Here is a 143,708-nt window from a genome sequence, read left to right as displayed (position 1 = left end):
TTGGGGGCATCAGATACGGTGCTGGGACGAAATCAGGGTCAACTGGTGTGACCTCAAAACAGGAAGTGGCCCGAGGTAATACAGGGGTTAGGGTGCACGTGGCTGATTCTCGTTCAATCCCTGCGTTGCCTGCAAACATGGTCTCAGGGGCACCTCCAGAGGTGACCCCCGAGCAGAGCCAGGAGTCAGCTGTGACCTCCACTGGGTGTGTGTGCCCTGTCCGCACCCCTCAAATTAGTGAATTCATGTCCTGATGATTGTGACACTATTCCTGTGAGCTCGGGGCACACATTTTTGTGGTTCCCTATTAGAGGATTCTGAAATCTTAGTGCTGAGCTGGAGAGAGCGCTCAGTGGCCGAGCGATGCTTTGCATAAAGGAGGCGGGTGTGGTCCTGGCACCGCTGGGAGCAGTCCCCGAGCAATGTCCTGGGAGTGACCCTGACCTTCCCCCAACACATGAAATAAAACAACGTCCTGAGGCCTGGCAAGAATCACCCACACGGCAAGTAAGACTTCCAAGTTTCATGAGGAAGCACGGCGTGAACTGAGGCCACAGCTCACTCACAACCGTTTACAGCAGCTAAGCAAAAACACTGAGGGCATCAGAAGGGAGAGTAGTACAGAGCTGAAACCACTAACTGAAACACAGCGGGCGGGGAGCCCGCGAGGGGCAACGGAGCAGCAAGGCTGAGAAACGCTTGCTCCGCGGTTCCTATTATTAGTCTTTGCTTTCCAGCCTCCCGAGGAGATTTTGTTATCGTACATAAGCAAAGACTTCATGCCACGACCCAATACAGTTTTGCTTAGGGAGAAATTAAAAAAAAAAAAAAAGCCTGCAAACATTTAACTCAGATTAGAAAGAAACCGACTATTTTCCCAGAGGCAGTGCTGACAGACACAGCCCGAGTCCTTCTCTAAGGGCCTGAGCCCGAGGGGCTGTTCCCGTCTCCACGTGCAGACCGCCAGCACCGTTCCGACCAGTTGAAACGTCAGTCCCGAATCTCGTGGCCAGGAGAGTGACAACGGCAAGTGCTAGCAGACGTTCCAGGCATGTTCAACGCCTGCTAATCCACCTATCCCTACTTTCTGGGGGAGAGCAGGAGGCGAGCCGGGCTATAGCCAAAGAGGCTCAGGGACCACCCGTGGCTCTGTGCTCAGGAGTGACCCCTGGTGGCAATGTTCAGTGGCGAGTGGGGACGTGCCCCTGAACCCCCAGTGGGCCCAGCACATGCCGCGGGGCCTGACCTCAGAAGGAAACTGTGAGATGTACCTGGCTCCGCTCCTCAGTCCGCCCATCCATTTCTCGCCTCTGCTCTGAAGCTCAGTGGCAGCCCGCGGGCTCTGATCCCTTGGGAGTTCTCACGCCTGCCTCACTTGGCAACTCGCAGACATCCTCTGAGTGTTCTAACCCGCAGCCAACACCCCGGACCACCCAGTGTGGAGTTAGCAGCCCTATTCCCCTCTGCCCACCCGGGGGGGCGCAGACCTGTCCTCTGGGACGCGGGCAGCTCGCTGGCCCCCGGCGGCAGAGTGAAGGCAGAGGAGGACGGGGGCGCGCCCGGGCCGCCGTGCTGGAAGGACGGTCCGGAGGGCGGGGGCGGGGGGAAGGCGCTGGCAGGGCTGGCGACCGGCGGGGACGCCTGGTGCTGCGGCGGCGGGTAGAGCGGAGGCTGGCCCGAGTAGGCGGGCGCGGAGGACGCGAACGGGGCGTTGGGGTAGGCGCTGGAGGCGGGCGGCGCGGCGGGCTGCGGGGGCCGGAAGGCGGCCGTGCCCCCGGATCCGAAGGGGTACTGCTGCACTGGCTGGTAAGCTACACCGGGAAGGAAAAGAGACGCTCATTAGTCACGGCTCGCTCCGATGCTCCGTCACCTTTTCCCCCCAGGGTTCCTGCCCTGAGTCAAGTCCCAAGCATGCGGGAAGGCGCAGGGCAGGCTCCTACTCGCACCCGGTGCCTGAACACAGCCGAACACAGAGCCCGGCGCTGGCGGGAGACCTGGAGCCCACTCCTACCACCACAGGCAGCTGCCCAGGGCCTTGCCCCTTCGCTCCGTCTCCTGATGATCTCTCATTTTAGGAGGCGAAGACAAGAAAATCTGTGAATCCCCGGATCCAAACAACTGCAAAAGGCGACTTTCTTGGAACTTTCTCCGGAGGATGGCAATGACGGTGATGAGCCACCAGGTGGAGCCAGGCCAGAGGCACAGACGCCAAGTGACACCCTTGGCTGTGCAGGGGAGGAGCAGGTCCAGGAGGCTCAAAACCATCCTGGAGCGATAGCACAGCCGGGAGGGTGGTTGCCTTGCATGTGGCCGACCCAGGTTCGATCCCTGGCATCCCATAGGGTCCCCCGAGCACCGCCAGGAGTGATTCCTGAGTGCAGGGCCAGGAGTAACCCGAGCCATCAGGGGACCCTAAGTGATGTCTGGGATGCAACCTGGGCAAATGCCCTACCCACGTGACATCGCTCTAGATATTGAAACTTTCTGAACATTCAACTCGATTTTACTATGAACCAACACCTGCCTTAGAGAAAAATGTCTAAAAAAACAAAATGGAAAATAACAATGAATATACCTCGGACTATTTTTCCAAAAGTAGTTTGGATCATTTTGCCAAGGAAAAGAGTCCAAATAATTCCCTAAAGTGTATGTGTGTGTGTGTAGATTTTTGGGTCACACTCGGCTTACTCACAGCCCTGGGCTTACGGATCTCTGCTGGCCGTGCTTGGGGGCCCATATGGGATGCTATACGAACTGGGCTAGCTGCTTGCAAGGTTTTACCCTATTATCTCTCCAGTCCCTGTATTTTAATTTTTTAATTTATTTTTCTTCGGGGATGATGGGGGGGGGGGGGCTGCTAGAACCAAACCTGCAAACTTGATCTTCTAAGCACTGAGCTACATCCACGACTTCTCTGATTCTTTGTTTTTTGGCGCCCATCCTGGAGATGCTCAGGGCTGATTCCTGACTCTGTGCTCCGGGATTACTCCTGGCAGGGCTCAGGGGACCACAGGGGGGTGCCGGGGATCCAACTCCAGTTGGTCACACTCAAGGCAAGTGCCCTGCCCGCTCTAGTATCCTTCGAGCCCCTCTGAGGTTCTATGACCCAAATTACAGGCCTGGAGTCTCTCTTTGACGGCTCTCGGTCAGGGTTCGGGAACGGAGGCCAGTGTTGTCGAGGCCCGACAGGGGCACTGTGCAGGGCCACCCCAGGGAAGCTCGTTTCCCTCGCACGAGAGAGGCTGGAGCCCGACCATGGCTCTGGGGCTGAGGCAGGACAGCAGGGCGCGGGTTACTCACGCTGTGGCTGTGTATACGCAGCGACCTGGGCGGGCATGTGCCCCGCGGTGGGCAGCGGAGGGGCCGTGGCTCCGGGCTGGACGGTCCCGTGCATGATGAAGCCCGGAGGGGGCGGGTTGTCTCCCTGCAGATGACAGAGGGTACAGAGGAGGTCACGTGCTGAGCCCAGAACGCTATCGGGTGCATCTGCGCACCTCTGCTTTTCATGTGTAAACAACACCTTGACTGTAAGAAACACTGCATTTTCCACAGCCAGTCTTATTGAGGACACTTTTTTTCCCCTTCCCCAAGCAATTTATTTTGAAGATTTAAGGCTCAACGAGGCCCAAAGCAATCACTGCAGTGAATGGCAAGCGATGCCAAGGAACCTGATAACACAGTGCCAACAATATTTACAAGTCACCAGGATTTTCCACCTTTACTAAATCCCATCTACTCTCCACATTTTGGAAACAAAAGGACAATATCACGAGGGGAATTGGCTTCAATTTCCTTCAATTTCTGCGATGCTCAGAAAGAAATGAGAAAGAAAGCACAGAGTTAAAAAAAAAAAAAAAAGAAAGAAAATCTTCAGTGAAATCAGAATTAGACCAGTGAGAACCTGGATTGATTTTCTAGTGGAAATTAATTTGGAACTACAGGCGGAGAGAGGAACAAGAAAAGAAAATGAGTCGTACTGAAAATCGCTTCTTGCATCTTAAAAGCTTAAAAAGGCAAAAAGCAGGCAGACAGATGGGGGGAGGGTGACGAGCGGGCAGGGCGCATCGCGCTGCGGAGTCAGGGAGCGTCGCTCAGGGAGGAACAAGGGAGGCTATACCTGTGTGTCAGAGGGACAGGCTGCAGGTGGGTGGCTGGGAAGGGCAGTGGGAGTTTTGTCACTCCAGGTAGTGACAGTAGGGGCAACTCTAACCTGAATCGAACAAAGAAACACCAATCACAGAAAATAAAAAACGAAACGTTAAAAGAAGAAAAAAACCCCAAAGGCATTCATGGCCATGCAAGATGGAAAATAAGAGCCGCAAGACAGCATAGACGTTAGGCAATTGCTTTCAAGGCAGTGCGTACTTTAAAAAAAAAATGCACATTTACCACGTAACAGGGAGATGGGGGGGGGGGGGGGGAGGGAACAATCAGTGAGAATCTAAATCAAAAGCTCAAGGAATAACGCCATTCCAGAGTGTCCAGAAGAAAGGCAAGAGCTACGTCCTCTAAGTGAGGAAGGAAAGACATTCCAGAGAAAGTAACTGAAAGAAAGAGTGATTGTTTGGAAGCATTAATAGTCTCCATGCTGCCATTACATTTGTAAACACAAAGCTCCATTTCTTGATTTCAGTTAGCGTCACAAAAATCATTAGTCCCCGAGGAAGCTAAGAATCAACAGCACAATCAGAGTATATTAAGGGCAAATATTCGGGATCCCCCCGTTTAGCCCCCCCCACCGAGAAAGCCAGACCCAGAGAAACCTTATTCAGATCAGGGAGGCCAGGGCAAGCCTGCGACCGAGGCAGGGTTGGGCGCCGCGGGTTAGCCCACCTCACCACGCCTGTTTCTGCAAGGCCAGAGGGTCCCCCAAAGAACGGGAAGCCATCAACATCTTTCTTTGGGAATGAAGTCTTGAGACAAACTCTGGTAACTAAGCAACTACGCTCCAGGCAGAGTGGTACCCCACGAAACCTGCCTCCCTTCCAGCCCTCCCCTCCTGCTCTGCAAACAATGCTTTAATTCATGCCTCAACCTGGTTTTCTCCCCTTATGAGATTTCTAAGTCTAACAAAGGTCTTTAAATATATTTACCTTTGGAGAAAGAGGGGGTGGGGGGGGAGAGAGAGAGAGAGAGAGAGAGAGAGAGAGGGAGAGAGAGGGGAGAGAGGGAGAAAGAGAGGAGAGAGGGGCTGGAGTGACAGCACAGTGGGTAGGGTGTTTGCCTGGCACGCAGCCAACCCGGGTTCGATTCCCAGCATCCCATATGGTCGCCGGAGCACCACCAGGAGTAATTCCTGATGGCATGAGCCAGGAGTAACCCCTGTGCAACACCAGGTGTGACCCAAAAAGCAAAAAAATAAAAAGAGAGGAGAGAGTAGAGAAAGAGAAAAAGAGAGGAGAGAGAGACAGAGACAGACAGAGAGAGAGAGATCCTTCTCCCAGTGACAGAATGCCACACGATGCAGAGAAATCTGTCTTAAACTCTGGAAAGGAACTTAATCCCTCCCTTTTCCAAATCATCATTTTATTTCCTAGTGTAAGTCTAGTGCAACTTCCACAAAAATAAAGAAAAATTTGTTTATTGCTAGTGTTTGGGCCACACTCCGCAGTGCTCAGGGCTTCCTCCTGGCTCTGTGCTCAGGGATCACTCCTGGCAGTGCTCAGGGGACGGGAGCCAACCCCGGGTCGGCCACGTGCAAGGCAGATGCTTGGCCCACTGTACTATCTCTCTGGCCCTTGTTTTGTTTTAAACATACACGCAACAAATCAAGTTCTAGTCGGGCCCTCCTAAGGCTTTCCGCAATGATCTGTGAAGCGGAAGAAGGAAACGGAAAGCAGAGAGAACATTCTAGATCTGTGGTTCCCAGCCCTAGTGGAAGGGCCAGCCGACAGCTGGAAATCCCCGGCCCAGCGCTGGCTGGGGACGGGCAGAAACCACTGCTCTAGGGGACAGGCACTGTGTCACACGGGGTCATCCTGATCAGGCCCTGCTCGCCAGGGAACAGACAGAGCACACGTAGGTCTGCCTGGCTTCCCATGACTTTTGTCCAGGACGGCGAAAGGTAAAGAAGGCCCTGTCGGCCTATCAGCATCCGTCCTGGATTTCTGGGAAAAAGGAGACCCAGGGGCCTGGGTGGGGAAACAGTGTGAATCTCACCAAGAGCATCTAAGCACCATTCTCCGGAGCGCTCTCCGTGGTCCTTAATCTATGCTTCTTTTTTAAATATGGGCAAAGTATCTATTTATTTTATATAAAAATAAAGCTGTTGTTTGAAAAAATATGGAGGCTTTACATTAGTCTGGAAACAGTGGAAAGAAAAACAGGCTACATTTATGCTACTAAATGCTGAGTCATTTTAACGAATATTATTTAATATTCTTCATATTCCCGACAACTTCTGCTTTATAAACATCTGGTCATTCACTCACATTTCTCTAATACACAATCTGTTCAAATAAACATTATCTTCTGGATAGTCTTGATTGTACTAGGCAGAAGACACAGTAAACCCTGCACTAATAATTCGGAAAATACAGGGGGCAAAAATTTTTCTGAAAGTATCTGACAAAATTCAACAAATCACCCACAAGGTCACTTCTACTTTACATAAAGTTTGTTCTCTGAATTACAAGAATGGATGCATCTGGAAACTAAAAGTGATGGAAAAATAAGAAATCACCCTGGGAAATTTCCTATTTAACACCTAATGTTTGACCGGATGTTGGGGGGAGGCGAGGATCCCACCCAGCAGAGCTCAGGGAACAAACGGCTGGAGGGATCCAACCAGGGCTGGCCACACAAGACCTTACCCTGAGCTTCTTTGGTTTCTCCTCTTGGTGGGACTTGGGTGTCATACCTGGTGATCCTCTGGGACTACTCCATACTCTGTGCTCCGGGGCTGCTCCTGGTGGTGCGTGGGGGACCGTGTGGTGGCAGGGATCAAACTGGGGCTGACCACATGCAAGGCAGGTGCCTTCAGCCCTGCCCCATCACACACACTGTGATCAAGTTTGGACCTTCCAAGTAAAACCTCTTGGCCCACAGTCCAGTCTTGTCGGCTCCAATAGAAACACCTACACGTGCCGACTTAGCCTGGGGCGGGACACTAACCTGGGGATAATACTGCTGAGTCGGAAGCCTGGGCATCTGCCGGTGGCCGGCCATCGGGCCCGGCCGGCCCTTGGGGAGCTGCTGCCTCTCGTGCGGCACTTTGGCGGCTTCCTGTGGCAGCGCAGGCTCTCCTTGTGCTCTGCAAAGCCTGTCGCGAAGCTGCACAATATTCGGCTGGAAGAGACGTGGAATGAAAGAAAGCAGTGTTAGGACTCACCCAACTGCAGGCCGGCATGTTGACCTTCTCAAGAGGCCCCTTCCCCTTTATATGACCGGCGTTCGGCAACAGGCCTCCAACCTGACAGGACAGTTTGTAACACTCACAACTGGTAGCACAGGCCCACGACACGTAGGAGAACGCAGTCAGCGGAGAAGGAACCTGTACCATGCCCACTGCAGAAAGGCCTATGAGGGCATCTCAGGATTACTGCTCTTTTGACATTTCCTTGTAGCTGAGCAATGTATCACACGATTACTACGCAAAAGCAATTTAAAATGCAATTTGTTTCTTTGTAGGGAAAAAGGTCTCAAGAAGAATAACTCTTAAAAATGGTGATTTGAGAAAGATGAAACTTAATTTAACAAAAATGACAAGAAATAAATTGGGGGTAAAATATAATAAAATGTAATCTATAAAAATTTACAATGATAATAATTGAAACCCAAGCACAAAAATGTGTAAGTCTGCCCACAACACCCAAAAGGAGAGAGAGAACACAGGGGATTGCCCTGCCACAGAGACAGGGGGGATGGGGGGATGGGGGTGGGAGGGATATTATCCATGGTGGTGGAAAATGGGCACTGGTGGAGGGATGGGTATCTGATCATTGTATAATTGAAACCAAAGCACAAAAAATTGTAAATCTACAACTTTAAAAAAAAATAAAATACAATAAAGGGGAAAAAAAAATGTGTAAGTCTGCAACTGTACCTCATGATGTCTCACTATTAAAAAATTTTTTTAATAAAAAAATTTAAAATATAAAAAAAATTTACAATGATATAGATCTACAGTAAGTATAAGCTGACCAAATGACAAAAAAGGCAGTACATTAAAATGTTTATATTTAGTTTTAATATTCTAAAATACTATACATTTCTGCATAATATTTTTTTAAAAATTCACAGATAATAGTTCCAAGATTTCATTTAGAATTTTCCAGGCATACTTGATTGCCTTGTACAGAGAAGATTACATAATGGTATCACAAAGTCTTACCACCAGATAATTTCCGAATTAACAATTAGAGTCTACTGAGACACACACAAAAGGCGGCAAGATTAAAATTATGCTTTCTGTAAGAATGTACTTTAAAGGGGGTCAGAGAGAGAGTGGGCAGGGTGCTTGTTTGCACATGACAAACCAGAGTTTGATCCTGGCACCCCACAGGGTCCCCTGAGCCCTGCCAGAAGCGATCCCTGAACACAGAGCCAAGAGTAAGCCCTGAGCAATGCCAGGTGTGGCACAAACCAACAAAAACAAAACAAAACAAAAACTGAAAGAAGTAATGTACTTTGAAACTAAAAAACATCTGGTCCCCAAGCACTACCAGAGGCCTCTCCTGAGCACCGAGCCAGGAACAGCCCAGCTGGAGCCCAAAACCAAAACCCAAACCCGAAACTGTTAAAAAATATATTCACGTATAGCTTTTAAAAAATCTTTACAAATTTTTCATTATTTGAATCATTTCACTTAAAAATCAGCAAGCTAGGCCTTTCCTCAATCATTTTTCCCAAATGTCGTCCTCCGTGCCGTGGGAGCTAGTCTGTGCACATCTCTGATGCCGTGGAGGCCCACCTCAACCCATCCCTGAAGACGGTCGGTATCATTCACCCACAGACCAGTGACAGGACCAGACTCCAGGCCACCTCTCCTGGCGTGCGCTCACGTCCCACACTGAGCAGTTATCCAAGGACGCACCTTTACATCACGGCAACGTCAAAGGCCGAGAAACAATCAGGACCAATCACCTGGTTTGTGTTCTCAGGCAGAAAAGCCAAGGCCGCGGCAATACTGCCCTGCGCCGCCAACAGATTGGCGTACTGACTCATCTTCTCGGCCAGGAGGACGCCCACGGTGCCTGCGTCCAGCGTCTGGGTGAGCTGGACAGCTTTCCGCAGGATCACGACCTTCTCAATCAGATCCTAAGCAGGAAGAAGAACAGAGGATGAGGAAGGCAGGGAGGAGAGGGGGACGGAGAGTGAGAGCAGGCAACGGAGAGGCAGCACCAAGATGCCCAAAGCCTGTGACGGACCCTCGAGGTCTGAACTCAGTGCTAGGTGAGCAGTTTCACTGACTTAGACTTGAATAGCCTCAGAGTGTGGGGCACATGCCGAGTACAAATACTCAGAGGCAAAGGCCGACAGCGAAAGCAGGAGGCCATTGGGGAGGGCACCTGCCTTGCACACAGCCCAGCCGGGTTCCATCGGACGCACCTCATAGGGTCCCTGGAGCACTGTTGGGGGGAGCACTGAGCAGAGCCTGGGTAAGCCCTGAGCACCCGTGGGTGTGGCCCCCAAACAAAAATCACACCAAAAAAAAGGGTACTTTTTGTTTCTGTGCACCTGAGAATATCTCTCACACTCCTTCCTTCCTCGCCTGCGTGTGTCCTGATGCTACAAGAGCTTCCGTTTCCCTGACTTCTGTTTCCCAGGATTCTCTATGGGGCGCAGGTGAGCTCCAGCCCCCGCCTCCCCCCCCCCCGCCCCGTTTTTCCCTTTGCAACACGGCAACCAGGGCTCCTGGACAAGAGCAGGGGACACAGCGACAGTCCCCAGCTGGGCTCACGCTCCTGACAGCTTCTTTCCTCGACAAACCACCCGTGACTTTGATCCCGCGAGCAGAGCAAACCCTTCTATTTTTACTCTCCTGCTGTAACAAACGGAGGCCCTGGGAAATAGAGACACGAACCCACTGGATCATCTCAGCACTTCAGAAACAAGAATGAGCAGGGAGAAATCTGTCCTGGGACAGAATTTGACTCAATTCCAGTCCATGTGTACCATGAAAGACAACAATTATTTTTTTTCTTTTTGGGTCACACCCGGCAATGCTCAGGGGTTACTCTTGGCTTTGCAGTCAGGAATCACTTCTGGCGGTGCTTGGGGGACCATATGGGATGCTGGGAATCGAACCCGGGCCGACCGCGTGCAAGGCAAACGCCCTCCCCACTGTACTATCGCTCCAGACCCCGAGAGACAGCACTCTAAGAAAAAAGCAGCAGCCGAGTTTTGTTTCCAAGATCCAAACCTGAAGGGAGAGCGGGTTGCTTCCATCCTGAGCTTTATTCCAGCAGGCGACCAGCTTCTCGACGTTCCCGGCGCAGATGTAGCAGAGGCATGCCTGTGTCTGCAGGAGCCCGTCGCCTTCCCGCTCCAGCCTGCTCCCCAGGAGGGCTGTGGGACAGAGGGAGGAAGCAGGGTCAGAGACCGGCGAGCCGCAGGGTGTGCAGGGTGGGGCCGGCGCGCAGCAGCGGGCAGGAACATCATCATCCTGGCAGGGCATGGCACAGGGGCTCTGCGAGGTGACTGAGGATGTGTCCACGTGACACAGACGTAAGAAGCGGCATCCTACGCTCCAGAATGGACTCTGGCAGTCGTATTGGAGAAACAGGACAGGGCAAAGTGGAGGCAGCAAGGGGGCCCAGGCTCAGCCCCGACGCCTCACAGTCCTATTCCACCCCATACTGAGCACCACCAGGCGTACCCCCCAGCAAACCGCAACACACGGAAAGCTGAAATAACTGGGAACAGGGTTTAAGTATTGCTAACGAAAACACTTGATTCCACGCGGTCACCCACCCCCATAGCTTCTAGAAGCAGCATCCTGCCCTATGGCGGCGCGTGTACAGCAAACATCGCTGCTAGGTAGCCCTGCTATGAAGACAACACGAGGACGAAGGCAATATCCTCTCGTTTTTGGACTGTCATAATACTTTCAAGGGTTTTCTGACCCCTGCCCGCAGCTCCTATTCTTGTGACTACTATTTATTCCTTAACCACGCTTTTAGTCCTGGTATTTATGGTGATGTCTATTAATGTCCCACGCTCATTTATAAAGGCCGACTGTGTGTCATCTGCCAAATGAACAGGCTGAGAGCTTCTGTTAGGCCATACATTAGCGAGCAAATGGTAGAGCTACGATTCCAAGCTGGGTGGATCTGGAACCAAAACCATCAATGTAGCAGGATTAAAAACAAATGCCAGGTACGGAGGAGGAATGCAATTAACGATACTGAAAAACATATTCAAGTGAGGACTTTTACCATTCTAGGTTTCATGGACGTTTTAAATAAAATCTGTTTGTTTCTCATATTTTCAATATGCCCAGCCATACACAGAGCACACGGACAAAGCTCAGTCCCTTACCGCAAAGGGCCGGGAACTCCTCTGGCTCCGCGTACGTCAACACTGCCGCTAAGGCTTCTCTCCAGTTCTTAAGGTCACATGACTCGACAATCTCTCTCCAGTTCTTCATGACCACTGCAGTGATGAGCTTGGGAAAAGAAAACAAAGGGGAAAACAGTTAATTAAGTTAATAGTAATTAATTGCTGGCTAATTAACTGTATTTTTTTTTTTAAATCACTGCTTATAGTGCTTCATGCAGAATATAGCAGCAAAGTGAGTATATTCCTGGACCAAATGACATAAAAATTGGTTATTATTTTTCCTCAAAAAAAAAACACATACTTCACCAAATGCTGAAAATTAAATGTATGGGTATTGCTGAAACATTTCACAGAAGACCTGACCTGTGTGATGGACTGGATAGACCGTTCTACTACCAACATCTGCGATGTGAAGTTTGAGCTAACTTCATCGAGAAAGAGAAGACCTCCCTGGCCAAGACAAGAGGCGCCCATCTGAGGGGGAGAGAGAAGTTCCGGGAGCAGCGGCCAGGAGGTGGCGTGGATAAGGGCAGCGGGGAGCTGAGTGCACGTGTTGGGGGAACTGCGCAGCCCAGGCTCGGACCCGATACTGGGATGCTCCTCCAGGGAGGGAGAGATCAGCATCCGCTGGGCCTCAAGGCTCTCAGGGCAGGGCCGAGAGGGGACGCAGCAGGGAGCAGAGCCCAGAACACCCCTAGGTGGGACCCAGAGGTTCCGACATGGTGTGCGAGCAAGTCCTTTCCCAGTGTGGCCTCTCTGGGGTCAGCAGAAAGCAGACAGATGGGGGCAGCCTGGCATGTGCCAGCCAGGCTCAATTCCGAGCACCACAGGGTCACTCAAGCATCATCAGGTCCAGCCTAAGAGGCCACCTAGCACCCCAGCACCCTCAGCTGTGAGCTGCACAGCACGCTCGGGCCAGCGGGGAGGAAAACCCCTGTGGGACCTGCCTGGGAGGCCCACAATAATGAAACCAAGGAAAAATGGCAGCTTCATTAAACAATCACAAATTCACACAGAGTTTTAGGCACGAAAAGGGTAACTGTCACTAGATTATATTCAGAAAATATCAGAAATTACAAAAATACTCCATCAAAGGAAATAACATATGCTTCCTATGCAGTTTAATAGGGCAATTTAGGGCAGTTAATTTTTCTAAGAATGCCTAGTGATATGGGAAATACTGACAATAATTTTAACAATATCTATAAGTAAAACTCCACACCAAGGGGTTGGATAAGACGTTTGCTTTGCATGCTGCTGAGCCAGGTTCCATCTTGGCACCCACATGGTGCCCTGGGCCTGAGGGCATGGATGACCTTGCTCCTATTATATAAGTTCTATTAAGACGAAAAGGCATGGAAGGATGTGCAAGGTTCTGACAAGAATTAGAGAGTGTGAACATTTGCATCTCTCCGTTTTTCTGTGTCTAATAGATAAAAATATGAAGACTATCTGTCCTTTTAAAATGACAAGTGCAACATAGAAAATCAGAACAGTACCTAGGTTGGATATTGGCCAGATATTGGTTAGATGTAGGCCAAAAAAATAGGCCAGCTGCCAATTTTTGGATCAGAAACAGTGAGTTTCTGCTCTTTACTGTTCTCCACATTTTAATTACTTGTAATAAGAGCGTATAATTTCAGTAATTAGATAAATGACATTGTTCACTTTAAAAGTAACATACCCTGGTAATTTTACTTTGGGATTTTGCAAAATATTTTTTCTGGGTTCGGGCCAAGAGTTCTTGTCCACCTGCTATGGCCAATATAATGGCATCAGCCATGCGGTTATCATGCAAGCAAAGGTCAACGGCACTTGCAAAATTACCCGTCAGCAAGGCTTGCGTAATTAGGCCATCGATATCTGCAACAGAGAAACAATAAAGTGAGCTTAATGGTGTTTCCTATTATTGAAAATGATACTGTGCTTAAGTTTTACAAGCATACACAAAATACAATGCTCATTTCTGAGTATTACTGATGGACCGATTCATTTCTAACAGAAGCTGCTGAGAGCCACTGAAATACATGAAGCATATGCAAATTAACACACTTCCCAGACTCCTTAAACTGGGTCATTACCTAATTTTTATCCCACAGACATCCAGAACACACCACCATTTCCAAGGCAATAATATTATGTACTTAACGGTAGGGCTGGAGCAACAGCAGAGCGGGCAGGGCGTTTGCCTTGCATGCAGCCGACCCGGGTTCAATTCCTCTATCTCTCTCAGAGAGCCCGGCAGGCTACCGAGTGTCCCAGCCACATGGCAGAGCCTGGCAAGCTCCCTGTGGCATATTCAATATGCCAAAAACAGTAAGAACAAGTCTCACAATGGAGATGTTACTGGTGCCTCCTCGAGCAAATCAATGAACAACGGGAGGACAGTGCTACGGTGCTACTTAACGGTAACTGGACTTTTCTTTCCAACCCTCTACCACCTGTGATGAGTGCTTATAACTTAAATTTAGGGACTTATTTAATTCCAAATAGTTTTTAAAAATCAAAATGAAGGGGCGAGAGAGTAACTGGGGAGGGCGCCTGCCTTGCACACGGCTCCCCAGGACCAACTCCTGGCGTCCTGTGGGGTCCCCCTGAGCCTACTCGGGAGCGACCCCTCAGTACAAAGCAGGAGCTACCTCAGACTTGCTGGGTGTGGCCCCCAACAAATAAAAAAATCAGAAGCACCACAGAAGTAGTACAGGGGATGAGGCCTATGCCTTGCATTGCAGTGAACCCTGGTTTGATCCCTTACAGTTCACAGGAAAGATCCCCGAGCACAGAGTCGGAAGTAAGCCCTGAGCATATAGCGACAGGGCTCAACCCTGCTCCCTAGGCAAGAAAACAAAAAAAAAAGGATGTAGCTCAAAGTAATAGGTACCTACCCCCACTGACAGAAATGTTAAATGTTCCTCCAGTTGATGGTAAAAATTCACCTTCTTCTTTTTCCTCTTTCATGTGCTATAGTGATGAAAAGGGCAGTAATTTAGCCAGAACTATGGAATATACTAGCAAAACAAAATTCATACATGGGATCATTTATCATTTATCAACTGACAAGACTGACATGCTAAGTTAGTCGAGGATAAAGTTCTCAGAGCCAAGTTTACAGCAAGATCCAACCCAGCACTCCCCCGAGTATTAACCCTTATTATACGACCATAAGCAAAATCCAAGGTGGTAAGGAATAATGTTGACCAATGTTAAGTGTACAGATAGCCACTGCTGGTAGCTCAGAGTTACTGAAGCTCAAAAATCTTTGCTTTCTTAGGTACCTTGCTCAGCTAAGAGCAGCTTGAAATGTGTAACATATACGTGTCATCTTATCCAGTTTGTTTCCAAGAGCACTGACATTGGGAACACTTATTTCAGTGTCACAATAGAATGACTATAACAAAATGATCCCCCCTTAGTCTGCCTGACGTTCCTTTCCACAATTACAGAGTTCTTTCTGGTAATGAAACCTGTAGATCTACTCTCTCTCAACTTGCAAATACATAACAGAACTCATTAACAATAGTCAGGCTATCATTCACATTGCAATGACATTTTATAGTACACTGAGATCATACAGCTCTGCTCCTATTACATCTAGAAATTTCCATCTGCTAGGTTTAGATGACAGTGAATTTTTGGATTATTTTGTTGCTGTTTTAGAAGTATTTGTTTCAGTCCATATGGATGAACAAAAGCAGTATTCGTTTACAGGAAATTAAATAGAAAACTTTTGATCGAAGAAAGTAGACTTTTTGTTTTGTGTTGGAGTGACAGGGATTGAATCGGGGGCTCAGATATGTGAGATGAAAACTAGTACAAGCCACACCCCTGGCTGGCCTGAGGATCTTCCTATTTCAAGTATACCAGTCATTAAAAAAAAAAGAAAAAATCACTTGGTGTCCTTATATAAAAAATTTAATATAAATAGGATCTTATATGTATTCTAAATTCAATGACAATTTGTGTTCTCTCAGTCGTATGTTGAACAGCAGGGTTAAAAATATATACAGTTTTGCTACAACTTACTTGCAAGACTGAGTAAAAATAAATTCACGATTTTCTCTCTAAGGAAGGAAAGAAATGTAAAATGGCCCAACACCCTTTGAAGTAGAATTTCAAACGCCTTTTCTAAGCATAAAAATGTAAAAGAAGACAAAAAGCAAAATATATCCAAGAAAATATTGATGTTTCTGTGACCTATGCACTTTAATGTATCTAATATTCAAGATCAAGAGTATTTCTCTAAGAGTAATTTTAATGCAGAGTATAATTATATTACAGATTGATATTATTAAAGGAGAAACGACTATAACCTTAGTTCTTTCCCCAACTAATATGATGTCTTAAAGAATTTAAAAACTTGGAACCAGGACCAGAGGGACAGTACAGTGGGTAGGACATTTGCCTTGCATGAGTCCAACCCAGGTTCAGTCCTCAGCATCCCATATGGTCCCCTGAGCACCACCAGGAGTAATTCCTAAGTGCAGAGCCAGGAGTAACACCTGAACATCGCTGGATGTGACCCAAAAAGCCAAAGTAAAAAAAAGACCCAAAAAACCAAAAACACAAATTCAAAATCAACTTATGCTTAAAAAGACTCTATTTAGGGGCTGGAGTGATAGCACAGCAGGCAGGGTGTTTGCCTTGCATGCGACCCGATCCGGGTTCAATTCCCAGCATCCCATATGGTCCCCCGAGCACGGCCAGGAGTAATTCCTGAGTGCATGAACCAGGAGTAACCCCTGTGCATCACTGGGTGTGACCCCCCCACCAAAAAAAAAAACCTCTACTTACTCTTGAAACAAAATTACATTGGCAGCTACTTTTCTCTAATAATATATGTTCTCTTGAACTGATTACACATGCATCTAATACAATAATTCTATACTGAACTTAGCCATAAATAAGACACTGGTGTGATTACATTCACTAACAAATTTATGCTTAAAAATTTTCCTTTAATTCACAATTTTCAAATTTGCTTTCTAAAGAGAATTAACAAAATTTTATGGATATTAAAAATACACATAGGTCAACAAAACATAACGATTACATGCTAAGTATTTCAATGTGTCAGGTACTATTCTTGGAATAACACTATCAAATAAAGGGAAAGATATACTTCCTTAAATAAAACTTTTAAAATACTCAAAAAGTACACAATGATGACTATTTTGCTTAATATGTATTATTTTTACCTATTCATTAATGGGCTTATTTCTAGATGGTCCTCTCTTAGGTAAATACATAATTATACTTAGTCGTAACATAAACAAAAATTTATTTCTTTAATGTGCCCTACAATGTTAAGTATCGCCAAGTTTCATTCTGATTTTTAATAAGATTTTATCTGTATCTTTTCTTCTTCAGTTAAATACATATTTATTTTGCAGTTCTGAAACCAAACCAAGAACTTCATACACCTGAGGCACATGCTCTACTAATAAACTACATTCCCAACCTAGAAATTATTTTCATGTTCACTATGTAAGTCAAGTCTCTCACCCGCACGGCAAAGCCTGGCAAGCTCCCCGTGACGTATTCAATATGCCAAACACAGTACCAGCAAGTCTCATGATGGAGACATTACTGGGCCCGCTTGAGCAAATTGATAAACAATGGGAGGACCGTGTGTAAGTCGAGACAGACTGAAAAATTTATTAAATTGTCAACTTAGTAAAAGATTTTAAGAACCATTCTATAGTCAGGATCTACCCATTCCACACAGAACAAAGAAAATAATCAAAGAAGAGATATGAGTGTGATTAATTTTTCATTTTTCATTAATTTTTCATAAATTACAATTAGAAAGGTAAGTAAATTATGGAATCATTTATTAGTGATCTGAAAAACACAGAATTAAGAGGAAAAAATTTCATGATTGAACGGCTGTGTTCAAGAACTCCTTAGTGACAAACTGTTGGCGACATCGCAGGATACATTTATGTGGAATCATGACAGTTGATTTATTTAGTGAAATATTCTTTAGTGGGACTCAAGACTCACTCACTTGGAGTGCTCTCTAAATGCTAATGTTCTAAGAAAAAAAAAAAAAGAACTTTATCTGCAAGACAATGTGCATTTCTGCAGCACCCAAAAGGAGAGAGAACAAATCCCTGCCACAGAGGCAGGGTGGGATGGTGGGTGGGGGGTGGGAGGGATACTAAGATCATTGGTGGTGGAAAATGGGCACTGGTGGAGGGATGGGTACTCGATCATTGTATAACTGTATCCAAGCACAAAAATTTGTTAAGTCGGGGCCAGAGCGATAGCACAGCGGGTAGGGAGTTTGCCTTGCATGCAGCCGACCCGGGTTCGATCCCCGGCATCCCATATAGTCCTCCAAGAACTGCCAGGAGTAATTCCTGAGTGCACGAACCAGGAGTAACTCCTGTGTATCGCCAGGTGTGACCCAAAAAGCAAAAATAAATAAATAAATAAATAAATAAATAAATAAAAATTTGTAAGTTGGGGCCAGAGCGATAGCACAGCGGGTAGGGCGTTTGCCTTGCACGTGGCCGACCTGGGTTCGATCCCCGGAATCCCATATAGTCCCCCAAGCACCACCAAGGAGTTAATTCCTGAGTGCAGAGTCAGGAATAACCCCTGAGTATTGCTGGGTGTGACCCAAAAAGAAAAAAAAAAGTTAAATCTACAATTGTATCTCATGGTGTTACACTAATTAAAAAAAAAAAAAGACAATGTGCATTTCTGGCCACAATCTCATCTGACACTCTGATACCCATCTGACCCCAAGCCAACAAAGCTCTCACCGCTCACTGCTCTCCAGTGGCCCAGGCTGGCCCAGGGGATGAGAGGAGAGGAGAGCACTCTCAGTCTAGGGGCCCTGGCCTGGACGCCAACTTTATCTTTATTTTTACCGAATTACAGTTATTCCCATAGCACCATGAGGCATGCAGTCCGTTTCCCCCCGCAGACCCGAGAAGGAAAAGATCAATACCTCTGCCAAGGGCTGCTCGCCGGCAGCGGGGCTCTCCTCCCCGCCACTCTGGGCCACGGGGTCAGAGGCTGGAAGGGCCTTTGTAACGGGCAGTCACGGAGGAAGTGGAAGAACACGGCTGTTAGAAGGTTATTAGTGACCAGGAGGACGACAGACCCAACTAACGCCCAGAGCTAGCGGCATGGTCAGAAGCAACACTGAGGACACGTGCCGGAGAAACACCAGAGGAGGAGAAGCCAAGAGCCGTCTGGGAGCTGCGCCCCTGCCTTCCTCTCCGAAACGCTCCTCAGCAACAGACCTCTACCTCAGGGCAGCGGAGCCCTTGCTGCCTGGGGTTTGTTTATCTTTTGCAAAAAAACCCCCTCTGCCAGTTAATCTACTTTAAATGAGAATTATTCAGTGATTAAATATCTAAAAGCAGTATTTTTTAAAATACTGGGCACGCTTTAGAAAAGCAATAAAACTGGCAAGTTTCTGAAATTACATTTCTTTCTCTGATAAGACCGAAACCAAAACCTTAGAAGGGAAGTATTGAAAAAAGTCGCCTTACCGCACCAGATCCATCTGCTTTGTTCAAAGCCGAAGCGAACTGAAATAAAAATAACAACCCACCTACTGAAAATGGGATTCTGCTTCATAACATATAATAAACCATTCTCAATGCAAAACTCCAACAGAAGTTCAAATCAGGTATGACTTAGAAAACAATAAACTGTACAGAACTGGTTTCTCTCTCTTTATTTTGCCAGGGGGAGCACATACCTGGTGATATTCCGGGCTTGCTCCTGGCTATTATGCAAGGCAAGTACCCTACCTACTATATTAATTTTCCAACTCTAGAACTGGTGTCTCAATGGCTCTAGTTTCAATTACAGGGAGTTGCAGTACTCACACGTACTCACTCTGCCACACCTCAAATAAGTAAGTTTTCTTCTGCTGTGTTTTAAAGAGGACAACTACACTAAATTTTTAAACAATAATTCTCAGGGATTGGAGTCATAGCACAGTGGGTAGGATGTTTGTCTTGCATGTGGCTGACCCGAGTTTGATCCCCGGCATCCCGTATGGTCCCCCAAGCCCCACCAGGAGTAATTCCTGAGTGCAGAGTCTAAGCACGGCCAGGTGCCCAAAAGCAAAACAACAATGACAACAACAACAAAAAATGCCCCCAATTCTTAGGTGCTCACTACAGAATGAACTGCTGTTGGAAGGATTTTGACAGGTGTAACTCCTATTACTTTTCCCATGAGATATTCAGTAAAACATTAAGCTCTTACAAACTTAGAAAACTTTTGGCATTAAGAAGTTATTATAATTGCACCAAAAAAAAAAAAGGAGAGAGAGAACAAGAAGGAAAGTGCCTCCCATAGAGAGAGGCTGGGGGTGAGGGGTGGGGTGTTTGAGGGGTGGTGATAGGGAAATGGGACATTGGTGGTGGGAAATGTACAATGGTGGAGGGATGGGTGCTGGATCATTGTATGACTGAAACCCAATGACGAACATTGGTAATGGTCTATCTTATGGATATTCAATTAAAAAAAAATTTTTAAAAAGTAACATGGAGTTCATGCCCAATTCAATCAGCTTAATCGGGTTGAATAAAAGCAGTACTCCTACATCAAAATAACTTTTTTAGAAAAGAAGTTATTATTAGACTGGTAAGAAAGACACAAGTTAAAAAGCCCCACATGTGAACCAGAGCCACACGGCCAGGAGATGGGGGCTGTGTGGTGAGTCCGGGTCTGTACAGCGCCACTGGCCACCCGGCGGGCATAGATGGTGCCGTCCACGTGCACATGCGACTTGGAACCCCGACACTTTCACCCCGTGATATGGGCTGATCCAAATCACAGTGACAGAAGAAGGCACCTCCCTCAAGGTTTCCTACATTCGAGCATTCACCCTGCTCACGGCATCAGTGCTGCGGGGGGGCACTAAGCCCTCTGCCCCAAGTCAGCCATGCAACTGGATTTAGTTCATGTTCAGTGATGCTCTGGGGGACACTCCAGCCACACGGCTCCAAGCCAGAGTCTGGACACCGAGCATCCCAGCACCTCCAGGGCTGTTGCTAGCAGTGCTTGGGCGCCCACGTAGTATGGGGTTCAAACTTGGTCCTGGAGTACTCACATGTGTATGCGTCCTGATCACTGAGCTAACTTCCCTGGCTCTGGGAATCTTTTCTTTTGCGGGGAAGGGGGAGTCTGGGGCCACACCTGGCAATGCTCAGGGGCTACTCCTGGCTCTGCACTCAGGAATCATTCCTGGCAGTGCTCAGGGGACCATACGGGATGCTGGGGATCGAACCCGGGTCAACCCTGTGCAAGGCAAGTGCCCTGCTCACTGTGCTATGTCTCTGGCCCCTGGGAATCATTTTTTTTAGGCTTTTAAACATTAAGCAAATCATTGGGACTTTCTGCTTTTTCCAGACTCAGTACAAACAGCCGGGCTTCAAAATACTCGCAAGAGAGTTTAATAGCTGACCCGAATCAACTGGAATTATGGGTGAAAAGCATAAAGAGAATGAAAAATTATGATACAGTAAGGCAGTACCCTAATTTCCCCCATGTAACTTGGGGTGAACACAAAATGAAATATAACTGACGTTTCTCTAGTGTTTGAGGCTCATAGCCCTGTATCTCAGTTAGTTCTCATAACATCTAGATTCAGATAAAAAATGAACTTCATATTTACCAAAAATGTATTCAAAACTATGGTGACCAAATACATTGGTACAAAAGTTTATTAAATGGTTTGAGATAATGTGTAGAATTTTATAAAACCACACAACAAAAATACACCCGCTGTATATAAATACCATACTTATATAATCACTGTCCCCTAATTTCCTCCTTTAATTAAAAAAAAGTTTACCTTCTTTCCTAGGTCTTCTTTCCTGTAGCCTAGAAGTTCAAGGTATTTTCCACGAGAATCATCCTCAAAATTTACCTTAAAACAAAATATACATTCTTGAAATAAGATCTGTATTTTAATTATTTACTCAAAACCAAAATAGAATTGTTGAAAATATCAAGTTCACTTGACCAGGTAGAAGGTTCATTATAAGAATCCAAAGAACAATTAAAAAAAACTTTATAGTAATTATTTTAGCTGAATTAAGCTTATGAGAGTGAAAGAGAAAGGAGAGTTAAAGAGACAGACAGAGAGACATAGAGAGACATAGAGGGAGAAACTCAGGGTCTCAGTACAATTTGCCATTGAGCTATATATCACAGACCCAACGGATACTTTTATCTCATTTTCTACTCTTTATCTTTGAAATAAAATACAGAGGGATTTTGAGAGAGAAAATGAAGGAACTCCATAGAGTAAAGAAAGAGATTGCACAATTCAAGCTGGGATTCCTGAGTAGGACGTGTTCCACAAGATACTTTCAAACCATCATTTTGACAAATTCAAAAACTCCACATCCAAAAGTTATATGCATGCAAAATTCACACTCTGTGTAACATTCACTGCCCTCTTTCCCAGTACTAAGTTAATTATCAAATATAAAAATAATCTCCTCAATTTGAAAAATTCACCACGTTATGACCAAGAGCTCTTTGCCGTGGGAAACTTGGCTTCAGGAAACTGACACTCAGTGCGGGCAAGGAAACTGGATTTATGATTCTCCTGTCTCGGGAGCAGCCCGGTAAGGCCTGCCTTCTTCCCAAGTCTCTTTTCCCTGTCCCCACATTCCCTAAGTGAACCCGCCTCAGACACGGAAAGCCCTCGGCTCGGACAAGGGCTCTCGCTCTGATGCGCTGGCTCACGGTGTGGGAGCCGGGCCCGTCACGCAGCCTGGCACACGGCCACCGAGCGCTCCCAGCTGCATCCGAGTTTAAAGGCGGTCTGCTGCATGTTCCTCACCTAAACACCTCCATTCTACAACGTACTCATCACCAGAAGAGAACTTCTCATTCGGTTTCTCAGAGGAAGGAAGGAAGAACTCTCCAGGTGACATGGTCAGTTACCACGGAACGGAATGAATGGAACATCGTGTCTCTACCACTGAGTAAGTAACTGATGGTTGGAGGGCTCGCTCGGGATGGGAGATGTGTGCTGACAGTAGACTGTGGACCAAACACGATGGCTGCTTGGTGCCTATACTGCAGACCGTAACATCCAAACCATAACATCCAAAAGGAGAGAGAAAGAGTAAGAGGAATGTGTCTGCCACAGAGGCAGGGGGGAATGGGGCGGGGTGGGGGGAGGGATACTGGGAGCACTGGTGGTGCAGAGTGGACACTGGTGGAGGGATAGGTACTCGAACATTATGTAACCATGAAAATTTGTAAGCCTGTCACTGTATCTCACGATGAGTCATGAAAATAAAAACAGGCTGGAGCGATAGCACAGCGGGGAGGGCATTTGCCTTGTACACGGCTGACCCGGGTTCGATTCCCAGCATCCCATATGGTCCCCTGAGCACCGCCAGGAGTGATTCCTGAGTGCAGAGCCAGGAGTAACCCCTCGGCATCACCAGGTGTGACCCGAAAAGCAAAAAAACAAAAAAACCAAAAACAAAAAACAACAACAACAACGACGACAACAACAACAACAATAACAACCATAACACGTCTCCAGTTTCCTCAGGCGTGCGGAGGCTCCCACTTTTCCGACCGTCTTAAGGAGGAACAGGGCCGCGCGGGGCAGGGGAAGGGAGCCCGCCGTACCTTCAGGAAGGACCACACGTTCTTCTCGAACTCGGAGGGGGAGGCGTCGACCTTGCGCTGGCAGTAAGCCCCGAAGGCCTGCGACTGCACGGCCTGCTGCAGCTGCTCGGCGCGGCTCAGGAACTCCCTCTCCGTCACCACCTGGCTCACGAACACCAGCTGCGGCGCCGCCGGCTGCTCGGGGCCCTGCTGGGCCTGTGGCTTCACATTCTCGAAGGTGACCAGCTTGCCGCCGAACTAGGACCGAAGGGGACAGGCCGGAGGTGAGCGAAACGGCGAGGCCCGAGATGGGCTTCCTGGGGACCGGGAGGGACGAGGCAGCCGGACAGACGCCAGCCGAGAGCCGTCACCGCTCGGTCCCCGAGATGCACTCTGACCACTGTCCCTCACGCCGCCCACCCACAGGGATACACCCCGATGCTTCTCCTGTTCCCTCCCACTGCTGGGACCAAGCCGGGTCACCGTGCTGAGCCCACCCCACGTCTCAGCCCCCCAACACATGCACCTACCGAGAAGGAAGCCCCCACAGGCCTTCGGATCCACTTGGGCGGTTTTTTCAGAGGCAGAACGACGCTGTGAGCCGCCGGCTGCTGTGGAATTTGTAATGGAGGAAGTGGCTGTCCTGTGCCAAAGGGATCAAGGTTCCCAAAAGATGACGAAAGCTGAAAAAAATAACGGAGTTCAAAGTTGTCACTTGTAGAAAGACTGTCAGCACATATTTTCAAGTCATATTCGAGTAACTTTTTACAGTGCACTACTATCCAATGAGTCAGACCTGTCAACCAGAGAAGTCGTTTTCAAAGTCTCTATACAACATGGTCATTTTCTTTGTCAGGAAACATAACCCTCAGCCTTCCCCCTTCCCATTACCTTATCCACTTGTTTCTGTCTTAAACCATCAGCGCTCCCTCCCATGATAGAATAAACACTGATCCGTCCATCGAAGGAAGCGGCTGACAGGACAGCAGGGTTCCTGGGACACCACTGTATATCAAAGCACCACTGCGTGTTGGTGGGAAGTTCATACAACACCTGGCAGGCAAGAGAATAATCATTAGAAAATGGTACCGCCACATTAGAACCAAGAACCCACAGAAGTAACAGACTCATACTGATAGCTTCAGCTGAGGAAAAGTTATCCTATGTTTCTTTGAAGTTCAAAATAAATCCATTTTAATGCTCTATCATGATAAAAGAAAAGAAACGTTACTTAAAATTTCCAGGTGTGAAATAAGTACAACTCAAACACTAAAGTTTTCTGTTGTCACTGAAAGACCAGAATGTTAGAGTCTACCGTTAAATTCTAAAAGACAATTCTGTCCTGTCCAACTGCTTTTGCCTGTTCACCTCCAAACAACCATAACTAAACCATTTAAAGAGTAGAGAAATGGTTCAAAAGGCTGGAGCACGTGCTCTCATGTGTGGTGTGGGGGTTCGACCCTCAGCACCTCATGGTCCCCCCATGACCCCACACTGAGTGATCCTGGGGACCCAGCAGGAAGTCAACTCTGAACACAACCAGGGGTGGCCCCAAGACCAAAACAAAAAAAATCCCCAAATACACAAATCTTGAAGACAAAGTGTTGCCTGAGAAATCTGGCTTTTAGTAGTGAGAAAACATGTACAAGTCCTTCATACTACTGCAGAATAAGAACAAAATTTAGCATGACATTGTCTTTAAAAGGAAAATACAGAAAAATCTGCAAATATAGTGGGTATTTAACTTTTATACCATAATAACTGATGCTACCCTGTTACTAACAAAGCACGAGAGTATGCACAAAGCAGTACAGGCTTTGAGACTTTAAGCCAGCCAGGTTAGCTCAGCTTAAGTTTCATATCACATATTTAAAATAAATGTCTTTTGGGGTCATCATTTTCCATAACGCTGGGGACCAAACCCGGGGTCGTCCACATGCAAGGTATGCATTCAACCTCTAACTTACACTCCGGCTCCAAAACCAAGGATAAATCAACAAGCTAAATAAAGGAAAAGGGAAGATGAAAGTCTCCCCACTATCAAAACCAAAAGGGGCGGGGGAGATAGTTCAAAGGCTCTGAGCAGAAGTTGTGCATGCTGACGCCCAGGTCTGACCCCTCGCATGGGGCCTCTGAGCGCCACCAGGTGCAAACCACAAGCACTGCGTCGGGAGACTCACAAACCGAAACCAAATCAAATACAGGGTGAGTGCACAGAAATATGTGTGTCTAATACAATATGTAAGGCTGGCACAACAGAGGCTGATCATCTGGCTTGAGTACTTCCTTTAGTCACTCAAAGGCATACAGCAGAAACGCTGCCAGACGTCAGAATCTCGTCGGGAACAGCAGAGCAGGAAAAAGCAAAAATCTCAAATGCTCCTACTTTGAAGACACTGGTTTCCAGTAGCCACATGTGAAATAAACCAAGTACTTCTGAGTGCAGGTAAACACACCTTAAATAGGAAGTGAACGATGATTTACAATTTCAGATAAACCATTTCAGAGAGCGGTTACCAAGCTTGAAACAGCTAAGCTTCAACAGTACTCCTGATCAAATCTTTGCTACATTAACACTTCTCCTATATCTCCATCTATTGTAATAATGTATTAAAGAGTTATAAGGAAAATTTCTTATTCAATAGGGATTATATATGATAATGCCTAAAAAACATTTATTCCCATTACCTCTCCTGTGTTTGGGTTAGAGCAGAGAATTTTAGCATCCTTTCCACAGCTCAACAACAATTCAGGATCTGCCATGCTCCAGGCAATTGCCAAAATCCCCCTATAAAAAACAAACAGGTGAACAAATGTTTAAACCTAAGAAAATCAACTCGTCAATTTCCTAGGCTTTGGAGACCACCGCTTCAACCACTGCTAGGAGGTAAACTTTAATAGAGCCCTCTGAGGAAGTGATTTAGTAACATATATACTCTGAAACCATCAGGGACATTCAACGTAGCATACAGTACATGGCAGCAACAATGAAATGCCCAACAATTTGGGCATATAATAAGCTACAGATGAGAAAACGTGTAGCTAAAAATTACTTGGTACACTGCAAAATCACTGCCATGTGTCCAGACAGACCCTACGTCTAGGGATGGAACCCCACCCAGAAACTAATCAGCTGAAAAATTCAGGTATGAGGGTCTTCGTGACTGAAATCTCCAGCTTTTCTTGGAGTCAGAGTGGACTACCAGACCCCACCTCCCTGTGCTTCCAGAAGCCCTGGCAGTCATGACCACACCCCAAAGACTCCACCCAGTTAAAAACTTAATTCCAGCTGTATACCACCCAGGTAAAAACACCGGACTTGCTGGACTGCACAGCCACAAAGGCTGCCAAGTGACATCTCCAAACTCTACAACACTAATACTCCAGTGGCAGCACACCAGATTGGATGGGACGTGACACAGAAGCCATCCAATCTCGACTAACCTAACAATTACACAGAAGGCTTAACCTATAACAACATCTTAGTAATCCCTCATGCAAGGACTCACTGTCGTCATGGTGAGATGCACTAATTTTCTCCTAAGGAAATTTTATTTTATCATTCTGTTAGCAATTTATTGATAACAAGCAATATAAAATAAATAACTGTGGGACTGCTATGATGGCAGGATTGAGAGATGGTTGGGACAACTGGAGACAATGGTGGAGGGAAGATGATAACGGAGGTGGGATTGGTGTTGGAATACTGAGTGCTTGTAACAAATCATCATGATCAACTTTGTAAACCACAATGTTTATATAAAGTGTAAAGAATAAAATTTATATAAGAAAGTCTTAGCTATTTCATATAAATTCCAAAATATATGAGCACAGTATTTCTTTTAACGTTTTATTAAAGACAGGTAAGGCATAAGAATCATAATTACATCCAAATATAAAACAAACTTTAATGCAATATGTTTTAGATTCCAGAGTTGAAAACTTACTTGTGTAAATGAGAATAAGCACTTTATTATGTTGTATTAAAGGGTTTTATTTTCCTTATTTAATAGGTTAAAATCACATAGCAATCACAAGTTGGCTCTTACTGATTTATTTTCTGATGGCTTTATTTGTTGTTTCTTAAAGTTCTATTGGAACAAGTAATACAAAGTAAAATTTTTATGTGCCTAAGAGGGAAGGTTGGGGTTGGGAGGGAAACTGGGAATATTAGTGGAGAGAAGGTCACACCGGTGGTGTTGAAATTCTAAATGCCTGAAACAACTGTGTAATGAACAACTTTGCAAAACACAGTGTTTTTAATAAAAATAAAATTAAATTTAAAAATTAGGTGATAAAGCCAGAGTGGTAAATCCACAGTCTGGAGGGCATGCTTCTCGTGTTATGATAGGCCTGGATTCAATCCTCGGCACCACGGGCCCTACAAGCATCTCTAGGAGTGACGCGGAAGCACAAAGCCAGGAAGGAATAGCCTTGACCACGCTCAACTGAGGTCCCTAACCCAAAAACAATTAACGTGTGATACTGTAACATTCACAGCTAAAAAAAAAAAAAAAAAAAAAAAGACTAACTGCATACATGTGCATAAAACAAAAATATGTAACTGGACTTTTAGATCAAATAATAAATTAAGATGCACAAAACATAGACTTTATGAATAGCTAGAAAATAGCTCGTTATTTTATAATTTCTACTTTTTGCTTTTATTTTATAGATTTCATTTTTTTTTTCAAATCTGCGAAGTTCCCCTAAGTATCTGTTTATTGGTTGGTGTTAGAGACCATATGCAAAGTATCTGCATTACCACTGAACCACATCCACTGGCCCCAAGGAATTTTTGTTTACAAGAATTTTTGATCAAAGGCAAGCACCCTACCTGCTGTACTATCACTTGGGTCCAATCCTTGCGCCGGGCCCAGATTCATCACCACATACAAAGCCCCTGAGCACCACTGAAAATGATCCCTGTGCAGAGCCAGGAGGAAGCCCAGACCGCCACTCAGTGAGGCCAAAAGCAGCCAGACTTCTGTGCCAGAGACGAGAATCTGGGCAGGAAGGGGCTGCCTTGCTGCCCCCAGTCTGATCTCTGGCACCACGTGGTTCCCTGAGTACCACCAGCTGACACCCGAGCACAGAGCCTGGAGCAGCCCCCAGCACTGCGGGTGTGGCCCAACACCAACCCCCTCAAAAGAATGACTCTTAGGGGTTGGAGTGATAGCACAGCGGGTAGGGCGTTTGCCTTGCACGCAGCCGACCTGGGTTCGATTCCCAGCATCCCATATGGTCCCCCAGGCACCGCCAGGGGTAATTCCTGAGTGCATGAGCCAGGAGTAACCCCTATGCACTGCCGGGTGTGACCCAAAAAAGAGGAAAAAAAAAAAAAGAATGCCTCTTAAATAAACCAGGGCACGGAGAGCCAGAGAGCCAGAGAGATAGGAGAGCTGAAACCCTTTTAATTTACCATTTCAATACTGTTCTCATATAATCTGGTCACTACTCTTTTTTTGGTATAAAAAAAAAATCAGAGAACGATTACAAAACAAAAATAAACCATTCTGCGGTGGGAGAGAGAGTACAGCCAGCCGGCCGGGGTCTGACGCTCAGAACCACACGTGACCCTGAGCACAGAGACAGGAGGGAACCAGTGAGCTATGGCCCAAAATTAAAAGTATAATTAATCAAACCATGATAGGCTGGAGAGATACTGCAGGCAGAAAGGCCCTTTCCTTACATGCATCTGTGGCAGTCAAGATCCTGGTTCAAATCCCCAGGACATATACAGCCCACTGAGCACTGCAGGGGTCACTCGGGAGCACTGTCGGGAATCCCCCTCCTCCCAAATACATCACGACGGCCAGAATATATCTAGTGGTGTAGCATATGCCTTGCATGTGTAAGGGTTTCAATGGCAGCAAAAGATAAAACAAATTAAAATCAAACAAAACCACACAACCACCATCAAACCACTAACAGAGAAAACAAGTTGATGAAGTATATAGGACAGAAACAAACTTTTGAACCATTTAAAAAAAAAAGTCTCATGACAAACCTACTTTCACAAAAGCAGGTTTTTTTTTTTTTGCTTTTTGGGTCACACCTGGCGATGCTCAGGGGTTACTCCTGGCTCTGCACTTAGGAATTACTCCTGGTGGTGCTCAGGGGACCATATGGGATGCTGGGAACTGAACCTGGTCGGCCACGGGCAAGGCAAATGCCTTACCCGCTCGCTGCACTATGGCACTAGCCCCACAGGTGTTATTCTTTAACACTACCTTTACAAAGTAGATTTGCTGCCTTTAGTTAAAAAAAAAAAAAAAGCCAGCCTGTGCTAACTGAAAGTAGTGAGTAGATGTTTCTACGCATAAACACGGTACCTGGCGTGGTTTTCCAAGACACGGAGTGGAGAAGATGCGAAGCGAAGATCCCACATCTGAACCACCGGCAGCCTGTCATCCTCCGAGGCAAGGACCATCTGAGTCGCAACCTCCGGGTGCCAGGCCAGCCCAGAGCAATGCATCTGTGGTGAGGTGAGCTCAGGGTTAGCAGTCATATCACTCCGGAAAAAGCAAAACTGAACTGAGGAACATGGCTGTCTTTAAACGGCAGAAAATAATCAGACTGGGGCTAGTTTACTTTGAAGAAAAAACGCAACAAATTACTAAATTTTATTAAAGACTTAAAAACAGAATTAGCTGATCCTACGGCATGTTCCCAAGATGGTGGTTATGCTTATTAGAAGCTTTATCTCATTAAAACTTGTTTTTAAATTCCTGATTCTTTGAAGAACAGGACCCAAAATAAATTTTCTTCTAAGAAATATAGAGGTGTGTGTATATATATATAGATATATATATACATATATATACACACACATATATATATATGCCTCTAATTTAGGCAAATTAATTTTTGAAAATGTAAACTAGGAGACCGAAATGACAGTACAGTGGGTAGGGCATCTGCCTTGCACTCAGCTGACCTGAGTTCAATCTCTGGCATCCCTTATGGTACCCCAAGCAGAAGCAGGAGAAACGGGGAACTGCCAGGAATGGCCCCAAAACAAAGAAAACCAAAAGAAAATGTAAACTAATGTAAACTAATGTAATTAAAAACATACTGACAAAACAAGGTACTAAATTGTGTCTAACTTACTTTGGAGCACATGATGACATAATAATTTGTTAAGACTGAAATTTTAGTGTTACGCAACGGTATCTACCAGACAGGAGGCAGAAAGATTAACCACCTAATGGAAGAGACGAAGCCAGACATTTAGAAACTACATGTTTACAAGCAAAATATTTCCAGCAGGTGGGCTGGCGAACTCATCCAGTGTTTGGCAAGGTGCTTCCCTTACAGAAGGTCAGTGCAGGTTTAATCCCCAGCACGGCGCAGCCCCCAGGCTCCGCCAGGAGTGATCCCAGGGCACAGAACCAGGGAGAAAGACCAGAGCACAGCTAGGCACCCCCTCACCCCAAAGAAGAAGAAAAAAGGAGTCTGATCCCTTGCACCCTGTGGTTCCCTGAGTCTGCTGGGAGTGGCCCCTGGAACTCCTGAGCACTGCCTCGGGGGTCCAACATTATTGGAATAAAGAATTTTTTTCTTTTTTGGGTCACACCCAGCAATGCTCAGGGGTTACAGCTGGCTTAGCACTCAGAAATCACTCCTAGTGGTGCTCGGGGAACCCTATGGGATGCTGAGAATCAAAGCCAGGTCAACCGTGGGCAAGACAAACAGCCTACCCACTGTGCTATCTCTCCAGCCCCAATAAAGACTTTTTAACTCTAGCATGACTGGCTGTTGAAAAGATAGAATTTGACTATGGAAATCTAACTGGCTGTCAATATTGACAAACAGTATAGAAATACACACTGGAAATATCCACTCGTCATGTACCAATCAGGCACTTACCCGATTACTATGGTCACTGACTTTGATGATAGGTTCATTTTTCCTCAGATCCCACACAGTGGCCCGGCCGCTGGGGCTGGCTGACGCTAGGATATGCTGAACTTGTCTGTTCCAGGAGATGCAGCTGATATCTTCTGGAGGCTATAAGGAATAAGCTATTCAATAATGGTTTCTCTCCATTGTGATAAGACTTAACAGCAAAAGCTGATCCTCTGCTTTCAAAAAAATGCATGACTTAAAAAAGATTCCACACATTTTTTTTATATTCCTAAGTTCTCAATACGTATCAGCTCAAAGTTCAAGTGTAAGTCTCTTGTTTACTACTATCTCATTCAAAAGGCATCTATTAATAAGCTCCTGGTAATAAAAAAATAAAGCATGCTTTATTTTGCAACTGCCACCAGGCAGATACTGAGCCACGAGGTAGATAGGTATTTATCACTAATGTTCATCACGAGGGCAGGCAACAGGGCAAAGATAAAAGTACCAGCTGAGACCAGTCTTTCCCCAAGTGTGTGATGGAATCCCGGGGAAAGGGAGGGACATGGCGGTGGGGACAGGAGCTGCCTCACAGGCAACTCGGGCGCGAGTTTGTTGGCTTCAGAGCAGACTTCCAAGATTCACTGAGCAATTTCTGTCTGAACAGGGAGCTGGAGGGCAAATCCACTTGGCAACCACCAGAAAAACATCTTTATGGTAACACCAAAGAACATCATGCTGGTGGTACCAGTTCCTTCTCAGTCAGACAGTCAAAATGTCAGGGTGGTTCCAGCAACCTACTGGGGCAGAGTGGTGAGTACAACACAAAGAAACTCCAGGGAAGGGGAGGGCTGAGAAAAGTCTTTTCTCAACTTAGAAGTACAGGAAAGGGGGCTAAGTCTTGGGTTGTTTTTTGTTGTTGTTTTTGTTTGTAATGGTTCTTTTCTAGCCTATCATTTTTAGTCTAGAATCAAGACTGTTAAAATCTTATGGCGAATAGTGCACTGTATCAAATACTCCACCTAACGAAACTACAAGGGCCTCCCCAGCTCTCCACTGGCAGACAACAGACACGTTGGAACACGCGTCTGCTGCCGAGGAACTCAACTCAGCAAACACACGGATTCTTTACTCACGGACAGGAACTCTGCTGGCACTCAAACATTGATGGCACTGATGTTAAAGAAATCAATTTTGTGTAAACACAGAAATAAATTAACGTCAAGGAACTGACCACATCAAAATTGGTACACTACCTGTGTTTTGGCTCCTGGTGTCATTGGAGTCGCGAAATTGTTTAGATCCCAAATATAAATTTCAGATTCATTAGCACCAGAGGCTACCAGATTAGTCTACAAAAAGAAATAATTATCAATGAATGACTTAGAAATAATTAAGTGCATCTAGAGTGATTCAGTACAGTGTTGGGAAGGCCTACCAGTTTTAGGATATATGAAATCTTCATTAAATTAAAAAAGTAAAATCTATGAATTTCTAAATATTATGCACAACAATCTGGAACTGTAAAGAGGTTTTCGGTTGTTTGTTTCTGGTACTAGGGATCAAACCCAGGGTGCCACTTACGCGAGGCACATGCTCTACCAATAAACCACATCTCTCTTCCAAAATGCCGGAGCGATAGCACAGCGGGTAAGGCATTCGCCTTACAAGCGGCCAACATGGCCGACCCGAGTTCGATTCCTCCGCCCCTCTCGGAGAGCCCAGCAAGCTACCGAGAGTATTGGATATGCCAGACACAGTAACAACCAAGTCTCCAATGGAGACGTTACTGGGCCCGCTCAAGCAAATCGACGATCAACGGGAGGGCCTTTACCTTTACCTTTAAAAAATAATCACATAAGTAAATCCTTAACCCCATTATATTAAGGGCTTTTTTTGTTTGTTTTTTGCTTTTTGGTTCACACCTGACGTTGCACAGGGGTTACTCCTGGCACTGCACTCAGGAATTAGGAATTATCCTGGTGGTGCTCGGGTGGACCATAGGGGATGCTGGGAATCAATCAGGTTGGCCTCGTTCAAGGAAAACACCCTATATGCTGTGCTATCACTCCAGCCTCTAAGGGCATTATTATTTGTGATTTTGCATCTCTGGCGATTTCGTTGTGGAAGAAAGTAGGTCACCACCAATTGTGTTCAAACAGATCCTAAAATAATGGCTTATCTCTGAGAATATCTAAGTCAATTTCTGGAGCTGGATCAAGACACGGTTAGCAGAATCTGTCTTAAATTCTCATGTGTTTATGTTCACTTTTGCCTCTGCTCAGGATATTCCTATTTTCTCTGTACATACTTTAGGGTCAAAGAGATAATACCTGTGATACAAAGCATAGGAAAAGTATTACCTTTCATGTATTGACCCTTATCTGACATAAATTTTTTTCTCATCAACTTATACAAACGAAGAAAATGGAGGAATTCTACGGCTCTGCCATCTAAGACACTTTAATTCAAAGTCAACAGCTATTTGAGCCCATTGACAAAACAACTCCCTGGGCGAGAGATACAGCAGGCAGGATGCTTGCCTGGCATGAGGCTGACCCAGGTTTGATCCCTGGTACCACATACAGTCCCTCAAGTAGTGCCAGAAGTGATCCTTTAATACGGAGCCAAAAGTAAGCTCTGAGCACCGTAGATGTGGCCCAAAAACAAATGAAAAACCTATAGAAAGAAGTTTGGGTTTCTGTATTTTTAGTTTCTAATTATCTATCTGTCTACAAGGGGAAAAAACACTCTAATTTTCTAAATTTTTTTTTTGTTTATTTGGTTTCCTGGGTCACACCCAGCAGTATCAGGGCTTACTCCTGCCTGGCTCTATGCTCAGGGATCACTCAAGGTAGGGCTTGTAGGACCACATGTGGTACCGGGAATTGAACCTGGGTCGGCTGGGTACCCTGCTATACTAGCACTCCAGAACTTAATAGTTTTTGTTGTTATACTACAGTGCCTTGCTAACTCAATACAAATTTATATATATCAGTCTCTCCATTTGTAACTTGGTACGCAGTAAAGTTTATGGTGGCAACAATTAAGACTCATAATTTATTCACTACATTTTGCTATACCTGAGCATAGGGCATACACAAATCGGTGTGTGCTACTTCTCCCATCTCTGACATACGTAAACCTTCTCAATAAATAGCAGGCTTCTGGAACTGCTTGCACCCACTCCGCCTCATCCCCCCGCTCTGCATCCACCTGGGAAGTCCCCATTTCTCACTCATCATCCTACAAAGGCCCAGGTGTCATGCTTTCAAATCCCAGACTGGGTCACCGCAGATTCATACACTCATTTCAAACAAGTAGCAGAATCATGGTTAAATGGCAAAGTCTAACCTGAAAAATATTCACATCCAAGGCTCTCACTGGGCCAGTGTGTTTGTCATTCTGGGCAATCACAACTTCCTTCTCTCCAGCTATAATTTTGGATGGATCATAAAGAATAATATTTCCATTTTCACCACCTGCAATTAATACTCCAGAGACGTTTCCTTTGGAATCCATCTTATGAGGCCCCCAGATCAACTTGTGGTATCTTTAAAGAGAAAAATGAGTAAAATAACACAGTTTTGAAATCAAATAAACATCAAAGAAAAACCAAAAGAACACATCAATATTCTGTCTTCATGAATATTCCAGAAATAGTGCTTCTCGTCAATTCCCGGTAGCTTCTCAGTCTTGGTGAAAACGGCATTTTGTTTTTTATTTATACTTCTAGGTGAAGAGTGGGTTTTTTTCATCTTCAAGAATAAAAATACTCTACATAAGTAATATAGTTATGACACAGTATTTCTTGATTTGTGTCAAAAAAATAAGGTTGATTTTACCAGTTTAAAACGGTAAGAACCTGAACAGATTATTTAAACTTCCCAAACTGCTTGTGGTTCATCTGTAAAACAGAGCTAATAAACCACTTCCCTGATTCTCTTTCATTACAGAAGTATCCACTAACAAGTGGTCTGGGAGCACATGATACACCCACATCCCCCCTCCTGAGATGTGGACCCTCCTATCCAAAGCTGGGGTGTGGGCTGGGGCCCCCTCTCCACTCTAGAGAAGCCCGTGTTCTCTCAAGTGCATTATTCTCTCTCTTTCTCTCTTTACCTCCCCAATCCACGTCCTCAAAACTTTCAAATACAATCTGTTATACTTAAAAAAAAAATAGTGTCCTGTTAAAAAGTAAAGGTAATGAAGTTTGAAAACTTAAAGAAATTTGAAATCTTCTAAAAATTGTATTTATACCCTGCCTGGAAAAGTGACATCAAAATGAGGTGAATTCTCTGACAAGCCCTTCTGCTGCTGGAGAAGAAAAGATTATGGAGATGAGCTATGGGATGCATGGAGGTACACAACAAGACAAACGTGATGGCAGAACCACTGCTAGACAAAGGTCTGAGGGTTCCTGTATCAGGCGGGGAGCTGCGAAGAACAGGGCGACATGAGACTATTGTTAGCTAAGGAACAAGCTCTTCAACAAAATCTGCACGACTGAGGCAATAAGCTACATGCAAGTAACTCTCTCTACACTGCAATATAATGTAAACAGTTGAAAAAGTGAATCGAGTACCTACTGTGTGAGAAACATGTCAAATACCGCTGTGAAATATACTCAGGCAAGTGCAAAGAAGCAAAATTAAACTAACCTACCAAGCGGAGTGACACCATTCAGTAGATAAATTCAATGGTGAATTAAGATACCACTATCAATACTTAAATATTCATCCAATAGGGCATTTGCCTTGCAAGCCTCCGGCCCGGCCGAGCCGGGTTCAATTCCTCCGCCCCTCTCGGAGAGCCCGGCAAGCCACCCTTGGCGTATTGGATATACCAAACACAGTAACAAGTCTCACAATAGAGACATTACTGGGCCCGCTCGAGCAAATCGGTGAACAACGGGAGGACAGTGCTACAGTGCGTCTCCCTTTTCTAGTCAGAACTACCTCCTTCTAGCAAACAGGCGCGATAAAGATGGAACAAAGCAACTCCTGAGTCCAGAGAGATGGTTCAAAGGGCTGAATCGCAAGGATCACAGTACCTGGAGCACAGTAGCAGGAATCACCCTGCCCTATGCCCTGTGCACATGAGTATCAGATACTATAGCAACTTCTTCCCAACCTACCAAGAGCTATTTAATTGAGTAAAGGGGCCGGGCAGATGGCTCAAAAGTGGAGGCCCACGAGGATTCCTCAGCAGCAGCCACTCAGCACTGGGGTATGGTCCAAATACAAAAAGTGAAAGTAAACAGAACTCTACTTCTCAAGAAATTCACCCATATTTCATGTCACTGACTGATTCACATACACACTAAGCGTCAATCACAAACATAGATAAAAAAAAAGGTTCAAAAATCTCATACCTGTGAGAAGAGGAGAAAGTGGCACAAGATTTCATATCCAAGGATGGATCAGACAGGTCTAATTCAAATATCTCAAGGGAAGCATTGGTACTGAATGTTGCATCCAGTTGCTGAGCAGATGTTCCTATTGAAAAACAAAACAAAACAAAACATGTATTTATAGAGTAACTATACATGTGAAAAATAAGACTCAGGGAAAAAAAGCATTTAAAGAAAGGAATTACATGCATGTTCTCAGTTATCTCATGAGTTAAATGCTACAACAGTGGCTGAAATCTCAGCACATTCGGCACAGGCTTAAATTACTACAGGGATGAGACTCTGAGACCAGATTTAAAGACACTATTAGTCAGAACAGGAGCGAAGGTCATTTTTAAAGGAAACGGAGAGTGAGACGGCCCTAGAAACTCCTCGAGAAGTAACAGCATGATGGCTGCCCCAAAGGAACTACAAGTTCAGTTCTAGTGTTCTGTTTTGAGGCCATAGTGGGTGGTGCTCAGGGCTTACTCCTGGCCCTGCACTCAGGGGTCACTCCTGGAGGGTCTCAGGGGACCACTGGGATCGAAGGCAGTTGGCAGCTTGCAAGGTAAGTGCCTCATCTGCTGTATTATGGCTCCCAGGCTCCAAGTTCAAACTTTGAAGAGGCTGGAGAGGGAGCACCTGCCTTCCCTGTGACCCCGGTTCGAGTCCCCTGTACCACATACAACACCTGAGCCCCGCTAGGGAGCACGCCGGGTACAGAGCCAGGAATGGCCAGTGGGTACTGCCAGGCAGGACCTCCAAACAAACAAACAAAAAAACCTTTTATTTAATGAATATCCATGATAGACCATTACAAAGCTGTTCATGATTGGGTTTCAGTCATACAATGATCCAACCCCCATCCCTTCACCAGGGCACATTTCCCATCACCAATGTGCCCCGTTTCCCTCCCACCATGCCCCAATACCTGCCCCCACCCCACCCCCAGTCTGCCTCAGTGGCGGGCACTTTTCTTCTTTCTCTCTCATTATGGTTTGCAATACAGGTACGAAGAAGTCCATGTTTATTCGGGGTGTTCCGTATTTTTATTGGAACGGTAAGGCTAGAGTAGCTTTTATAACTGGGTGACAGCTTTGGGGTGTGGACGCCACTGCAGAGGCTTCCGAAGCAGCACAGGGAGGTGGGGGGAGGCAGACCATCCCAATCCGGAAAAGGCCTGGAGATTTCAGTCACAGAACCCACACATCCAAATTTTCAGCAGACTGTACCTCTGTGAGGTCTGTCCAGAGACAGAAGAATCCGGCTGGGGACATGGTGGCGCTTTTGGATCGTGGGAGCAAGTGGCTGCCTGGAACACTGCTTGGGTGGGCACCAGGCTGCCCCACCCCCCCTCTGATTTACCCTCCTCTGTTCAACCTTGTGCAGGTCTGAGATTAATCGCAGGTTTTGATCTCTTCAGAGATTTATTTACACATCCCTAAAGCAAGGCTGATAAATGATCTCTTATCGCTGAGGTGGTTTGTGGGTGTGGCGCCCACGTACCTAACTTTTGGTGGTTTAATTTCAGGGGAAATTTGGTCAAGAGTTGTTGGGGTCTGGCCAGAGGCACAGTGGCCATTTTGGGGTCTCAGGAAGCCTGAAGCAATCATCAGGCTGCTGATGCACTCGCCCCGCGGGAGCAGGGACTGGCTGGCGGCACTGCAACCCCACCCCCACACACACAGGGCAAGTGCTCTCCCATGGAACGACAGCCCAGCCCTTGGAAGTACCATTTTTGAAACCTTAAGAGAACCTCCCTGCATCCTAAAACAGCTAGTGATGCCATTTCACAAAATGGAGGTGGTCTTTATTTTCATTCCAAAGCCCGTTCCTCCGTGCCTGTTCTCTTCGCTCAGCTCTGTCACAGAGCAGCAGGCTTGCCGGCATCACAGTCAGACTCCGACCGGGCCTCCCAGCTCAGCACCTGTGAGCACAGTTGAGGCTCCTCCCATCATTCCCACAGGGCCCAGGGCAGCTTCTGGGAGGCGGGGACAAGTGTGTGGGGAGCTCTGCGTCAGCTCTTGGTTCGTTTGGGGCCAATCACACTTGGCTGTGCTCAGGGATCACTCCTGGCAATGCTCGGGGTACCGTATGTGGTTGCCAGGGATCAAACCCAGGCCGGTTTCATGCAAGGCAAGCACCTTACCCACTGTACAACTGCTCCAGCCATACACACACACACATATATAAAAATATATATCCATATGCAGAGACAAGAATTTTTTCTCTTTTCTGGGTGTCACCCGCAGCAGTGTTAGGGGCCTGGGGCCCCCAGCCTGGCAGTCATTCGTGGGGCTGCCTGGGCATCACCTGGATACCCCCAGTGGAGTGATGCCCAGAATCAGACTCAGGGATCTGCTAGGTATGTACTCAGCCACATGAGCTGAACCCCATAAAAACCTTCTGGAAGAAAAAAAAAAACAAAACTCAATTTTACTCTATTGCCTTATAGTCACCGATGATGCAAATCCAACTACTGATATAAAATTGTTCTTCATTATTAATCAAAATGTTCAATTTATTCATTTACCATTCCTGGGGGTGCTCAGGGGATCGTGTGATTAATGTCAGGGATTTACCCAGAGGCTCCCACATGCGAAGTGTATGTTCCAACCCTCTGAGCCATCTCCTCAACCCTCACATGGACGCTTACTTTTTCACAAGTTATACACTGTGCTCGCTTTTCGGGATAATGCTGTGGGATAAAGGCAAAGCCCGATTCCGGTGCAGTAAGAAAGAGACGATGGGTGCTACTACATCACCACACAGCACAGAATGCCCAGGTGCACACCGTACGAGGGTCACACAGAGCAACGGCACCCGGGTACCAGGGAAGAAAGTGCTCTCTGGAGCGATGAAGCTTATACTGAATATGAAACGGGTCGGGCAGGGTATCCTCATCTCTCGCTGGAGCTTACCTGTAGCCAGGTAAATGGGGTGATTCTGCGCAGGGCTCCACGCCTGCATGGCTGTGCGATCTACTTCCTTCAGCTTCATCCTGTGAAAGGAAACACTACATAAATTGGGCTATCAAGTATGTAACAGAGGGCCAATTTTTAACACGGAAACTTACAAAAAACCTACTTATATCATTAGAAATATCCAGATGCCATGAAATTTAATTGTTAGGCATTACTTGTTGGGAATGTTCAATATGAGAAAAGAAAGAAAAAACTGGTTACATTATTTTGAGACCTATAAGAATATAGGACTTTTTTGTGGGGGGGGGCTTAGAGATTATAGTAATTCATCTGAAGAATTAGTCTAGGAAAGGTCTGCAAAGATAATACTTGGATAGTACCAGCAGAATCCACCTTGCTACACAATACACCTCTTAGATAAGGATGGGTAGCAGTGCAGAGATAAGAGAAGGTCAACTTCCAGGAGCAGGACCACCCTGTGCTAAGAGCAGTCTTTAAAAATATGGGCCACAAGGGCCAGCGCGATAGTACAGCAGGTAGGGCACTTGCCTTGCGTGCGGCCAACCCAGGTTTGATCCCCGGCATTGCATATGATCGCCTGAGCACTGCCAGGAGTAATTCCTGAGTGCAGAGCCAGGGGTAACCCCGTGCATCGCCAGGTGTGCCCCCAAAAGCAAAATAATAATAATAAATAATAATAAGGTAAAGGTAAGGTAAAGGCCCTCCCGTTGATCGTCGATTTGCTCGAGCGGGCCCAGTAACGTCTCCATTGGAGACTTTGTTGTTACTGTGTCTGGCATATCGAATACTCTCGGTAGCTTGCCAGGCTCTCCGAGAGGGGCGGAGGAATCGAACTCGGGTCGGCCATGTTGGCCGCTTGTAAGGCGAACGCCCTACCCGCTGTGCTATCGCTCCAATAATAATTTAAATTTTACACTGGATGAGAAGTTCTAGGTGCTGGCTCTGGGGTCAGGGAGGTAGCACAGGGGTGGGGGGCATGTTCCTAGTGACTGCCCCGACCCAGATTCAAGGCCCAGGACCACATGGCACTGTGAGGAGAAGCCTGGACGCTTCCCGGGCACAGGATGCCAGAGTGGCACTGCGGGCGTCAGGCACGGCCGGACTGGAGAGGCAGCTCGTCCTGGGTTCCCTCACACTGAACCCTCGGCATGCTGGAACAGTCAAGAGAAGTGGCCCCAGAGCCGCACCCCTAACCCCAACCGTCCTGATGGAAGCCTGCTGCCCACCACAAACGTCAGCTCTGCACGGGTAAAATCTGCGTTCATCAGATCATAAAACCCCCAGAAACACTTTTATATGAGCATGGATCATCCTGACTGACAGCCCTATCACGTCTTCTCTTACTCACCTCTACTTGTCCATTGTTTACTTATGATGATCAGGTTTCACATTTTTGTTGTAGTTATGATTGATTTTTTTACATTTCACAGGATTTTTACTTATAAATCATTTTAATTAGGAGAACAGGTCTCCGGAGTAGGTCAAGAGCAGAGTCCCCATGATTCCTCGTCCAACGCTGGTCCCCAACCTGAGTCTTACCCCTCATCACACCCTAAAGTGGCACACTCACTTACAGCCGATGAACCCACTCGGACACGTCCTTATCAATCACCAATCCGCCCAAGCTTCCCACTGGGGCTCACTCTTGTCTGAACTATCTCTGCTTCCTCAGCCCCCCTCCTGCCTGGAAAGCACTGCTCTTGCCAGTTAACTTCCAGAGAAATGCATTTTCCAGATGCCACTTAATCACTACCACAGACGACGCAGGTTTTCTTAGGAATCACTAATAAGTTAATATTTCCATAAGTACACGGAATTATATAACTGGGGTGATATGTAAGAACTAGAATCTCCTTTCTGCATCAATTTATTCCCATGGTACATTGGTACATACTCCACTGTTTAAATATTCCTCTTTTTTTTTTTTTTGCTTTTTGGGTCACACCCAGTGATGCACAGGGGTTACTCCTGGCTCGTGCACTCAGGAATTACTCCTGGCAGTGCTCGAGGGACCATACAGGATGCTGGGAATCGAACACGGGTTAGCCACGTGCAAGGCAAATGCCCTACCAGCTGTGCTATCGCTCCAGCCCGTTTTATATATTCTTATCACTACTGTTTATATGGTCCTACATATACTCGCCTAGACAAGGGAAAGAATCTGAAACGAGAAAATTACTAATTTGTGTCTTTGGTGAAACAGCTAGCAAGTTGCTTTGGATTTATATACATGTACACACATACGTAAGTATGATATAAACATGTAATGTAAGAAAGTAGCCATTGGGGTTGGATTAATAATTCAACAAGGAGCTTACCTTTTATACGGCTGACCAGGGTCTACCCAGGTTTGATCCCCAGCACCCCATAAGGTCCCCCAAGCCCCAGCAGGAAGGACCACGAGCTCAGAGCCAGGAGGAAGCCCTGAGCGCCACCAGGTGTGGCCTACCTCCCCATTTCCCAGACAAGGAAAGAAAATAGGCATTGGTTTTCTGTTTTACTGGATGTCATTTATTAAGATTTTGAGTTGAAAAAATTTCAAATGTTTTTCTTCATTAGGTAATTGGAAATGACCTCAATTGTGTAATTTTTCTCCTTAGGTCTGTCCAAAAAAAAAAAAAAAACAAAAAAACCCCCATGGGGTCAAAGAGCTAACAGAGCGGGTGAGATACTCGTGCCCAGTTCAAACAGCAAGACTGCCACAGCCTGCAGGAGAATTCCTGAGCACGGCCAGCTGTGGTCCCAAACCCCAGCCCTCAAGAACCAAAACAACAGACAACACTCGTAGATCTGCTAATCTGCTAACCCAATCATCTTATCACATGTGAAGAAGCCTTGATAGTATTATCCTACTAATGCGCTGCTAAATTGTTTAACATTTTGCTTGTAAAAATCACAAGAGAGCACGGCCCTGCACACACAGAGCTGAGCGGGGTCTGATCCCTGACTCTGCACAGCCCCCAACAGGTACCAGGAGTGATCCCTGAGCACAGTGTCAGGAGTAAGCCCTGGGGACTGTGGGGTGTGGCCCCAAACAAAAAGCAAATAAAATCTTAAGTGAGGCTGAGATCACACAGGAAATATGTTTTTGTGCACTTGTGTTTAGTCCTGATAGCTATGGCGCGCTTCCTTCACAAAAACACGAGTTTCCTTTATTTTGGATGTGCCAGGACTTTTTGGGGCTCCCGGTCTAGGTTTAAGGCTTCCAGTTCTTTGTGGATTTGGGGGAATTCTCCCATCAAACATCTAATCTACCACTTTTTGGCTAACGTTGCTATGCTGGTGATTTTCTTTATTTCCCAGGTAGAAATTGAGGTTGAACTTCCCTTATTCGAGGTCACTTTTGGTAAGTAATGTTTATCTAGGAAAATTCTTTTTGGGTAGGGTAGAGTAGATCGCAAACCCAGCGATGCTCAGGGCTTACTCCTGGCTCTATGCTCGGGGGTCACTCCTGGAGGGGTTCAGAGGAACTTATTGTGGTGCTGGGGATCAAACACGGGTCAGCCACGTGCAAGACAAACTCCTTCATCTGCTGTACTATCTCTCTGGTCCTTCCTTCCTTCCCATTTTCCCTTTTCCACAGGGCTAGGAATCAAACCAAAGCTGCACTGCATCCGCATGCATGAACCTTACCACTGAGCCTCATCCTGGCCCCTCAGTTTTTTGTTTGCTTGCTTGTTTTGGGTCACACCCAGCAATGCTCAGGGGTTACTCCTGGCAGTGCTAGGGGGACCAGATGGGATGCTGGGAATCGAACCCGGGTCGGCTGCATTCAAGGCGAATGCCCTACCTGCTATGCTATCACTCCAGCCCCTCAGGTTTTTTTTTTTTTGGATGATTTATTTTTATTATCTCCTTGACCTTATATTTCAGTACTTAGTTCTATTTCTCAGTTGTACTTCTTAGTCCTATATTTGTTTTAAATTTTGAGTTAAATGCTTAAGTCACTGGTTTTTCTTCTTTCTCTATAAAGTATTTTTAAAGGCTAAAGAAAAGGAAATAAATTAAAAACATATTCTAAGTGTTTAAGGCTTTGAATATTCTCTGTAAACTGTTTTTGCCAGATCCCACTTATTCCTAGTGTCTTTGCTGCTACAGTTATGTGTATTCTACAATTTCCACTTATATTCTCTATCCAGGAGCTGAATTCAATATTCTGGTGGAAGAGTCAACTTTTATTGCATTGTTGTTTTTTTTTCTGTAAGCCCTCCCCCCATTTTTGTAATTCAATTAAGTATGTTTTTTTTTTTGGGGGGGGGAGGTCACACCCAGCAATGCATAGGGGTTCCTCCTGGCTCTACACTCAGGAATTACTCCTGACGGTGCTCAGGGGACCATATGGGATGCTGGGAATTGAACCCGGGTTGGCCGCGTGCAAGGCAAATGCTCTACCCACTGTGCTATCGCTCCAGCCCTCAGTATGTTTTCTTTGGATCCTCTAACCAAACCTTTGTGAAAGTTCAAGAGGCTTAAGAAGGGAGGTCTTCTGAGTTCAAGAAGTATTAACCAATTCCACCTCACTGTTTAGGTATTCAACAATGCCCCGCCCCACAACTCACTCTCTCTCTCTCTCTCTCTCTCTCTCTCTCTCTCTCTCCTGAACCAAGTATGATTGAATTAAAAGCTTATGGCTAATAAAACATTTGCATCTATTTCTCCTACTATCTCCCTAAAACTGGCTTTAAAAGAATGCTACTTTATTATTTGATAGCTATTGGACAGTCATTTACAATGTTAAAGGCACTGCCAGAAACACATTTTAGTTTCCTGAAATTTGCTTCTTAAAGAATGTTTTTAGACCTGAATTCTATTTATTCCTGTTTTAAGACCCATAGCCTAAGTCTTTTTCTTTGCACTATCTTAAGCACAGGGAGGAAAAAAATCAGGTTATGCTTAGTGATCCAACTTGAAAATATTTAATAGATTATCTAACACTATTTAAAATTCACTGATAGGATATTGTGGTTCTAAGTTCATAATTTCATTTAATAACCTTAATCTTTATTTCTTTACACAACAACTACTGTAAGTACAAATGAAATTAGCTTGCATAATCTTTTACAAGATTTCCCCTCTTGTTCTACAGTCATAGTCAACAGTATTATCTTCCTTGGTGTTTACCTTTGTACCATTAAATATGTCTATGCCTCTAATAATAGATTTGTCCGCCTGAAATGATGTCTTCTGATAGCCATTAGCGAAGTGAGGAAATCCACAAGTTTTTCCTACCTCCAGTTTTCTTCCTATTTCCCAGTTCTTAACTTTTTAATTTTTACAATCAATTCCTACTTTGTCACATACTTAAATATGTATATCTTACTCCTTTTCATTTGGGGCGGGGCCATACCCAGCAGTCCTCGGGGTCTATTTCTAACCCCGGCTGGTTTTCAGGAGACCCCGAGTGGTGTGAGGGATGAAACCGGGGTCAGCAGCATGCAAGAAAAGCACCTTACCCCAGACGACTATTACTGTCCATTTTCTTTTTTCTCTTACTCAAATTTTTCATAAAGTCAGGCCAACAGTTACAACTGTCCAACAGCACCTCGGCCCGTTTTCTAACCCATCTTCAGAGGGTGATGCATCCCTACACATCTCTCTCAGAGGACCTTAGGCTGGGGTTGGGCTCAGCAGTAGAGCTCGGGGGTTGCATATGAGACCCTGTGTTCGAGTCCTGACATTAAGTAAAAGGACCTTAGACTAATGATGCCCTGAGTCTTAACATATACCAATTGTTTATACTTCAAGAAAATGTTCTGGTGATAAAACTGGACACAGAAAGTCTAATTTCTACATGCTAGCAAAAGGACAGAGAGCTGAACTCAGAAGCTTAGCTCCAGAGTCCAAACTACAAGTTACTTCAAAAAGTTCCTCATTGAGTTACTTCAGTAAGAAATGCTCTGAAGGGGACCAGAGCCACAGTGCGCTGGTAGGGCGTTTGCCTTGCATGTGGACCACCTGGGTTTGATCCTGGGCATGTCACATGGGCCCCTGAGCCCTACCAGGAGTGGTCCCTAAGCACAGAGCTGGGAGTAAGCCCTGAGCACCACCAACTGTGGTGCAAAAACTAAAAAAAAAAAAAAGAAGAAGAAAAAAGGCTGCCTTTCTCAAGCCAGTGTTCTCTTTTGAAACTCTCTCTCATTTTTGCCACCTATATATCTCCCTAAATTTCTTTCAACCAAAACTATTTTAGTGTCAGTTAAGGATCAAGTCTTAAATAAATTCAAGTCCTAGCTCCTTTATGAAAAAACACCAGAGGATCTAATCCACACAGCTCTGATGGGTCTTGTAACTCTTCATTAACTGTTGTTAAAATGCTTTAAGAACTTTGTAACAAAGTATTCCATTTCACTTTAATGAAACTTTACTACATTTCATTAGTGCATACTGCTTATTTTCCCCACTGTATCCCTAATAAAAAATTAAATAAATAAAAAAGCTTTTGTTTTGTTTTGTTTTGGGGCCACACCTGGTGATGCTCAAGGGTTACTCCTGGGTCTTGCACTCAGAAATTAGTCCTTGGTGGTGCTTGGGGACCTCATGGGATGCCAGGAATGAAATCCAGGTTGCCCAGGCCAGGTGTAAGGCAAGCTACCTTATCCTCTGTACTATCGCTCCTGGCCCCCTGATCTGCATTTTTAAAAACCTTCTAAGTGAATTGCATTATCTTTAAGAGCAAAGGTACAAAAAGGTCACCTAAATTAATGAACACCTAGTTAATGTGTAACAACTACTGAAAGAGAAAGAGACAAATCCACAAGAACATAAAATGACTAAGTGGGATTTTCAAGAATTGATAAGTCTCTTTCTTGATCTCAGCACTCAGTGATCTACTAGGAGTAGTTTCATTAAGTAACCTGTCGAGAACCCAAGGCTTCAATACCATCTGTAAGAAACAAACAGAAAACGAGTCATTATACTACAATGGTCTGGAACTAACCTTCTGTGACCTGAATTAAATTAGACAAGAGCACCATATCAACCCACTGGTCAACTGTCAAAGCTATCGACAATACTATGACCGTCAGTGGTAGAACATACGCATCTCATATATAACAGCAACCCACCCCAATGGGAAAAAAAAAAAACAACAGAATCTTGAGGAAATAGTTTCATCTGGATGCATATGTAATTTCTTCTCTTGAAAAATGATCATTTCATTATCACTAGTTTTCTGGAACATACTGAGATTTAGAATAAAGCATGTCTGTATCCCAAGTGAGACTTATTTTACAGCCTTCGTATAATTTTTTCCAGTATTATGTGGGGTTTGTTTTTTGGGTCCACACCTGGCGATGGTCAGGGATTACTCCTGGCTCTACACTCAAGAATTAGTCCTGGCAATGCTTGGGGGACGAGATGGGATGCCAGGGTCTGCCACGTAGAAGGCAAATTAAGCCAATTTTTTCCCCAGAATTATATGCAACAAGAATTCACACTATGCAGGCTTGCTTTGTTCAACACAATTTTAGGAAGGACATGATCATTTTTTAACATACAATAGAAAATTGGGTGGGGTGTGTCTGGGGCACATTTGCCATCTACAAAACAACAGTTAGGGCTAGCAGTTAGGAGCCTGGGCTCTGGAGCCAACACAGGGTTTCAATCCAGCCCCAGCTGGCCCAGGTCTGATTTTAGGCACATGGCTTTACTACGTGTACCTCTGGCAATGTCCTTGATAAAATAATAATAGCATATGTGTTTAAGTCATGGGTTATTATGGGGACTAGAGATTTGATGCACAGCACTTAGAAGAGTGACTAGCACAGACTCAAGAAATGCGGTGTCAGCTATTACCAAACAAATGTCCATCCCAGTGAATGTCCAAGAAGACAAGAAGCTTGCTCTGCTCACAGCCAACAAGGGTTTGAGCCGCAGCACCCCATGTGGTCCCCCAAGCACCACCAGGAGTGATCCCGGACTGCAGAGTCCGGAGGAAACCCTGAGCATCACAGGGTGTAACTCCTAATATCCAAAAATAATCCTCCTTTTTGTCCAAGTTTCTCTCCAGGAGAAACTTCATGGAAACTTTTATTGATGCTCATTTTCTAGATGTCAAATTTATGAAGCAAGCCAACAGTTCTGTTCCTTAAAAAAAACACAACAAATGCTACATAGACTTGATCCACACCTCAAGTTTAAAATAAAAAAAAGGAAAATGCTGAACGATAGAACTGAAGATTCTGACTCCCAAAACAGGGATAAGATTTCTTTAGGAAAGAAGCCACATTGCCTGAACAAATATCTCTTAGAAATGGACACATCTGTTCAAAGGATCTAGACCAACTCCCTTTAATTTGGGATTTGTAACCCTCCTGAAATTATATAGAAGATCCTATGTGTGCAACGTGCATTTTTCTAGGAACATGAGCCAACACTAGCCAATCTCAAAAACGTTAAGACCACTGATCTTTACCGTTGACAAATTTCATTCTATTCTTACTAGTTTCAGAAAAGAACCCGCTCCTACAAAGTCAGGCAGTATAATTCTAGAAACACCACACTGCCCAAATAACCTTGGATCTGCGGTAACACAGACTCACACGGCCAAAACCCCAAGCTAGTCCCAAGATCTTCAGCGTCTCCAAATCCTGTCGCAGGGCTGCAATTAAGGGGCAGCTTGGAAAAAGGAGGGACACAGAAGAACCACCCAAGGGCGAGCCAGCTGTGGAGTGCGCTGCCAGAACGCAGACCAAAACGAGACCAGAGCCAGGCTCCAGTGACCTGTTAGATACAGTTTCGGCGGCCAACGCCGGCAACCAAAAATCTGAGCTTTGTCATTTTAGGTGGGGTTTCTAAAAAAAAAAGTTTGGGAGGACAGATTTGTCACCACCGCCCGTTCCCGCAGGTTCAGACCCTGCAAAAAATAATAATAATAGTAATGATAATAAAAATAAAATGACTCCCTGGAGCTCGCAGGGGGGAGTTTTTCCATGCCTACGAGCCCAGGCACTATTTCTGAGTTATCTCCCACCTGTCCCGCAGTGCATCCACTGGCAGCTAAAGCCCTTAGCCACAGAGAAATCAAATCAATACCGACGACAACCGGCTCCCGGGGCTTCGCCGGCCCCCGGGCGGCCGCCGCGGGCCTCGGGTCACTCACTGCACAGCGGCTGACGTGACAGCAGCCCCGAGAGCCCCCGGAGCCCTCTGAGCCGCCGACACCCCGCCCCGACGACCCCCCGGGCGCCCGGGGACCCCCGCGCCGCCGTCCTCGCCCGGCCCGGGCCGCGCCCCTCCGCGCCCGGCCCAGGCCCGGCCCGTCGCCAGGCGCGGCCGCCGCGCTCCCCGGGGCGGCGGCCACCCGGGCCGGCCACGTCCCCCCGGGCCCGGCGCAGGGGGCGGGGGCGCGGGCCGCCGCGGCACGTACCTGGCGGGGACCCTCGGCGAGCGGTTCCTGCGTGCCTGAGAGAGTGAGCGCCGTCCGACTGCCCGCGATCGCCGCCGCCCCTCCTCCCGGCCCTGGGCCACCTCCACGTTCCGCTCCAACGTGGCAGCGGCGGCCCCGCCCGCCGCGCCCGTCCGGCCCGTGACGCTTCCGGGAGCGACGCGGGCCCCGCCCACCGCGGCGCGCGCGCCTACACGGCACTTCCGGGATCGAGGCGGGCCCCGCCCACCGCGGCGCGCGCGTGCCCACTCGGCACTTTCCGGGAGTGACACTGGCTCCGCCCACTGCGGCGCGCGCGCCTACAAGGCACTTCCGGGAGCCGCGCTGGCTCCGCCCACTCCGGCGCGGGCGCCCACAAGGCACTTACGAGAGCGGCGCGGGCCCCGCCCACCTCGGCGCTGGCCCCGCCCACCGCAGCCCGCGCGCCCGCACGGCACTTCCGGGAGCGGCGTCGGACCCGGGCTGGAGGGGCGGGGCGCGCTCCTGCCGGCTCCGCAGCGCGCCACCCCTCGGCACCCCAGCTTGGGGGCACCCGGGGTTGGGCTGCGTCAGACGCACGGAGCGGCTGGGTGCAGCGGGGGCGTGGCCGCGGCCCGGAGGAGCGCCACGTAGCGCAGAGGTCCCCAACCGACAGTCGGCGCGCGGGACGGCTGCGCGGGCCTCGATGCATGCGCGCGTTTCGTAAGATTCCCCACCAGGTGCTGCTGCGGTCTTGTCCTTGCAAGCTCGGGAACCCAAGCCATCTCCAAAGCCGGTCGTGGGCTCGGGTGATCAGAGGCGCCGTGGTCGGGGACGCATTCGACCCCTTTGGCATTTGTCCCTGCGGCTTGGCCAGCTTCGCCAGAGCCTGGCATCTACAGCGTAGGGGTCGCTTACAGGAGGGAAGTGGAGCCCAACGATCGTCACTGCACCTAGAACTGGAACCTGGGTCCTACCCAGATCTCCCATTTCCCCGTCTTTCCTAAGGCTTATTTTGAAGGTTTCGATTGCAGAGGCTAGAGAGAGTACAGGGGAGAGGGTGTTTGTCTTGTAGGCGACCCACCGGAGTTCGAGCATATGGAATGAGGTCATGCCATCCATATGGTTCCCCAAACCCGCCACGAGTCTTAGTTCCTGAGCACAGAGTCAAGAATAAGCCCCGAGTAAGTATCGCCGGGTGTGGCCCCAAACCAAATATAAATAGTTTAGATTGCACTGGTTTACAAGACTGTAGATGTTCCAAGGCCAGAGAGTTACATCACTGCCAGCCCACCTTAGCAAGGCCTCTGAACCCCTTCAGATCCTCTCCTAACTGTGCCCTCCCCAACCTCAAAGCTCAACTTTGTTTGATTTTTTTTTATGGGTTTCTTAGACATTGTCTCGTCCCTTGCTCCTTTATACACCTCCCCTGATCATCTGGTATTTGGTCTTCTGATTTATAGTAGATTCCTAGACTGGTCGCAAATACTCTCATTGATCTTTCCAAACAGCCTCTCAGTGTCTTACACGTGTGGTTCAAATGACAAAGTTCACCTGTGTAGAGCTAGGGTGCATTTCTACCACCACTTCCTCTCCTCCTCCCAACAAACGTTTATGTAAGACAGAAATCAAGACACTCAGTTTCTACTGTCCTGAACTTATTTTGTTTGAATAGAGCTGCAAAGATTATTAAATGTAAAATATATATATATACATATATATAAATTAAAAGTGAGTAACTGTTAACAAAATAGTGGGCTCCTGTAACTGCGTACTAACCCATCCTTCAAAGATCCTAGCCCCACTGCCATTTGGTACAGGGAAGAGGTTCACTAGAACCTTTCCCCATGATTCAAGCAGCAAAGTGTCATCTATATAATTAATGTATGTGTATGACACAGCTATGCTAGTTTATCTTGCTCCATAGGATCATAAAAACTAGTTTCATGTAAAACAAAAAAGACGCCAAGTCTCTGAAAAGCATCTTTTAATTTGTTGGGTTTTCTCAGTCTTAGACGGAAACTTGGTGTTATACATGCTCCCATTAGATGCCCAACCACAACACACACACACACACACACACACACACACACACACACACACACACACACAGAGTTAACAAGTGAAAAAAATAAAAGGGAGAAAACATAAAATTCAAATTATAGTTTATGTGCTAAAGAGAGCTCCAAGGCCTGGAGCACATGCCTTGGCCCACACAGGACTCCAGTCAATCCCCAATACCGTTACAAATGGATTAAATATGAAGAACACATGACAAACTCAGTATTAAAACTTTTATACTCAAGTCATGATACAGTACATACAAAGGCCAATATAAAAAGTGAATTAACTTTAAACTAAAATAAAACTGATTCCAGACTCAATACATTAACCTCAGTTAAGTATAACTCCCCTATAAAAACAAAACTCCGCTGTAAGACTTCCTAGCTTGTTTTAAATGCAGTTCTTACCTCGACTAAATAAATAATGAAAAGAAATTTTGGTCTATGGGATTAACAATCTGTAACTTTGTATTAAAGAAAACAGTTCTTAATATTTGTTACAATTGTAAAAAACTAGTATTGGAAACATAACAAAACTAGGGCTCAGACATTGCCCAATGGTTGAGCACATGCTTTACATCCAACAGAATAGTTTCAACTAATCCCCAATATCACATGCTTCCCTGAGTACCACTGGGGACAACTCTGCAGGCCTTAGATATCATCTAGGGACCCATCATCATCATCACAAACCAACCCCCTGAAACTTTTTCCCTTTGCTTTTTGGGCTACACTAGCAGTACTCAGGGTTTATTTCTGGCCTCACATTCAGGGATCACTCCTGGCAGAGTTAAGAAGACTGTAGGGAATGCCGGGGATCCAAGCCAGGTGGGTCACATGCAAGGCAAAGGCCCTAACCTGCTGTATTATCCCTGATTCTAAAACTAATTTTTTAAGAAAAATGTTTCAGGACTAATAGGGTTTTTGCTTTGCATGTGGTCAACATGTTTGTTCCTCAACATCCATATAGAGCCAGGAGTGATTCCCCAGGACCACCAGATCTAGCCGAAAAGCAGAAAAAGTCAGGAGACAATGGTTAGAGTCCAGGCCTAGCATATGCCTGACTTCAGTTCAATTCCTGGTACCACTTGGATTGCCCAGGATAGTCCTGGAGGCTCCAGCACTGCGAGGGCAGTTCAGAAACAGAACTAAATCCTCGGGCCCTTGAAAGTGCTGGGTGAGAGCACCGGCAGGGTCCCAGGACATCTTGAACACTGCATCCTTCCACCTCCAAACAGAAAGAATATTGTGTTACTCATCTAACTTCAAATGAGCACTTGTTTTTGTTTGGGGCCACTCCAAGGTGCGCAGGTTATCATTCCTGACTAAAGAGATCACTCTTGGTGGGAATTGGGACACCATCTGGGATGCCACAGATCAAACATGGGACAGCTGGGTGTGAGGCAAATCCCTACCTACCTACCCTTTGCCCGCCCCCAATGAGCACCTTTCATATGAACTAGCTAAATGCTGCACACCTTTTACCATTTTATGCTGAATTTTTAATAGCTTGAGATTGCAAACTCCTTTCATATGAAGTTTTGACTGTTACCACTTCCTCTGTTCATTCTTTATAACAGGACCCTCTACTTTTGACTTTCTCTGGTGCCACACTTAGAACTGCGTCTTGAATGGTGCTGCATCAACATTCCCCTGTCGGTCTCTGTATTCTGTCTTATTTACACTCTATGAGAATTCCACGAAATTATTTTGTAAAGTCTTGGAATTCAAGGACTGCCAGTAATTCTTTATCACTGTAACATCCTCACCTGGACATTATTTTATCAGATCTTGCTTTAACCAATTCAAGATAACTTTGAACAAGATTGAAAGAACCTTTATTGAAAGTACTAAAGTTTTTTCAGGATCCTTGCAATTATAATTTTCTTTCAGTGCCAACTTCAATGCTTTGGCGTGAATGCTGGACAAACAGGAATTTAGTTTTGCTCAGTTAATACAATGTATAACCCAATGCATTGTAACATCATAAGCAGACTTCTGTTCCTAAATTATTAAGAAATGCTGAATTATAGACTGTAGCGGTAGTACGGAAGGTAGGGACTTGCCTTGCATGCAGCCAGCCCAAGGTTCAAGCCCCAGCACCCTATACAATACTCCCCTCCCCCCGCACTAGCCCCAGGAATAAGCCCTAAGGACAACCATGTGTGGCCCCATAACAATACTGAATGAAAATTTACCTCATTTTTTTAATGATTAGATGTTTTTAAAACAAAGTTGTAGTTTCACACAGCAATGTCTTGTCCTATCATTGTTTTGCTGTCATCTTCAAATTCAGTAACCACATTCAGTTTCATTTCATGGCTACCAATTTCATTTGCTGCTTGATCATCTTTACTAACCAATTTCCTCTTGATGATCATTTTTGTAACAATGTCACATGGATTTACCATTGGGTGACAAGGAGGCAATTCAAATATATACTTTGTGTGTACGTGTTTGAATTGATGCTTAATGACTGCTCACCAACAGACTTTGAAGGAAGTGACAATGGTGTATTTATCACGATACTCATCTTTTATTGGCACAATAACATACAGACTAAAGAAGCAGCTATCAGTAAAGTTTATACAACAGTTTAGTTACTATTGTGCTACGATTTTCAACTGTATTGCTGGTGCTATTTACATTGTGAAGACTGACCTTCATCTACGAAGAAACTACGAAGAGTAAAGATTACCTGTATTTAAAAAGAAAAAACTTATGTTAGTTCACGAGAAATAGTCACACACACAAAACATGTGCTCTACTAACACTGCGGCATACATCCCCAATCCCCAAGGCTGTCAAAAAGATTTGTTATAATCAGGAGATGGTACAGTAGTTTGGGCATACACCTAGCATGTCTTAACCTGGGTTCAATTCCTGGGTGCAAGCCTGGAGGTCCCCTGCGCACCTTTGGGGTTGGTATCCCTGGCACTGCAGGACCCAAGCAGAAGCCACTTAGCCTCAGGCCAGTAACACTGAACCACCAGATTGGCTGAGAATCACAGACTGATCACCAACAGATAGGATTTCAGAACCACAAAGTCACCAAGGGCACACCCGACAATGCTGGGCTGTGGGGTAGAGGAATCAGAGAGGCAGGGATTGACTCAAGTTCAACTTACTCAGCAAGACATACGCTCTACCACTTGAGCTAACTCCCCACCTTAGTCAACTCTTCTGCTCCCCGTTTTTAGTCTGTACCCTACAGTGCTGGGGATCAACCTGGCTCTCCCACATTCAGAGTATGCCCTCCAGCCCTTTATCTCCCCAGCCCTCTGGTTGTGTTCAGGTGGTGCCTGGGGACCAAACGCAATGCCATATTCAACCAGTAAGTCACTCGCAGACAAGTGCCTTAACCCCTGTCCTATCTCTCCAGCCAAAACAATTAGAATGTTTAGGAATAATCTAATACAGAGCTCTTCAAATAAGAATGTGCCAGTCTAAATTTATAGTTCAAAGACGAAATTTTACTAACATAGGTGCCTTTCCTTATGTTTATAACCCTGAGCTCTGCAAAAAAGAAAAAAATGTTATGAATAGGTTAAGCTTACTATTGACCAAACTACAGATTATAATCACAAGATGAAATATGGCATGGTCCCATTACCTCTTTACTTCTACTTTAAGTTTTTAAATATATAAGGTATTTTATAAAACTCTTCAGAGACATAAATGAAATTTAAACCGTTTCCCATTTTTTTTTGTGATGCCAAGAATTAAATCCAGGACCTCACATAGGCAAGGCAGCATTCTAGTACTGAGCTACATTCCCCAGCATAACTCCAGTACTACCTGCAGAAACAAAAATTGGGGTCAAAGCGATAGTACAGCGGGTCAGCTGTTTATCTTGCACACAGCTAATGTAGACTCAATTCCCAGACTCCATACAGTCCCTAAACCTGCCAGGTATGATCCCTGAGCCCAACCAGATGTGGTATCAAAACAAAAGTCAAAACAACAACAAAAAGATAACCAACAAAAGAGGGTCAAAGCGATAGCTAAGTGAACTCAATCTACACACTGCAGGTAGCAGGCCAGTTTTAATCCTATCTATAATAAGGTTCGCCCCAACACTTAAATCAACACTGAGTAACCATAAAAAAATCTCTTCCCGGGGGGCGTTCTGGTCCGTCCTTCACGCCCTACCGAGGTCACCAGTTGCCCCCCGCGAGCGGTTCTCCAGCACGGCCACGGCCCCAGAAGCACAAGGACTTAATGCAGAACCCAGCAGCTTGGAGCAGAAAAGTGAACGGACTATGCATTGATCCAGGCCATCAAGTCTGCCGGAGGGGAAAGGGTGTTGCCCCATTCGCCCTCTCCTCTCTGGAAAGAAAGATGGCGGCCACATGGGAGCCTTGTGGACAGCAGGTATGAGCCGGGAGTGTGGGGGCGACTAAAACCTCATGGGAAGGGGGGCATTTGGCTCCGCCCTTCACGCCCTACCGAGGCCACCGGTTGCCCCCCGCGAGTGGCTCTCCAGCACGGCCAGGACTCCAGAACACAGAAACCAATTTCTTAACTATCTGACTTTCAGTAGAAATACTTCCAGGGTCAATAGGTAAAAGAGCAGAAATCCAAAACCAACATTTAATTCTTGAACCCAGCCGTAGAAAGCAAATCACTTCACAATGCTTTTTCAACATGTCTGATTTGGGGGGGGGGGGGTAAACTCTAAATAATAGTGGTGAATCTTTTATTGAAACAATGAATCTAATCAAAGCAGATAGAGTGTTAACTAGAATTCATCTGCCTCACAGGGACGGGGAGGGGTGGGGGGTGGGGTTTTATTGGGGTTCTTCATGGTAAAAAATAAGTATTGGTAAAGGGAAATGTGTTTGATATTTGCATGACTGAGACATAAACCTGAAAGCTTTGTAACCTTTCCCACAGTGATTCAATAAATAAATAAATTAAAAAAAAAATCTCTTCCCTTTGTATTCTTCAAATTTGAGAAACACGAAGATAACATGCATAACTGATGACAGGTATGTTATTTGAGATTCCTAGCTTCATGAACAAAGTTTATTTGTTACAGAATGATTATTTGCTGGCTTATCAATACCAACAGTTTGGTAAATTTAAATCCTAAAACATAACCCCGAAGAATTTCACAGGATAAAAAATACTTCATGTAGACTGCACCACACAACGGGCAGGAACAAGGGACCCATGAAAATGGGCAAGATTTCTCGTGTGTCCTGACTGGTTTGGATGAAGCTGAACATCTTTTTCCTTTAATTGGCCTTCAGTAAATAATTTGATAAATTTCAGCATATTGAAAGAGGCAGTTCTCACAGAAGCCCAGCCTAGTCTTTGGGATGCAAATCCAAGTGCTTGTAGCCCAAGAAAGGTTTCAGTTTTGGTTTTGTATTTCTGGAGACCAAAATTCACTGGCCTGCAGACACAGGGAAACAACACAAGTTTTGCTTTCTCAATGTTCTTTCTATAATTTCTTTTGATGATGTCACTGTATGGCGCCCTTTAGAGGTCCATCAATAAAAGGAGACCTTAGAATGTTCTGCCTTTTGTCACAGGATCAGAGCGAGTCCAGTAGCCCTCCATGAAATAATTTCTCTCGCATTCCTTGTCTCAGCATCTCTGACTAAACGTTCGCGCAACATTTATAAATCCCTTACCTGATAGGTATCTTCATTATTTTTTTTTCTTTTTCGGCCACACCCGACAGTGCTCAGGGATTACTCCTGGTTCTGAACTCAGGAATCACACCTGGCAGTGCTGGGGGACATATGGGATGCTGGGGAATGAACCCAGATTGGCCAGGGGCAAGGCAATGCCCGACCGGCTGGACTATGGCGCTGTCCCGACATATCTCCACATTCTTAATCTCGTAAATCTTACAAATGTTGTACAAGAAAAGCACCCTTCAATTGTTTTCCTGAAAGTAAAAACATTTATAGTTAAATCACTGTACAAAAATTACATCAGATATAGAAGCTTCCTAATTTTCTTTATCCAAATGTCCTCATCCACATACGTTAATCACAACAAATCATGATGTGAACAGCAGTGGATAATGTTTAATCATTGGACATCTACGTGTCATTATTTCCAACTTAAGCCTAACGTAAGATTTTAATTGCTTTTACTTAATATTAAATGCATCTTTCTATAAATTTCAACTGTCTTCTAAAACGTGTTAAGATACCCAGTTGTACTATAAATGGTGAAACTCTTAGAAATGTTCAAGTATATCATTTTGCAAATTACTTTTTCTTTTGGTTTTATGACCACAACAGAAGTTCTCAGGGCTTACCCCTGGCTCTGTGCTGAGATCACTCCTTTCAAGCACAGGGGACAATACGGGGTGCCAGAGACTGAACCCAGGTCAGCTATGTGCAAGGTTGTACCATCACTCCAGCCTCACAAATTACTTTAACCTAAAGTTGTCTTCTCAGCAAAGATAAAAATCTTTATCATCTTGTCTGATAAAAGATAGCCATCTTATATATTCCAAAATTACTGCTTTAAGGAGTAATATCTAAGATTTTCAATAGGGAGGTAAAAGACTCTATAAACTCACCACTATTAAAATCCTAGTGCAAGCGTTGTGCTTCTAACACTAAATCTGAATTATATTTACGGGGTACACTAAAGGAGAAGCCCATGGAATGTGTTTAGTGACAGAAAGATGAAAACTAAATACTCTTCATATTAATTATGCTTTGAAGGAAAGGGCAAATGACAGCTCTTGCTTCATCTTAAATCCAGCCTATGGCAAATATTTGTGGATTTTCCTATAAGTAACAGAATTATATTACTTGAAGAAGTCGAAACAGAAAGGGCAAGATTTTCAGACATGTGTACCCTAGCAAAATACTAGTGGTAGGGATACTCAATCTCTATGCAGAGATTGTGTTTCCCAAAGAGGCTAATACTGCCTTCTCAGGATGCTGGTATAATCTTGGGGGTCAGTGCTCTGTTTCTTCTCCTAGAGATTTCCAGGAAGACACTAAGTGATTTTCCCCCCCAAAAAACAGTACAAAGTTTGGGAACCATTGATCTAGTTCTAATTTTTCTATTTCCACCTAAGAGAAAGTGAGAGGGAATATGGATCCAAGAAAAATATATGACAAAGGCAGAGTATAAACAAACCAAAAAGCCGCCTTTTACAAACTCCCTGAAAATTTTTCACAAGGAATTTAGCTACAGTTTATTAGACAGACAAAACAAGACTGGAAAAACTGAGCAAGCATAATACTTGGCTACCGTTGCTCTCAACTTGGAATGAATCTTGAAGTTAATTATTATACCTTTGATTCAATGAACTTGCAAATTAAAGGAGATGGCTCACAGGACTGAAGAAAAAGTCTGGAATGCAGAGGCATCAAACTTGATGCCCAGCACCACAAAGTTCCTGGAGTACCAATATGCCAAACACTAAACCAGCCAGCACAGCCTGGAAGTCCTTGGGCTTGGCACCCCTAAGTTCCTGGGGGTACTGCTTTAAGGGGTCCCCCCAATTGCATTTAAAATAATATTTAATATGTGGAGGCCAACTTCCAAGTTTACCCCCAATGGTACCCTCTTCCTTCTGTGTGGTCTTCGCCACAAGTAAAACAGGACAAAGTGAAGGCATATCACTTAAAACTAACCTTAAAAGAAATGCTTCCATCTTGACCTGTCTCTCTTGGGATTTCCTCCAGAAAACGCAAGCTCTCAGAACACTGACAGGCTTTTTTCAAAAAATTCAAACAGGGGGGCCGGAAAAATAGTATAGGGAGCAGAACTCTCACCTTGCACAAGGTGACCAGGGTGTGATCCCCAGCATCCCATATGGTCTCCTGAGCACCATCAGGAGTAATTCCTGAGTACAGAGTCAGGAGCAACCCTTGAACATGCACCCCTGCCCCAGAAAAAATTCCTTAGTCTGGGGAGAGATTTCTATGGTGATGATCTCCAGGTCTCAGGCAACAGACATCAGGGAATGCATAATCAGTTCAGAATATAATGTCTGTTTCCCTCAGTCCACAAGCAGTTTATTTTAAATCAGATTATCTTAATATTAAAGTTTGTAGTTTTGGGGCTGGAGCAATAGCAGAGTGGGTAGGGCGTTTGCCTTGCATGCGGCCGACCTGGGTTCAATTCCCAGCATCCCATATGGTCCCCAAGCACCGCCAGGAGTGATTCCTGAGTGCAAAGCCAGGAGTAACCCCTGAGCATCGCCAGGTGCGACCCAAAAAGCAAAATAAATAAATAAATAAATAAATAAATAAAGGGGCTGGAGCGATAGCATAGTGGGTAGGGCGTTTGCCTTACATGCAGCCAACATGGCCAACACAGGTTCGATTCCCAGTATCCCATATGGTCCCCCGAGCACTGCCAGGAACAATTCCTGAGTGCATGAGCCAGGAGTAACCCCGGAGCATCGCTGGGTGTGACCCAAAAAGCAAAAAAAAAAAAAAAAAAGAAAGAAAAAAAAAGAAAAAAGAAAAGCTTGTAGTTTGTTACATAGCTATGTAAATAACCAATGCAGGTCATAATCCCTAATCCAAATATAAAAAATGTGAAACTTAGAAATTCGTAGAAAAGGTCTAAATTTTGGAGGGAAAGATTTAACCGTCATATTTGGTCAGCAGTAATTTCAATAGTTATACAAGGCTGGTTGTGAGAAATAAACATGTACGGGTAGCACCATGCCTGGCCCCTAACTGTTCAATAAATTTTACATTATTTTTCCCCAAGTAACTGGTCACTTGGAGAAACGCTATACACTGAATTAAGTTTCACCAAACCCTTTACAATTTCATTTCTAATGTAACAATTCTCAAATTCTCACTCATTACTATTGATGGCTACCTCCTTCCCTGAAAATTTTGAGTCATTACCTTTCAAGGTCAAGGAATCCTTCTCCAGCAGCTCCAAGAACATAATTCCTGAGAAGAGATATTTTAATTACTCTGTGTAATAGTAAAGACTTTTAAAACAACACCACTTTTATGAGCTTACATATCCTCATTTAATTATTCAATAATCACAGCAGTTCATTATGTGAACAGCAGTGAAAAGTTTAATCACTGGATATGAAGGTACTGAAGGAAGCCTCTTATCACCTGGTCAAACTGGCCACGAGGCCATTAATAAACCAGTCCATTAACAAAAAATAGTATGTGAAAACTATAATCAAATGGAAAGATACATAAATACCAATTCCAGACCAGTTCCCCTTCTCTCTGCTGGAGTACACTATGCCCATCTCCCTTTGCAGGGGTCCCTGAGGTCTTAGGTCAGTCCCGCTAGCTAATCTACAACATCCAAGTAAATCTGTTAGGCAACAAAGCCAGTGATTCCTGGTAATTAATAACCAGAAGAATTCCATCAGAACGAAGGGAGCCATGTTCCCTAGGAGCCATCCTAGGGAGTCACAGTATCTGAAATTTAAGAAGGCAAAGAAACAAAGCCCTCTTTTCCTCGGCACTTTGCTGCTGACCTAGCAGCTAGAATACTTTCAACTATTTGGTGGGGGGAATGAGTGCCTGGACCTGGGGTTTCCCCACCCAACCCCCAGGTTCTGAGGGGGATACACTATCTAGGAACCTGTTTCAATAGCAGCCCTTGTTTCTGGAGCGATAGCACAGCGGGTAGGGTATTTGCCTTGCACGCCAGGAGTAATTCCCGAGTACAGAACCAGGAGTAATACCTGAGTATCACGGGGTGTGGTGCAAAAGCCAAAAAAAAAAGGGGGGAAAAAGAATCATCAATAGCAGTCCTTTCACCCAGATCCCTACTGATATAACAAGCCTCATTCTAGTTGCAGGAACCACACCCATCCAACCTTCAGGGCTTGCTCTTGGGCAGTGTCCATATGGTGCAGAAACCTGGGATGGGTTTTTGTCCAAGTCCAGGGCCTCACACATGCTTTACCACCGAGCTCCATCTCAGGCCCATGTCATTTAGTTTCAGATTTTAATTGGCCAAATACCAGGAAAGGCCTTAATAATCCTAACCAACCATCGTTTAAATCCAGTCCTACCCTCAGCATCTATTACATGTAAATTTACACGGAGGCTGGAGCGATAGTCCAGCGAGGAGGGCATTTGCCTGGCAGGTAGCCAACCCGGGTTCCATTCCCTAGCATCCCCTAAGGTCCCCGGAGCATCAATAGAAGTAATTCCTGCGTGCAGAGCCAGGAGTGAGCCCTGAATATTGCCCGGTATGATCTAAAACCAAACAAAAAAAAACCCAAAAAACAACATGCCCTATGGATCAATTTTCCCAAATTCATAGCTTTTTCCTTACAGTCCTGGTACAGTGAAGGGCATTACATAAGCGAAAATAAAAGAATTCATTTCATTTTAGGTAGACGCAGGCTGGTTAAAATGACGGAGGCGAAATACCCGGAAAAGACAGCCTATCGGGTCTGGAGCGATAGCACAGCGGGGAGGGTGTTTGCCTTGCACGCGGCCGACCGGGGTTCGACTCCCACCATCCCATATGGTCCCCTGAGCACCACCAGGAGTAACTCCTGAGTGCAGAGCCAGGAGCAACGCCTGTGCATCGCCGGGTGTGACCAAATGAGCAAACACAAACAAACAAACAAACAAAACGGCCTACCACTGAAAGAATCCGGGCAAAGCCAACCAGAAAGGAGGCCCTGGAGCAACCGTTCTTGGAAACACCGGGTTGCTCCGGAGCACGGAAAAAGAAACGCAAAAGCGTTATTTGTTTACTCCAGGAGGCCCGGGCAGCCTTTTTCCCCCGCGCGTCTGTGGAGAATGAACTCCTCAAGGCCTCGCACGCCGCTGCTCTGTCAGGGCGCGGACCTTGCCCGTTTCCCGGCGCGGTGCGACACGTCGCTCGGCCTGAGCCGGCCCAGCCCAGCGCCCCCGGATGCTACTCCTCAGGGGTCGGCGGCAACGACCCCCCTCTCCCACCTCAGCGCGTCCCGCGGGCGACGCTTCCCTGAGCGCACCGTGGGGGCGACGTGAGCGCCTCACCTCCGGCTCCGCGCGCCCCGGCGGGCACCGGACGGGACCCTCGGCCCCAGGTAGCGCGCGCGTCGCCTGCAGGACCCGTCGGCCCGGCCCGTCGGGCATCTCCGCGCTGCAGCGTCTTCCTTTCTCCTCAGGCCGAGCCCAACGCCCCGGTCCTTCCCTCCCGCGTTCCATCGCCCGCGGCCCGCGCGGTCCTTCCACGAGATCTCGCTCGCAGCCGGACGCCCTCGGCCTGGCCTTGGCATCGCCGCCTCTGGCGCTCACGCCCGGCCGCGCGCGACACGCGATGGCGCCGGATTAAACTCCGATGGGCGCGGGGCGAGACAGGCCAGGAGGGAAGCGAGAGGCCAGCGAGCGCGCCCGACCGCTCACCCGCACGGTGCTGAGGAGAGGGAGGAGGAGCCGTGCCGAGGCGAGCTTTAATCCCCCCCCCGGCGTTCCTCATTGGCTGCTGCTCCAGGACGTGGCTGCGGATTGGCCAGCGCGCCTAGAGCCACGCCCCTAGAGAGGTAGGGTTGGGCCGTGCGCCCCGAGAGCCCGCCTTCCGCGGCCAATAAAGGTCGCGGCCGCAGCGCCGCCCGACGGGCGGAGCTCAGGGCGTCTTGTTCCCATGCCGTCGCCACCATCGCCTCGCGGAAGGGGGACCCGGTCCCGTGGAGCCACAAGATGACCCGGAGCTGCTCGGCGGTGGGCTGCAGCACGCGGGACACCGTGCTGAGCCGGGAGCGCGGCCTCTCCTTCCACCAGTGCGTGAGAGCAACTCCCGCGAGCCCCCCGGCACCGGGCCACGGTGGGGCGGGGTCGCTCGCCGCGTGTCGCCGTCGCCGTGACGTGCGTAGCGTGAAGTGAAGGGGGGGGAGGGAGAAGGACGGGAGGGGGCGTCGCTCCGCGTGGAGAGACGCTGTCCTCAGACGCGCCTCTCAGTCCCGGCCCCCTCAGAATCAATCTTCCCTCAGTCTCTCCCCTCAGACTCTCACCTCAGTCTCTCAGTCTCTCCTCAGATCGTCCCCTCAGTCTCTCCCCTCAGATTTTCCTTTCAGACTCTCCCCTCAGTCTCTTCCCTCAGACTTTCTCCCTCAAGCTGACGGGCGGCACTCTGTCTGTCTGTCTGTCTCTCTCTGTCTCCCCCTCCCCCGTCCTCTCTCTGTCCTTTCTCTCCCCCGCTCCCTTTCCCTCTTTCTCTCCCTCTGTCTCCCTCTCCCTTTCCCTCTCTCCTCTAGTCTGCCGGCCCAGCCGCAGTTGCTGGGAAAGCGTTTCCGGCGACCTCTCAGGAGTCGTCGCTCTGCACCTGGACAGCGAGGAGGAGGGGGAGGAGGGAGGGCCAGGTGGAAAGATCTGGAAGGCTCGCGCTGCCCTTCCTTAGGGTGCTACCCCAAGGCTTGCTCGGGAGCTCGTGTGCGGGTTGGCGTTCCCGGGCGCCGCCAGTCACTGAGCGGTTGTTCAATAGTTCTAGAAATCACGTGGGGCTGTGGAGCCTTTGCACAGCTGGGAAGGCGCTGGCCTTGCCGGTGACCCGGTCCGAGTCCCCAGCATCCCATATGGTCCTACTGAGTATCGCCAGAAGTGATTCTTTTTTTTTTTTTTTTTTTTTTTTTTTTTGCTTTTTGGGTCACACCCGGCAATGCACAGGGGTTACTCCTGGCCCTGCGCTCAGGAATTACCCCTGGTGCTGCTCAGGGAACCCAATGGGATGCTGGGAATCGAACCCGGGTCGGCCACGTGCAAGGCAAACGCCCTACCCGCTGTGCTATCACTCCAGCCCCCAGAAGTGATTGCTGAGTGCAGAGCCAGGACTAATCCCTGAGCGTGTGGCCCCCAAAGCAAGACAAAACAAATCGTCATATACCCGCAGGATCCGGCCGTGCATGCCACCGAAGGGCCTTTTGCATCTGTGGTACAAACTGATGGGAAGTCGCAGTGGCTGGCATGGATCCTAACCTAGCTACAGTACAGCCCTGCCCCCGGCGACCCGGGTTCGATCCCCGGCACCACACATGGTTTCCCCACCCCGGCTAGGAGTGATCTGAGCACATCCAATGTGGGCAACCACCTTACCCCCAGGAGTATACTTCAAAAGGTTAACCGTTAACTTGTTAGATAATTTGACGTAGATTTAAAACATGGACAGTACCTTTATTAGAAGTTGGGGAGGGGGCATAGTGGAGAAGAACTTGTATTTGAATCTGACCTTGAATTTTTTTTTTTCCTAGATGGGTTTCCTGGGGATGGGAACTAGGAGTAGCATGGAAAAACAAGAAACATGCAGATAATTGTGTAGAGAAGTGAAAAGCACACCTTGGAGTTGTGCTATCAGTTGTTGGGCTGCACCCTGCATTGCTCCAAAGGGGACTGGAATGCTTGGGACCCAGCATGCCCTGGGAACCTTGCCGTGACAGGGATCCTGCCTGGGGCTTCCCACATGCAAAGTTCCACTCCAGTCCTTTGAGCTCTCTCTTGGAGAAAATTTTGTTGTGATAAGGGACAGGGATGCTCAGTGGTAGTTTTGTTACCAATACAGTGCTGGTGTTCTATGACAGGCACCCCCCACACACTATTACAATTAAAATGGTAAAAGTTAAGTTTAGAGGGGCTGGAGTGATGGCACAGCGGGTAAGGCATTTGCCTTGCATGCAGCCAACTCGGGTTCAATTCCCAGCATCCCATATGGTCCCCTGAGCACCTCCAGGAGTAACACCTGTGCATCGCTGGAAAAAAAAGTTAAGTTTAGAATTATAACAGTATGCAATTGTTTCAGTATGCAATTGTTTTAAATGGGGCTGATGCCTCCATTTTAAACTACCATTATATCTTTTTCTTGGGGGTGAGAGAGGTTAAGCACTTGCCTAAAGCCACTGAGCTTGCTCACACTGCTTAGATTTGAGGAGATGACGCCCTGAGGGTTGTTTGCTGCTTGCCCCTTCTTCCATTGATAACCAAAGGGAGCCTGTGTTTCTCTCAAAGTCTTGTTAACCTTTTAATTACTGTATCCTGAGACCTTTTAACCCTGCTTTCATGAAATAGAATAAGAATCACTGAATTATCTTGCTAAATCCACGGGGGCATTTGTAAGTCTTTTTGTTTTGTATTGGGACCACACCTTGCAGTGCTCAGGGACCACTTCTAGCCAGGTTGTCCGGACCTTTTGTGCTGGGGATTACATTTGGGTCAGCAGCACACAAGGCAGGCACCCTAACCCCTGCATTGTCTCTGTGGCTCCTGGGATTAACATTTATAAGAATGACAAACTCTGAACTAGTAGTAAATAATTCTTTGGGTGGAACAAATTAAAATTAATTCATACTTCAAAATAGTCCAGAAAGTATATAACAATTTATAATTTACATTCTAATTAACATATTTTAGGTTAAATTATAGGTTAGTAACAAAATAAATATTTGGAGTCAGCGAGTAACCTAAAACCCTGCCTGGAGAAAATGTAATTCTAATGACCCATAATGCTGCATGTATTTCTTTTTTACCGACTTGCTGTGAGTTATAATGCTGCAAATGACAGTTTCACACATACATCTTTCCAACCTGCTGAACTGTTTCCCTGGTCCCTCTGAATCTTTCTTAAACTATGGTGCTCTTAGGTTGCTCCTGATTGTGTGCTCAGGAGTGACTCCTGGTCGTTCTGGGGACACAGACAGTGCCTGGGACCTAAACTGCCTCACCACCTATATGATCTCTCTGGTTTCTTTCTTTTTTATTTATTTATTTATTTTTTTTTTGGTGGGGGTGAGGGCATGTGAGTCTCTATGTCCATAGATTGTGCAAATGAAATTGTGCATTACAGTGGCTGGAAAGATAGTACAATAGGTAGGATGAATGCTTTGCACAGAGCTGGCGCTAATTTGATCCTCAGTACCCCATATGGTCCCCCAAGCACCGCTTAGAGTAATTCCTGAGTGCAGAGCCAGGAATAACCTCCAGCATTGCCCAAAAACAAACAAGAAAGAAAGGAAAATGTCCATTACAAGCTATAGCAGCAAGTGGTGGGGACTGGAAGCCACCACCAGGCCTTGGGCAGTGCTGAGCTGTCACCCATGTCCTAGTACCAACACTTTCACCTTTCAGTGCCTCCCGAAGACACCCAGGGGTGGCTAGAAGCAAGGACACCTCTTGGGGGCTATTCAGACATCCCAAATGACACTGCGTCATCATGTTAGAAGCTAGATAGCTCCTTTTTTTTGTTTCTTTTTGCATCACACCCAGCGATGCATGGGGGTTACTCCTGGCTTTTTTTTTTTTTTTTTTTGGCCTTTTTTTTGGGTCACACCTGGCAATGCACAGGGGTTACTCCTGGCTCTGCACTCAGGAATTATCCCTGGCGGTGCTCAGGGGACCATATGGGATGCTGAGAATCGAACCCGAGTTGGCCACGTGCAAGGCAAACGCCCTACCCACTGTGCTATCGCTCCAGCCCCCTACTCCTGGCTTTGCACTCAGGAATTACTTCCAGCGGTGCTTGGGACCATATGGGGTTCTGGGAATCGAACCCGGGTCGGCTGCGTGCAAGGCAAATACCCTACCCACTGTACTATTGCTCCAACCCCTCCACTTTTTTTTAGTGTTGAGTATTAATCTGAAAATTCAGAGGAAACATTTATTAGCTCCTTCTAGAAGCTAAGAAGCTAATATTAGCTCCATTATTAGAGGTCAGATTTCGGCAATGGCTTAGCATTACCAAATATCTCTTAAGATTGTAGTCAAGGGCTGGAGAGATAATAAAGGAGGTAAGCTACCAGCCCCAGATTTGTCCTTGGCACCGAATATGGTCCCCCACATACCACCAGGGGACTCTTATGAGCACAGAGCCAGGAATAAACCCTGAAAATCTCTGGATGTGCCACTGCTGTGCCACCCTGCCCTCTAAACAAAAAATACTGTCCTCCCATTGTTCATCAATTTGCTTGAGCGGGCCCAGTAACATCTCCACTCTGAGACTTGTTACTGTGTTTGGCATATCGAATCCATCACAGGTAGCTTGCCGGGCTCTCCAAGAGGGGCGGAGGAATCGAACATGGGTCAGCCAGGTCGGCCATGTATAAGACAAACGGCCTATGGAATATTGTCAGAATGTTAGTCAAGAAACTTTGAGGGGCCAGAGCAATAGTATAGCAAGTAGGGCACTTAACTTGCATATGACTGACCCAGGAGAGATCCCTGAGCACAGAGCCAGGAGTAAGCCCTGAGCATCACTCAGCATGGCCAAAAAAAAAAAAAAAACTGTAAGATACTTTCAAGAATTTCATTCACAAGACTTGGCTTGGGCCTCAGTTTCTTGCCAGATGGATCTCTCCATGAACTGCTTCTGAAATGCGAGAAACTTCCCTCAGAATAAGCCATTCCATAGGGAAAACAGGGAGGATTGGGAACTTTTATGATAATTCTTGGGAGCAAGTCACTAAAGTCAGACCACATTCAAGGCGAAAAGAATTAGGTTCCGTCCTGTGGAGGGGGTACCAAAGAATTATGGATCTGGCTTGAAATCACAGAAAGGGAAAAGACAAATTAGCTCAGGTGCTACAGAAGGCCCTGAAGACTGTTGTGGACTATTTAGTATCAGAATTGGTTTCATGTGAGTGGAAACATGACATCACTCATGTAATGGACTAAAATGTCAGCTAACAAGTGAAATCAGATTACAGAAGCTAAACTTCAGTTACTTGATAATTCTATCTAATAATTTTGTTGTTAATCAAAATGTAATATGATTGCTAGGTTTCCAACTGATACGTTACAACGCTCAAAATGGATCAGGGCCGTGAATCGTGTGGACCCCAGGAGTAAGAAGATTTGGATCCCAGGCCCAGGTGCTATATTGTGTTCCAAACATTTTCAAGAAAGTGACTTTGAATCCTATGGCCTAAGAAGAAAATTGAAAAAAGGAGCCGTGCCTTCTGTTTCTCTGTACAAGGTACTTACATCTAGGTGAAAACAGAAGCCAATTTTACAAGGCCTTGAACACTCACAGTAGCTTGTGTTCTGGCTAGAGTTCAAAGAAATGTTTTTTAAATTGCATTTTAGGCAGCATGAATCCAGTAGTGATAACTTTGATGGTTTCATTGTATAAGAATACTATACTTTACGGCCACAGTTCCCTAGACTCTCTGTCACCAAACTTTTGTCACTTTCTATTCAGCTGCTTCTTTCCCCTTTTCCCCCGCTGCCTAGTGATTTTAATTTTGTGCTCAAAAGCCAAAGGCTTACCAACTCGGTAATGCCCATTTTTCTTGTTTTTTGTTTCATCAACTGTCAGAACAAGTTATTGTTTCTGTTTGTGTGTGTGTGCTTACATTGTCATATAAACCCTCACTTCTTTCTTGGGGGGGGTGGGCCACACCTGGTGATGCTCAATGAGTTAACCCTGGCTCTGCACTCAGGTGCTCAGGGACCATTTGGGATACTGAGGATCGAACACCTTACCCACAGTACTATTGCTCTGGCCTCAAACCCTTATTTCTTAAACTGGGTGATTGAATGTGGGGGGTAATGATAAATTTGGCAACAGTATAAGATTTCTGAACACACAGCTACCATAAATGAACTCATAGTCAACTGCATGACGAATCCAGTATGCTTCTGGTAGTTCTCACCTCTGTTACATTTCTTGGGTGAAAGGGGTGTCTCATTTGGACAAAGTTGAAGAAGCTGTAGATAATACATTTGGAAATAGAGATTGGCAGGGGTTGAGAACTCAGTGGGCATGTAGAAGCCCTGGGTCTAGTCCCAGTCTGGGTGGACCCCTGATCACCTTTGCACATGGTCCAATAATTAAGTAAATAAATAATAAGATTAAAACTTGGATTATGGGGCTGGGAGATAGTACAAATCGTCATAGGTTTGATTCCTGGCACCACATAGTCCCCCGGCACCACGTGGTTCAGCACCACTGAGTATAGCCCTGGAGGATGCTAGCACTGCTAGATATACCCCTAAAGGACCACAACATTGCACCTTCTGGCCCTTGCACCAAATCTCCAGGCCAGTTGACCAGGAATTATTGGTGGAGCCGCAGATCTCCTAAGCATCACTTAGGAGACCCCAGAAACAAAATGCCAGAGTATGGCCTTTTCTTTTCTAAGTCTCCACAATGGCAGGTGGGTGCTTTGCATTTGCTGGTTTTGGGTTTTGCCATACCTGGCAGTGCTCTGGAAACTGCTGAGGATCAATGCCAGGACCAAACCTGGGGCTCCCATCTGGACACATGTGCTCCAGCCCATAGCATTCTCTCCAGGGTATTTTTATAGATGACTTCTATAGGGGCATTTCCAAAATAGCCTTTGTGTATTTCTGCCATAGGTTCTTCAAGGTACACCCCTTAAAGGTAAAGCAAAACAGAAGGTCCTGAAGGAGCCGCTTCCTGACAGTTCTCTCGAGACCGCCGCTGAGGACCATAACTACAGTTTAAGGACACCTCTGACAACCGGCATAGAGAAGCTGGCTGAGGTGCAGCAGATGCTCCAGGTACCCCAAAAGAGGCTCGTTTCTGTAGAAAACTGTACACTGATCAAGAAGAGAAAGGACTTAAAATTAATTGACGCCCTTGTAGAAGAGAAACTACTTTCTGAAGAAACAGAGTTTCTGCTCCGTGCACAGTTTTCAGGTATATTACCCAGAGATCTGTGATAGTCACAAAACAGCTATTATTTCTGAACTGTCTTTAAGTATCTATTCTTGTTTTGCCTGTGGAAATACTCTTTTTGCAAAGAAATGAAGCCTTAGTTCCACAATCCAGAATACAAAGGCCAGGGAGATAGTTCAGTGAGCTTGACATGTGCTTAGTTAGCATGGCGGTGGCCTCCACGGTACCTTGAGCACAGAGCCAGGAGTGGAACCCAAGCACTGCCGAGTATGGCCCTCAGGTCAAAAAGAACCTTTTTTAAAGAATACAATTCAATGGCTATTACAGGAAAAGTAAGCAAGTGTATGAATGATAAAATATAATAAATAACCCTATTACCCAGAGATGAAGTCATATGGTTTTACCCCTTTTTTATCGTTTTTTGTTTTGTTTTATTTTGACTAGTGCTTCAGTGACCTAGAAGTGATGTGCATGAAACTTGGGCCTCCTGCACATGAAACATGTACTCCGTAGGGCAGAGATATAGTATAGTGGGTAAGATGTTTGCCTTTAATGTGGCCGACCCAGATTCAATTTCTGGCACCCCATATGGTCACCTGAGCAATTCCAGGAGTGATTCCTGAGTGCAAAGTCAGGAGCAACCACTGAACATCCCTGAGTACATCACAAGAAAAAAACTGAAGCATGTCCTATTATTACTAGAAATGTATGGGTCTTTCTAAAGGAGGAGAGGCTATTTCGTGGGGTTTTTTTTGTTTGTTTGTTTAATTACACCTGGTGATACTCCGGGGTTACTCCTGGCTCTGCACTCAGGAATCACTCCTGGCAGTGCTCAGGGGACCATATGGGATGCTAGGAATCAAACCCGGGTCGGACGTGTGCAAGGCAAACACCCTACCCGCTGTGCTATCACTCCAGCCCCTCGTGTGTTTTTTCTAAGAGGTTATTAGAGATCATAAGTTGTGGTCCCTGCCAAAGATGGGAATTTTTTTTTTCTCAGTGATAGGCTAGATTATCTGTTCATTCTCGTTAGCATCTTTTCCTAGAAATGTTTCTTTGGGAAGTGGGGTCACACCTGGCTCTGTGCTCAGGGGTTCCCCCAGGGAGACCACAAACAGTACCTAGGACAGCTGGCCTGTGTGCAAGGCAAGCACATTAGTCCCTGTGCTATCTTGAGCCCCCAGAAATGTTTCATGTGTTTGATTTTCACTCTTAGATAAACGGTAACTAGGGAACAAAAATAAGTAAATGTTTTCACAATCCAAAGATTTTTTGCACTGTTATTTCCTTTTATTTCCTCTTCCTCTGAAAAATCTCCATTCTGACTACCAGTAAATAATAAAATAGTAATTTAAGTTGAAACCATTTTTTTTCTCTCTCTCTCTCTTTTTAGTGAATCATCCACAGTAAATTGATCCAGAGGTCTGAAATTAACTCTGGACTAACTTAATTAATATGTGGTTCATATTGGGGGGGGGTTGTTTTTGTGGGTTTTTTTTGTTTGTTTGTTTTTTGGTCTATTGATGCCCAGGTACAGTTTTATACCCAAATGCTCTGATCTGTACTTGAAACTGTTAACTACACATTTTTCATCCTAGTGAGTAAATTCATTTCTTTTTAACAGATTTTAAGTGGGAATTATATAACTGGAGAGAGATTGCTGAGTACTCTACAGAAATGAAACAGTTCGCGTGTACACTCTACTTGTGTAGTAGCAAAGTCTATGATTACGTGAGAAAGATTCTTAAACTGCCTCATTCTTCTATCCTCAGAACGTAAGTGAATGCTTTTTCAGATGTTAGGCAAATATTTTGTTCATTTACTTCATTTTTATACATTAAGGCTATTCATCATTTTTTTCTTTTTATAAACTTCTTGATGGCACTTGCATATTACAGCAGTGATAATACACACACATACTCAGTGACGTTGAGCCTAATGAAATTCTTTATTTTAACATGATGGAGATGTAATTGGGTTGATGAAATTGAATCTTGAAATACTGGAATTTCAAATACATTTCAGTTAACTTTGTTGGGTGTGGGGGCTCAATCCTTTGTTGCGGTGTTTGAGGGGTCGGAGGACTATCCAGTGAATCGTGTCTGACCAGGCCAGCAGCCTACCCTCACTTGAGGGAGTGAGGATGCTCAGATACTGCAGGGCCCAGGGGACTGTGTCTTAGTGCACAGGGAACTCCAGGGTTGTATGACCAGCAGTGTCCAGCAGCCATGTGAACATGAGACCGGGCTGATTCCTAGACTGCCTTCCAGCCTCACTTTCTGCTTCTCTGTTTGTTAAAGGGCTGCTCCCAGTAGGGTGCAGCCAGGCGCTCTGACCCAGTGGTCTTCAGGGCCATGGAGCCTACTAAGGATGTGTTGACCACTAGCACAGTCTTTCATAACTTTTACATATGTACCCAGTAGTTCTTATACCTGACTCTGCTACCAAATCCAGAACAGTTTGAGATTGATGCCAGTGATTTGAGGCAGACGGCACTTTGCCTCATAAGCTCTGTAGTATCCAGAAGCACTGTAGTAGATGCTAATGTCATCCAGGGACCTGGTTTTTATTATTAGTTTTTGTTTTGGGGCCACACCTGGTAATGCTCAGGGGTTACTCATGGCTGTGTGCTCAAGAATCATTCTTGGTGGTACTCAGAGGACCATATGGGATGGAAGGGACTCAGTCAGGCACATGCAAGGCAAATGCCGTATCCACTATACTACTAAGGACCCAGTTTAGAAAAATATGTTTTTGGTAAAGTATTCAAAGTACTGTGATGTAATTCTCTTGAAATAAAGCAAGGCTGGTTTTACAGGCTCATGTTTGGGGCTGGAGCAATAGCACAGCAGGTAAGGCGTTTGCCTTGCACGCGGCCGACCCGGGTTCGTGTCTCAACATCCCATATGGTGTCCCGAGCACCGCCAGGAGTAATTCCTGTGTGTATGAGCCAAAAGTAACCCCTGTGCATCTCTGGGTATGACCCAAAAACCGGGAAAAAAAAATACAGACTCATGTATGTGTTGGACTTACTGGTAGTTTATCATCTTCCCATCCTGTGGGCAGAGGCCTCTATGAAGGTGTGAGCAGTTCCTTCCAAGTGAGGTCTGGGAGGGAAAGGGCTGTTCCATGCCTCTTGGGGCTTGTAGGTAAATGTTCTCCCTGTGTTTCTCACTGTTCCTTTCTTGTATATAAGTCCATGTATTTCTGTGGAAAGATTTCTCTTTTTATGAGGATGCGTCCATGTCAGATTAGGATACACCCTAATGGCCTCTTTTAACTTTATCATTTCAGCTGGGAATGGACAACTAGCTGGGCCACACCCTGAAGTATTCCTGGGTCTGTGCTCAAGGGCCACTCCCAGAAATGCTTGGAGGGACCTATAGAACACTGGAGATCAAAGTTGACCACAAGTTCTCTCATCTCTCCAGCCCCTCTTTTAACGTTTATTACCTATGTAAAGACCTTATCCAAATCAGGTCACCTTCAGAGCTCCTGGAGGTTAAGACTCACGTATACCTGTTTGAGGGGTGCAGTTCAGCCTATCCCAGTCACTTCCTTGCTGCTAAGCCTCCTGCAGACCAAAGACCTTCATTTTGCTGTGATTTACTGGCCTCTCTGAGATGCAGCTCCTTCTGGGCCCTGTGGTTCTGCCCTCTTACATACCAGTTTCAGTTGTGAGACATTAGCTTTGGGCGCTGACTCTACACTGTATCACCTGGTTTTATTTTTATTTTACTTATTTGGGGGGGGGTGTAATACACTCAGCAGTGCTCAGGGGCATTCCCTGGCACTGTGCTCAGGACTGACCTCTGCTGGTCCTCACAGAACCATAATCAGCTGTACTATCTCTCCAGTTCTTTCCATTTTTAAAAGATGTTTCTTTCACATGTACTATTAATGTTAATGAAAAAATGTAGAGTGAGATAAAGGGAAGGAAAGTTGTTTCCCTATTTTATATGAACACTTAACATGAGAAAAATTGTATTTTAATCTTTTTGTGTGTTTAGTGTTTTGGGGGAGGACCCCTAGCATTCCTAGTGACTCCATACTAAAATACATGCCTTGTCTGCATGAGTCCTGGTTTTGATCCCTGGCACTGCAAAAATAAAATAAATCAAAATTGCCAGGGCCAGAGAGATAGTAAGTGCCTTACCTCCTGGTAAGGCACTTGGCAGCCATACCGTAGTAGTTGGCACCACATTTGGTTCCCTGAGTGCCACCAGGGAGAGTCCCAGAATACCACTGGGGGTATGACCAAAAATTAAGATAAAATTATAGCATCATTCCATTTGGGATGTTCTGCCATTTTATATATGGAAATAAACATTTCTGCATATATGCCTTATTTGTTTCCTTCTATACAGTGACTTATAAGTGTCTGCTTTTAAGAAACATTTATTTGGAGATAGGATTGAATCAGTGGCTTCCCAGATTCGAATCATGCACTTTACCACTGAATCCAAGCCCCAGCCTGTTCAAGAAACCTTTTTGAGAACTGGAGATATAGTGTAGCAGAGCCTGGCATTTGCCTTGCACGCAAACAACTGAGTTCAATCCCCAGAATCCCATATTGCCCCCCAAGCCCACCAGGAATGATCCCTGAGTACAGAGCCAGGAGCACCTGAGCACTTCTATTTTTCTCCCAAAAACAATAAAAAGCCTTTTAAATATAACTATAAGCCATCTTCACGGGATTTCAGGTGGCACTAAAGGGTAAACAAGAAAGTTTTTATAGATATGATGTGTGTTCCTTCTCCGACACCTTTTTAGTCATGCCTTCTTGTCTGTAAGAGTTTAAAACCTTAACTGGTTTGGGAACTAGAGGAAAAGTAGAGTTAGTAAGATGCTTGCCTTGCATGCGATTGACCCGGGTTCAAACCCAGCATCCCATAGGGTTCCCTGAACACCGCCAGGAGTGATTTCATGAGTACAGAGCCAGGAACAACCTCAGAGCACTGCCAAGTATGGCCCCAAAAGCAAATCAAAAAGAGAAAACAAGACCAAAATCACCTTAACTGGTTTTTAGACTTTTGACTCTATGTGAGATGTCCCATATATATCTTTTGCTTCTCCAAATTTTCTTTTTATTTCCTCAGTTTTCTTTAATCCTGCCCCCCTTTTGGTGAAGGAAGGAGTGGAGGGAGAGGTAGTGAGTCTCTGAAATTGGACCTGGGGCCTCATATCTTGGCTTCTTTATTTTCTGTCCTTTAACATCAGCTCCTAACTAAATCATCTCACAGTTCCAAATCACACCTTTAAATTTAGGTTGATTTGTTTTTAGGGTCAGATTCTGTGATGTCTAGGGATTATTCTCAGCTCAGTACAGTCAGGGGGAGAATATGTGGTACCAGGGATAGAACCTGGAACTATGGCATGAAGACATACACTTTCCTGCCTTTGAGCCATCTCCCTTGCCTCTAAATTTACCAGACTTTAAAAAATAATAGTATCTCGGGAGCTGGAGAAATATAACACAGGGGTTATCATGCTTGCCTTGAACTCTACCCATCTAACCATTGTTGGGTCCTTGGTGCCACATACGGTCTCATGAGCACAGAGCTAGGAGTAATCCCTTAGCACCACCAGGTGTGCCCCAAACCCCTCAAGTCCTGCCAATGAAAGTTAAATCTTGGACTAGAGCTGGAGCCCTGGGTTGGATGCCCAGTATTGAACAGTGACCCGAACACCACCAGGAGTTATAAATATCTTATGGATTTGTTTTTGGGGGCGCCTTTTTTTTCCTTGGTTGATTGGTTGGTTTGGGGGCCACATCAACAGTGCTCAGGGGGTTACTGCTGGCACTGCACACAGGAATCGCTCCTGGCAGTGCTCAGGGGACCATATGGCATGCCGGGGGTTCAGTCCAGGTTGGCTGCTTACAAGGCAAGCGCCTACCCTCTGTACTGTCGGTCCAGCCCCTCTGTATGTTTGTGTGGCCACGCATTATACTGCTGAGAGTAGCTCCTGGGTCCCTGGAACACTGTTGGTGGAGGTTCCCCACCACCAACACCAAAAATTGATGCTATGATCATGGGGAGGCAAGGGGGTCCACGCCCGTGTGCATACCAGGGATTGAATCCAGACCTTACACAAGCAAGGCACATACTCTACCACTATATCTTTTCTGTAGATTATAAACTACTTAATCAAAGGTCTTTTTCACCTTGTAACTTTTCAGATATACTGATACAACTTGAAAGCAACTTAATAGGTCATAAGTGGCATTAAATTATGAATTTGTGTGTATATGTATATCATAGATATGTGTAGGTGTATATGTCTTTATGGCATATTACTACATAAATTCTGTTTATGGAACTTCTAGGTTACAGCAAAATACTTGGCCATTTTTGCTTGATTGAATGGTTGGTTTCAGGGCCATACCTGTGGTTTTCAGGCCACCACCAGTAGTACTCGAGACTGTGGTGCTGGGGACTCTCAGCACATTCACCTCTCTCCAACCCTGTAGCAAAACACTTAGAAACCACAACCCTGAAATTGTTGATTAAATAGAGTTTGGCTATCCCAAAATAAACCTAGCAACCCAGCATGTGACCAAATCAGACACCCTCATAGAAGACATGTTACAGAAGTAGACCTCTACTTAATTTTCGTTTAGGTTTTTATTTTGCAGAATTATTAATCTTGTTGGTTTGCTTTTATAATCCATGACAAACTAGAAAGAATTAAATGAGCTCTGAGTGTCATGGATTCTACAGGCAACCCCTGTAACAGGAGAGGATAATGAGCAGCGTGGGAAGGCGGGAAAAAATTCCTGAAACATAGTATGGGCCTGGCAGGGGGTGGCAGACCTGTGGGGAATATTTTGAGGCCATGGAAAGAGGCTTAACTAATGTTCACAGGTCTCTCGAAAAGGGACCTTCACATTTGTTCACCAGTAAGAGCTTGTTCTGAGCTAAGTGGCCTAGGTGCTCCCTTGGTGCAGTTTCCAGATCTACACAACAAGCTCAGTGTATCACAAGTTCTCAGTTTCTTCCCCTTCAATCATTTTCTTACTTTAATAAATTCACAGGCAAAACTGGGTTGTGCTCTGAATTTACACACACATCCCTTAGCACAAACTGGCCAGGTGATATGTAATTTTTTTTTTAGTAAATAAAAATTTTGTAGTCTGCATCTAAAAATACTACTTGTATTCTAAGATTCTGTATTTGATAAGGTGAGCATATGCATATATTATTGAAAATGTCTGTAGAATTTGACCATATGCACTTGCTTCATTTCTTCAAAAAGTTTATGCTTCTTTAAGTATCTTTTAAGATCTCCTTTGGTTTCTTCATTTTAGTTATAGTGTGTTCATGTTTTATATTTTCTAGATGGCTCTCCAAATGCAAACCCAGTCCAGGTTTCAACAGCAGCATTTTTTCTTTTCTGCAGCAACGAGTAGAGAGTGGAGACCAAAACTATCAGTACTGTTCACTGATAATTAAAGGTGTCTCTCTGAAGCAGCAGCTTCAGTGGGACCCCAGTGACCACCGTTTGCAAGGGTTCATGGACTTTGGTCTTGGCGGGCTGGATGCCGATGAAATGCCACTGGCCTCTGAAACTATCTTATTAATGGCAGTGGGGATTGCTGGTCACTGGAGAACACCTCTGGGTTACTTTTTTGTAAACAGGGAATCTGGCTGTTTGCAGGCCCAGCTGCTCCGTCTGACGATTGGAAAATTGAGTGACATAGGGATCACAGTTGTGGCCGTGACCTCAGATGCCACAGGCCACAGTGTGCAGATGGCCAAAGTGTTGGGGATCCACATCAGTGAAGACAATATGAAGTGCACATTTCAGCATCCTTCATCCTCTTCTCAACAGATTGCCTATTTCTTTGATTCCTGCCACTTGCTGAGGTTAATACGCAACACATTTCAGGATTTCCAAAGCATTCAGTTCATATACGGCACGGCACATTGGCAGGACCTTGTGGAGTTGGTAGCTCTAGAGGAAAAGGAATTATCAGATATGGAAAAGATCCCAGGAAAGCTGGCAAACCTGAAGAACCATGTACTCAAAATGAATTGTGCTGCCCAGCTATTCAGTGAGAGCGTGGCCAGTGCGTTAGAATATCTGCTCTCATTGGGTCTGCCTCCGTTCCAGAACTGTATCGGCACCATCCATTTCTTACGCTTGATTAACAATTTGTTTGACATATTTAATAGTAGAAACTGTTATGGGAAGGGACTCAAAGGACCTCTGTTGCCTGAAACTTTTAGTAAAATTAATCATGTACTCAGTGAAGCCAAGACTATTTTTGTTACATTATCCGACACTAGCAATAACCAAATAATTAAAAGTAAACGAAAACTCGGATTCCTGGGATTTTTACTTAATGCTGAGAGTTTGAAATGGCTCTACCACAATTATGTTTTCCCAAAGGTTATACCTTTTCCATATCTTCTGACTTACAAATTTAGTCAAGATCATCTGGAATTATTTCTGAAGATGCTCAGACAGGTATTACTGATCAGTTCCAACCCTACCTGTATGGCATTCCAGAAGGCTTACCATGACTTGGAGCCCAGATTCAGATCACCACATGAAGCTTTTCTTAGTGAAGTCAGCATCCTTGACATTTCAATCGCCCAGAGGACAGATTTGGCCCTTTGGACAGTTCAGCGTCAGTATGGTGGCAGTGCTTTAAAGACTCTTGTTCATAGAAAGAATGTTTGCCTCAACTGGTCTAATTGTTCACTCAGTGAGGCACTGCTAGACCTGACCGATCAGAGGCGCAAGCTCACTTCTTGTGCAGGCTGTATTGCAGATCAGCTGTCCACCGATCTACCCTGTGAAGACTGCCTAAGTGCGCTGTACGCAACAGATCTCAAAGCCTCTAAGATCGGGTCACTGTTGTGTGTTAAAAAGATAAATGGTTTACATCTGCCCTCAGAAAGTCTTTATCACGTTGTAAATACCTGTGAGCGAGTTTTCAGAACCCATTCAGGCATGGCAGTATATGAACTGCTTCCTCAACAGAGGAAATTATACCTTCAACAGGAAGTACTACAAGAACTTTGTGGGCACACGTCTCTCTTTGTAGAGCTAGATGACCATCTTTTTGATGGAGAAGTATGTGTCACCAACCATTTTGTAAAGTTACTGAAGGATATCATCAGCTGTTTCTTAAAGCTCAGGACTAAAGATGTTGCTCAGTGCCCTTTAAAACAGTCATCAGGAAGAAATGAAATGAAAACTTGGTCAAGGAAACACTGGTCATCTTTACGGGATTATGCATGTTCATTTTTCTAATACCACTAAGTTCAAGCATTTCCTAAATAATGATGGGTACCCACTTAGGGGACCTTAAAACACCAAAATTTTTATTAGAAATAATTGGTCAACTCGGCTGACTATTTTTTATTTAATAAAATGGCCATTTTGCACAACAGACAGGTTTACACTTCCGACCTAAAAGAATAATTATGTACATCACAAAAAAACCACCACCAACAAAAGAACTGTCACTGTCCTCCCGTTGTTCATTGATTTGCTCAAGCGGGCCCAGTAACACTATGAGACTTGTTACTGTATTTGTTACATCACAAAAATAACCACTGCCAACAAAAGAACATCTGCTCATAATTTGGGTATAGTTTGCATTTCAGAGTTACCCAAAATGTAGAAAGCAGTAAGTCTAGGAGCAAGTGGTGCTATCTTTGGATTTAATTACTACAAGCCTGAACTTTATATATATAGCTGGATATACTTGCAGTTTATTGAATTTACTTTAAAAGCAAAAGAAGTAATGACAACCAAAATTCCTGAAAGCATCTTTCACAAACAGGCTATCTCCCCTGAGCTTTGCTTTACCAGTCTTTAAAAAAACTGACGAAATACTTAAAAAATCTGAAATATGATTTTCACTTGCCTTAGAAAATTAAGATGGGATTTGAAAAATTAGGCTTAAATATCAAATAACAAAAAATTCCTTTGCCAGAGGACCCTAAAATAGAAGTGCTTATGCTTTCTGTGGTTCCTAGCAGAGGGGTGTAGTCTGTGGAGAATATAGGTAATATAATCTTCACGATCTACTATCCTGAACTTTGAGTGACTACTTTTGAATAATAGAGTGGATAATTGTCTCCTATTGGAAGAGCCCATTGTACTTGTTACTGTACAGAAAATGAGAAGCCTTGGAGGCTAGAGCAATAGCACAGCAGATAGGGCATTTGCCTTGTACGCGGCCGACCCAGGTTCAATTCCCAGCATCCCATATGGTCCTCTGAGCACTGCCAGGAGTAATTCCTGAATGCAGAGCCAGGAGTAACCCCTGTGCATCACCAGATGTGACCCAAAACAAGAAAGAAAGAAAATGAGAAGCCTTTATTTTAACTTTTGAAGTCTGCTCATGTTTAAGGGAGACAAATAATGAAACACATTTTCCTTGTTGAACAATAAAAGAATTTGAAGGCACCTGATTAATATATTGAGATAATGGTTAAGAAGAATCTTAACCATTATTAATATATTGAGATAATGGTTAAGAAGAATCTTTATCATATAATGGATTTTTCAGAAATTTCAGAGCTTAAATAATCTGAAGAAGAAAAATACTAAGGATACTTGTTAACATTCTTGATAAACAGAAAAGCATACAGGTGCTTCCAAAAATAGGAATATGTTGATGGATTAAAGAAAAACACGTTCACCTGTGTGAATATAAAAGTAGAATTTAAAACATCTATGCTTACCAATAAGTGACTACTGAGTTTTAACATGTAAACTGAAAATTGCAAGATGAATGAGTAGGTAAAAGTTGATTTTTATTTATTGAAATATCTCTTAGATACTACTTTAAAAATCTGTTCTACCTCAAACAAAATTTTGACAATACCAGGAGTTGCACTCCATTTTGCACAAGAGCAGTTGCCGAGACATCTGAATATTTTGGATTTTGGGAGGTGTTTGTTTGTTTGTTTTGGTAAAAGACTGAGTTTTAATAAGATGTACCAAGGTAAATCTTAATTAAGTTTGTTAGCAAATCACCATCTTATTGCTTATATAAACTCAAGGTTTGGGTTGGGTTGGGTTGGATTGGGTTTTGGTTTAGGGCCCACACCCAGTAGTGGTACTTGGTGATTGCCCCCAGTGATGTTTGGGGGGTCTTTGTGGTGTGAGGGAGTGAACCTGAACTCAGGACTGTTGCGTGCAGAGCATAATTTCCAGCCCTTTGAACATTCCCCAGCCCTAAATCTCCAAATATTGTACCCGGTTGTCGTCATTAAGCCAGGTTCACATCTGTGCCGAATGTTCTTTACTGTTAATACAAGAATATACATCTTAAGAACTGAATGTTTTGCATTATTTAAGTGCTGGATAAATTCGATAAATATCAAATGGTATTTTCTTCGTTGTGTTTACCACAGTAGGTTACTCTACTGAAAGTTCCAGCTCTAATAGCAGATTTACTTGCTATGCTATATTTTACAGTGAAATTTAAATAAATTATTTATTTAGACTTAACTAAGGTATCTTGTTTGTAATTTCACTCAGCAACTTTATCCTTTGTGTTTTGGGGGTTACATTTAGCTGTGCACAGGGCTTACTCTTGGTAAGACTCGGGGGACCAAACATAGTGCCAGGCATTGAACCCAAGTCAAAAGTACGCAAGGCATGTGCCTTACCTGCTGTACTATCTTTCACCCAACTTTATCCTTCTGTTCCCCCTCTTAGAAAATAGGTATTTCAGAAACATGTTTTACTCTCCAACAAAAAGTGCTGAAAGAGTTGGATATCCATCCACATGCAAAAGTTCAAAATGCATCAAAGACCTACATGAAAGAAAAATTACAAACTTAGAAGAAAACAATCTTTGAGCCTTAGATTAGGCAGTTTCTTAGACAGGACACCAAGAAAATTGTTTTTGAACAAAATTAGAAACAGGCTTCAAAGAGTACCATCAAGACAGTAGAAAATCACCCACAGAAAGAAAAAATTGCAACTCATTCATATAAATGATTTAGGACTTATATCTAGAATGTACAAAGAACTCCTGTAACTAATAAATGGATAAATGACCCTGTTTGTTTTTTGTTTTGTTGCCTTTTGGGCCACACTGGATAGTGCTCAGGGCTTACTCCTGCCTCTGCACTCAGGGATCACTCCTGGCTATGTAGGTTGCTGGGAACCTACCTGAATTAGTGTGTGCAAGCAAACACCTTCCTTGCTGTACTATCTCTCCAGCTTCATAAACCAGACTTTTTCATATGTAGGTAATACAGGTAGACACTTAAAGTATACAGATTGCCTATATGCTCAATATCAGCTATCCAGAAAAATGCAAATCATAGTAACCAAAAAAAAAAAGATCACTTCAAACCCACTAGGATGGCTATAGTTAAAAGACTTAATATTGACCAAAAAAAAAAAAAAAAAAGTGGAGAAATTGAAACCTTCAAACGTTAATTCTATTCAACTTTGCGGTGCCAAGAATCAAACTCAGGGCCTCACACATGCAAGGTAAATGCCCTACCACTAAACTACCTTCATCCTTGGTCCCACAATATGATAATTAAAATATGGAGACACTTCAGAGAACAGCCTGACAGTTCTTCAAAAGTTTAAACGCAGAATTAACATAGACTCAGCAATTCTCCTGATAAGCATTTACCTGAGAGAAATTTTCAATGCTCATACAAAAGCATACACACAAATTTCACAGCTGCATTATAACCACTAACCAGTCAAAACACTTAAACATTCATCTGCTAATTAAAATCTGTATCCATATAGTGGGCCAAATGTATAGTATATGTTTTACTTTACAACAAACTACCAAGCTATTTTTGTTGTGCCACTTTGTATGCCACACCATATTCCTTGGTATTGTTGGGACTTTTAAAAATCTAATCCAGGGGCTGGAGCAATAGCGCAGCGGGTAGGGCGTTTGCCTTGCATGCAGCCGACCCGGGTTCAATCCCCGGCATCCCATAGGGTCCCCCAAGCACCACCAGGAGTAATTCCTGAGTGCAAAGCCAGGAGTAACCACTAAGCATTGCTGGGTGTGACCCAAAAAGCAAAAAAAAAAAAAAAAAAAAAAAAAATCCAAAACCATTTCACTCCACTATATGTGCAGTTATGTTTCACCTTGGCTCTCATTTTCTTTCCCTAATGGCATGATTTAAGCATCTTTCATTAGGTCTGCTTTCTGTTCTTGTTTTGGGTTCACACCTAGTGATTCTCAGTTACTCCTGCCTCTATACTTAGGAATTACTCCTACAATTACTCAGGGATCGAACCCAGATTGACTGCAAGGCAAGTGTCTTACCGGCTGTGCTATCACACTGGTCCCATCATTAGGCCTACTTTCTATCGACATAATTTTAGGTGAAATGTTTGCCCAAGTCTTGTTTTGGAAAGCTGGTTGTTTCCTTAATGAGCATTAGTTACATATTTCTGTAAGGATGTATTCTCATATGAGTTTTCCGAATATTTTAGGCTGCAGCCAGTGGTGCTCAGGACTTACTCCTGGTGGGGATAGGGTGCTGGGGAATCAAACCCAGCTTGGCTACATGAAAGACAAGCTCCCTCCCACTTTTACTATCTTTCCGGTCCCTTAATTTTGAACAGCAGATGTTGCTGATGCTAAGTTCTTGTCTTGTTTTGGTTTGGTTTTGGAGCCAGAGCTGGCAGTGTGTAGAGCTGAACGCCTGGGTCTGCTGGTGGATCAATGCTGGAGAGCATTGGGCTGCCATGTAGGATGTCAGGGACTGACCTTGGGTCAGCCTCGTGCAAAGAAGGCACCCTATCCACTGTACTATTTCTCCTGTCCCAGTAAGTTCATTCTTTCCTTTTTTTTTTTTTAAGAAAAGTTCTTTTTGTTTTGTTTGGGGACCACAGTTGGCAGTGCTCAGGTATCACTCCTGGAGGTTTCGGGGGCAAATGGAGTGCCAGGGATCAAACACAGGTCGGGAGCAAACCGGGTAGCGCCCTACCCACTGTACTATCTATCCACTGCACCTACTGCAAATCCATTTTTAAGGTCTTTTTCTTTTAGAATCATAATATTTAGCTTCGTATCTAAGAAATCTTTGCCTAACTTAAAAGTCATAGAGTTTCCTTATATTCTGACATACTATGTAGCTGTAGGTTTTGCATTTAGGTTATGATCCATTTTAAGTTAACTTTGATGTGGTATGAGTTGAAGTTCAGAGGGATAACCCAGCACCATTGTTAGGTAAGACTATGATTAATAGACTTGTAAAATAAGACTATTCTTTCACTATTGAATTAACTTTGAGAGCCTGTTCAAAGTACAGGATCTGTTCTGGGTTCTATTCTGTTGCATACCACACTCTTAATTAGCCTATGTTGTTTTTTCTTTTTCTTAAGGTAAACTTTTTAATTGAAATTTGTTTAGAAAGACGTGAGGGAAAGAAGGAAGAACTACATGATCAAGAGAACACAGGCTTCTCCAGAGTAGAAATAGTCAAGCATAGAGACAGAGACAACTGAGATCCATGTTAGAGGAAAACGCAGGCCAGAAGAGCGAGCCTCTGTGGAGTCTTGAAGTCAGAGGAGACCTCCATCTTATTTCAAAACTCTTTGACTATTCTAGTTGTACCTAACCATTAAAAAAATGTATAACAGGCTTATTAACTTTTCTACAGAAATTCCTTCTGAGCTTTTTTACTAGAGTTATGTTAAGTCTCCTGATCAATTTGGAAAATTGGATCTTCCAATCCGTAACACGGCATATCCTTTTATGTATTCTAGGTCACTGACTTTATCAGGGTTCTCAATATTTCTGTTTTCAAAGTTTAACACTTTAGTTTCTAAGTGTGCATTGTATAATTGTTTCTGTTGTACATAGCAATAGAATTGTGCATTCTGTCTTTCCTAGGTTCTAGTAGTTTCTCAGTGTCCTCTGACATTTTTGTTTTCATTATCATTTATTTTGCTTCATTGACTTTCAACAGTGTTGAACAGATCCCAACCCTGGAGGGAAATAATGTTCACCTATTTTTTGTTGTTGTTGTTCACCTAAGTTGCTGTTAGCTACACCTTGAAGATTCCTTGTATTCCTAGATCGCTAAGGTTTTCTTTCTTTTAATCATAAATGAGTTTTTGAATTTTGAAATTTGCATTTTGTCAGGCAGTTTTTCCATTTAAAAAAGTTACTGTAGAAAGAAAAAAAAAAACAAAAAAAAGTTACTGTAATATTCACCCTTTCATTTTGTGGGTGTGGGGGAATCAAATCTTGCTTTATACTGACAACGCATCTGTTCTACATTTGCCCTCACCTTAGTCTGTTCGATGGTCATTATTTCCACAACCTTGTATGTAATCATTTGGTCTTCCTCTGTATGTACATTGAGAGAGTAAATTACTTCCCCTGCTGAGGCTGTCAGAACCACCTTGGTGCATGCAGGATTTAAACTCAACCTCACACTGACCTGGGGGATTTATGCAACCAAGTTACCTTCTGAATCCCTGAAGTCATTTTTATTATTTTTGCGGGGAGACAACACTAACAGTGCTCAGGAAACCAAATAGTACTAGGAAGTGAATCCAGGAATACTGCATTGAGCTATCTCTCTGGCCCTTACATTTAAAACAATTTTTAGACCACAGCTGCCAGTACCCAGTGGCTATGTCCGGGTCTATGCTCAGGAGTGATATTTGGTAGTGCCCTGGGTCCATTTGGGGTGCAGGGCCAACAGCATGCAAGGCAAGCACCTTATCTGCTGTACTATCTCTCCAGCCCAAAATTACATTAAAAGAAAAATTACCGCCAACCTTTTATTACTAGGATAAATTCAGTTTCGTACAGTGGGCTTTGCGTGTGGCTGACCCAGGTTTAATCTCTGGCATCCCTAATGGTCCCCCAAGCCTGCCAGGAGTATTCCTGAGAGCAGAGCCAGAAGTAACCCATGAGCACTGATGGGTGTGGCCCCAAAACAAACAAAAACCAAACTCAACTTAGTTGTATTGTACTCATTTTTATGTCTTGCACAATTTCATTTGTTAGTATAATAACATTAAGATCTGTGACATTATAATAGCCATTATCTTAAATATACACTTTTTAAAGTAAAACCTAAAACTTTCTTAGCTTCTATCAGTTACTTTACAGGATATAAATATATGGGTTTTTTTCATTTGAGCTCTGGGACTACTCGTGGCATGGTGCTCAGGGATTGTATTCAGTACCAGGGACTGAATTTGGGGCCCCTGCATGCAAAGGATGCTCTCCAGCCCTTTTCACTACCTCCCTGGTCCTTACATTTTGGAGAGAGAATACAGCAGGTAGGGCGCTTACCTTGCACATCGCTGACCTGGGTTTGGTTCCCAGCATCCCATATGGACCCCTGAGCACGCCAAGAGTCATTCCTGAGTGCAGAGCCAGAAATAAACGCTGAGCACAGCCAGGTGTGCCCCCCCCCCAAAAAAGGAGGGGGGTAAATTTTTCACATTAAATAAAAAAAATCATAGGGTACCAGAGTGATAGTATAGTTGATAGATCACTTGCTTTGCATGTGACAGGCCCGGGTTCAATTCCCAGCATCCCATATGGTCCCCCAACCACACCAGGAGATTCCTGAGCACAGAGTCAAGAGTAATCCCTGAGCACTGCCAGGTGTGGCCCGAAAACAAAACAATAAATGGCTCGAAACCCAAAATAAATTAATAAGTTTTTATAAAAGAAACCATCTTATAAAATCATTTGGATTGAGGCAAAAGAGACAGTACAGCCTAACCTGGGTTTGATCCCTGGTATCCCATATGTCCCTTGCTACCAACCCCTCCCCGCCCTCTCCCAGCCAATCCTAGTACCGCCAGGAGTGATCCCAGAGCGTCGAGCTAGGAGTAAACACAGCAGGGACAGGCCAAAACCCAAAAATAAATAAAATCACTTGGATCAAAAGCACAGATCTGATCTATGTGCTAATGATAAAAAGTACCTTCAAGAATCTGAGAGAAGGAATGAACAATGGTGCTTGCCATAATAAACTAATAAAGGTGCTTGCCCCCACCCCCACCCTCAAGTTCAATCCCCGGCACTGCATACAGTACCCTAGCACAGCCAGGGGAACTCCTGGGCACTACTGGGTGTGACCCCCACCCTTCCACCCTATGAAAAGGGGAGCCTAAGAGGAACTCAGGACCAGGGGTGGGGTGGAGGTAAGGGGACATTCTAAGTAACTTGCACGATAGAAAATTTAGTCCAACACCAATAGTGAAAGTTTCTAGTTGCTTCACCTTTAGGTTCTGGCCCATTTTACCTTATAAAATGCTTAAGGAATGCAATACCATCTGGTCTTAAGCTGCATTTCTATAACAAGTATTCCTTTTCTTAGCCAATCGGGTTACAAAACAATAAAAGTAGAAATTTTTTCTAAAAGTATTTTTATTCATCGCTTACATAAGACTGAGAAAATATCAGTTGTCCATATAAAGAATGGGGATGCTAAAGACCCCAAAAGTCTCTCCCCCAAAGTCACTGCTCTGTCTTATTAGCTGTCAAATTGAGGTTCTGTTTCTCAGAGTCCAGAAATAAAATCTAGAGTTTGCTTTGATTTATTGACAAAAGAAGAAACTAAGAAAGGTGCTTATCCCAAGAACATCAAATTTTAACAGAAACAAGTTGATCGAGTCTCTGCCTTTAAAAGAAACCGTGGAAAATGAGAAGACAAATATTTTCATTTCAAAGCAATTTATATGTTAATGGTAGCTGGCAAAATGATATCCTGAGATGTGTGCTTTCAAAAGGAATTTTAGATTTTCTTAAGATATTTAAAAGGTTTCTTGCATGTTGAATGATTAAAAATAGTAGTTTTAAAGAAAAATGCAAACCTTTTTTTTACAGAATAGTATAAATGTTTATTTTCTGTATGATTTACTTTGCTGTCCTGATTTTACAATATAGAAAAGTGTTTTCTCTGAATAGCTCTTGTAAATATAAATTTAATCTTTCTACTTTGGGATGTAAATAGAGCTAAAAAATTAGATACCCAGCCCCCCCCCCAAAAAAGTCTTTTGAATTGGTGAATTAATGTGGATATTAATCTTGTTCAGCAACTTGATGCAAATGCCTAAACACAAAAACATGTTAGAAGTTTTAACACAGAAAGGAAAAGGCTCAATACTTCAGAGAGCTTCTTGAAAATCAGAAAAACTAGTAGCATTTGATCGCACCTTCAAATTTTTACAAACAAAACATTCTCAAGCAGTGCCATCATACATAATCTACAATTGTAATCCAAATTCACAAACATTTTCTGCACACTGTATATATAAATACACATCACAAAGGTGCAATTAGAATTAAACACAGAATATGTACAAAATGAACAGTTTAGGTTCAGACCAAAAAGGTACTGTAATCTTTTGAAAAATAACTTGATTAGATATTATTTTATCCTCTTACACTAATTTACATTTATACAAATTTTAAACACACTAGAGTGAGATGCTAAGAATGTCTGCACTATCTACATTTAAAGTTACTGCACAATAGTTTTAAAAATCCAAATTTCAAAGGAAGATACTTTAATGATAACGGAATCCTCTTTTGGATACTTCATTTCTATCGCCTAAATCTTGCATGTTCATATGAACATATATACACACAATACATACAACTATAAATTCCTTGTAGGAAATGAGATAATCATATACTAATAATTACTGAGGATTAAGGTACTTAACAAAATGCCTGAATTCCAACATGGTTTTTTTTCCTTTGTCACAAAACCCAGAGTCCTGGTATAATGGGCTCTTTTAAATTCATAAAGCTTTTGAATTACTGAAAGTGATTTAGGTTATTTTAGTAACTATATGAAAACACTCATACGTTCCACTTACTATTTAAATCTCTGGCAAAAAAATGCCATATTAAACTTCCCTTATAAAAAGAAATCAATCCCAAGGCAATTCTGAAAGCTTTGCTAGAAGGCCCATTTCAAAAAATCATAAGTTACACACTGGTTTGAAATCTCTTAGATAAAAAATCTATAAAGACCTGCTTGTACAGATGAAAAATCCTTCCCAAATTTCATCTCTTAGAGCCTCAGTATTATTTCTTCAGTCAAGCCAACTGTAGACCTGATAATGACGTTAAGTTTCTGTATGATTACATGGTAACAATTTACTTCTACACATATGTACCCCTTCTTTTAATAGTACCTAGTAATCACTTGACAATTTATTATCATTTCAAATATAAACCAACTCCATGAAAAATTAAAATATCCCAGATCGTTTTAGACCATCATTATATAAACACATTGATCATCCTTTGAGAATTATTTTCTTTGATAAACTTTTTTTAAAAAAGAACAAAATATTTTTTTAAAATTTGAAGTGTCCCCATATATTATATCCCCTCCTGACGTTCCCAAAGTGACAAAGCAGTATTATTCCAGAGCTGACCCATAAAAGTTGATTTTTCTTAAAAGAGTATTTTTTGAAACACAAATTATCATTTGAGGATGTTTTCCAAGTATTTATGTAGATTTTCTATCTGCTTAAATTCTAGGTTATGTACCAATGAATATTACCAATGCTTCCTTGACTTTTTCTACTGGAACAAAGTCATACAACACCATACATGATAAATTATATTATAGTAATTTATAAATGTTCTTTGTCAATAGAATCAGAAAGGTAGGACATCTAGTTCTTAAGAAACCCGAGCAAATTAAAAATCTACAATACACACACACACATTTCAATTTAGAAGGGGCGTCAGCAGATCTAAGACTTTAAATGGACTCTTTCCACATTTAAAATTTCTTCTCTCTCTGTATTAGCATTTCAGGTCTCACAGGATGGAATAACAACGCAGTAACTGCTAAGCTATTCCCCGGCAGATCCAGCGCCCCTGCACCTTCACTCCTGTGGGCTCCCTGCAGCAGTCTGCAGTGCCACCTTCACTCCCGTGGGCTCCATCTCCAGCTGTCTGTGCCCCTTCACTTGTGGTTTCCACTCCATCCATCAGTTGTCTGTGCCGCCAAAACTCCTCTGCAGGCTCCATCTACCAGATGTCTGTGCCGCCTTCGCTCCACCTAACAGTGTTCTGTGCAAGAGTCAGCAATTCATGGCACAAGGGCCACTTTTGGCTTTTCCCGCAGAGCTGATGACGCTCATCAAACACCGGCCAAATTCCTCAATGATCATCCGCTCAGCTGCTGCTTTCGATTTGCCCTTCTTGTCTGCCTGCTCGGCCTGGGCAAGGAGGCAGTTGCAGGTGGCCTCGGCGACTTCCTTGGTCACGAACGTGAATGGCAATCTGGAGTGGGGGTTGAGAGAGAGAAAGAGACAGTGGTGCTGCTGAACAATGGTGGGTGACATTCCCTCATCTGGGCATGTGACATTGTCGTGGTTCCCCAGCGCACCAACCTTATCTATAACTGGCGCCATGACTATACGCACGGCCTAGAGAGCTTTAAAAGTTAGACTTTTATTGCTGTGCATATTTTAAAATATTTTTCAGACTATGTACCCATCTACATAGAATACATGTCTTTTTCTTTTGGGGGGGAGACTTTTTGGGTCACACCCAGCAATGCACAGAGGTTATTCCTGGCTCTGTACTCAAGAATAACTCCTGACGGTGCTTGGGGGACCATATAGAATGCTGGGCCCCAAACCTTAGACAGCCGTGTGCAAGGCAAACGCCCTGCCTGCTTACTATCACTCCAGCCCCTAAAATACAAGTCTTGAAAAAGTTGTCTGGTTAATTTCTACATTCATCATCTTTATTTTTTTTTTTAGGTTGTTGGGCCACACCTGGTGGTGCTCAGGGCTTCTCCCTGGCTCTGAGCCGGAGGAGTCACTCCTGACAGGCTCAGGAGACCACCTGGGATGCTGGAGTTGGAACCCTGGTCAGACTCGTGCAAGGCAAGAGTACCTGCCGTACTCTTGCTCCAGCCCCAACTTTTAAGTTATCTTAAAGATGCAATTCTACATATAGACCTGATAGCTGTACCAGTAAAGCCCTCTCAATCCAAAGCTCTAGGAATGTGCTACACTCTAGTTTTATCTATTTTTGCTGCTTTGGTGCCTAACATACAAACAATCCAAGAATATTTGCCAAATGAATGAAATGAAAAGTATTGAGAACCAAAACCACGATCTCTAAAGACCATCATTTCTCGGCTGGAGGCCACAGAGCCTGCCCACGACCCCCAACCCCCTTAAGCCCTCAGGATATTCTAAAAAGGCTACAGGTGAAAATCATGTAAATGGGGGACCACGGCAGGAGATTAGGAGCCAACTTGGGGGTGGGGGGGGAGCAGAGGAAGCTACCAAGGCCATAAGGAGGCTACGGCTGGGAAAAGGTTGAAAGACACTTTCCTGGATAACACTGAAAATCAAGGCACTTGCCCAAGGCCCTGTATCTTTCTGCAAAATACAAAAACACACCCTGGTGTTTTTCACTATCCCCTCTGAATAGCAATAATGAGGAAGTCAAATGCTGTGCTGTGCACGGAGCCCTGACCCAGAGGCAGGAATACTGAACGGGGAGTAAGAACAGGCATCCCGAGACTGCGCACTCAGGACTTCAAGTCTCCCGGAAACAATGGGGCAACTCAATGGCTGCGGGGAAGCTTCTGTCACAGCGTGTAACACACGGAGAGTGCAGGCACCAGACGGTCCTAAAGAACTGGACTGCTGGCAAGCTGCTTAGGAGCAGTGCACTAAAGAAAACTAGAAGATACTAAATCACTGGTGGCATGAGTGCAGGCCTGGCAGGGTGGGGTCCTGGGATCAATCCTTGACAGCACAAAAAATTTTCAAGTAGGAACTGAAGGTTTGGCCAAAGGCAGAAAAGCTTATTAACACTCAAGTACTACCTTTTCATATAATCTTGAACAGTTTCGACAGTTGCATGAAGTTTTGAGTTCTTTTGTGGTATATAACGTAAATATTTTCCCAAGTTGAAAACCTAATTGTAAATATTTCATTGCAGCCTCATCCTTGATCTCCAGGCAGAGCTTAGATGTGATCACCCAAGAAGCCCTTAGCACGCTAGGAGTAAAGAGATCTTTCTCTAGCAAAGGGAACCCGTAGCGCCACAAGTGAACGCCACTCCATCAAAGTGCCAGGAAGTCGGTCTGGCCTTTTAAAGAAACTCCTTTAATGCTTCCTGCAAAATTGGTTTCAAGGCTTTGAGATCCCTAAGCTGTGATCTGTCCACAAAGCTCAGATCATTCCTTCCGAGAGGAATGACAAGCTCTCTGCCTGAGTATTCCTGGCGAGGTGTTCATGCTATTACTGAGTTTCTGTCCGCTACTCTCCATTCTCTTCTGCCTATGGCGTCCTCTTTGGCAGATCTGCTGCGAATCTTACGGGTTTTCCTTTGTATGGAAGTGTCTTCTGTGACCTGGCTGCTTTCAACATACAGACAGTCTTTAAATTCGTGACAGCCTGCCTCTCTGCCTGCTTGGGATGATGGAGGTGAGTTTCCACACACCTTGCTGCAGTAGTCTTCAGATCACACACTTCGTTATGGTCCCCATTGTCCTGTGGGGATCAAACCCAGGGCCTCCCACTTGCGAGGCAACTGCGCCATCACTGAACACCATCAGGTTACCTCGGTCCAGCTTTTCTGCCCAGGAGCTGAGCAGTCTGATGAGTAAGGAGCTGAGTAAACTACTGCGGGGCCCTTTGGCAGGAGGGCAATGTGCTAGCAGCTACACAGAAAAGGCAAGAGAACGGAAGTACAAAAATACTAAGTAAAGTAAAGTAAAGGCCCTCCCGTTGATCATCGATTTGCTCGAGCGGGCCCAGTAACGTCTCCATTGGAGACTTTGTTGTTACTGTGTTTGGCATATCGAGTACATCACGGGTAGCTTTGCCAGGCTCTGCCCTGTGGGCGAGATACTCTCGGGAGCTTGCCCCAGCAAAAGCTATAAAAACCAGGGCCTTCTCAATAATGATCTTAGAACAGGAGACAGAACTCAAACAGTGGAATGAACTAAAGTATCGCGGAATGTTTTAGAACTCTGTAAGTGACCAGCGGTTTTTCTAACAACTTCACATCCCCTGACAACAAGTAACTAAAGATCGGAAGGAATTGCAAAATTGGGTTGACGAGAACCAAGCGCATCAACTCAGTTTTGCCCAAGCAGGGTAATTCCCTAGGGCGGGGCACTGAGTGTGCGTGTGTGGGGCAAGTGTGCGTGCTCTGTAGGGGGGGAGAGGGGGCAACACTCGCATGAGGGGCCGACCTGCACCCAGGTATGGTCCACTAGGAAAAGAAAATTACACAGAGAAACTGTCAAGGCGAATATTCATGGTAGCCTACCAAAACAGATTAGAACGTGGACTTACTTCCCTCCGCCGCTATTCAGAGTCGGCGCTGGCCTCGTGAGCAAGTCCGAGATCTGTGAGGATAACTTGGTCTTCGCTGCCGTCTGCTGCTGGACCCTCACCTCGGCCGCGTCGGCCAAATGCATCAAAGTCTTTCTCTCGGGGCTTTCTTCAAAGTTCTTACAGCCAATGCATTTGCATATTGAAGAGCACATTATTTTTGCCTAAAAGATGAACAGGATAAAAACTTGCAAATCAAATCCAAACACCATTTTCTTTTTTTGGTGTGTGTGTGTGTGTGTGTGTGTGTGTGTGTGTGTGTGTGGAGAGGTGCGGAGGGGGGGGGTTGGACCACACCCCACAATGCTCAGGAAACCATATGGGGGGCCGGGGATCCAATCCAAGTCAGCCACATGCAAGGCAAGGGTCCCATGTGCTGTGCTATCACACTGGCCGCAAACTTTACGGTATCTGAATGACTAAATCTTTATATATGAATTTCATTTAGTACCAACCAAATGGGCTGGAGCGATAGCACAGCGGTGGGCATTTGCCTTGCACGCAGCCAACATGGCCGACCCGAGTTCGATTCCTCCACCCCTCTCGGAGAGCCCGGCAAGCTACCGAGAGTATTTCGCCCACACGGCAGAGCCTGGCAAGCTCCCCGTGACGTATTCGATATGCCAGACACAGTAACAACAAAGTCTCCAATGGAGACGTTACTGGGCCCGCTCGAGCAAATCGATGATCAACGGGAGGGCCTTACTTTACTTACCAACAAAATACTCTTACTGGGCTGGGGAGCCGGGTCAATGGACTAGAGCCTGGGTTCAATCCCAGAATACCCCAGGGTCCCCAAACACTACTGCCACCACTTGGGAGTGGGCCTCGAGCAACAATGGGGGTGGGTGGGCCCCACATCAAAGGAAAAAAAACTGCTTAGTGGCTGGAGAACGGGTAGCGCATCTGGGTTCGGTTCCCGGCACTCCAGGTGAGCCCCCGAATCCAAGACCATAAATACACTTTTACATACACCCAATATTTAACTGCTGAGCCGTGTCAAGTCAGATGCTCCCCCCACTTCTCGCAGAGCACGGAAGCACAGAAGCGTGCTCCAGAGGCCGTCTCGGCGAGGGGGTGGGGGGGCTCCCACATAAGTCTCAGCCGCCTCCTGACCCTCATGGTGTGGGCGGATGACACTAGCGGGGAGAGGGGACTCCTGCAGAAGGGCTCAAGCCCAGACTCTCGGGAAAGCGTCTCCGTCTCAGGCGCAGCAGGGAAGCCTGGGTTCTTGCCGGGTTCTCAAGGTACGCTTTGGAAAACCAGAAGAGCGGGCCCAACAGTGCTTGGCCCAAACCAGCCATCGGGGAGCGGAAAGCACACGGGGCTGGCAAACACCGCAAGGTCCAGCTCCCCCACCAGCCTCCGGAGCTCCTCCCCACAGCGTGAGGGTGAAGCTCGCAGTGTCGTGGAGGGTGACCGTGCCCCTCAGCAAGCTCTCCTGGCTCCTGGGTGGGTCCGATCTTCACTGCCAGGACCGCACCCAGGACACAGCTTCATCCACACAGCAGTGGGCCGGAGAGACAGTATACTGAGCAGGGAGGGCACTTGCCCTGCCCTGCACGCGGCAACTGAGTTCGATCCCCACCATCCCATACAGTTCCCCAGGCCCTGCCAACAGTGACCCCTGAGTACCGCCAGGTGTGGCCCCCAAACAGAAGGACAAAAAGCAGTGCCTGGGGGTTGGGGAGCAGCGCTGACTACTGCAGGAGTGTTGGCCGGCTGTGCTCCATTTACTTCCTGCTTGGTGTCACCCCGGCGGCTCGCAGGGGGCTGCTCCAGTTTGGAGCTCAGGCCTCCCCCTACCCCAGTGGTGCCCTGGGGAATCAGCTGAGGGTCCCTCACATGCTTATCTTCCACAGGCCTGTACCTCACCAGCCCAGGATGCTTTGATTTTCACCTCGGGGACAGTGCTGGGAATCGAACCCTTGGCCTCAGATATGCCAGGGAAGTGCTCTACTGCTGAGCCCATTCTCCACACCTTCTCCCCCCCATCCTTCCACTATTTTTATTGGAAAAAAAAAATGAATGAATTAGTATTCTGATTTACATACTTTTGGGTCTAATGACCAAGAAGTCATCAAATGGTAACTGAGCTGAGAACCCCCAAGCTGCGATGCCAGAAGCAACGTGATGGCGCGATCCGGGATCACGCCTTGAGCTCTGCTGGGAAGACTAGCAGGTCTTCCTCAAACATACATGGACATGCACTTGCTTAAGGTATTTACAAAGTACGAGAGCAAAAGCAACCTTCAAGTAAAATGTCAGATACGCCCTTTCCAAAGCGATTTTCAGAAGACAGAGCCAGAGAGGCAGTTCAGCAGGTCTGGCGTGAGCCTTCCTCGCAGCTGACCTGGGCAGCACGCGGTTACCGCCAGCAGCGACCCCTGAGTACAGAGGCAGGAGTAAGCCCTGAGCACCACCCAGAACAGATCCCTCCCCCACTGGATCTCACCTCGTAGCATTCACAGTAGTTTTTAAGGCATCCCGATCGCTTGCAGTTACACCCTTTGCTATGCCGCCGATCGGACTCGCCCTCCTTTCCTTTCCCTATCTTCGGCTTGAAAGCTTCTGGATTCCTGTCAAGGCATGCCTGCCGAGAACAAGGCAGACAGCAAATGAAGTTACATTTCAATGCCGCAAAGAGAATTTTCATCAATTGCATTCTATTTTTTTTTAAAAAAAGGTAAATTTGTCAGAAAAACAGAAAGTAAAATGATCACCTTTATTGCCTTTTGCCTTTCATTTTCATGCTCCAAGTTGTTATAACAATTTGTACAATTGCAATTGTTACAAAATTCACCATTTGCAAAGCAGTCACAATATCTGGGATTTAAAAAAAAACAAACAGTCTAAGTCACATAAAAACAGAACAATACTAGAAATTATGATTCAGTGGCCTCACATGTATGTGACAAAGCATCTTAGAAATGTATTTCAGACACATCTAGTGATGGAGAGCTAACATGTCGAACATCAACCACATAACAATCCTCAAAATTAAACTCACACAGTCCTAGAATATTGATTTAGAAAAGAACTATACATTTTTTTCCATCCTTCTTCCACAAAACTATTTCAAATTCTTGAAAGAGGTATAACAAACTACATTCTATTAGTGGAACCCGCTCTTTTTAACTAGTCATGTTTCTTTGGAATCTAAACCCTGTGTAAAACCAATTAACAATTCATTCAACTGTGCTATGTCAAATCTCTTAGGGTGGTAATAAGCAAATCCAGTCATTTCTGTTCTTCTTTGGTTCCATATTCGGCAGGGCTTGATGGGGCTGATGCATGCAAAGCTATCTCCCAGCCATCTCCTGGACCACAACAGTTTTTTAATGTTAATCGTTGAGTTTTTCAGGCTACCACTCATTGAGAAGGTCAAACAGAACAATTAAAAGGAAGATGGAACGCGTTTGCACATTGCTCTGAAGGACAGAGTGTGTGTCTTGTGTGGCATGTGGCGGCCTAATGTCTACACTGGAGCCTCATCTACTTCAGGGGCCCCAAGATTCCGCCTTCCGAGTGCTTTCACGATAGAAGATTTCCCACTGGGCTGTGTGTGCCTGACCACCTATCTGCAGACTTAACTACTCAGATGGTACGGAATTGATCTGGTAAGAACTTTTGGGCAACACTATTTTTTAAAACCATTTACTTAATCACGTAATCACTTAACTTCCCGTTAGTCGTCGATTTGCTCGAGCGGGCGCCAGTAACGTCTCCATTTGTCCCTGTCGCGTGCTAGTGTAGCCCAATGGCATCTGTTCGCTCCGGGAACATGAAGGGCCTCAAACCGATCGTTCATGATCTTGATGAAGAAGTCTGACCATCTGGTAGGTGGGCGGCCACGCGGTCTTTTGACATCCCGTGGAATCCAATCAGTAACAGCTCTAGTCCAACGGTCGTCTTTAAATCTCATTACGTGACCAGCCCATCTGATTTTCGACACCTTGGCAAATGAGACAGCGTCCCTGATCCTTGATCGTTGACGGATGTCAGAACTCTGGATTCGTTCTCTCATTTGAGTGAAACGTGATATTCCAAGCATAGCTCTTTCTATTCTTCTTTGGGAGACCTGAATGGCATTCTCATCTTGTTTGCGTAGGGCCCAGGTCTCTGAGGCATATGTTAATGCAGGAAGAACAGTGGAATCAAAGAGATGTGCCCAGAGCCGGAGGTTCTTCGTCCTCTTAGCTATTTCTTCGACGTTCTTGAAGGCGTTCCAAGCCGCTCTCTTCCTCCTGCGCAGCTCGGGTGCCAGGTCATTTGTCATGTTGACCTCTCGACCTAGGTACACATAGCTGTTGCATTCAGAGATGGTCGTTCCATTGAGAGCGAATGGGGCGTCAGGAACAAGGCTGTTTCTCATAAACATTGTCTTCGTAAGATTCAGCTGTAGTCCTACCTTTCCACACTCACGGTCAAAGTCGGCCAGCATTTGTGCCACTTGGCTGATGTTTGGTGTTATTAAAACAATGTCATCAGCAAAGCGGAGGTGGTGTAGTTGCCGACCATCTATCTTCACTCCCATTCCTTCCCATTCCAGTCATCGCATGATGTTCTCGAGGGTGGCACTGAAGAGTTTTGGTGAAATGGTATCACCCTGCCAAACCCCTCTCTTGACATCAACGATCACTTCTTTGTAGAATGGTGAAATCCTGGTAGTGAATCCGCAATACAGCTCACGGAGGATCCTGATGTATTGGGCTTGAATGCCCTGATTGGCTAGGGCTTCAATGACTGCTTCCGTCTCAACAGAATCAAAGGCCTTCTTTAAATCAATGAACGTTAAACAGAGTGGCATCTTGAACTCCCGAGAAACCTCAATGAACTTTGTTATCGTGTGGATATGGTCAATGGTGCTGAATCCTTTGCGGAACCCTGCTTGCTCGCATGGTTGTCCTTCATCTAGTATTCTGCCAATCCTATTTAGGATGACTCGAGTGAACAACTTGTAGATGACAGACAATAGGCAGATCGGGCGATAGTTGCCAATGTCATGGATGTCTCCCTTCTTGAACAGTAGTACGGTCCTGCTGGTTTTCCATTGGGATGGAACCTTGCATTCAGACAGGTAGCAAGTGAAGAGCCGAGCCAGTGTATTGATGAGTACTGATGGCAGGTTCTTCAGGTGTTCATGTCTGACCTTGTCAGGGCCGGGTGCTGTTCGTTTCTTTACCAACGAAATGGTGTGTCGGATTTCGGAAGGGAGAATGTTGGGAATGACATATCCATCCTGTGGAATTTGGTATGTCGGCAAGTGGACATGGCTATCGAAGAGATTTGAGTAGAAGTCATGGATAATCTTCTCCATTGCCGTTCTGGAGGATGTGATGGATCCATCATGACGTCAGAGGGCAGTCATCTTGGTCTTATAGTTGGCGAAGGACAGGCGGGCGTTACGAATACTTTTCCCGGCTTCTGCCGCATCTACCAGTACTTCTGCTCTTCTCTCTTTGAGGTCTTCCTTGATCGCATCTCTGCACTGCTTTGCAAGCTCGGACGTTAGCTTGCGGTTGCCTGAGGCATGCGCCAAACCACGCTGGCGAATTAGCTCAAGAGTTTTCGAAGATAGGCGATTTTTTGTGGCTATCTCTCTCTTGGCGTTCCTCGCACATTCATGGAGGTGCTGAACCAGTCGATCGTATTCCTCGTCAATGTTGTCAACAATGGCATCTTCCCATGTTGCCGCAATAGTACCAAAGAGTTCCCAGTTGGTGGTCATTCTGGGAGTTCTCTTTTTGAACTTTGCAGCCCTTTCTCCCCGCTCTGTGAAGTAGAATTTTGCACGAAGGAGACGGTGGTCCGATCCCGTTTGAAATTTTGGGACAATAGCGACATCAGTCAGGCAAAACCGTCGATTGAATATGATGTGATCTATTTCATTGTGGAATCGTCCACCAGGAGACTCCCATGTCCATCGTTTAGATTCTGCCTTCTGGAACTGTGAGTTACCATGAATGGTCTTGGTCGACATGATGAACTCAGACAGTCTCTCACCCTGTTCGTTCCATTCTAGGCCATGGGTCCCGATGTGAAGTTCTTCAGCTGATCTTCTTGGTCCTATCTTAGCATTAAAATCACCCACAATGATCTTGTAGAAGGTGTGGTCTTCTTTATAGAACTTCTCTAGCTCCATGTAGAACTTCTCGATTTCTCTTTCATCATAATGAGATGTTGGTGCGAAGACAACGAAGATAGAAACTGCAGGAAGTGAGCCACATCTATTCAAATGTAAACGTCCGATTCGGGTTGTTAGGCATTCGAATGAATCAATGCTCTTGGCCAAGTTTGTGTTGACAAGGACACTGATGCCTCCAACGCCTCTTTTATCGCATGTTCCGAGGAACAATTCTTCTCCAGTGTTGAAAACGGCATGGTGAGATTCGTGCCTTCTTGTCTCGGTCAGACCAATGATGTCGTACTTGATCATTCGCGCTTGTACCATCAGGTCCTCGATGGATGCATCTGATGCTAGCGTACGTGCATTGAAAGTACAGACGATCATTTTTGTCTTCTTTCGTTGTGGCAGCCTAGGTCGGCCTTGAGGTTTTGTCGGCCTCTCCTTTCTCATCCTTCTCAGTGCTGCCATGTCGGTGAAGCCTTCAGGGTCAGGTGAATGAGACCAGTTGTAGTTACTGGTTTTGGCATATCGAATACACAGCGGATAGCTTGCCAGGCTCTTCCGTGCGGGCGGAATACTCTCGGTAGCTTGCCAGTCTTTCCGAGAGGGATAGAGGCTTTTGGGGTGACCTCTTATCACCCTTGTAGGTGTTACCATATTTGAACCCTATCAAATATGGTACAAGAATTCCAGAAGATGGGTATTTAGTGTCTTATGATGTGTCGCACAGCCACAAGCGGCCGCACGGGTCCGGAAAGGGTCCTGGAGTGTGGCGACGGCTGGGTAGTGGAAGTAGTATCGAGAGTGGAAGTCTGCCAGTGGGGTATTTATCTGGGTAGGGTGGGTCTCCTGTGCACAATTCGATCCCTGGGTGGTTGATGGAAGCAGACAGGGCAGGGTAGGGTGGGGCTCCTGATTAGAATCCTTTTGTCACCTGTGGTGGTGGGAGCAAGCAGAGAAGCTCTGTCCCTGGGTCCGCTGAGCCTGGAGTCCAAGGTCTCAGAGAGACCTGCGCCAGTTTGACATCGAATACCAGGGGGACTCGGAGCTGCAGCGCATCCGCAGCTATGAGATTGCCGGGCTGGTCCGCGTGCTCTTCCGCCTGTCCTCGGCCATCAACCACAGGCCGTCGCCACACTCCAGGACTCTTTCCGGACCCGCGGGGCAGCTCCAGCCGAGACCCATGCACAACTGAAGACCCACAGAACAAGATAAGCGGAACTCTCTGAAAACCATTTACAGTCATAGCAAATAAGAACGCAGTGGCAAAATGAAAAGGACTTACAGTTTCAAACAGAGTGACTTTGTACAATTACAGGGCTTTCTTGGCCGGCTGGCGGATTCTGAGGGGATAATGCTGTACAGACAAAAGCGAACAGGCATTTTAATCAATAAGAGGTTGCAGTTTAAAATGAGGCGTTCCCACTGGTAGAGGAAAGGGAACACAGGTGGTGGGACTGGGGTTGGAACAGTGTGTGTCTGACACAACTCAGTATGAGCAACTTTATGAACCACGGTGTCTCAATAAAAATCAAAAAGGAGGGGAGGGGAAAGAAGTCTCCCATCCAGAAATGCCAAGTGTCCGTGTCTAGTAAGTTTGCTGTGGTCCCACTAATAGTTGCTCAGAGGCTGTGGCACGGAGTGGCAGAAAGGCCTGAGTGTAGCTCAGTCCTGGCTTTAAGCCCCGACTCCCCACCCACCCCCAAGTCATCACAATGAAGAGAGGTTGGTGGCTGAGAACCAGTTTTAAGCAGTTCTTATTTGGGGGCGAGAGGGATAGCACAGAGGGGAGTGTGTTTGCCTTGCACGCGGCTGACCCGGGTTCGATTCCCAGCATCCCATATGATCCCCAAGCACCGCCACGAGTTATTGCTGAGTGCAGAGCCAGGACTAACCTCTGAGCATCGCTGGGTGTGACCCAACCCTCCCCCCAAAGTGCTTATTTAAGGGCCAGAGAAACAGGGCAGGCGCCTGCCTGGCACACGCCTGACTCTGCTCTGTCCTCCGGCACCTCAGGCTCCTCCAAGCCAGGTGCAGCCCCGGAAGTCGTGAATGAGCATGGCGGGGGCAGCTCGGGGACTCCCCACACCACAGGCCCCCGCAGCTCCGAGGCCTCTGACAACTGCCAGGGGCACCCTTGGGAGACCCTCCAACGCCCCCGACAAGCTCTTTGTGGATTTCCCCGAAGACTCACCCGTTGTATGGAACCCTGGCCTGGGTCTGGACGCCGGGCGCCCCCGCCACGTTGGAGTTGCTGGCTATGGACACGTAGGAGGACTGCTGCAGCTAGAGCGGAAACGGGAGGGGAAAGGCAAACTGGGACCCAGCTCATCAACAAACGGCAACACTCGACAATGCAGCACAAAGTCACTTTTTAAAATAACAAGAACAGAAGGAACGAGCTGTTTTCTCTGTTCATTTGGGGAGCTTTGGGGCCACGCCGTGTTCAGGCACTGCTCCTGGCAGTGCCTGGGGACCATGTGTGGTGACGGGAACGAAACCAGCGTTGGCCACCTACGAGCAGGAACCTTAACCCTGTATTCTCTCGGGGGCGTGGGGAGACTTTTACCCTACCAGCAGAGCAAGGCGGACCACGTAGAGTCGGGGATCAAAGTGGACTCAGGCACATGCAATGAGGTGGCTTAAGCCTAGTTCCGGCTCCCAGGCTCAGAACGGACAATTCCATACCCACCACTGCCCCAAGCAGGCCCTCTCAGACCTGGACAACACAGACAGGAAATGACATGAAGACAAGCGCGTTCTTCATCGAGTAAGCATATGCAGTGTTCAAATTCTAGGTGAATATCCTGAAAGTACTGCAGTAATTTATATCAGCTAGAAAAGAGTACCTACTTCTACATGAAATAGGTACTGTACTGCTCAGCGCACTGTAAGCTACTGGGCATGATTAGTTACAATGCAAATAAGTCTCTATTTGTGTGAGGGCAGGAGAGGGACGGGAGTCAGGACCCCCACCCCGCCCACGATCACTCGGGGGCTACCTCCAAGTCCTGCTCAGGGGTTACTCCCATCAGTGCTCAGGGGACCCTCTGGTGCTGGGGACCAAAATTGGGTATTCTGCCTGCAGTGCACACACCCAGCCCTCGGAGTGACCTCTCCGTCCCAATGTTTCAAACTTATCTCTAAAGGTACAAAATACTAATGATAGAAACACTATCATTGAGGAATAATTTTTGAATCCATACACCAAAGTATAAAACTATTAAAGGACACAGGAAGTTTCCGTTTCCCTCTCATAATTTGAGTAGTCCAGCCCAATAAGCTTAGGAAATGGTGGTAAGTTATTCGATTCTTACATGTGAAAGAAAATCAATTCCTAACTTGAATTAGCCACACAGATAGACCCCCCTTACGAAATGATTTTACAGTGGTCAGGGATGTGATATGGCTCATAGCCCCCTAAGAGCGGCGTACAGTCCAGATAGCAACTGAGCACTGTCAGGTAGATACCTCCAGAACAACTCCATCAATATATTAAGGAATATATTCATGTAACTATCCGTACCCATAAGATCCACGAAGTGATTTCAAAGCATAAAGGTGACCAGGGGAGACGAGCTATGTCATTTGGAAACACCCTTCAGCCAGTTTTCCAGGAACACAGGCTGTGGCCAGCACAGCAGGCGGGCGCCTGCCTGGGCACGCTGACCCAGTCTGCCCCCAGCACCCACAGGGTCTTCAGAGCCCTCCCAGGAGTGAGCCTTGAGCACTGCTAGGTGGAGCCCAACACTACCCTGCAAAGAAAATTCTTCAAGGACAAGACGGTGGCACCATATTCATACATGAGGAAGAGCTTTAGTACTTTACATAGTTACGGCCCTTCGCTGCAATCACTGGCCTTTGCTCACTCTACTTTTTTTTTGGGGGGGGGGATCACACTGGGCAATGCTCAAAGGTTCCTCCTGGCCCTGCACTCAGGAATTACTCCTGGCAGTGCTTGGGGGACCATATGGGATGCTGGGGATCGAACCCGGGGCAGCCGCACTCAAGGCAAATGCCCTCCCCGCTGTGCTGTCGCTCCGGCCCCCACTTACTGACTTCTTATTTCCTCCTGTCTCTATACTACTGTGCCGTCTCCGGAAACTACCTCATGCTTGACTTGTGTTGTGAATTGTTTTACAAATCACAGTTCAGGCAACATGGTTTTAAGGTGCGTAAGCGTGCCAGTTGCGACGTCCGGTCTCCGCAGCTCAGCATCGCCCGAGTGCCCACGTCCCTCTCCCACTGCCCTTGTCACCTCCAGCCCGCCTCATCCCCGCAATCCCACACCAAGGCCCTCGGCGCTGTGGGCTTTTGCTTTGTTTTCCTACACGTATGACGTGTATTTTTTAAGTACTGAAGACCCAAGGTCTTGGAGAGGCACTGAGGCCTGACCGGGGCTGCGAGCGGCGGTTCCCTCCTACCTGCGTGACGTACTGTGCGGGGAGCACGGCGTAGCCCACGTTCCCAGCCCCGGGCGCGGGGGCCAGCACGGTGCCCGGCGGCAGGTTGGTGAGGTTGGGCTGGATCTGCGGCAGGGGCGTGGCGGGCATGATGAGGCGCTGCTGGGGCTGGCTGGTGGTGACGAGCTGGGACGTGGGGTTGATCGGCTTGGGGACCACCTGCGCAGAACGGAAGGACACTGAGTCACGGGAAAAGCGAACCCTGCAGCACCTCGGCTCGAGAGACCCCTTGGACTTCATTTCTTTCTTTTTGGGGGGAGGAGTTTGGGGGTCATACCTAGCGACGCTCAGGGGTTACTCCTGGCAATGCTTAAGGGACCACACGGGATGCTGGGAATCGAACCCGGTGGGCCACATGCTAGGCAGACGCCATCCCCACTATCATTCCCACCGGGACTGAATTTCTGGGTTTTTTTTTTTTTTTTGCTTTTTGGGTCACACTTGGTGATGCTCAGGGGTCACTCCTGGCGCTGCTCAGGGGAGCATATGGGATACCGGGGATCAAACCCAGGTCGGCCACGTGCCAGGCAGACGCCATCCCCACTGTGCTATCGCTCCAGCCAGGATTGAATTTCTTTTTTTTTTTTTTTGCTTTTTGGGTCACACCCAGCGCTGCTCAGGGCTTACTCCTGGCTCTGCACTCAGGGGTCACTCCTGGTGCTGCTCGGGAGACCATATGGGATGCCGGGGATCGAACCCGGGTTGGCCACGTGCCAGGCAGACACCCTTCCTGCTGTGCTCCCTCTCTAGCCTGGGACTGAATTTCTCAACCGTCCATTTTCAGAGCTTGCGGACGCCGGGGAAGCAAGGCGCTTCCTGCTCACCTGCTTGACGGTCTGCGCCGAGACGATGGGCACCGACATGCGCACGGGAGCGGCGTTGACCACCACGGGCTTCGCTTCTTGAGGGGGGAGAAGACAGTGCAGTCAGCGGGAACGCTCAGACAGGCACCGCCCCGAGACAGCCGCAGGGGAGACTAAAGACACGCGTGTCCTCTCTGAGGCCGTCTTCCCGCAGCATCACGACAACTCCTTACCCCGAACACGGCCTAAATTCTCTGCCTAGCTCCCCACCTGGATCCAGGGACCGAATCTTCCCTTTGGGCAAACTGAGTCAATGCGGTAAAACGTCAAACGCTATCACACCCTGCCTGTCACACAGTGAGTCCTCCGGCTGCTGTCATCGAAGTCTGTCCCTCTCATTATCCCGGCTGCGGTCACTGTGCAAACCGCCGTAGGACCAAGAGCCCCATTTGTAGATGACATTCGGGTAGAACAGATCGGACCAGTGCCAGCGCAGAAACAGAAGGAGACAAGCGCCACCCGCAGGGGTGCGAGGGCGGCAGGACGCGGAGGGAAGGACCCGCCACAGAAGGCAGGGGCTGGGCGCGGCCCACCGAGCAAGGGCAGAGCGGGGTAGGCCCTGCAGGAGCTGGCGGAGAGACGGCGCAGCTGGAGCCTGCGGCGGAATGAGCTAGGGAGGGTCCGAGACTGACCCCTGGCATGTTCAGGTCAGTGGGCAAAGGGACGTGTCTGCAGCTTTGGGAGTGATCCAGGCACACTACTGTGGGGGCGGATGAGGGGGGGCCGGCAAAAAGGGAACCTGGAGTCGGTGGCAGCGAGAAACAAGGCAAGTCGGTGGAGGGTGGAGCATGAGGGCAGAGAGCAGGGGCAGGCGGAGGGACGAATGGAGCGAGAGAGCAGGGAGGGAAGGGATGAAGGAGTCTGGGAAAGTCAATCGCTGCAAAGCTTTCAGGGGATTAAGAAAACGGGGCCTACTGGGGGGAGGGGGTGGAGAGAGAAAATCAAAGATGAGCTGCTTGGAAGGAAAGGCATGCTGGACGCTGGGGAGGCTGCTGGGGGCCCACCCTGCCGACGGGCACCTCCGAGGGAGGATGCCCCCTCCAAGTTTGACTCCCGCAGGAGGCATGGTGCTGGCCTAAAAGAGAGATGCCAAGGAACGGGGGTGGACGCAAAGAGCCCTGGGTGGGAGGCTGTGAGCAGCCATCACGGGACCCTCCCCCGGGTGAGGGCTGGGGACTGTCCGCAAGCCCCTCTGGATGCGCCTAGTGCCAGCGTGGGGTCTGCAGCACAAGCTCAGGGGGAGCCTAGCACCCCTAAGGAGCACGCCTGCAGGGCTGGAGCGCAGAGGGAAGATTAGCAGCAGCGGCTTCAGGGCAGTGGCAGAGAGCCCTGTGGCCAGCCTCGGCTGTTCAGACGCAAGTTCAGACGCGTCACCCCTCCACGGACTGCCCTGGGACAGCGGGGTCCTGCTCAGGGCGCAGCGGCCTGGGAGAGAGCCACGCACTTCCTTCCCACTGCAGGGCCCCTGCGACCGTCCCTGGCCTGTCTGGGGGGTGCTCGTGCGGAACCCCCGGGCCAAGCCGGGCTCTACTGTGATAGGAGAGTGTGAGCAGCACAGCGCTCTTCCTGCCCCCCCCACCCCCACCCCCCCACACACACCGTGCCATTCTGCGGGACACGCCAGACGGTCTCCTGTTGACCTCCAGGCACAGGCCTGCCCCAACAGGGGCTTTCACACCTCCCGCAACGACGGCAGCCCAGGACTAATCTGGGGGGCCTGACACTGGACCCAGCCCCGAGACACGCCGGCCCACCAGACGAGCTCGTACAACCACTTAGACTAAGTTTCAACTCATCCTGTCTCAGGAGCAACCTGCGTTACTTACACCCTAATCTCTTAGGGACCACAGAGAAATAAAAAGAAGAGAAGCGTGGCTGAACGTGAGGGAAGGCAGAGGGAGGCGTGTGTGTGTGTGTGTGTGTGTGTGTGTGTGTGTGTGTGTGTGTGCAGGAGAGGGCACGGCGGGCGAGAAGGAGCCAGAGGAAAGGTGGGAAGGCAGAAGCGGGCGACAAGCCAAGAAGCCGGCGATGGCAGGCGAGGGGGCGCTCGCGGTGGGCGGTGGGAGGCGAGGGCCGCTGGGAGCAGAGGAGAGAGGCAGAGCGCGAGGCAGGTACAACGTTAGATGGGAAAGTCAGGGAACATCTAACCCGTGCTCCCTCTCTCCCTGCATCCTCCGCTCCCGTGCGTACTCATATCAAAGACTTACTCGTGATCATGAATAAATGAGCATGCAGGAATGAATACCCGACACACAAAGACCCGCATGCGGCAGCCAATGGTATCTAATGACTACTGAGTGTCATATGGTACCTGGGCAAACTAAACTTGAGCACTTATCTTGGTACCCTGCTAAGTCTAAGCATTAGGGGGACAGACAAGTGAACTCTCAGCAGCCGCAGGGTTTGTTTCCCCTCTCATTAAGACTTCTTTGCTGTTCAGATGAAACAGTAGAAGAATTCCTCCTAAAATCAATTTACGTTGTATAATTGAAACCCAAGCACAAAATCTGTAAGTCTACAACTGTATCTCATGGTGTCTCACTAATAAAAATTTAAAAAAAAAATCAATCTCAAGGATCAGGAATAATCTTTGAATATGTCCAGTTTTAATAGAAAACCCACCAAAATATTCTCTTCCGTGCATTCTTCATTTTCTCCCAACAGTAACTAAAAAAAAAAACAAGAACTCATCTTCTTCTATCTCATATACCAAAGTGAACTAGCTACCAGCATTAGATAGTTCTAAATCCTGATCCCTTAACAAAATAATTTTAAAAAAAAATGACCACTCATTCAGTTTACATCCAATGAAAACAATAAATCATTCCTTTGCCATCAACTATTTTTTGACACTGATGCAGCCATCTTCCAAGAAAGAAAAATAGATCCTGACCTGTCCAGATTCTGTCATACCATTTCATTTTTTAACAAGTAGAAAAAACGATGGAAAAAAGATGTTTTGTGAGTCTCCGTATGTGTATCAAGGGGTAGAAAAGACTGGAAACACAAAGAACATTGGTGGTAGGAAACAAATACTGGGGAAGGGTCCTAGGACACCCCTGGCTGAATTCAATCATGGACAGCTTTATAACTGAGTACCTCAAGGTGATTCAATTAAAACACGGGCACGCACACACACACACACACACACACACGACTAGGTCCAGGATTATCTCTAGGTAAAGTAGAACTGAGCTAAGTAACGGAATACTTTAATCACGTTTTATTTACAATTACAGATTCAAAATAAGTAAGAGGAAAATAATACATTAAGTTCTTATCATCATTTATACCTTGCCTCCTGGTATGTCGGCTGACCCAAACTCTAGCAGTGATTTCAAGTTCAGAAAAGAAGACAAACAAAGCTGTCCTACTGCCATAAACGGCAGGCCTTTAAACAAACAGTGACTGCCCACAGCTGATTAATAACTCCTAGGAGGACGAACACGCTCCCAGCTACGCACAACCATGACTCTTGCACTGGTCTGGCAGCTGACCCAAACTCAGCCCAAACGCCACACTTCCCCGGGACTCGGCAGGAAAAGGGCCCACGCACTTTCCGAAGGTCGGACGCACTGGCAATGGTTCTGCGGAAACGGTTACTGACCTTGCTGAAGAGGCTGAGTGTTTGTACTGGGATTCTGACTAACGGGCTGGGTGGAGCTACTGGCTGTCGTGGCAGTAACAAGCCGGACATAATGGAACTTGCTTCCAGGCACTTGGATCTGCTGGACATTGGGAGCAGTGGCCAGAGGAATGATGGTCTTAAACTGTGATGTGCTCACGCCTCCGACAGTGATGGTCTGGACTGCGGATTTCACTGCCTAGTGGACACATAACAGCCAGCGTTAATCTGCGAGTCCGCGCTCCTGCTCCTTCACACTGACAAGCGTGCAAGGAAAACGTGCACGATCCTTCTCCCCAAGAGCTGCAGGAAAGAGCCACCTGTGCGAAGGGAAACGAAGGGAAAAGCGTTGAATACAGGCGTGGAGCTGAAAGGCGTGAGTTCTACCTTCGGTCTTCTGTAGGGAACGTCCTTGAGAGGCCAGGTCAGGTGACCTGCTATGAAGAAATGGTGACTTAAATGTCGAGAATTTTTACAAGAATCATAAATCATAAAGATAATAAGGCTTGTTATCTCAGGCAAGACTTAAGAAAAGGATTATTTTGGGCTCTGAGCACGGAGTCACTGAAAGGGAGGCAGGAAGGGGGAAGTGGATGAGAAGGAGAGAGAGGGAGGGAGGGCAAGGAATAGGGGAAGGGGGGAGAGAGAGAGGGAGGAGAAAGGAAATAAAAAGAAAAAGAGCATCATATAGTCTTTCAAATCCAGTCAATTTTCTATCTCTACCAATATAAAAGTAACAACTAACATAAGGAGCCAAATTCCATCCAAATGATCCAATTTTGGTGTTTACTTCGAGGGGACTCAGATCCCAGTAAAAACATTATTGCTATTCTTTCATTGTTTAGTCTTTTTAATTGTTTAGTCTCTCTTGCTAGGGATCAAATCCAGGACCCCACAGGCGTAAGGGAGTACTTGATCCCTAAGCTACATCCCAGCAGCCTGACCCCTGTCTTCATTGATTTACTTACGTGGGGATCATCCCTCAAACGTGTCAGGTACCTGCTACACGCTGGGCTCTATCTGTCGCCCCAAAGCCCATTCGGCTCACCTGGTGTGAGTGCTCAGGGATCACTTTTGGCAGTGCTCAGGGGACCTTAATGTGGTACTAAGCATTGAAACAGGGTCAGTCACACAGAAGACAAGTGCCCTACTCACTGTATTATCTCTCCGACCTTTTCTTTTCTTAATGGCACTTAAACCCAGGGCCTCGCAAATTCAAAGGATGAACAATATCACAGCCAACATAACCAACGCCTTTTTCCTAACCAAGATACCAATATTTTACAGTATGTTCTACAATAACGAATCAAGACTAACTGTTACATGGGACTGGAGTGATAGCACAGCGGGTAGGGCGTTTGCCTTGCACACGGCCAATCCGGGTTCGATTCCCAGCATCCCATATGGTCCCCCGTGCATGGCCAGGAGTAATTCCTGAATGCATGAACCAGGAGCAACCCCTGTGCATCGCTGGGTGTGACCCAAAAAGAAAAAAAAAAAAAAGACTAGCTATTACATAACTGAATAAAAATAAGTACCTTTCAGTGCTCAAACACTCTTTTAAGAACCAAAGTGCACATGTGCCTCTAAGACAAAAGTATTTTAGTACATAACCATAGTGAATAAAACCATAAATAACAACTGAAAAACTTTTTTTTGGCATACACAGGACCTGGGTTTGTGCCCCATCACTGCAAAAGCTAAATAAATTTTTTTAAAAAGTGAAAGACTCTGGGCTAGAGAGATAGTATGATGGGTAAGGAAGGCACTGGCCTTGCCCACAGCTGACCTGGAGTCCACTGCCCGCACCGTAAATGGTCCCCCAACCCCGGCCGGGAGCGATCCCTACCCACAGAGCCAGGAGTAAGCCCGGAACACCACAGGGTCTGGCCCGAACAAATAAGCTTTATCTTCAAAGGCCGGGGCTTTACGGGAAGTTGCAAAGGCGTCCAGAATCCCTATGTGTGTGTCCCAGCTAACTAACCCAAGGCGTTAAGTTCTTCCCAGCAGAGGAACGCCTGGCACCACCACAGAAGACGCTGCCACGCACACGTACTGCACTTCTGCACTCCACACCAGACCCACCTCGCTCTTCAGACTTCGCCCCTTCTATACATGGGGTGCTGGGGCCGTGGAGGCCACCCCCCATGACACTGGCCGTGCCGTGTGGGCCTGATAAGCTGAGGCTGCCGGAAGTTCCTGGGGCTACACCCACAGTGGCCACGGTGACTCAGGGCCTCACACATGCAAGGCATGAGCTCTAGAACTCTGCAGTGTGTCCGGCCCTACACAGGCTCTGAGACACAGCACCTTGATGGCAGACAAAAGAGTGCACAGGAGACAAGGCCACTGCCTTGGAAGCAGAGCTCCGGGCTGACCCTAGCAGCGTCTGTGGGGCCCTCAACACCACCAGGGTCACACGTGGGCCCAGAAGCAGGACACAGCCCCCGAGCACCACAGGTGTGGCCCTACCAAAACCAAAGAAATGAAAACATTTCAAAACGCATTTTGAAGACAACAGGGATTCATGTAACATCATCACCATATAGATAATAAAAACTGTTCCATAGCCACAAACTCGCACTACTTTATTCTAGTCACTGCAGCACAGACACTGAACTCTGGCAGTAGAAATTAAACTGCACTGGAGAGTGAGGGCGGAGGAAGAGGTGCATGCAAAGAAATAGCCCAAGGGGTCAAAGTGCTTGCCTTGCATTCTGCCGACCCAGGTAGACTCCATGGCACCACTAAAGTTTCCTCAAGCACTGCCAGGATTCAGTCCTCAGCATAGAGCCAGGAAGTGTCCCGGAGCACAGCTGGTCTGGTGCCCCCCAAAACTATATTAATTAATTAAACTGCATTAGACAGGCACACCTAGTGGAGCTCAGGGCCTACTCCCGACTCTGTTTAAGGATCATTCCAAGCAGATTTGGGGCAGAGGGGACAGTGTTACCAGGAACCAATCCACTGAGCCATCTTTATTGCCCCTCCAACTCTCAATGAGCTACTCAATGTGGTCTGAAATCCCCCGGCAACACTGGTCTGAACATATCACATGTACTTAATAGTTCACATGTAGCACTGTAGCACTGTCCTCCCACTGTTCATCGATTTGCTTGAGCAGGCCCAGTAACGTCTCCATTGTGAGACTTGTTGTTACTGTGTTTGGCACATTGAATATGTCACAAGCAGCTGGCCAGGCTTTGCCGTGCGGGCAAGATACTCTTGGTAGCTTGCCAAGCTCTCTGAGAGGGGCGAAGCAATTGAACTTGAGTTCGGTCAAGTCAGCCGCTTGCAAGGCAAACGCCCTACCCACTGTGCTATTGCTCCAGCCCAATTCACATATACTTAACAGAATCTTCAGTTACAGCTGTTTCATCATGAACATCTTTAAAAGCATCTATTTTCATTTAACTTCAAAATAACAACATTTGAGATAAATTATTGGCCTCACCATACAAAATGGATGAAGTTGGGGATGTGATGTTCAGTTCTAGAAGGAATTACTTGCACATGTGAGGGCGGGGCGGGGGGAGCATCTTGCAAAACAAAATCTAAAAGAGCCTGGATTTGATGGGGCTGGTAGGATAATACAGTGGGCTACAGTGGGCAAGGGGCTTGCCTTGCATGCAGCCAACATGGGTTCGGTTTCCAGCATCCCATATGGTTCCCTCAGTACTGACAGGAGTAATTTCTGAGTGCAGAGTAACCCCTGAGCACTGCTGGGTGTGGGAAAAAAACAAAACAAAACAAAAGCATGAATTTGAAAGAACGTGTTTTTTTTAATGTAATGAAATTTCAATAATTCCAATAAATTTCAATAAATTCAGCTCTAACTCGATTCTTCAAATGGTATACACAGAGGTCAGAGTGAGAGTACAATGGGTAAGGCACTTGCCTTGCACACAACTGACCTGGGTTTGATCCCTAGCACCCCATATGGTCCCCCGAGCCCGCCAGGAGTGATTCCTGAGTGCAGAGCCAGGAATAAGTGCCGAGTACTGCTGGGTGTGGCTCCAAAACAAACAGCCCCCAAATGGCACGGAGGTCAGAATACTGACTGCAGAGTTGGCTCAAAGGGATGAGCTCATGCTTTCCTTTTGTTTCATTTGGGGGAGGGGGCACATCTGATGTGCTTAAGTCTCACTCCTGGCTCTGTAATTAGGTATCACTCCTGAATACCAGGAGGGTTCAGGGGACTTTATGAGATACCAGGGATTGAACCCAGGTCAGCTGCAACACAAAGCAAATGCCCTCCCCGCTCTACTCTCTCTCCAGCTCCAGAGCACGCGCTTTGCACGGGAGAGGGGCGGGTTCCATCCCTGACACCACATGGCCCCCTGAGCACTGGCAGGAGCAATCCCCAAACACTAACAGCCGGATGTGGCCCCAAAGCCAAAACTAACAAACAGATCGAAATGCTTTGTTCCAATGCTGGTTGTATACTGTTTACTAAGGTGTGTTTGTTTCATTCAACCTTAGTTCTTCAGGATTAGGTGTTGGGAGATAAAGTCAAATAAACTTAGGGAGCAAACTTACGGTAAGTAAAGTCACTCAAAGCCTTTGCCAACCGACTTTAATGTATTAGCGAGCATGATAATAACTTAAATGATATGGCAGCTGATGTTTCCCAAACTTACTTAACAACAGGGGGCTGGAGCGATAGCACAGGGGTAGGGCGTTTGCCTTGCAGGCAGCCAACATGGCCGACCCGAGTTCGATTCCTTCGCCCCTCTTGGAGAGCCCGGCAAGCTACCGAGAGTATCTCACCCTCACGGCAGAGCCTGGCAAGCTCCCCGTGACGTATTCGATATGCCAAACACAGTAACAACAAAAGTCTCCAATGGAGACGTTACTGGGCCCGCTCGAGCAAAACGATGAACAACGGGAGGACAGTGACAGTGACAGTGACTTAACAACAGCAAATTCAAGTGGGGGAAATTTTCAGGACCAGAGCAATAGTGCAGCAGGGAGGGTGTTTGCCTTGCACACAGCTGACCCAGGCTCCATCCCCAGCATCCCATATGGTTCCCTGAGCACCACCATGAGCCATTCCTGAGTGCAGAGCCAGGAGTAACCCCTGAGCATCACCAGGAGTGGCCCAAAAAGAAATAAGTTCTCCCCTATCTAGCCAGGGAAACTTATAAAACTTATACCATGATTAAGGAAGCCCAAGAAACCCGAACGAAACAAACCGAAGCTAAAGAAAACTAAGACACTGCCGTCAAAATGGCAAGAACGAGAGAGAGAGTGAGAGAGTGAGAGAGTGAGAGAGAGAGAGGGAGAGAGAGGAGAAAGGGGCCCAGAGAATCACAGGCCTCTCAACGGAGGATTGCATGAGAACTGCAGGGTCTGGAATACAGGAATTGTACTCTGCATTCCAGACCCATCCACAGTACTCTCCCGCCAAGTTCCCAGTCATGTCTCAAGCAGTACCACAAAACATTCAAATCATACACACCCTTGCAGGGACCACATGGGCGCAAAGCCACCAACTGCTGAGACCCAACTAGCCTCGGCCTCAACCCCCGAAGCTGTCACTGTCCGCATCATTTCCTGCTTGGATATTTGCAAACAAATTTAAAATCCACTGCCTTGACTGTCCCACATCAAAAGAACCGCAGATCCGGGGATGGGGGAGGGTTTCTGAGAACATTGGTGGTGGAGGATGGGCACTGGTGGAGGGATGGGTACTTGATCACTGTATGATGGGAACGTGATCACAAAAGTTTGTGACCCTGTAACTGCACCTCATGGTGATTCATTAAAAATAAAAACGTGAAAAAAAGAAAACCACAGATCTAATCTGTGCAGCTTTCTCTTTCATACTTTTATCGTATCGCTTGTTGCCTTCGGAACAGTCCCTTAGTGTCCAATTATCAAGTGTAAATTTGCTATCTTGAAAATTGTCCCGTATATAAGTAATATATACATATAATGCAATGACTTTTTTTAAAAAAAATTAGTCACACACTTATTGGTGTGTTATTAGTAATTATTAGTATTAGTAGTTATCATTAACACTTCTAAATACAATATATAATATTATGCGAATTATAAAGTCTGGATTTTTTGTTTTGTTTTGCTTTTTCGGTCACACCCAGTGATGTTCAGGGGTTACTCCTGGCTCTGTATCTAGGAATTACTCCTGGCGGGGCTCACGGAACCATATGGGATGCCAGGACCCGAACCCAGGTCTGCTGTGTGCAAGGCAAACGCCCTCCCCACTGTGCTATGGCTCCGGTCCTCCATCCTTTGCTTTATCAGTGGTCACAGACTGTTCAGTGAAGTCTGTTCTGTGTGTACTCTTCTGCCTTTTTCTCACTTTTGTTTTTGCGGGCTACTCCTTGCTTGGGACTTGGGGTTCCCCAGTGCCCCCAATGTGCAGAGCAAGTGCCCTCCCCCGTGTGCACTCTTCATTAGCGTGGGGACCACATCACTGTGGAGCGTGAAAGAGCGGCTAATGTCTGACTGGTTGGTCAGAAGAGGACAGGGACAGGTAAGTTCTGGCCTCTCCTGCGTTCCCTGCTCAGCAGTTATTTATGTTACATGTTCAGGGCCAGGTTAGTCGAAGGGAGAGTGGAGGGCTAAAGCAGACGCCTGGAACCTAACGTCTGCGGCGATGGGATGTGATAGAAGGGAATCAAGCAATCAAGCACAGCTCAACCTGTTAAAGCCAGGTAAGACACAGGATGACGTGAGATCCTGAATAAAGCGATTCAGCGACAGTCTGCTAAGATTAAAGGCGCCCTGAGCTAAGATTTGCGTGGACACGATGTAGAGTAGCTGCCACGCGGGTGAGGAAACATCTGCTGTTTGACCTGGCGCAGTGAGTCTCTGGGATCAGCAGTGCTCAGGGGGAAACGGTGACGGGAAAGGAACAGGGCTCGTGGCTTGAGAAAGAGGTTTTAGGACACCCTAATTTAGATAGTGTTTTTTGGGTTTTTTTTTGTTTTGTTTTTGGATCACACCCGGCAATGCTCAGGGGTTCCTCCTGGCTCTGCCCTCAGGAATCACTCCTGCCAGGGCTTGGAGGACCGGATGTGGTGCCAGGAAATGAATCTGAGCCCCAAGGCCAGTGCCTGCCACTGGACCATCTCTCCACACCCACACATCCACCGTTCTCGAACTTCAATTATCAAGTTCAACTACCATGAACTCTTTCTTTTCCCGTTTTGATACTCAGGCATGCTCAGGAATGACCGCTGGCCATGCTCCAGTGACCACATATGACACTTGGGATTTGAACTGGGGTCAACCTCGTGCAAGGGAGCACCTGCACCTGCCTCCCTCTCTGGTATGTTCCCTGAACCCTTTCTCATGTGACTTTTCTTTGGGGGGAGGGGTCACTTCCAGTACTACTCAGGGCTTATTCTTGGCTCTGCACTCAGGGGTCACTCCGGGCAGTGCTCAGGGAAGCAAATGGGGTGGTGGGGAGCTGGGCCGATACAAAGAAAGGGAGTAGAACATAGGATCCAAACTAAAGGACTCGGTTTCCTTATCTTTAATCACTTTCGAAGTCAATTTTGTGTAACGTGACAGCAGTAAAATGTATTATGGGTCTAGCGCAGGCAAATGCTTAACGATGATGGCACAACAGATGGAAGGAACGGAAGCAATCCTCATTAGAACGTTCTCCTACGTGAAATACTATCAACTTGCAGGGAGACGCTGATGACTTAAATCTGTGGATTTAAGCACAGCTCCAGTGGCCAAGCACAGCCCCGCCCGTGAACGGTCCTGCCTCTGGAGACATCTGCACCCACCCCCCACGCAGGGGTAGCCGCTGCTAAGAAACAGGATTCATAGGGCGGAGAGATAGCACAGTGGGCAGGGCGCTTGCCTGGCACGAAGCCAACCTGGGTTCAATCCCCACTTCCCACACGGTCCCCTGAGCAAAGCCAGGAGTAATTCCTGAGCAGAGCCAGGAATAAGCCCTGAGTATCGCCGGATGTGACTCCTCCCCCGACCCCCCGCCCAAAAAAAAGATTAATAAATGCAACATAGCTTTAATAATTTTAAGCATTTTCATTTTGAGGGTTTTACCATTTCATGTTTTTGCCACTCTGGAAGCTCTCTGGGGCTACTCCCTGTTTGCTACTAAGGGTCACTCCGAGGGATGCCCAGGGACCAGGCCACGTCAGGGACAAAAGCAGGACTCCTGCATGCAGAATGCCCGCTCCAGTCCTTTGAGCCATCTCCTCAGTTTATAAATTAACATTATTAATATTTAATAAACAGGATTACTTCCTTCCTTAAGTTGTAAAGACAATAAAAATCTTCTTTACAGATAAGAACAACTATAATACCAAGTAAACTTAAAAAACATTAGACATATACCCTACTTCCTAGAACACACCTAGTAAAGTAAGACTTGATGATGGCAAAAGGGACAGGAGAGATAGTACTGTGGGTCAGGCGCTTACCTGGCATGTGGCCAGCCTGGGTTCGATCCGAAGCACCACACATGATCCCACGAGTCCTGCAGGAGTGACCCCTGAACAGGGCCAGGAATGACCCGCCCTGAGCTCTGCGAGGGTGGCCCCAAACCAACCAACCAACCAAAGAGTGAGCATTGTGGACTATGGACTTCAAGTTCTCAAGAGAAGCCATAGAGAGACTTCTCTCCTGCACCCTGTACAGATTGGTGGGATAAGGGCTGAAAAAAAGCGGGGGTGCCGTCCCCTCAAAACAGTAACACATGCAGGGGCACGCAACGGAATGGGGAGCGCAGGGGCGCTTGGGTCAGAAACTCCAGGAGGGTGCAGTGCAAGAAGTAGGAGTTGGGGATTGGTAAGAAAAGACACAGCGGGGCTGGAGCGACAGCACAGCGGGGAGGGCGTTTGCCTTGCACGCAGCCAACCCGGGTTCGATTCCCAGCATCCCATATGGTCCCCTGAGCACCGCCAGGAGCAATTTCTGAGTGCAGAGCCAGGAGGACCCCCTGTGCATCGCTGGGTATGACCCAAAAGGAGGAAAAGAGAGAGAGAGATAGAGAGAGAGAGAGAGAGAGAGAGAGAGAGAGAAGAAACAACAGTTATGGCCTTCAGAAGCTCAGATGTGAAAATGAGCGATGATCTGGGAGAGCGAGCCTTCGAGTGGCCTCTGATATAACCCAGGACAAATAATGAGAAGTTCCGGCCGGTTGAGACACTCTGAGCACTGGCAGGTACGAAAGAGGGACCATTTCTGATTAATGAAAGCAAGGACCTCAACAACCAACATTCACTGTCTCTTTTCTTAATTGACTCCTTTATGGTATTTGATTTTTTTTTCACTGAATCACTGTGAGATAGTTATAGACTTAGTTTCAGTCATACAATGATCGAGCATACGGTATTTGACTTCACAGCTCATCACAGTCACATTCTTGACTCACCATCTCCCCTTCCTATTATTCAATTTCTCTTACTACTTCCTCTTACCACCCCTTCTCTGCCTTCAAGTCATCTTCTTTCATTAAATATGAATATTCTTTGATTGATCCTGCATTTATTTTCAACCGCACACAATCTCATGCTCCCTGGTTGGTTTCGACCACATGGAGAGTTCTAGCCACGGCCCAAGTTCAGCTTCCTAATGGGCAAATGACTCTAGGTAATAAAAGGCTATTTTAATGACAAATATTAAAATGTCTTTGCACAGGCCAAGACAGGTTTGATCCCCAGCATCCCATAAGGTCCCCCGACATCCCCTTAACTCCCACACCGAGCCCCACCCGTAGTGATTTCTGCGTACAGAGCCGGGAGTAACCCCTGAACATTGCTAGGTATGGTTCAAAAATGAAGGGGGAAGGGCGGGAGGGAGGGAGGGAGGGAGGGAGGGAGGGAGGGAGAGCGGAAAGGAGGGAGGGAGGGAGATTGGCAAACCTGTCTTATCCAGCCTCCAAACTGAATACAGCGAAATTTCCTGGGAGACTATGAGACAAGCCCCCAGGGGTTTAGGGCATTTGTAAACACAGAAACCAGTCCTAACCTGGAGAATTCTGGAAGCAAGAGGTTCGACAGGGCTATGACAAGGGTACAACGGCAGGGGCACGGGGTAGCACTCAGGCACGCTCGCTGCCTCCGATGGTCCTGCAGCTTCTCACTCGCCAGACAGGCCTGTGGGACTGCTAAAGCGTCTGGATGGGAGAAGGCGGGAGGCCCGCGCGCCTGAGACCCTGGGTCTGGCCATTCGGGCCCCGTTAACACATCGCCGCACCCCCTGGCGACCAGCCCAGCTCAGACCCGAAGCACCAAACAACCGGACTTACTCACTCTCTACTCGGGCTTGCACTTTAACAATTTTAGATGTCAAATCTCACGCCGCGAGCCCTGCATTTTCATTTTTTGCTTTTTTTGGGGTCCCACCCAGCGATGCTCAGGGGTTACTCCTGGCTCTGCACACAGTAATTATTCCTGGCGATGCTCGGGGCCCATATGGGATGCCGGGGATCGAACCCAGGTCGGCCACATGCAAGGCAAACACCCTACCTGCAGTACTATCACTCTGGCCCCGAGCCCTGCATTTTGAAAGGCTGATGTAACTAAGTTCAGGAGGGGCCGGCATGAATTTTTTTTAAAGAGGTGCCTAGAGGCTCTCAGAGATAGTCAAGATGGTCTCCGAGAATCTCCATTCACCTTCCCCACACAATGCCACAGAAGTCCTAGTTTGTTTTAAAAATCCAAGTCCCACATTCTTCTAGAGCAGTGCAGTGGCTCACGATCCAAGCCACCGGCAGAACCACAGGGAGGATCCAGGACCTACCACTAGTACGCGCGCATGTACACACAGACACACAGACACAGACACACACACACACGCGCGCGCGCGAGACTATTTTTTAAAGTGACCATGAAGGGGCACTGGTGGGGGGATGGGTATTTGATCATAATCGAAACCCAAGCACAAAAATTTGTAAGTCTACAACTGTACCTCATGGTGTCTCACTAATAAAAATTTTTTTTAAATAAATAAAGTAACCATGAGAAAACATTCCCTAACCCTGACACCATGACACCAGGGCTGAGAAGGGGCAGCCCCGGGCCTGAGCATGCGCCTTACACGCAGGTGGCCTGGATTCAGTCCCAAGCAGCCCGGGGTCTCCCGGACTCAGCTGGAGCGACCCCCTGCAATGAGCCAGGGGCAGGGGCCCCTAAGCAGTGCCAGGTGTGCCCCAAAAGGCCAAAGGGGAAAAAAGAAACCTCAGAGCAGGAACCAGGATCTGTGGGGAGAAGAAGCAGGCAAGGGCACCCATGACACGCCCCGGTGGGTGTGAGGTGCAGGGGGGCAGACGGCAAGACCAACGGGAAGTGAGTCAAGTGAAACGATGTTCACGACTCTGAGTGACGGTAAATTCCAAACGCCCCTGCGGGTAGGGACGTCCCATCTCATGCCCCATCTCACCTCCCTCGGGACCCTCGGCTCCCGTGTCGAGGCTGGGCACGCGCCAGAAAGGCCCCTTGCTCACGCACAGGTCAGGCCCAGCCACCCCTAGGGAGAAGACCTGCCCAGGAGAGCGTCCTGAGCAAGCCGTTCCTGACACACGCACAAGCACATCAAGTCACACATGACCACTATGGTCCTGCCAAGCAAGTGCCCTGCCCATGGGTCTCCCTTCTGGCCTGCAAGGTAGGTGTGTGTGTGTGTGTATGTGTGTGTATGCTGCGGAGGAGGAGTGAGTGTGTGTATGGTGTGGGATGTGTGGGGGAGGGTTGAGCGTGTGTGTGTGTGTGGTGTGGTGTGTGTGTGTGTATGCTGCGAGGAGGGGTGGGTATGTGGGGGAGGGTTGAGCGTGTGTGTATGGTGTGGTGTGTGTGTGTGTGTGTGTATGCTGCGGAGGAGGGGTGAGTGTGTGTATGGTGTGGGGTGGGGGGGGTTGAGCGTGTGTGTGGTGTGTGTGTGTTTGTGTGTGTGTGTGTGTGTGTGTGTGTGTGTGGAGGGGGGTCTTCCTTTTAGGTGGTGGGGGCCACCAGACCTTCGATTTACCTCTGTGGCCTCTGCAAGGCAGTTTCCCCCATTTAAACCTGCTCACAACAACAAAACAACAGAGCCACGCTGCCTGCTTTCCCACCCGGAACAGCCTGAGGACTCTCTCGCCAAACCCAGAAAGTTTCAACAGAAAACGCTTTACTCTTTCAAAGAAAAAAATCCCATTCAACATTTTATAACTATGTGTGTGACTCACCCAAATACAGTAATTTCGCACAAAAATTAACACAGAGGAATACTTAATGAAGTACATTAAAAAAAATGGTGTTGTACCCATAGTCATATGGGCTATGGAAATCATTTTAGCATGCAACATGATTACTATTACTATATGTTTAGAGTAAAAGTTTTATGTGCCATGTATCCTTGATTACTAAGTTAGTTGAGTATTCACTAGGCCCCCTGGAATGTATTAAAATCCAAAGGGACTAGTAAGAAAATATGCCATTAACCACAACACTTGGCACTTGTGGCTAATTTTTTCTTTTTTTTACCTTATTCGGTGATTTCAAAGGTGAGATGGCTATTTTATTTGGTGTCTGTGTTGTAGAATTTAAAGTCGATCCAATAACACCACTTTCAGAGATTGTTATGGTCTTGGACGGAGTCCCGGGAGCAGACTGGGAAAGAACCCGACCTACAAAGCAAAGGGAGCACATCAGTGTGACTTTTTAAGTAATCGTATAAGAATGAAAGTGGAGATTTAGCCCACAAGGAATATACAATTCAATCACTGTTTTCTATCAACCTATGATACATATTGATATAGGAACTTAAAGTCGTGAATTTAAACTTCATATGAACTAATGAACTATGAAGATGTCTCTTAATATCTTTATATATATAATATCTTAATATTTTTAATAACACTTAAGTAACACTTAATATGTTAACACCACTCCATTTAAAGTCCACAAAAATACTCTGGCTTATAAATACATTCTCATAAGTAGTACTGAGATATATATATGTATATATATATATATATATATCTGAAAAGTATCTATCCAAAAAACAGGTTCTGGACAACTAATGCTCTAACATAATTCCTAAAAGTCAGGATTTGAATCCAATTCAATGTTTTCCTCTATCTTAGAGTGGTCTTCCTGTTCGAACTTAAAACCATACAAAGTGCAATCTAAATAAACAATTTATAATAAAAGTTAATGGATTAACTTAAGTGCTGTCTGGTTTAAAAGGATCTGATTTCAGGGGTCGGAGCGATAGCACAGCGGGTAGGGTATTTGCAGTGCAAGTAGCCAACCCCTGTTCGATCCCCCGAGCAATGCCAGGAGGAACTCCTGAATGCAGGAGGAACCCCTGAGCATCGCTGGGTGTGTCCCAAAAACGCAAAAAATAAATAAAGGATCTGATTTCAGAGTGCCAAAAGAAAAAATGAAAATTCTTCTCTCCTCAAATTCCAACCAGAATACTGCTGAAACTTATCGGACAATTCACTATCCCTTTAAGACGAAAAACATGTGTGCGTGGCTCAGAAGAATCAGGAATTCTATCCCAGAGAGCCGCAGCAGTGCACACCGTTACTCGGGCTGGAGAGGAAGACAAGTTCTGCCACATCCCTCAATTCCCGAAGAACTTGCGCAGGCCGGTAATGCCATCCCCAAGGACCCTGCATCTTTCCCATGCTGGGCTCACGGGACATCTGTGCTTCCCGTCCCTGCCCCTACCCAGGGAAGTGAGGATCATCCAGGCCGATGAACTGTGTCGAGAAGGACATGCCTCACCTACAAGGCCTGGACAAGACCTCCCAAAGCTCTCTCCCTCCCCGACATGTGAGCGGGGCTCCCCTGCGCCCTGGGTTCCTGAGTGGCGACAACGAGAGGGGGTCCCTTTCTAACCCACAACGGACATGGAGCCCATCAGCAAACTGGAATTTAAAAAATAAGGTTTTTTCCGATTTCTGAGATTCAGAGATAGCCTGACAGGAGCGCCAAGCTGATCAAGCCCAATCTTGCACGGCAGATGCATCGCACCAAGGCACAGAAACACATAGATAGGTCAGCCCTGCACAAGTCAGCCCTGTGAAAAGCTTCTCGTGGAAATTCCCCACTGAGATGACTGTTTCGATACCAGTGAGTTTCTAGGCACTGACACTGGAGAGTCGAAGCCACAAACTTAATAAATTTAAGCATCCCAAGAAGCAGATAATGAAATTATCTCTAAGATGGAGATAAAAGCACCAGAGAGAGAGAGAGAGAGAGAGAGAGAGAGAGAGAGAGAGAGGAGGGGGGTAAGGCCAAGGGAAAAACAATAAAGAGAAAAGAGGTTCTCCTTAGAGAAAAATTGAGAATTGAGAATTAGCTCTAGAGACCTGCTTTGTTTCTCTATATGGATGTCACAATGTACATGTTTCATTTTACTTTTTTTTTTTTTTTGCTTTTTGGGGTCACACCCGGCGATGCTCAGGGGTTACTCCTGGCTCATGCACTCAGGAATTACTCCTGGCGGTGCTCGGGGGACCATATGGGATGCTGGGAATCGAACCTGGGTCGGCCATGTTGGCTGCGTACAAGGCAAATGCCCTACCCGCTGTGCTATCGCTCCAGCCCCTCATTTTACTTTTAAAGTAAATAAACTTTGGTCTTCTAGTAATACAACTTAAAAAGAGCTGACAGCGAGCGGCTGGAGCCATAGGACAGTGAGTGAGTAGGACACTTGCCTTGCACACAACAAACGCGGGTTCAAGCCGCGGCATCCCATATGGTCCCCCAAGCACCACCAGCAGCAATTCCAGAGTGGGGAGCCAGGAGTCACCCATGAGCATCACTAGATGTGGCCCCACACACACAAAACCTCCAAGTTATACTTGTTGCTGTGCTCCGGGCCTGCGTGGAGGTGCTCAGGGGCTACTCCCAGCAGCGTTCAGGGGTCCAAGCGGGGGACCACCCCCTGCCCCTGCAGCAAGCACGCACTCCGACCCCCATGGTATCCCCCCAGCACGCGGGGCATATTTCTGATACCTGATCTTAGCCAAATGGCCAGAAGAGACCCAGGTTATACTTTTTGCGTGACTAGTTTTCAACCCAGACAATCTCTCTCCTAATTCTCTAATGAGTCTCCAAATCCCTATTTACTCTGAGCTTCACAGACCAAGCAAATAGCAAAATACACACTGCAACCCTGAAACCAACTTGCAAGGCTTATCCCCTATCAAAAAGAAACAAACTCTCCAAAGACCTGGCATGGGCAGCCTAGGATGGGAAGTCAGCGCGCCTGAGCATGGATGGTTCTTTCAAGGAGGAACTCATCCACAGGTAGTTCCGCCCCCAGGAGGCAGCTCTGCCGCTGAGCAAGCTTGTACCCTGGGAGGACTAAAGCGAATGCCTCTGCATCTCATTTCATCACCCCAAAACCTGACACAGGGGTCGGTGGGCTGGAGCACATGCTTCCTGCATGCGGGGGGCCTGGCATTCATCCCTGGCATCACACGGTCCACCGGGTACCACTAGGAGCCATCCCAAAGTACCAGAGGGTGTGCGCTCCACCCCCCCCCCCCAAAAAATCAAACTAGTCTCGTGAGGGGGGCTGGTATCGACAATTTATAGAAGAACAGCTACCGGGCCAGAAAGACAGCAAGGTTAAGGCGCCTGCCTTGCAGGAGGCTGACCCTGGTTCAACTGGCAGCAGCACACGGCCCCTGACACAGACATACACACACAGACACACACACACAGACACATACACACACACACACGGTGAACGCATCTACCTGCCAGAAACTGAATGCAGAAGCGAGTGAAAGGAACTACCGTCGCTGTGGCACAGAGAAACTACGGAAGCCTGGGCGAGCTCCAGCAGCACAGGCCACACAGGCTCCAGCCAACAGGCAGAACGCGAGCGGAAGCAGGTCTCTGCCAGCAGCCGCGGGGAGTGAGAAGGGGGAGCTACTGTTTATGGGCGCAGAGATTCAGCTGGAAGATGGAAGAACTAGAGAGCTGAAGACAACGGCCCTCCCACCACGTTAGTGAACTTACTGTCAATAGTCACTTAAAGATCTTTAAAATGGTCAGCCTTATGCTATTTTAACCACTTTTTTTTTTTTTGCAAGGGTCCAAGGCAGAGCTTCAAACATGCAAAGCATATATTCTACCACCAAATCATTTCTGGTGGCCTTTTTAACCACAGTTTTAAAAAACAGGGGCTGGAGAGATAGTGCAGCAGGTAAGGTGCTTGCCTTGCCAAAGGTCAATCCAAATTTGATCCTTGTGCTACATAAGATCCCCCAAGTCCACCCGGAGTGATCCCTGAGCCAGGAGTAACCCCTGAGCACCACCGAAAAACAAAACACAACAAAAATTTAAAAATTCAATGGTTTACAAAAATTACCATTAAGAAAATGGTGAGTATGGAAAGTAAACAGGAATCCCAAGTGTTCATGATACAGTATGACTGGGGGCTGAGAGGACAGCACAGTGGGTTGGGAGGCTGCCTTTCACGTGGCTGACCTAGTTCTATGCCGGCATCCCATATGGCGCCCGAGCACCGCCAGGAGCAACCCCCGAGTATTGCCAGGTGTGGCCCAAAATCTAAAGAATAAATGAAAAATAAAGATTATATTATGATTTATATTATGATAAAGAAAACCCTGAAAGTCAGTGTGAAATACAATAGAATTCCAATTAAAGTTAATGACCTGATAATTATAACCACGTTTTGTGGAAATAAAATAATAAAATAAAACAGAAGATGATAAGAATGATACCTAACTAAACCTAGGAATTAAAGATAAATGGAGATAATGCAGAGAAAAAATTGCATGAGTCAGCCATAAGCAAGAGCAGACACAGCCCAGGTGAGCAGTGAGGGCCAAAACCCTCCGTCCGAGCCCCCAGAGTGTGTCTGATGGGCTCTTAGTCACAGCCGGTAGGTCTACAGATGACTCGCGGTAAAAAGGAAAAGGATGGACCCTGCATCATACAGATCTTTAATGCTAAAAAAATATTCTGGTACTTTAGATTAACCCTGGCATTAAGGCCAGAAAGTAGGGGCTAGAGCAATAGCACAGTGGGTAGGGCGTTTGCCCTGCACATGGCCGACCCGGGTTCAATTCCCAGCTTCCCATATGGTCCCCTGAGCACTGCCAGGAGTCATTCCTGGGTGCATGAGCCAGGAGTAACTCCTGTGCATCGCCGGGTGTGACCCAAAAAGGAAAAAAAAAAAAAAGGCCAGAAAGTAGAAAAGGAGTTCTGTGAGCATGCACACATAAATACACACACACACACACACACACACAGTTAGTGTGCTGGACTTGGGGCCACATGTGGCAGTGCCTGGGGCTACTCCTAGTGGTGCTCAGGGGACCATGTAGTGCCAGGGGTCAAACACAGAAGCCCACATTCAGAGCCCACGCATACTCCACACATACACGCATACTTTTGGGTACAGAGGGCAGGGTACTTGCCTTGCATGCAGCCAATCCCTCGCGCGACATATATCCCTCGCCCCACTCCAAAACTACCTCTAGGAGTAACTCCTGAGTGCGCAGTCAAAAGAAAGTCCTGAGTATTAACAAGTACGGCCCAAAACCAAAAATCATACTCTTGTCTTTTGAGCTATATTCCTAGCCAAGAAAATCTGAAGCAAGAATGTGACAAAATCAGATTTGCATCTTCGAAATACAATTTATAGACACAGATAAATTTACCTTGATTGAAAAACCTTCAAGTGTTTCAAATAATTTACATATACTTTGAAAGAGCATTACCATTATATAAAGACAATAGACCCTCCCTCCTTGTGATAAAACAATTCCACAGGAGGGGTACTCTGAGGATTTAACACCTGACGTACGGGAATTTCAAAGGAAAGAAAAAACAAGTCAAGAGTAGAAATTATCCCTCCAGCCTGCACTTAATGCCAATAAGTCTAATGAAACACAAGTCTAGCTCTATATATTTTGGTAGGGCTATAACTGTCGATCATTAAAAAGTAAAGCTATGGTTGGTGTATGACAAATTACAAATGACCCAGGGTCCTAGAGCAATGACCTCTACTACAGTCAGTGTGGAAGAGGTAAATATCTAACATTAGCCATAAATTCCTCAGAAACTATGCAAACAGCAAAATTGTTCAGTCAACCATTTCCAAACTAAAACATTTTAGTTACCCTCCCTGTCCCCTCTCGGAGAGTCCGGCAAGCTACCAAGAGTATCTCGCCCGCACGGCAGAGCCTGGCAAGCTCCCTGGTGACGTATTCGATATGCCAGACACAGTAACAACAAAGTCTCCAATGGAGACGTTACTGGGCCCGCTCGAGCAAATCGATGAACAACGGGAGAACTGTGACCGTCCCCTGTCCCCCAATCCCACCAAAAGAAAAAAAAGAAGAAAAATTTAATGAAGAAACATACTAGGAGTGGGCATCAGCATCTGAGAGTCTCTAAACAAAGTCTAACCCAGCGGGGCTTCCCTCGGCCCTTCTCAGAATGGAAATCAGAAAAGAACTCCTAATTATTAGAGCTCTAAGTTCCAGATTGGCTGCTGGGGCTGTAGAATTTTTCCCCAAGGTTGCTGGGTACTAAGGTGCTGGCCAACTCGGGAAGGAAGGTCCTAGAGTGAACCACTCACTGGAGAGGGAGATGGGAAAGAAAAATCAGACGCTTGCAAGCGAGCGGTAATTACAGGTGAGGGACTCCGGAAAGAGGAAGGAAGAACTTAAGGGTGCCTCCGTGTGTGTGTGTGTGTGTGTGTGTGTGTGTGTGTGTGTGTGTGTGACTATCAATGAGAAAGCAGAAAGGTCAAAGGGTCAGATTTCAAAGTCAAAGGACTGCTACATAGGAAGTGCTAAAGCAGGTTAAATTAGAATAGAGAAAAAAAATATTCTGAAGAAGTCAGGATTTCTGTTGTTAAAGTTATTGGTGATGACACATTTTAAAGTATCAAAGAGATTTGAGACATGCTCAGATATCTGCTGGTAAAAGTAATAAAGCCAAAATTATGTCATCATGTAACTACTACCATGGTGACAAGTAAACTCAATACGCAGCGTATCAAAATACGAAAACTCAAAATTCAACCCAAAATCCTCAAGTAATGTCTCTCGTGCCTGCTGATGTAAACCGATTAAACTTAACACATGTACTCTGGATACCTGAGATCCAATCCCCGACCAGTCACTGGCTACGAGGTGCCTCCGTTATCCTGGCCAAAAGGGAATGTGTAACCTACCTTTGAGAGCGGGCTGGCAGTCAGTCAACAAAACAGAAACGTTAGCCAGTATCACTGTGGTTTGTGATTTTGCCATGTTCAGAGGAGAAAACTAAAGGGAGTACGAAGGGCTGATTTTGAGATGAGGCACCCATTTCCTAAGCTTAACATTTCTTATTAACTGGTTCAGATGACAATAAAAAGCGCTACAACACTGCAAACAACGTTCCGAGGAGGCAGAACAGAAGGACCCAGGCGAAAGTCAACAGACAGCTTATTGAACTATAAAGAAATATAACCTGCAATGACTGGCGGTGATACTTGAGTTGTCTGTCCTGTAACCGCTTTACTATTAATTGGCTTTGCAAAAATCAGCTTCGTGATCACTGGACCAGAGGTTGGTGTTCGAGGCTTCTTAGCAATCTGAAATATATAAATAACTATGAAGACCATCTGTTTCCGTAAAATACCTACTCAATTAAAACAAGACAAAAGGTTGATATGCAGAGGTCCATGTGAAATCAGCTCATTGAACAAAACAGATCTCAGCATTTAACAAAACGGATCTAAGCATAACCTTAAAAACATGTAAAACTCAGCCATTCATCAATCACAAATTAGCTCAATTTACAATGATACCTTGACATTTGGTAGTGAATTCTTTAGTCTCTGGGACATGTCCATGTGATGGAAAGCAAATGCTTTAAAATGTTTCACAATAATGGTTATTTAACAATAAACAATTTTAAAGCACAAAGGCACAGCAAAATTTTTTCAAAATAGCAACTCTTCAGTAATAACCCGATGGAGTAGAGTAAGCTGAGACAGCGTATGCAAATGAAATGAAGCCCCTCGTACATAAAATGACACCGATCCCCTGGAAGCAAAACATACACATACAGTAAAAGCAGGCGTATAATTAGATATTCAACTTTAGATCTTAAGTATCAGAAGTAAATAAATGAAGATCTGAACAAGTTAATGCTCCAGGACACAGGGACAAGCATGGGAACACAAAGGTAACTCTGAAAACCAAGACTGTGGGGCCCGAGGGCCGGTGGACAGTCCGCCTGCCCTGCCAGCAGCACCCTCCCCATCCCCAGGGCCATCAGGAGTGTCGCCTGAGCACAGCCAGGGGTGGCCCCAAGACCAAAACATAAAACAGGGAAGCAAAAACTCTAAAAGAATATGTAGTAAAATACTATTTACTAGAGAAATTTCTTTGACGGGAAAGTCTATTTTACTCTTCTCTGATCTTAAATTCCATATTGGCATGCTGCTGACCCGAGCCAAAATTCGCGACAAGTCAAAGATAGAATTACCGAAACTGCTGATTTCTAATGAAGCAAGCACACAGCAGCAGGAGCAGATGCTGTGCCCGTCGCCTGCAGTGGTGCGGCCCGCCCAGGGCCCCGACACACGGCTCTAGGCCTGAACAACTGCCCCAGACATTCAGCTCGCATGACAATCGTGGACTTTTACGATCAGACTTTTAGAACAGAAAGGGTATTTAGGTATTAAATATTTTTGACAAATACTAAAAATAACAAGATCCTAAAAGTACTATTTATTACTGGAAATAATTACACAACACGAACCTGAATGAGAGACCAAAAGCTGTTAGAGATGACAGAAAAGCTAAATTACTAATCGATCCATGTACACATTTCCTTAAAATATACTTAATCTCTTGCACACAGAACATATTAATGACAAAACAAATCGTTAATAAAATACAAATCACTTAAAAAAACATTACAAGAAGAAGACCCATTAACTACATTAAAGATAACCAGCTTACAAAACTCAGTGAAACTCAAATCAATCTGTATACTTTTGGAAACTGGTAAAATTTAGGGAGATACGCGGATAAAATATTAACCCAAGTGGACTTAAAAATCTAAAACTTGTGTTGGATATTGATTCAGTATGAATAAACTCAACAGGTAGAAGTATTATCGGCTGTATCAGGTTAGAACCTGGAGGTATTGTCCCACTTCCCCTGTTTTTTTTTAACAATCGTGACTATAAGAATGACCAATTTGGGGGGGGGGGGGGGGCAAATACAACCAAAGCACCCGAATTATTTCCATCCACAGTCTCCATTTGCCCTTAAGGTTCACTCGTTTCGGTAGTGGAGTACTGCAGAAAATGACTTCCAGTTAGATCAACCAACCAAGGTCTTAGAACTATAACGGCTAAACTATCCTAGGATGAAGCTGCCTCGCTCAGCAAAAGATCAGCATGAAGGACCACTTCCTAACTCCGCTGGGGGTGCTGGATACAGCACAGGGGTTAAAGGCATTTGACCCACCCGCGGCCAACCTGCCTGCGTCTCAGCACCTCGTGGCGTCCAGTCACTGGCAAAGGTGACCCTGGCCAGGCATGGTCCCCCAAACAAGCAAAATGAAATAATCAAAGCAGAAAGACATTTAAGAAGAACAAAGGTAAACACATTTTTGAGGGGGAAGAGGGAAGACGATCCGGCCACACAGATGGGACCAGGTCTCCCAGTGGGGGAGGCACTCTAGACCCCCCGAAACACAGGTTTAAGAGTAGCAAAGTGGCAAGGGTGAATTAGAAAGCTCTTACACAACCCCTAAATTTAAATAAATAAACAAATAAATACATTTCTAGTAACTTTGGTTAGCCAACATACTAACCAAAATATTAATCCAGTTGAGAGTGGATAGATCTCTAAGCCTTTCTACTTTCTCACGCACCTAATACCTCTTCTCACTAAAAAGGCCTTGTCCGTTCCCAACTTCCCCAGCAATGTTCAGGAATCACTCCAGGATGTGCCACGGGACTATACACAATGCCAGGGACTGAACCCCGCTTCAGTCATAGGAAAGAAAATGGTCATTTTTTTCCTTTTTTTGTTGTTTGTTTTTTTTTGGGGGGGGGGTCACACCCGGCCATGCTCAGGGATTCCTCCTGGCTCATGCACTCAGGAATTGCTCCTAGCAGTGCTCAGGGGACCATATGGGGTGCTGGGAAACGAACCTGTGTCGGTCATGTTGGCTGCGTGCAAGGCAAACACCCTACCCGCTGTGCTATCGCTCCAGCCCCTGATTTTTTTTTTTTTAAAGTTGACTTAAATAGCACATCTGTGTTCCCTGGTTCTAAGTGGATCATTGTACTCCTTAGAGGAAGGTGACCTAAAAAAAAGGCATTTTGGGCCTGAGAAACTGGGAACCATTTAAAATATGCTCTGGCAACCTATCCTAGTGTCCTATTAATACTAACAATGGGCAGCATTGGGGGAGGGGGGGGAAGAGGCAGGGGGCTCCACCCACTCCAGGGTTGCGCCCAGCGGTGCCTGGGGACCCATCAAGGGGATCAAGCAGGGGCCAGCAGCACAAGAGGCAAGCCCCTAACTCCCTGGACTGGCTCTCAGGCTCCCAGGAGCCATTTTCAAGGCTATCTGAAAACTGTGAGAACTCTACCAACCCCTTTTTTTCCTGCCAGGGTGCTCCGGCCAAGTGTTTAGAACCCACTTAGGACGTAGGGTCACACCGGTCAGCCCTTGGGACGGGGGTGGTGGAGATGTGGTGCCGGGCATCTCAAACCCCAGGCTTCACACCTGCAAGACACATCCCCAGCCCGCACAAGTACTACTTGTCTTTGACTTGGTGCTTCTTTGCGATCCAGGAGCCATCACCAGCAAGAATCCAGAGGTCAACGACACCCAGTCAATCCCCTGCTGGAGAACAGCACGGAGGCGACTCGAATCCGGTCGGTCCATCTCCAGAATCGGTCACCTTCTTCCATCCCAAGGCAGCACACCTCCTGTCGTGCCAACATGAAGGGCATCGAGGCAGCGCACTTGACTCTGGGCACAGCTGCTGGCCCCAGGGTTCCCCAGAGCAGCAGGGTTCCTGAGCTTCGGCTGGCTCTCAACTACCGAAAAAAATGACGTCTGAATGGTCCGCTGACAGCCCGACAGCAAGCTGGCAACCTTTAACCAGCAGAACGCTTTTGCAATCAAACTACTACCAAGAATAAAACATTTTAAAACGAGTGAATGAAAAGCTATATACATAACAGTAACTTGGAAGGTAACCAAAATTAAGCTCTAAATTCTCTGGCAAAAATATTCAAAACCATTCAACAAGCAAACTTTAACACCCCCCCCACCCTCTCCCCGCAAAAGGAAAGTTACTCAGAGCAACATTCAAAAGAACTCAGTAACAACTATGCATTTAATCATCTTAGAAACATCAACTACAAACCCTCTGAACTGTTCACATGCACTTTAAAGTCAATTAGCCCCCTCCTATTGTTTTGTTTTGTTTTTGTTTTTGTTTTTACCTGCACTGTTTTTAACTGTTGGGTCTGTAACACAGAGGGCTGAGCTGCAGTATTAATCAGTTGGCTTCCGGGGGTCAGTGCTGAGACCCCCATGACGGGTTTCACCTCTGGCCTCCCTCCAATGGTAACTACTTTAATCTGCTGCGGTGGTAACTTAGCGTCTCCTGCCTGGGCCTGGGTTGTGACTTTCTGAGCCTGGGGAAGTTGGCTATGGGGGAGTGTTAAAACAATTGGTGAACCAGACTTGCCCAAAGTTGTTAAGATTAACTTCTGTCCATCTGGCTTAAGGGTCTGATTGCCAAGTTTAAGGTCAGATGTCTGTGATACTTTGTTTAAGATAATCTGATTGGCTGATATAGTCACAGGAGTCTGAGCACCAAGTTTCTGAAGGCCACTTGGAAAAGCTGGTTTCACTGTGGTATTAGGATCTGCTTTAGTAATTGTGGTGTTCACTGCAACTTGGTTAGTGTGGTTACTGTACACTGTGATTGGCTCCGTGGAAATGGGCGTGGCCGTAGAGTCACCAGTAGAATTTATGTTGACAATCTCTTCCAGTTCTGTCTCCATGGGAATTGGGGATGAAACAATAACAGCCTCAATACTATCATCATCCACTAACGTTATACCAGTGTCCATTATCTCCTCTGGAAGCAAACTATTCACCTCAGCAGGCACCACCTCCATGATCGTTCTCCTGCTAGAAAGTTGACCAGGTGCTGCAATGAAAGTTGAAAAATGACTAAATTACTAGGTTTCAAGATGGTCTTAGGAGAAAAACATGATTCAAGAAAAACGTAAATGACAAAATGACTTTTTCAACACATAAGTAAATCAACACAGACTTCACTTAAGCCATCCCAACACACTCAACCTTCACACAAGGGAAATGCAAACCAGAGAGGACACAAAGACAGCAAACCTCATGGCGCTGTCTCATTCAAAAGCATACTGCATTCAGTCAAAATTAAGTCACGGAGTTACAGGAAACTCCTCCCCAAAGCCCACTCAGAAAACTGTTTCATCTCTGATGTATCATATTTCTTACCAGTTGAGATTTTATTTCCCATCGACATTCAGAATTTGCTGATTCACAAGGAAATAAAGATTGAAATATTAACAGACACTGGAAAATACCTCCAGCTCTCCAGTGGGCCAAGCCCTAATACGAGACCCTCTAGAGGACTCCACTGAACACTAAACAGCCTAAGTTTCTAAGTCATCCAACTCGGCAACAGCAGATCAAATGTGATCCGGCCCAAGTTTAAATTTTCACTTTGGAAAGAAGATTCTCAAATCCTCCTTGGTCATTTAAAAAGTCAAAGAAAAAAGGGGGCAAAGCAATAGTACAGCGGGTAGGGTGTTCGCCTTACATAAGGCCGACCCGGGTTCAACCCCCAGCATCCCATATGGTACCCCAAGCACCTCCAGGAGTAATTCCTGACTGCAGAGCCAGGAGTATCACTGGGTGTGCCCCCCCCCCAAAAAAAAGTAAAAAAAGGAACAGGCCAGAGAGATAGTAGAGGGGGCAAAGCCTGAGACCAGTTCAATCCCCAGCACCAACATACTGGCGACCAACAGGAGTGAGTGATCTCTGAGCACTAGAAGCCCTGACACCGCCAGGTGTGGCCCAGAAACCAGAGTGAACAGGTGTGGGGGGGGGCAGGGGGAGAGGAGGGACAGGGATAGAGAGAGGGGAGGGGGAAGAGAGAGAGAAAGAGAGGGAGGGGGGAGGGAAGGAAAGAGACAATCCCTGGTTAGGTCCCCCGAGCCCCCTAAGCCCCACCAGGAGTGGTCCCTGAACCATGCTGGGTCTGGACCCCCAATAAAAGACAAGGTGGTAGGGGAGATGGCTCCCAGGGCTAGCCTCGGCACCACAGGGTCCCCTCGGAGTACCCCCCCACCAGGGATGACGCCCAAGACTCTGAGAAGTCATCTCTGAGCAGGCGGGCGGGGCCAAAAGCCCCAAACAAAGCGGCCCTGAGAGCAGAGGCACCTGCCCCCGCCTCCTCCCGCAGCTCCGCAGCTCCGTGCTGACGGGCCTGGGCACCACTCATGCCATGCCGGCGACTCGGAGATGGCACCACCGCCGTCAGGCCCGTTTGATGAGTGAGGAAACTTCCAGAGGCTCGATGGCGTCCCAAGGGCACGCCTCAGGTTAACCGGTAGAACCAGACCTTACACGCGGCGGTTTTCTCCGATAGCAAAGTCTGTCGTTTGGGTGGGGTGGGGGGGCACACCAGGGCCACCTTGGGCTCTGCGCTCATGTTAACTGCAGGGCTGTTGCTGAAGCTTCACCACTGACACTTCAGAATGGGGAGGAAATAAATCCACCCTTTGATAGTCAGTTCCCTGCCCCCAAAACCCTCCTCCATCCAGAAATGAGCTGTTCTACATCTGTATCAGTGATGTGTATCACTGTAAATTAATTGGCATTTCAACTCATCCCAGAACGTCACAAAAATAAAAGATTGTGTACAGAAGGGAATATATGGTGTAAATTTCTATTTTTTTTTAAAATTTGGGGTAGATCCTCTAGGGGGCCTAGGAATCCTGCTTGGGTCCCTCCGGTGCCAGAAATCCCCCCAGGAGTTCTCAGGGATTCCCAGGGCGGTGCCAAGCAGGTCCGCCAGAGGCGAGCCCACGCTCAGAACCCCCGCACCACCCCCTCTCAGCCCAGAATACGGAAACTTTCCTTTGGTATGCTTTTCTGTCTTTGGTTCTGTATGAGGGCCGTCCACACGAGGGGCCGGGGATCAGGTGTGGGCGAGCCACATGCAAGGCGAGCGCCCTACCCCCCAGACCATTGCGCCAGCCCCGTTTCATTTTCGCACTTACTAGTAGCGTTACTTCTCTGACTCCTGGATCCTTTCGTTTCCTTTTACTTCCATTGTACAAATCGATCCCAATTTGTGTATCCATTCACCTCTGGATGCACATCTGCACGGCTTGCAGTCTGGGACAATCGTCTTACTAGGTCTTTTGTACAGGCAGGGCAAAGCCCACCAGCGAGTAGCGGAAAGAAACCCCTGGGTCTGGGGTCACAAGGCATCGGCCCTTCTGTCATTCGGAGAATCCGGTGTGGGGCTCATGGACATTCACAGTGAAAGCACCACTTTCGCCAGGGCCCGGGGCACACACAGCACGGGGTGGGCCCTTCTCTGCCCCACTGTGAGCCTCGGCCAGGCTCCCGCGGTGGAACCGGAACCCCTCCTCCCCCAGACAGAGCCAGGCACGATGCTGATCCGGGTGCCAGTCTCCCAAATACCCAGGGGAGGCCTGGCCTCCGGTCCCCCATCCGGAGAGGACACGGCAGCCCACAGCTGCCACTCACCTTCCGCCCACGGTACTAAGGGTGGAGGCGAGGAGGGCGCGTCCAGGGCAGGGAGGAGACGCCTTTCGGCAGCCTGGTTTCTACCCCCATGAGACAGGCGCCCAGCATCTCGGCCCCTCGGAAACCACTTCCCCAGCTCCGGGGATGCCCTGACTCAGCAGCCCGGGGGCCCTTCTGCCCCCTGCCTGGCGCTCTCTGTCAACCCCTACATGCCGAGAGGCAGAGGGCCGGAGGGCTTGTGCCCACGCTTTCCCTGCCGGGGAGTCCTGTCTGACCCCCAAGGCAACTGCGAGCACCACAACCTTCCCCTCCACTCCCCCGGCCTGATGGAACCCGCGGCACGGGAGAGTTTGAGACCCACCAGGCTGGTCACAGGTCTCAGGACACTCCTCAAGGAGCACAAGAACATGTGGTGCCCAGCGCCCCCGCCCCCAGCAGCCCCGAAGGGATCCGGACAGATGCTGTGTTGGCGGGGGCTGGCCTCACCCTGGAGGGACCCTAATCTTAGGAAACCCCATCACTGCAGTCAGGAGAGCACAGCAGGTGGGACGTTTACTTTGCACACCGACATCCCATAGGGTCCCCCGAGCACCACCAGAAGCAATGCCTGAGTGCAGAGCCAGGAGTCAGCCCTGTGCATTGCTGGGTGTGGCCCAAAAACCAAAAAGGGAAAAAACAAACAAACAAGCATTTATTATGGGCTGCCGCACATCTGCCCTTTGTCCAGAGGGCGATACCATCTTTACTGTACGGGACAAAAAAGCAAATCTGCACATGCCACAGCCCGAGTCTACGGTCCTCAAGTTCCAGGCCTCCCTGACACACGGTGCTGCAAAAACGCAAATGCCCAGCGAACTGTCTCCCCTGTCTCTCGGCCTCACTGAGCAATGTTGGGTACGACAAGTGAACGAACGGTCTCATGCAGATTTTGTTCAATGTATCCCTGTTTCATGGCTTTTCATTATTTAAACGGTCTCATTTCCATTTTCAAGGGCTGGTTGCTTGTATGGAAAGTCCAAGCTAGGCATGTGTGTGTGTGTGTGTGTGTCCCCAAGCCCCTTCTCCAGCCGCCCTCCCCGTTAGCAACCACAACCACAATAACACAAGGAAGGGGAAGAGGAAGGAATAAAAAACAAATAACTACGGGGCTGGGAGAGAGAGTGTTGGGGTTGTCTTACACGTGGCTGACCCAGGTTCCAACCCCAGCACCACCTATGGCCCTGACACCTGCCAGAAGTGATTCCTGAGCACAGAGACAGGAGTAAGTCCTGAATACCACACACTGAATCCTCTGGGGCCCACCGTCTGCCGAAGCCCCAGCGTCTGGGACAGCCTAAGTAATCCCTGGCTTCACAGGGCCCAGCAGGGCCCAGCACTGCACGTCAGGCCTTTGCACTAACTGCCCGCTGGCCAAGAATTACCTGGAGGGGCCCCTGCAACAACTGAGCACTACAGAGGAGACCCCCCAGCGCCCCCCGCCCAATCTTTAATTCATATTTTGTCAAACCTTGCTGCACTCATTGATTCTAGTAGCTTTTTTTGTTTTGGTCCACACACACCCAGCGGGGCTCAGTGGTCACACTGGCAGTGCTCACTGGAGCGTGAGCGGGGCCGCAGCCGACCGCTTGCCTGGCCAGTGACGTAAGCCCCTCGCCGCGCTCTCCAGCCCCGTCCGGGTCTTCCCTGCTTCCGCTCTTTCTGCAGCTGTTCGGAAGAACGCGGTCTTTTCGTTCGTTCTGCTCAAACAGACTCAGTCGCGGGCTTGGCATCTCCCTTTGAACCAGGAGTAAAGTTCAAGCATCTCTGCCGAGACGGCCTGACTCATGTGGCCGAGCGCCGCGGCCACCTTCTGATTAGGCACCCATGTCCCTCATCGGGCTCACACGCAGGGCACGGCGGCCCGTGCTGGGAGGAATTCTCCGAAGGAGCCTGTGGGCACGGCAGGAAAGGGTTTGGCCATCCCGCTATATGAATCAGCACTCTAATTTTATCCCCAGGAATGGGATCTATGTATTGGCCCTGGCAACCTCCCGCTCTGGGTGGCGGAAGCCCTCCAACGCCAGGCAGACTCCTCCCAGGCCAGCAGGACCAGGGGCCTTAAAGGAGGAGGGGTCAGCCGGCCAGGCGCGGCAGGGAAGGAGCACGAAGGAACGCGCACCACCCGTGCCCACGGTCTTTGCTCAGGAAACCAAGGTCAAGGGGCAAAGTACAAACCTGCAACCAATACCCCGAGTGAACACGACCAGATGCTCCACCTGCTTCAAGATGCACCCGTTTCTAAACGCATCCCCACCATGCGACATTCACAATGCCCATCCAAAATAGCAACCACGCTCCCGTGCCCACAGCCCGGACTTCCCCTCGTGGCATCTGCCACCTCCAGCGTGTCCTTGTTTGCAGGCGACTGGCCCACTCCTTGGCAGTGCCAGCTGCAGGCAGACCCGGCGTGTCTGTCTTTACGCCTGATCCTGGAGCAGAGCTGGCACGTTAAGAGTCTCTCAACACAAACCTACGGAGTGAAGAAAAGCATCAGAGAACGCATAAGCACCACCTGAACCCTAGCTCGCTTACAGGGGGCTTCGAAAGATTTAGCCTGCTTGAGAAAGACAGGTTTACAGGGGCTGAAGAGACAGTACAGTGGATAAAGGCTCTGGCCTCGCACGTGGCTGACCCAGGTCCAATCCCTGGTAATGCCCTATGGTCCCCGGAGCCAGGCCAGGCAGGAGTGATCCCTGAGCATCACTGAGTGTGGCCCAAAACAAACCAAAAAACAGACAGACTTATCAAACGCTCGGAGACTTCAGCACTTAAACTCTGATCCTCACAGGCACCTCAGCAATTAGTAACACTCCTTTTCAAATAAGTTTTCACAATCAACCAGTTGTTTAGCTTTTAACCAATATCCTCTGCAATTACATTTCCACCTTAAAATCCACAAGGTGGGGCCAGAGAGACAGCACTGCGGGTGGGATGTTTACCCTGCACAGGGCTGACCCAGGCTTGATCACCGGGACCCTGAGCCGGGACCCTGAGATATGAGCATCACCCTGAGCATCACCGAGTATGGCCCCAACATAAAAAAGAAAAGAGAAAAAGGGAAGAAGGTCAAGTGATTTCTGTGCCAAGCAAAAATCAAACCATCTAACCTGGGCTATCACAGGACAGAGAGTAATCCAGAAAACCACACACCATGCCAGAGCAAAAAATAGTATACCCCTATGCAAAGGAAGATTTCATTTCAGCAAAACATCATCTGTCACCCTAAATTTAATGTTTCCTTATAGCTTCTAGTTCATTTACAAATTTACTTGTACTGTATACTTGCCTAAAAGCAATAAGCTTAAGGACTTCATAGTTTTATATATATATAAAGAATTATTCAGATGTATGGTTATATATAAAAATGAAATGGAATTTATTATTCTAATGAAATAAAATTATTTAGACCAATACTAGATAGTCACGGTACTTTTTCCCTTTCAGGCGACTGCATGTTATTCGTGCTTAAGAGCAACAGGATGGAAAGAAACATGGAAATTAAAAATCAGAAAGAAGCACTTCCAAATCCTGACTCACTTAGATGCTTAGTATGTAACCCCCCCAGCAATAGTCCAAGCCTCATTTTATGTGATGATTGCTACGACGAAGACAGTTGTGTAGGACACAGAAACCCAAAGGAAAAATTTTCTCTGAATTAGCTTTCTCCTGATTTCTATGTATCTTCCCATAAAGAGACCATCAATATTCTATCAAACAGCAGGGTTGAAAATCGTGCCATCCCCAACGTCACTCCATAAGAATCTCACATACCATGCAGATTGATTCTATGTTCACAATTGCACCTATCGCCTTCGGCCATGAATTTCCAGATAGCTAACGTGCACCAAGTTCGACTAGGGCATTTTGGCCTCTATCTCCTCCCACCTACAACAAACCCCACATCACGGTTCCCGGGAATCAGCTCTTCCAGCATGTCTCCGAGTATGTCACTCACCCACTCACGTATTTTCTCTGACTTGGGCCGAGCGACAGCACAGGAGGTAAGGTGAGTGGCTCACACACTGATGAACTCAGCACCCCATATGGTCCCCCAAGCCCACCAGGAGTGACCCCTGAGTACAGAGTGAGGAGGAAGCCCTGGGGCACCTCCAGCATAGCCCCCAAACAACAACAAACAAAAGTCTTCTAACTCTGAAGGTCATGAAGGTCTCCCCAAGGGCCAGAGCGATAGTACAGCCTGCAGCCAACCTGGGTTCAAACCCCAGCATCCCATTTGGTTCCCCGAGCACTGCCAGGAGTAATTCCTGAGCTCAGAGGCAGGAGTAAGTAACCCCTGAGTATCACTGGGTATGACCCAAAAAGAAAAAAAAAAAAGGCCTCCCTAATTGACCTTAATGTTAACTGGAATTTCCTGAGACAAAGATATTGAAGTATCCCCATTCCCCATCCCTAGTGGTTCGTGACATATAGAATCTATTCAATAGTAATACTGGGGGGGTCTGTCATGGTCTTCTCCCCATAACAGAAATGCCAGATGGGTCCAAACAGACGCTGTCGGAATTAAGGTGCTTGGCCGGCACTGTGGTCTGAGGCAGCCTTGACCCTGGTTGGAATCCGCAGACCCACATATGATCCCCGGAGCACTGGCAGGGCTCACTCCTGAGCAGAGAGCCAGGAATAGCCCCTGCTGGGTGTGGCCCCCTCCCTCCCCAAAAATGCCATGCGCTCGCCAAGGCATAACTCTAACACAGGCCCAGTTATTCGTGTCTGCAACAACTGTTCCGGCCACAACACTCTGAACGCTGCTCTTCAAAGATAAACACAAAGAATCACAAAACACAACAGCCCAATGATTAAAATAAAAAGAATGCCAATGGGGAAAAAAAAATTTTAATCTCTATTTTAATAATTTTTAAGATTTTTCTGTCTTACTACTAAGTTAGCAGCCAGGTTGGTAGGAACTGAATCACTGCAACATAAAAGCCTTATGATAAAGAAAAACTGAGCCAAGTTCCTACTGAATAATACAAAAACATCAGACAAATAATTTTTTTTTCCTTTACATCAGTAACTTCAAGTGCTTCTCAATTACTTCCCCTAAAATTGTTTGGTCCCTTGTTTTTCTGGAGAGTGACAGCCAAGTTATACACATACATTCATGCAAATGACTTCCCCTCTGAGTAAGATGCATAATGTATGGCTGTGACATCATCTCCTGGTGAGGAAGTTGGATGAGGAAAACAGATGATAAGCACAAACACTACCAGTGGGCATTTCTTAAGTCACCTCCCTGCCTACTCTCAGACACTGTCTTTGATCCAAACTTCCAACACAAAGGCTAGAAGAAAAAAAAAATGAGGGCCCCAAATTAATGGATTTAAAAAAAAAAAGGATTCACGTGTAACTTTTCAGTAAGATTATTCTGTGTGTGTATAGAGGTGTCCCTTAGGTGCCCCTTCAGGTGTCTGCGGCGTGACACCAACACACAGATGGCTCTCTCGGTGACTTGACAGTGGAACTCTGGCTGGGTAAAGCCCTCCACTTTTGAAGTCAAGATCAAAGATCTGACAAGCCCTGCCAGAAGAAATCGGTTCTCGGATGATTAGTCCTTCCAACTAGACAGGACCCCACCCAAAGAGTGCTCAAGCTGCCACAACTTCCTTGACAATGCAGGGGAAAGTCGGGGCTGCCTTGGCCCTTCAATGATTAAAAAAAATAAAGAAATAAAAGAAAAAAAGAAAAAAAATGCACCACAAAAATCTTCCATAACTTCACTCTCTGCATTCATGCACCGGATTGGATGAGAGGGCGGGAGAAGGAGGGGGAGGGCAGGGGTGCAAACACACACACACACACACACACACACCAAAATACAGAACCTGCAAACACACGCAAACACACACACACACACACACACACACACCAAAATACAGGACCTGCAAACACACACACACACACACACACACACACACACCAAAATCCAGGACCTGAACCGTGCCTGAGAGTTTCTCAAGTATTCTCTGCCACTGGCGGGGAGGGGGAGAGGGAGGGGACCCGGGGGTTGGGGGGTGCTTGTGCAGTTGGGGGACACTCTGCAGGGACGACAGGGCCATCAAAGAAAAAGGAACTTTTAAAAAAATTATTATGATTATTTTTTAAATTTTTTCCCATGGTCCCCGCGCCAGGAAGCAGGCAGGAAGGTGAGCATCCCCCGCGCCCACAAGTTGCAGAGACGCGGCTCGGGAGAGGGGGGCCTGGGAGGCGGCGGGGGGGTGGGGGGGCTCGGCCTGGACCCCCCCTCCACCCGCCACCCCCGCGCTCCCCCGCGACCCCCGGGATCTGCAGCGGGGGGACCCGAGCCGGGCCAGGTGCCGGCGCGGTAGCTCTAGGCCTCGGCGGCCCCGCAGCCCCCGCGCCCGGCTGTGTCGCGCCCCCCCCCCCCCGACCCCGCAACGCCGCTGTGCCCCCCACCGCACCGCTCGCCCACCCACCCACCCACCCACCCGGCCCGCAAAAAATAAATCAATAATAAACCCGATGCATTAAAAAAAAAAAAAAAGCAACCGGAGCCGAAGCGGAGCGGCGGCCTCCGGCGGCGGGACGCGGCGCGGTGCCCGGGGACCCCCTACCTGGGCCGGCGGCCGCTGGGCGCGGGGGGCGCGGGGGGCGCGCGGGGGGTCCCGCGCAGGGCCGCGCCCGGCCGCCGCGTCAGGGGCCCGGCTGGGATTTCGAAAGATCCGCCATTTTCACCTCGTCATCGTCATCGCCGCCGCCGCCGCCGCCGCCCCGGCCCGGCCCGCCCGGCCCCCCCCGCCCCCGCCCCCCGCCCCGCCGCGACGGCGACGACGGCGGGGACAATGCGCGACCCCGGCTCGGACGGGGCTGGGGGGGGGGCCCTCCGCGCAACCCCGGGTCAGCGCGGGGAAATGCACAAGGAAAAGGGAAAAAAAAAAGGACAGGGAGAAACCCGGCCCCGCCAGCGCCACTAGTGACAGGGCCGGTGCCCCCCACCCCCCTCCCCAGCGCGCAGCACGCCGGGACCCCCTGCCCGCCCCGGACACCGGGACCCCCGCTCACCTGCCCGGGACACCGGGACCCCCGCCCGCCCGCCCGCCCGCCCCGGATCGCCGGGACCCCTGCCGAGGCTCGGGTCCCACACCTGGTTAAAAATAAAAATTAAAAAAAAAAAAAAGTCCGGAACTCTTTTTCTCTCTCTATATGGATATATATATTTTTTCCCCTTCCCCCTGTCCACTTCATGCCCACTCGAGCGTTTCTGTCCACCAGTTTCCCGAGCTGATGCACGAGCGAAAGCCGAGCTGGCAACGGAGGGAGGGTCCCAGCTCTGAAATGCGGTGGACAGACCCCCCGCCCCCCCCCCCAATCCCCCACCAAGCCCAGCGAGGTTCCTCGGAGTGGGGGGGACAGAAAAAAAAGTTTTAGGATCTAAGTCACTATTAAATATGATCATTTCACTTTTAGATCTGCCACTTGGGTAAGAGCTGTCCGGTACACAGTTGTCGAGCTTCAGAAGGAGACGACCCCCCCCCACCTCCCACCCAGGGTCCCCCACTTTAGCCCCCCCTCTCTCGTCGAGCCACTGGGCAGCTCAAAGAGAACAGAAGTGTTTTGGGGAGGGGGGGGATCACCCGGAGACACGGCCAGGAAAAAGAAGCTGTTTCGGTTTATTCTGAGAGCAGAATAAGAGAAGGTGCGGGGAAGGGGGGGGAGGGGCGGGGGGAGAGAAACCCCGACCACCCAAAGGGTCAATTTCCTTTGTGGATTTCTGGGCGCTCCCAGGCCGGGTCCTGCCCCCCCCCCCGCACCCTTTCCCCGCACCTGTCCAAACCGCAAAAGACCCCTCGGGAAGGAGCAGACTTGACGGTCAAGGTTATGGACACGGCCACTCTGGGTTGGTTCGTTGTGTTTTAAGTCTCAGGAAAGTGAAAGGGAAGTTTTAAGTTGTTGTTGTTGTTTTAAGTCATTTCCTAACCTGGCTGGAATGACAACTTCATCTTAAAAAAAAAAAAATCAGTGGAGGGGAGCTGCGGGAACAAGTGTCATCACTCCCACCCTGCCGGGTCCAGCCCGCCCCCAGCCTGCAGCCCGCCGGCCGCTGGGAGGAGGAGGAGGAGGACGGGGAGCAGGGGGTCCCCCCGAGAATCTCCATCCCCCCTGCCCGCCGCCCGGGGCCCCCCGCACGCACGCACGCACGCACGCACCCTGCCGGGGTGTTTTTCTACCGTTGCTGGGCCCAGCTCGGCCCCAGCCCGCTGCTGCCTTCCCCGGGCACCTCGGGGACACGCTGACATCTGGCGGGGGGTCTTCGCGCGGAAAACGGACACACACGGACACACACAGACACACAATGGGGCCGCAGCAGGGACGGGCCGCCGAGGAGGGGCTGCTCGCAAAAATGACACAGCAGCAAAACCGGTTCCCGCAACACACACACACACACACACACACAGAGGCGCGCGCTCGCGCACACACACACACACACACACACACGCAGACACACACACACGCACAACAACGCAGCGGGGCCGCGCCGGTGTCCAGCCCCCGCCGCGGCCCGGGCGAGGTGACAGCCGGGGGACGCGGGGCGGGACGGGGCCTCCCCTCCCACCCCGTCCCCGCCCACCCCGCACCCGGTCCCCGCCGCCACCCCCGGGGGACCCGCCGGCTTCCCGCTCGCCGCCGCCGCCGCCGCCGCCGCCTCCCGCCCCGGCCCGCCGCGCCCCGGCCCGGCCCGCGCCGCGCCGCGCCCCCGCGGGGGGCTGACACTCACCCGACGCGCCGGCGCCGCCGCCCGCTGCCAGCGCCGCGCCGCCCCGGGCCTCCCCGCAGCCGCGGCGGCGGCGGCGCCTCCGAGACACAGACCCGGGTTTGTTCAAAATCACGCGCCCAGCGCCATTCCTCCGCCGCATCCCATAATACGCCGGGGCGCGCCCCGCCCCGCGCGCGCGCGCCCCGCCCCGCCCCGCCCCCCGGCCGCGCGCGCGCCCCGCCCCTTCCGCACGCGGGCCCCGCCCTCCCCTTGGCTCCGCCTCCCCCGGCCCGCGTCCCCGCGCCCGGCGGCGGGCGAGGGGCGGGGCCAGGAAGCGCGCCCGGCCTCCACGTGACTGCGAGCCGGCGCGCTGTCAAACGCCGGGGCAGGAACGTTCCATCGGGCCGGGAGCCGGGAGGGGGTGATGACGCGGGTCGCGCCCGCCTCCTCCCTCCCGAGCTGGCCTTGTTAGGAAGTCCTTCG

General features: G+C 47.0%; 3 protein-coding genes across 4 annotated transcripts in view; 1 reads left to right on the top strand and 2 right to left on the bottom strand.

Moving 5' to 3' along the window:
* The window catches only part of SEC31A (SEC31 homolog A, COPII coat complex component), a 57,789-nt gene extending 9,066 nt beyond the window's left edge, over positions 1 to 48,723 (bottom strand). Inside the window, exons 1-22 of one of the 2 annotated variants that reach the window (XM_056111267.1) lie at positions 48,671 to 48,723; positions 39,280 to 39,359; positions 36,341 to 36,464; positions 34,321 to 34,519; positions 32,223 to 32,318; positions 30,988 to 31,128; positions 29,451 to 29,593; positions 25,804 to 25,903; positions 24,007 to 24,168; positions 23,646 to 23,798; positions 23,137 to 23,373; positions 21,332 to 21,406; positions 19,011 to 19,049; positions 18,461 to 18,538; positions 14,388 to 14,463; positions 13,187 to 13,365; positions 11,482 to 11,608; positions 10,364 to 10,509; positions 9,085 to 9,258; positions 7,114 to 7,287; positions 3,301 to 3,424; positions 1,488 to 1,811 (exon numbers count right to left, since the gene is read on the bottom strand). In XM_056111267.1, coding sequence (XP_055967242.1) covers positions 1,488 to 1,811; positions 3,301 to 3,424; positions 7,114 to 7,287; positions 9,085 to 9,258; positions 10,364 to 10,509; positions 11,482 to 11,608; positions 13,187 to 13,365; positions 14,388 to 14,463; positions 18,461 to 18,538; positions 19,011 to 19,049; positions 21,332 to 21,406; positions 23,137 to 23,373; positions 23,646 to 23,798; positions 24,007 to 24,168; positions 25,804 to 25,903; positions 29,451 to 29,593; positions 30,988 to 31,128; positions 32,223 to 32,318; positions 34,321 to 34,519; positions 36,341 to 36,464; positions 39,280 to 39,358 — 2,950 coding nt within the window. In that variant the 5' untranslated portion in view covers position 39,359; positions 48,671 to 48,723. The remainder of the gene's footprint in view (positions 1 to 1,487; positions 1,812 to 3,300; positions 3,425 to 7,113; positions 7,288 to 9,084; positions 9,259 to 10,363; positions 10,510 to 11,481; positions 11,609 to 13,186; positions 13,366 to 14,387; positions 14,464 to 18,460; positions 18,539 to 19,010; positions 19,050 to 21,331; positions 21,407 to 23,136; positions 23,374 to 23,645; positions 23,799 to 24,006; positions 24,169 to 25,803; positions 25,904 to 29,450; positions 29,594 to 30,987; positions 31,129 to 32,222; positions 32,319 to 34,320; positions 34,520 to 36,340; positions 36,465 to 39,279; positions 39,360 to 48,670) is intronic. The other variant, XM_056111268.1, reaches the window with a different exon arrangement.
* Positions 48,724 to 62,285: 13,562 nt separating this feature from the next.
* On the top strand, positions 62,286 to 89,283 carry THAP9 (THAP domain containing 9). Its single transcript, XM_056111144.1, has 5 exons — positions 62,286 to 62,413; positions 67,392 to 67,587; positions 68,973 to 69,276; positions 70,880 to 71,030; positions 89,025 to 89,283. Exons 1-5 carry the CDS (start codon positions 62,334 to 62,336, stop codon positions 89,281 to 89,283), a joined length of 990 nt encoding a protein of 329 aa, XP_055967119.1. The 5' UTR covers positions 62,286 to 62,333.
* On the bottom strand, positions 87,068 to 143,376 carry LIN54 (lin-54 DREAM MuvB core complex component). The gene is made up of 13 exons (XM_056111241.1): positions 143,247 to 143,376; positions 131,125 to 131,840; positions 127,110 to 127,233; positions 120,138 to 120,280; positions 107,653 to 107,869; positions 104,007 to 104,083; positions 103,144 to 103,341; positions 100,914 to 101,005; positions 100,005 to 100,076; positions 95,313 to 95,415; positions 95,045 to 95,182; positions 92,551 to 92,753; positions 87,068 to 89,503 (listed from the first exon to the last, which is right to left on the bottom strand). Exons 2-13 carry the CDS (start codon positions 131,806 to 131,808, stop codon positions 89,302 to 89,304), a joined length of 2,253 nt encoding a protein of 750 aa, XP_055967216.1. The 5' UTR covers positions 131,809 to 131,840; positions 143,247 to 143,376; the 3' UTR covers positions 87,068 to 89,301.
* Between the last annotated feature and the right edge of the window lie 332 nt (positions 143,377 to 143,708).

This window comes from Sorex fumeus, unplaced genomic scaffold (assembly GCF_029834395.1).
Source record: "Sorex fumeus unplaced genomic scaffold, SorFum_2.1 ptg000013l, whole genome shotgun sequence".
NCBI classification, from domain to species: domain Eukaryota; kingdom Metazoa; phylum Chordata; class Mammalia; order Eulipotyphla; family Soricidae; genus Sorex; species Sorex fumeus.
Note: the sequence above shows the minus strand (reverse complement) of the source record. Positions and strands in the feature narration are given on the sequence as shown.

What these genes read in the sequence shown, in the direction of transcription:
- THAP9 (XM_056111144.1), top strand. Translation starts at nt 62,334, where the DNA reads ATGACCCGGAGCTGCTCGGCGGTGGGCTGCAGCACGCGGGACACCGTG. An exon ending in CGCGGCCTCTCCTTCCACCA is followed by an intron (nt 62,414 to 67,391) that starts GTGCGTGAGAGC and finishes TATGATTGCTAG; the next exon opens with GTTTCCAACTGATACGTTAC. An exon ending in GCTCCGTGCACAGTTTTCAG is followed by an intron (nt 69,277 to 70,879) that starts GTATATTACCCA and finishes TCTTTTTAACAG; the next exon opens with ATTTTAAGTGGGAATTATAT.
- LIN54 (XM_056111241.1), bottom strand. Translation starts at nt 131,808, where the DNA reads ATGGAGGTGGTGCCTGCTGAGGTGAATAGTTTGCTTCCAGAGGAGATA. An exon ending in CTTTGAAATCACCGAATAAG is followed by an intron (nt 107,870 to 120,137) that starts GTAAAAAAAAGA and finishes TGTGTCCACTAG; the next exon opens with GCAGTGAAATCCGCAGTCCA. An exon ending in CACTCAGCCTCTTCAGCAAG is followed by an intron (nt 104,084 to 107,652) that starts GTCAGTAACCGT and finishes TCCCCCCTCAAG; the next exon opens with AAGCGAAGCCCGTGGTGGTC.